Source organism: Onthophagus taurus, chromosome 11, assembly GCF_036711975.1.
Source record: "Onthophagus taurus isolate NC chromosome 11, IU_Otau_3.0, whole genome shotgun sequence".
In the NCBI taxonomy this organism is placed as follows: Eukaryota; Metazoa; Arthropoda; class Insecta; order Coleoptera; family Scarabaeidae; genus Onthophagus; species Onthophagus taurus.
In genome coordinates, this window is record NC_091976.1 from 8697038 (window position 1) to 8841216 (window position 144179).

General features: G+C 34.0%; 5 protein-coding genes across 9 annotated transcripts; 2 read left to right on the plus strand and 3 right to left on the minus strand.

Annotated features, from left to right (window-relative positions):
- Positions 1–22596: 22596 nt before the first annotated feature.
- On the minus strand, positions 22597–24315 carry LOC139432056 (piggyBac transposable element-derived protein 4-like). Its single transcript, XM_071200393.1, has 2 exons — positions 23734–24315; positions 22597–23601 (listed from the first exon to the last, which is right to left on the minus strand). Exons 1-2 carry the CDS (start codon positions 24313–24315, stop codon positions 22597–22599), a joined length of 1587 nt encoding a protein of 528 aa, XP_071056494.1.
- An 11843-nt stretch (positions 24316–36158) lies between these two features.
- On the plus strand, positions 36159–110149 carry LOC139431904 (ras-related and estrogen-regulated growth inhibitor-like). 2 transcript variants are annotated; one of them, XM_071200157.1, is made up of 7 exons: positions 36159–36394; positions 73893–74013; positions 77913–78083; positions 105608–105696; positions 105753–105827; positions 105883–106337; positions 106391–110149. In XM_071200157.1, exons 4-7 carry the CDS (start codon positions 105681–105683, stop codon positions 106772–106774), a joined length of 930 nt encoding a protein of 309 aa, XP_071056258.1. In that variant the 5' UTR covers positions 36159–36394; positions 73893–74013; positions 77913–78083; positions 105608–105680; the 3' UTR covers positions 106775–110149. The 2 variants fall into 2 exon arrangements, with proteins under 2 accessions (XP_071056258.1, XP_071056259.1); XM_071200158.1 differs by lacking the exons at positions 36159–36394; positions 73893–74013; positions 77913–78083 and having other exon boundaries at positions 101203–105696.
- Positions 83890–87682, plus strand: LOC139432057 (uncharacterized). The gene is made up of 2 exons (XM_071200394.1): positions 83890–84445; positions 84510–87682. The coding sequence occupies exons 1-2, from the start codon at positions 83890–83892 to the stop codon at positions 87680–87682; spliced, it is 3729 nt and encodes a 1242-aa protein (XP_071056495.1).
- On the minus strand, positions 91249–93152 carry LOC139431852 (uncharacterized). 3 transcript variants are annotated; one of them, XR_011641886.1, is made up of 5 exons: positions 92957–93152; positions 92858–92888; positions 92736–92778; positions 91576–92671; positions 91320–91523 (listed from the first exon to the last, which is right to left on the minus strand). XR_011641886.1 is itself a non-coding variant. In XM_071200066.1 (3 exons), exon 3 carries the CDS (start codon positions 92669–92671, stop codon positions 91691–91693), a length of 981 nt encoding a protein of 326 aa, XP_071056167.1. In that variant the 5' UTR covers positions 92736–92888; positions 92957–93151; the 3' UTR covers positions 91249–91690. The 3 variants fall into 3 exon arrangements, 1 of the variants encoding a protein (XP_071056167.1); XR_011641885.1 differs by having other exon boundaries at positions 91321–91523; positions 92736–92888; positions 92957–93151; XM_071200066.1 differs by having other exon boundaries at positions 91249–92671; positions 92736–92888; positions 92957–93151.
- A 14572-nt stretch (positions 110150–124721) lies between the features above and the next one.
- LOC111423757 (uncharacterized) lies at positions 124722–132810 on the minus strand. 2 transcript variants are annotated; one of them, XM_071200269.1, is made up of 2 exons: positions 132686–132810; positions 124722–132578 (listed from the first exon to the last, which is right to left on the minus strand). In XM_071200269.1, exon 2 carries the CDS (start codon positions 128076–128078, stop codon positions 125685–125687), a length of 2394 nt encoding a protein of 797 aa, XP_071056370.1. In that variant the 5' UTR covers positions 128079–132578; positions 132686–132810; the 3' UTR covers positions 124722–125684. The 2 variants fall into 2 exon arrangements, with proteins under 2 accessions (XP_071056370.1, XP_071056371.1); XM_071200270.1 differs by having other exon boundaries at positions 127828–132578.
- Positions 132811–144179: the final 11369 nt, after the last annotated feature.

Consider the following 144179-nt stretch of genomic DNA (forward strand, 5'->3'; position numbering starts at 1 on the left):
TTATTATAAATGTTTTTAAATATAACACTCAGTATATTATGGTATCTTCCGAAAGATGAAAACAATACGAATCCAACGGTACCTCACAATCAAATATCGGTTTATTAAATGACACAACCAGAAGGTGGGATATTACCATTATACGTTAAGGCTGTTCAACCGCTAAGAATTTTTATATGTAATCTTTCAAACAATATATCTCGGTTAATATTAGAGCAAAATGCATGACTTTTCTTTTTCTGCTTTGAAATCAGGAAACAGTACTCTAGTGGGCACGCATGCCCATTTATTTATTAAAAAAAAAAATACAACAATTAAATTATTTAAATACGCATAAATTGTATCATTAGCGAAAAAATAATATGCGTGCCCTCTAGAGAAGGTTTCATATACTATCTATGCAAAATTAAAAAAAAAGTTGGTGTAGTTTAGTTATAGCAACTCAGTGACGATTTTTATAATTATAAATTATTTATTTCTATAAACTTTTTCTTATTTATTTATGAACCATTTTTGTAGTTATAAACAAAAATAATTTAGTAAGTATACTGTAGTTATAGTAACTGAGTGATTACTGCTCTTATAAACTCTTAGTGTTTTGTGCTTGTGGGTTATTTGTGGATAAAATGGGCCGAAAAAGACGGTATTTTTGTTCGATTACTACGTCACGTAAACGGTAATTAATTTGAAATTTTTGTATACCGATATCCTTTGAATCAATTAGATATATGTTTTTTTTACTTGTAGTCTTGGTAAGTTGCGGTGGATGAACCGCGCTTCTCGCAGGATGATAGTAATGTTAACAATTTTGATTGGTAATTATTTTTTAGAAAATCTTTACCACAGGTGTCTTATAACATATGGGCATCCTTTTGATAACAGAAACATTATGTAAAAATAACATCATATATAATATACAACAACACTTTTTTGACACGATTGACCGAGATCTAATGATGTATTAATACAGATAATAAGATAAAATGTTGTACATTGTTGTACTAAATTAAATTACTAACTATTCTTAATTTACTGTTGCAATTTACAAAATTGTATCAAACTAGTTTGAATAATAACAGAGATATGATCAAAAAATACTTCTCGTATTAAAATATAATTTATTTTCTGTTTATTTTTACATACCTAACTAGATTACTCCTAAATGCTGCATATTCTGGGACACCTGTATAATTACTAGATATAATAATATAAATAATATTTATAATACTATGATATATTATTTTGCAGCGAACTAGATACAGTCACTTTACCAAATTTAGAAATAGACCAACCCAATTGCGATGCCAATGTTAATAACAATCATAACATTAGCGAAAAAAGAATTGTAGATATTACATCATTTTGGAATCAAATTAAAGAAATACAACATGTAGCATCATTCAATTGTATTGTAGATATATGCGACGTTGTAGAAGAAAGGCAAAGCGGCTGTGAATCTATATTCACTGTTAAATGTAAAATGTGTGGAATGACATCTAAAATAGAAATGAACGGCAATAAGAATGAATTAGATGTCAATACTTCAGCAATGACTGGTGAGACTACTTGCATAATTCAAATAAATATGCATTTAAATACTACTGTAAATATGTTTATATTGTGATGTATTTTAACAGGAATAGTTTCCATTGATGCTGGATACTCTCAGCTAAGAGAGCTATGTGCCACATTAAATTTATCACACATGACGCAACGTCGATTCACAACAATCCAAACTAAATAACAGGAGGTTGTTGAAGATGTTCTTTCAAATAAATTAAAGGAAGCTGTGAAAGAAGAAGCTGCTATAGCAAAAGCAACAATTTACCAAACAACCTTTTGTACCTTATAAATGGTTTAAAAATTGGCTTGGTCCATCCACTGGCATAGAATCCGATATAATTGTTGACGGATTCAAAAATAGTGTGTCTGTACATGGTTTGAAGTACATCAAATTAATTAGAGACGGTGACAGTAGTGTTACCAAAAAATTAAATTCCTCAAAGCCATACGGCACGCTTCTAATAGAAAAAGTTGAGTGCATCAACCACTTATTACGCAATTTTAGTACTAAATTACCTGAGCTGTCTAGAAAAGTGCGCTCTACCGGAAAATATGTACCACTGCACGTTCGGAGGCAGCTCCACAGCAACATCTTGAGATTTCGAGTAGCTGTAAGAAAATCTGCCGAGTACAGAAGTAAGCAAGATATTACATACGCACAAAAGCTTATATTTTTTAAAGAAGACATGTTAAATATACCATCTCATATGTTTGGAGACCATGATAAATGTGCGAATTGTTTTTGTAATAATGTCACAGAAAACCAAAATATATTTACAGACGTAAAATCATGTGGTTTGGATACTGACATAAATATCTGTCTGCAAAGAATTATTACAAATGCTTCGTCTTGCTTACTTTTGAAAAATAATAACAGCGGCGAACAATATAATAGTTTAGTAAATAAATTTATTGGTGGAAAACGAGTATATAACTAAGATGTGTTATAACTAAGCATGTTTCTTTTTTTAATTGAGTACCCACTTTTCAGGTAAATTTCACCATAGAAGGATCCTATCAACTTAGGTGCAAACTTGCCGCAATTGTCTTTAATTGTCGTGAACATTATATGAAGGATATAGTTGAAGGGATGGGGAAAAAATCGATTATTATACCGCATAAAATTGTAAGAACAGGTATAAAATGTTGGTAAATCGGCAAAACCAAAATACAAAAAGAAATAAGAGAAGAAGACCAGTTCCACAACAAGCAGACGCAGACTACGGAAATGTTGAAGAAATATCACAAGAAAAATTAATTAGAAGACGAAAGGTGGTATTTAGATTGTTAAATAAAACAAGGGATGAAGTCAGGACAATTGAGGAAGAAACCAGAGGCCAGCATACTAATCCAAATTGGAAACAACATAGATTATTTAGAATAACAGCTTCTAATTTTGGATTAGTTTGCAAGCGAAGGGTATCTACATCACCAAAGAACTTACTTAAAATTTTATTGGAAAATTCTTTCTATTTCTAGAATTACCACCACAAGAAGAAATTGATAGAAGACAAGAAGTGATATTCAATTTATTGACAAAAACAAAAGAAGAAGCAGATAGAATGGAAGAACACACTAGAGGTCAACAGCTTCAAATTTTGGAGTAGTGTGCAAAAGAAAACCATCAACAGCGCCGAACAAACTTTTAAAATATACCTATTGAGAAATATTTTCGAGGCAACAAATCTATCGAATATGGTCACCAATATGAAAAAAAACAGCAATAGAAGCGTTTCAAATTATTTTTGGCCTACATGTAGATCCATGCGGTTTATAAATACATTAGGTACATCTTTATTAAGGAGAGTTTTATTTTTTAGGACCAAGTCTAGATGGGGTGATCCATAGCGACAATTCCATAATAGAAGTGAAATGCCTATACTATTTAAGAAACATATCCATAGAAGATGGCATCCACACCAAAAAAAAATAATATTTTTCAACAGCGAAACGAAGAATTACAATTAAAAACACAATATAATTATTTTTACCAAATACAAGGACACATAACGAAAAATGTTATTTGTTGTATGGACTCCGACAGGACCCCCTGATATAGAACAAATAAGTAAAGACCACAATTTTTGGAACTTAAAAATGAAAAATCAGTTCGTTTTTTAAAAATTAAAGTTAAATAAAATTATTAAACAACCATTATAATGTTATTGTTGTAATTTTTACCGACGAGACGATAGCAACAAACCGCCCAGCAACAAACTTTTTCCTTTATATTTCCACCTACTTCTAGGGTCGATATCTTCGTTATCTAGAAAGATAGCGAAAAACTAAGCACACGGTTGGAAAGCTCGGTCTTTTCTCTATCTTAGTTCGTCCGCCGGTATGTTGATAATAAGAGCAAGAAAAAATAAGAAACGTGTCGCGCTGCATTCAATTTACCTCAAAATTATCAAACTTCACGGCCTTGTGCAGCCGTTACCAGACGGAAATTCAATAAATGGTTTACATATTCGGAAAGAGCTGACCTTGGACTATCTTATTCCGAGTTTTCGTCCGTCAATATCTGTCGGCGTCTTCTCTCTGTCTGTTCGCTATCTTTCTATATAACGAAGATATGGGCCCTAGAAGTAGGTGGAAATATAAAGGAAAAAGTTTGTTGCTGGGCGGTTTGATGCTATCGTCTCGCCGAGGTAATTTTTCTCGATTTCTTTAACTATATCTGAATATTTATAACATTTTTCACCAATAAAATTTTATGATCTTGAAAAACATGTGTGTATTGGTTATCATTTTTGATTATAGCAATATTATTGAATGAGTATTTAGTTGTAGGAATTATATGATTGATAGAGATAATAAGTTTTAGAAAAAAATTATATTTAATAAAAAATTTTTTGTTTATTAAGAACAAATTCTTAAGTAACTTGTTCGATATGATTACCCTCAACTTCTTGGCAGTGGTACCATCTTTGTAGTCTTTTCTCTCACACACGGCTTAACATGTGATGATCAATGTTTTGGCAGAGGTCAATAATTTTTTGTTTTAAATCCTCAATACTGTCCAGCGGAATTTCATATACCTTGAATTTTAAAGAACCCCATAAAAAGAAATCTAAAAGTATCAGATCTGGTGATCTTGCTGGCCATTTAATCGGCCCACCTCGACCGATCCACTGTCCATTAAAATTTGTATAAAGATAATTTCGTACCATTGCCGCATAATGTGGAAGTGCTCCGTGTTGATGAAACACTAATTCCATTTCAAAATCGTCAGGATTCTGTTGTACAATTTGCAAAAGTCTTGGATTAATATCTTCTTCTAATAATCTTAAATACAATGTTTCGGTAAAATTTTCGGTTAGGAATATTGGTCTCACGATATGTTTTCCCAATATGCCTGCCCAAACATTTATTTTCTTGGGAAATTGAGTGTTAACTTCGCGATATTCATGTGGATTAACATCACTCCAGTAACGTACATTTTGCCGATGTAATTTTCCATCCAAAAAGAAAGCGCATTCATCAATTATTTCCTTCATTTTTGCCGGTAGAAGTGTTCATCGTCCTCACGTTGTTTTTTGCTGTGCTTACGTACCGGTACTGGCTTCGCCAACGTGAGTGAGATGGAGTGCGTTTCTTGTAGCGGTAAGATTTTTAGAAAGTATCCCGGTCTTCAGTGCTGGTGACTGTGAAGCGTTCTATCATGCGAAATGCGTTGGCCTGAGCCTGGAGAATCTTCGCGTCTATAACGCTGAGGACGCGAGTTGGAGATGTCGCTCCTGTTCGATCAGATCGGACTGATCTATTATAATTGCTGATGATCTACCCCCTCATCTCCCTCGACAATTCCCTCTAATTCGCGTCGATTACAGTCCCTGGGTGGCTCCTCACAGCAAAGTTCCTTACAAAAATCTTGTCAGCATTCCGAAATAAGGTCACTTGAGGGAATGTTTGAAATTCTAAAGGATATTCAGGCTGAGATGAAAGGGTTGTCCAATTAATATGAGGAAGTTCTCCGTGCTGTTACCTTTTACGGTGAGAAGATTTCCGACTTCGAAATGAAAATTATCGATCTGTACAAAAAATTAAGGGAGTTGGATTCTGTGAGGGCTGAAAATATCGCCCTTAAATCTAGCTTGGGGGAGGTTTCAATGCGGCTTAAGCGGTTGGAGCAATATTCCAGGCGCATTAATTGCACTATCTCTGGCGTCCCAGAGGGTGCCTCAGAATCGCTCACTGATGTTATCGCTTGATTGGGGATGCCGCTGGCTCTCCGGTTTCTTCCAGTGATATTGATGCCGTTCACCGTCTTCCTGCTGGAGGCACTCCGGCCCACAACTCTACTTAATCTAAAGATTGTCAGCCCAATAACATTGTTGTCAGGTTCTTGTCCAGAATGATTCGTGATTTTTCTTGGGGGCTGCAAAAATTAAACAACGTGTCGGTTCGGATGGCGCTGATGGTTCAAAAGCGTTGAGGGGTATTGCGATTGCGAGTTTGGGGAGCGGTATTTATGTTAACGAGCATTTAACTTCGGAAAATGCTAAACTTCTTCGCGAGGTGAAATTGGTGGCGGCGGAAAAACAGTACAAATTTGTGTGGTTCAAGGGTGACGTTATTCGAGTGCGTAAGTCAGAGCGATCTCATGCAGTGATCATCCGATCACTGCGCGATCTAAATAAACTGTAGCTCCGTTTCTTTACGGTGTAGCGCTCAAAACTAGTGCTTTTGCGGATTTTTGTTTTTTCAATGGCTATCACAGTTTATTATCAGAATGTAAATGGTTTGCGGTCAGAGACTGCAACATCACTCATTAACTTCTCTACTCTTGGCCACGATATCATCTGCCTTACCGAAACTTCTCTTAATCCGTCGATTGCGGATGGTGAGTTTTTCTGTTCGAACTATACACTCTTTCGGCGAGATAGATGTTCGACGATGTCACGCAAGACGGACGGTGGCGGTGTTCTGATTGAAGTAAGAAAATGTCTTCGATCGTCGCCGGCTCCTGTTTTAACTCCGACGCGGAAGATGTGTGGGTGAGCGTTGAGTGCGCGATTGGTCGTGTTTTTGTTTGCTGTGTCTACTTGCCCCCCGGGGATCCGGAATCTATTTCGGTCTTTTTACGTAAAGTGTCACCGATTCGCGTTGCGTACCCTGATAATTTAATCTTAATTGTTGGTGATTTTAATTTACCCAATATCGTATGGTAACGTTCGGACGATGGGTATTTGGTACCATCTGGTGATCTACGCTCCGGAGAGTTTTTGGCAACGTATCGATATTGTAATTTATTGCAATTTAATGATATTAGTAATGATAATCTCAAAATTTTAGATCTGATTCTTCATAGCACAACTTGTATACAGGAAGTTAAATCATGTCCAGATCCTCTCGTCGGCCTGGATCGCCATCACCCCGCTGTCGAGTTTCTTATTATCGGCGCTCGACCCAAGGAATTGCGCGATTACGAGGCATTTAACAACGTCCTTCTAGATCTTAACTGGTCTGATCGACTGGTGGGTCGTAGTGTAGATGATGCAGTTAATGTATTTTATAGTACCATTTACGACCTTATTGATGCTCACGTTCCGCATCGGCAGCTACCTAAACGCAGATTTCCGACCTGGTGATAGGGCTGATTATCTTACATTCACGATTTTACGTAACCGTACCAAAACCTTCATTAAATCGGATTACGATAACTGCATTAAGTCAATTCAATCTCAGCTGATTGAGTGTCCGGATCGCTTGTGGTCCTTCGTTAAATATCGGAGGGGCGAATGTGCCGGTATTTCAGCTAGCATGAAGTTCCGTGGTGTTCATGCCGACAATTCTTAGGATATTTGTTCTTTATTCGCCCTGTATTTTAATTCTGTTTTTTTTTATGGTAACCCCTCCGTTCCTTAGTCCCTTAGTTATGCCCATTGGGGGTTTTGCGCCCTGGTTTGGTGAGGAGGGTGTTTTGCGTGCTTTTAATGAAGTAGATGCGAAGGCTGGAGCTAGTCCGGATAAACTGACGGCTTGTTTTATTAAAAACTGTGCTACCGGTTTAGCAAAGCCCCTATTTCTTTTATTCTCCTTACCCTTACGCTCCGGTGCATTCCCTAGTGAATGGCGGAGAGCATTTGTATTCCCTGTATTCAAGTCTGGTAACCGTTGCGACGTATCCCAGTATCGCCCTATTTCATGATTGTCTGTATCTTAAAAAATTTTTGAAAAAATAATTTACCCTAAATTGTTATATATTCTGAAGCCCTTCATGATCGTTGAGCAGCATGACTTTCTGCCTGGTAGATCGGTTGAGACCAATTTAATAACCTATAACCAATTTTATTCATCGTGCTTTCGACCGATTTTGCCAGGTGGACGCTATCTACACCGATTTTAGTAAAGCCTTCGATAAAATCGATCACAACATCTTAATAAGAAAGTTGTCAGTTGTCACTGCTTGACATTCCTCCGGGTCTTTTAGCGTGGTTGGGTTCCTACGTCAGTGACCGTTACCAGGCTATTCGAATTGGCAATTGTGTGTCTGCTTATCAACGAGTCACTTCTGGGGTTCCCCAAGGAAGCCACCTCGGCCCCATTGTTGTTGTGTTGCATTGATGTTCTGGCATGTTTCGAACATTCTAAATTTCTGTTTTATGCTGACGATTGCAAAATTTTTTTGGATTTACCACCCAAGGTCTCAAATTATTAATACCATGAACAATTACATAAAGAGAGCTATCTCAGTTACAGATAATGCCTTCTTAAGTGAAATAAAAAAACAATTACATAATATTTTATTAGAAAACTTCTACCTTAAAAGATTAATTAATAATGCTTGGTATAGAATTAATTCTATAGATAAACTATCTAGTGATAAACAAGATAACAATACAACTACTAACATAATATATCGATACCCACAGAACCATGTAATAGAGAATATTTTTTGAGAAGCAAAACAAAAGAAAAAATAGAAGGCCAATCATTAATTACACAATATTTCCATAGACATAATCGAAAGAATCAGATTGAACGAGATAGTAGAAATATAAATGATGAAACAAGTAAAGTAACAAATTTGAACAAGTTTTGTAAGATTAAATACATACCATCATTAACGAATAAAATAAGTTCAGTATTTAGAGATTATGATTTTGAAGAAATTAAATTTGCAAAATATAATGACAATAAAATTAATACATTGATTTCAAATATGAAAGACAGAATTAAAACGATAGATAAAATCGATACCGTTTACATCTATTAAATTGTACCAACTGTGATAAAGTGTATATTGGAGAATCAAAACAACACCTAAAAAAACGAATTCAACAACATCAATGCGATTCAAAACTGATTAAAATTAATAATAAAACAGCATTGTGTCCTCATGCTGTATTATTAAACCATAAGTTTGACTTTGAAAACCCCAAAATACTTATTACAAATAATAATACCATGACACGAAAAAATTTGGAATCAATTTATATAACAAAAAATATTAATCATGCAGTCAATGTCAAAACTGATGTTGGGAAGATTGGAGCGCATTACGCTAATATCTTAGATAAATGAAATATATCAAGTGATGTCGTTGAAGTTAGCAACGGATTCAGAAACGAAATTCACATTTTCACAACGGACCCTTTTAATATGTGAAAAATTCATATTTGTATTGAAAAAGCTTGATGATCCATTAAGTTCTCTCCAAATATCAAAATCACTATTTCGAATAACATATTTAAGCACCACCCGAAAATTCAGAGGATAAAGGGTCGAAATCACCCCCGAAATGCGTAACAAATTCATAACTTTGTCCAAAAATTTTGTGACATTTCCAAATTCAGTCCAAAGATCGAAAATAACGTTTCGAATAACATATATTATCTATGAGACACGCGGAAATTATGTTGATAAAAGGGGTGTGTAATAATAATTGTATATATAAATAATTGTAATTAAAACTGAATTTGATCTAATGTGTAGTGATCTGGATAAACATGATACGTTTCCGTAATATAAAGCGTTTTATATTGCTCAAACAAGCTTGCTTCGTTGTTCATTCCGTAATATTTACGTATAATTTTTAAATTCAGAAATCCTAGAAGAACATATTTCACAAATGCTTTGTCTGCTATATTGGCTGTTGACATTATAGACTGCTGCACTAAATGATATAAACGGAGTTAACATATCCCATTTCAAATGGTACTCTGGTTTATCAACAGAACGGTACCGCTCACAAAAATCGTTTGTATCTCTTGTATTGTATATTTCTTGTAACTCGTTTTTATAATGAATAACAAAATATTTTAGAGACATATTCCAACGCAACATTTTTAATTGTACTTGATGTGTTGAATAAACCTGCTTTATAGTGTTGACATGATGGGCAACTATAAACAAAGTTGCCAACTTTAATGGTATCTATAGAAATTACATTAGATATGTTCGAGCAACGATCTATATGTAACCATCTGTTACATAAGTTGCAGCCTACATAATTTTCTTCTGATCCTATACTACTTTTAAAACATTTATCATACATAACGTGAGATGACAGTAATAAAACATTTTGTAAAGAAATTCTGAAAAGGTCAGGATTAAAATTACTTTGTAATAATGATGTTTATAAATATTGCAGTGTCTCATTTTTTTGCAAAACCATCATGTACCATATAACATAGAATCCACAATTGATTGAATCCCTCAGTCTCTTGGGTAGGATATGCTATTATTGTTAGTTTCCACTTCCTAGCATTTAGTTTGTCTTCGTGTAGGTGTAGACGGTCTCTAGTGGAAAATAGTCTTTTAACCCTTTTTATAATTTACCAGGATTCAAAATACAAATAGAGTTAGTAGTCAAATCTAATATATGTGATAGAATCCATGTTGCAAGATTTATATATAATTAAGAAATAAAAGAAAAATTTTTCGACTAGTTTCGACTAAACAGTCATCCTCAGCCGAATCTACATATATGTTAAAAAATATTTTACATAAAAAACTTATTTCTATAATTAATACACTTACGGTCAAATAAATCTAATTATGAAACATTGAGAACACCATATACTTAAAAAACATTACATAAAAAATGGGAATAATTTGTTAACTTCTATAGTTAGAGTATAAAATTCGTGCGATTTAGTAGTTTGAACATATCCGACGCATTATTTATGCTGAGATAAGTTTGAAAAATCAGTAATAAAATTTTTTTTCCTCTTTGTAACGCGATCCGGAGACATATTGTATAGCGTTACAATTAGAGCAACTGATCAAATAAATTCCAGTCTCATTCTCAATGTTGTAATCATTAAAATGGTAATTAGACAATAATTTATCAATTGAACTATTATTGGAAAAAGAAAGAGCAACATTATAATAAGCAAAGATTTTTTTAGTAGAAAAAGCTATGGGAGTGATGGTTTAAATACCCTTTATAACCGAACAAAGGAATTTAACCATATTTTTGAGTTAGCAAAGTACAATAAATTCCCAATTCATATCATTAAAAATTTAATAAGAAAAATTAATATAACATTAGATCCACTTTATTCGAAAACACCCAATTCTAAAATATTCAAATCCATACTAAGAGAGAAGACCTCAAGTTAAGTTTGGATTTAATGTTTGGTGCGGTGTCATTTGTTCAAGAATTCTTGGTCCGTACATTTTTTTATGATACATTAAACGGAGATCGTTATCATCACTTTCTACAGAACGAGTTCAGTAATATGTTGGATGGATTGCTCCTGCAGACACGTCATTTGTTTAAATGATTTCAGCGCGACGGGGGACCACCACTTATTAAGCTAGCGATACGAAATCATGGAAACTTACGTTTGCAAACGTATCTATCAATTGTTTCCATAGCATACTACCTGAAGAGTATTCAAATTAAAAGAATAAATGGCTATAATTTATTTATTAATAAAAATATCTATGTCAAGTGGTATATCGTTAGACTCGTTGAGAAAAGGCATTATTTATAAAGTCATGGCCAACTACGGTTTCCATTAGAAAAATTACAAGTTTGTGTCATAACTCAAAAATTATAGCTTAACCCTTGGGTAGACCCGCCTGTATATGTAACGCCAATACACGTACTGGGACTATCAGTCCCATAGCAGAAAACAGCTCAATTTTTGTTGCTCTAGCAACGTTGTACGTAGCACAATTTGTCCACTACATCTACTCCAGATTTTGTACTATTATAGTATTTGATAATTTCCGGTTTCCGTTGTCTATTAGTTGCCACTTCATTGTTTGACGTATGCAAGCTGCATAGCAATACAATAGTCTTACCCTTCTTTGGTACGTAGGAGACAAGGGTTTCGTTTCTTGTGTACCCGAAAATGCTGTCATACTGTGCTCTACGTTTTGGCAAAGCAAAACTTGGTGGTAATTCTCTCTTGTTTTTTCGGACAGTTCCAACGTATGATATTTTCTTCTTTTCCAAAACTTTTACAAGTTTCAAACTTCTAAATCAATTGTCTGCGGTAATGTTTCTTCCGCTTCCATAAATTGACTCTGAAATTCGCATGATAATATCTTCCGCAGAATTACTTTTTTTGTAAGGTCCGTCAGGTTGTTGGCCGCAATAGATCTCCATGTTGGCTGTATAAAAAAGTTTTGCGTCAGCAAGACAAAAGATTTTTATACCATATTTTGTTGGCTTTGACGATATATATTGCCGGAAACCACAATGACCACGAAATGCTGGAAGCATCTCATCAATAGTGACGTTTTCGCCTAAATTGTAATGTAATTTGCAGTTCTCAATAAATAAAACAAAGATTTTACGAACTGCCGCTAACTTGTCAGTTTCACACCTTCTTTGTCGTATAGATCGGTCATCAAATCGGATGCATCGCATAAGGAAACGAAATCATGAAATTGACATAACCATTCTAAAGATGTCGAGTCGTAAGCCATCAGTTGCCCAAAAATCACAAATATTTTGGTGACCGCCTCGAAAAACTCCTGCCAAGTATAACAACCCCAGTAAAGCTTCAATTTCAATAATGTCAGTGGGGTTGCAATCTCGATCGCGGACAAATTTTTCTTTTATATTCAATATGTACTTATTTGTACTGTCAACTATGATGCTCAATATATTATTATCAAAAAATAACTTTCAACAATCTTGTTCGCTTTTAGCGTCTTTTGCAAATCTACCTACTACGCCGGGTAATTTTACTAAAACATTATATGGTGCCCGAGTTCGTTTCCATGGTGTCGTTTTCCATTGTGTTCCATCTTTACCTACCAAAAGTTTATCTCCTTTTCATCATCATCGTCCATGTCATGATCCGTATCAGAATCAACAGGTCTCTGTTCAATGTTATCTTCAGTTTCTGAATCATCTGATTCTTTGAAATCGTCATCCGGTAAAGTCACATTCTCGCCAATTTCTTTAAAAACTAAGCGATTTAGCTGATCTACATCAGCGGCATTACCAAAGTCATAACAACGCTTTTTGTCCATTCTTATACACTTGCTAACAATAAACCAAAAAAGTTGTCTATTCTATAAGGAAACTATTAAATATGTGCGTGAGTTGTTCATCCGTCGAATAACAGAAGTAAATCCCCCGATGGGATACGTGCATGAATGCAACACAAAAACGGATCAATATATTTTTATTCTTATTTTTATATAAAATTGATACTTATTAGAAATACACAACTAAACAATTTACTAACACATAAATAAAAAGGATATATCTAAACAATAAAACTACCGAGTATGTGCGTGAACTACCGGATCAACGTTCGTAGAAAAAAGGAGACGTAAATACACGCGCTGGGATTTTCAGTCATTTCAATCATGTACGCTCGGCATTGTTTGAGTGTTTACAAAGTAATAAAACTGAGCCTTCGTTAGAAACTCATGTAAAGGGTTCCTAAAACATCATTTTGAAATCTCAAAAATCCACAGTGCCGTAGCTGTAATAGTTTTTACGTAAAGCTGTAATAGTTTTTACGTAATTACAGAAATGATAAGGCGTGGGACTACCAGTCCCAAACGCGTCTATTCAAGGGTTAAATAAAAAAATCAGTTAGACTGCTTTATTAAAGATGTAATACCCTACACATTTTTCCTTTACACATTTTTCCTAAAATCAATAACAGCGGAGCCATAGGTATCTAACGATATAACAACAAAACAGTTTTTTCGAGATATCTAGTTAGCCATGCATTTTATTCAAAAAACAAAAAGCTCATTAAATTGAGTTCATGAAACTACAATTCTTTCCCTATTTAATCGTCTCTCTATCTCCGCTAGTTTTCAAGATCTCTATACTAAACATGGAAGAAAACTCACCCCGTCAAACGGGACGAAAGTTGGGTAGTAGAATAAGTGAGCATGGATATAAAATCACATCCAATGTTTATAAGCATTCAATCAGTTCAGGGCATAAAATTGATTTTAAAAATATTATTATTATTATTATAGCCCTTTATTTCTACATTTTACATTTTATATTTTACACTAATACAACAAAAGGAGCATCTCATGCAACTCAAAGCAAAAACGAAAAAAATAAAAAAAAAAGCAAAACAAAATTTTTACCATTAAATATAATAAATTAGACTGGCATGTTGAGTGCACAAGATATACACCACTAACTCTGCTGTATAGCAGTGTTGCGCGTGGTTTTACAATTTACAACGCCAGCACGCACTGATTAATTAAATAGTTTAAATACTTTAGGAAAACAAAACCAAAATGATAATATTTTTATATTTTATCAATTAAGAAACATAAATACGTATATATATACAGTGCTAGCGTAAAGTAACCCCCCCCCTGTTTAACTTCTGAACAGATTGAGATATCAATATGAACAAAAAAACGTCAGTTTCTATATTTTATCAGCACAAATATTTTCTTATGGAAAATTTTGGTATCACTTTTAGTTTTTCCGGAAAATGGAACAGCTTTGTTTTTTTAAATGGAACACCCAGTATATTATGGTATCTTTCGAATGAATAAAACAATACGAATTCAACGATACCTCACAATCAAATATCGCTTTATTAGTTTTTTGCATAAAAATTAAACAAAATGCGGAATTTCGCCGGAAAAACCAACGTATATTCGTTGACTACCTGTCGAGATACAATGGACCAGATAAATGGTGGACGGTCAGTTAAAGGTCGGTCTACGCTCGGGTTAAGCAGGGTTAAATCAGCAATTCTTTTAGAATGTTTTTATGAAACAATCAATACAAGAAAAGGATAAAAAGAAAGTTCTTTTTAAAACTTCTAAGAAAAAATTGTCATAACTACAATTTTAAAGTTTGTAGGTACTTTGAAATTTTGTATTTAAGGCAACATGCAAATATTTTCCTTCATTTCTATCTTTGAATTCTACCCGACCAAGTATAACCAAAGAAAGGCGAGATCAAAATGGCTAGAAGGAGTTTAGAGCACAATATCGAAGCAATTTTAATATTCGCTCGTGCTGACAGAAATCTACATGAAACAGAGCGACAATTTAAGGAACGATTTCCTGAACATCCAATTAGTCGAAAATATTTAAGAGAACTTGTGAATAAGTTTTTGGAAACTGGAAGCGTCGAAGACCGCAAAAGAACTGGTCGTCAGATATTAACAGAAGTATTTAATGCGCCCATGATGTCGTCTGCTGCTATCGCATCAACGTGTGATGTGTTAAATATTTCCGCGTCGTTGTTGGACGACGTGGAAATACTTAAAGAAGAATAAATATCATCCATTTTAAATAAAAATGCTTCATGAATTAACAGAAGATGACCCTGATATAGAACAGAATTTTGTGAGCTAATGACAAATATGGTTGAACGAAATCGATTATACTTAAAACATATTTGTTTCAGTGATGAATGTACTTTCTTTTTGGGTGGAAAATTGCATCGGCGTGATGTTAATCCACATGAATATCGTGAAGTTATCACTCAATTTCATTAGAAAGTAAATGTTTTTTTTTCAAGGCTTTTACAAATTGTACAACGGAATCCTGACGATTTTGAAATGGAACTAGTGTTTCATCAAGACGGAGCACCTCCACATTATGCGCCAATGGTACGAAATTATCTTGATAAAAATTTTAATGGACAGCAAGATCACCAGATCTGACACCTTTAGATTTCTTTTTATGGGGTTATTTAAAATCCAAGGTATATGAAATTCCGTTGGGTAGTATTGAGGATTTAAAACAAAAAATTATTGACTTCTGCCAAAATATTGATCATCACATGTTAAGCCGTGTGAGAGAGGAAACACTACAAAGATGGTACCACTGCCTAGAAGTTCAAGGTAATCATATCGAACAATTTACTTAATAGTTGATTCTTAATAAATAAAAAATTCTTTTATTATTCAATAACAACATTAAGCAAATTTTTCAACCGTTACCTATACTAGCAAAATCTTTAATAAGAAAATTTCATTTCTTATATTGACTTTTTTTCTTTATAAATATTTTTTGATAAAATATGATTAATTCATAAATTTAATATACTCCCACCCAACTTTTATTTCATTTCTAAAAAAAATAAGTAATTGAACTTGCAATTTTAAATCCGTCTTAGCTCGAGCGTATACCGACCGTTAACCTACCGTCCACCATTTACCTGGCCGATTGCATTTCGACAGGTAGTCGACGAAGATACGTTGGTTTTTCCGGCAAAATTCCGCATTTTGTTTAATTTTTATGCGAAAAACTAATAAACCGATATTTGATTGTGAGGTACCGTTGGATTCGTATTGTTTTCATCTTTCGGAAGATACCATAATATACTGGGTGTTCCATTTAAAAACACAAAGTTAATCTATTTGCCGGAAAAACTAAAAGTGATGGCAAAATTTTCCATAAGAAAATATTTGTGCTGATAAAATATAGAAACTGAAGTTTTTTTGTTCATATTGATATCTCAATTTGTTCGGAAGTTAAACAGGGGGGGGGTTACTTTACGCTAGCACTGTATATATATACATATATATATGGAAAACAAAAAACAAAAAATCACTCAAATCAAGTTAAATCCAAAATGGCTGAGAGGTTTGTGCCCTTAATAGTTTGAAGCCATGCTCTGATTGAAGATTTAAGGTTGGTTGGACCCAATGACAAACCATTTTCAAGTGCATATCTCATAAACTTATTATATATTTTAGGGGAAAAATACCTGAAGGATCGCTGTCCGACTGTTTTACGCACACGAGTCAACCGCACAGACATATAATTTTTAGATCTAGTATTCTGTGCATGATCCATATCGCTCAGCAACTCTTTACCGCCAAATATCCTATCCAAGACAAGACTTATATATAATAGAGGAACAGATAGCAGTTGTGAAGCCTCGTAAACTGACTCAGTGGGATAATTTTTAGGCACACTTAGCATGGCTTTTACTATCAACTTCTGCATGACTATAATTTTTTCTAAATGAATATTCGCAGTACCACCCCATGCAATAAGACCGTAACGGATAATAGATTCCGCCATTGTATAATAATAAGTTCTTAGAAAAGATGAAGTGACATGTGGTGCTAATTTTTTTAATAGAAATAGTACTGATCTTAATCGTTTACATGTACTGGTCACATGTTTATCCCACCTCATGAATTGGTCCATTATTACGCCAAGATACTTTACTGAATAGGTTTTAGATATTTTTGGACACCTACAGGTCGGAGACGAGCAGGTACAGGTAGCGTCATGTATTGTAAGGTGTTCTATATTTGTTGGTTGTGTGTTTTGATAGGTAGAAAAAGTTAGAAAATGAGTTTTCTCGTAGTTCATAGTCAAACGATTTGTGTAAAGCCAACGCGTAATCTTAATCATATCAACCACACCCGCTCGTTCCACCTGCCCCCAGTCCGTTCCATCAAAGTAAAGTGCAGTATCATCCGCAAAAGAAACCATTTTCCCATATAAAGGTAACGCCAACAAATCATTTATGTACAGCAGAAATAAAATGGGTCCGAGGACTGTGCCTTGTGGTACTCCGCAAGACATTTCTCCTGGGGAACTCTTCATAGAATTTATCTGAACCACCTGTTCTCGTTCTCGCAAGTAAGATTGGAACAGCTTGAGGGGTAACCCCCTCACACCGTAGTGCTCCAATTTGTCAAGTAACAGAGCATGATTCACAGAATCAAATGCCTTTCTTAAGTCTAAAAATATTGCCATAGCATGCTTAGAATTATCTAATGATTCGTAGATCATCCCCGTTAGTTCAGCTATAGCATCAGAGGCACCCCTCCCCTTTCTAAAACCAAATTGAAAATCAGATAAAATTTTATGCTTCTCTAAAAAGTCATTTAACCTCACATAAATTATTTTCTCTAAAATTTTTGCGAAGCTGGTAATGAGTGAGATCGGACGATAATTGTTTACATCCTCTGCGGACCCTTTTTTAAATAAAGGTTTGACAACTGATTTTTTAAGACTACGAGGAAAGTGCCCCTCATCTATTATCCTGTTATAAACAATACTAAGTGGTTCAGAAATTTCATGTGCTATCCTTTTTAAAACGGTTGCGCTCAGAGTATCATGCCCAGAACTTAACTTATTTTTTAAGTTATTGATTACCCTTTCTACTTTGTTCTTAGATGTTGGAGTAATAAAAATCGAGTGGCTGTTACGCGGAACAATTGATGTGATATCGAATTCTGGATAGGTTTGAACCATAGTATTAATGTTGTGTACATTGAGAAAATGGTCATTGAATGCATTGGCAATATCACTATCAGCCAAAAGCTTTTGACCAGACACAGTTAATTGTACAGGTGACTCACAACGTTTTTCCTTGTTTAATATAGATTCGGACAACTTCCACATCTTTCCGCCGTTTTTATTAACCTGCAATGCCAACTTTTCGTAATAATTTAACTTTAATGATTGAATTAGTATGGGTATAGTGGACTTGTAATATTTATAAAGTTCTATTAATTGTTGATTTTGTGGATTCAATATGATTTGTCTAAATAATTTATCCCTAACCGAAATTGACACAACCAAGCCGTTTGATATCCATGGTTTACGTTTCCGACATTTGAAATTTATTTTTCTATTGACCATAGCTTTCTTTATTTCATCTTTTATAACACTTTCTAAATTATTTATGCATTCATCAATATTTCCAACTAAATGAGTCGACCAGTTAATGTTCTTTAATCTGTTCTGCAAAGTATTATAATTTAAAAATGATTTAGTTGTATCCGTCTGATACGCGACCCTCTTGGTAGGACTCCTCACCTGTGCATCTTTAAAACATAGCTGTATAAAAATCGGATAGTGATCGGTTATTTTTTGATAGAGGACTAGTGGCAGAATGTTATCGTCAGCAAGGTTAGATTTAAGAAACATATGGTCTATACAGGTACTTGAATTAAGCTCTACACGAGTTGGTCTATTTATATAAGATTTGAAACCGTTTTGCGCTAGAAGATTAGAGTAAGTAACGACGACATCAGAAGCAGAGTCGAGAAGGTTAAAATTTAAATCGCCCACGATCAATTCTAGGGATTTAACACAACAGCCACTCAAGTAATCCTCAAAACTTCTCAAAAACTCATAACAGTCTAATGATGGTGGTCTATAGAAACAACTTATTGAAGCTTTTATAGTACCAGATAAAATAATGTTCAATTTCATAATTATTAAATTGCCAACTGAGTGTAAATCAACCTCACACTTTAAGTTACATTTAATGTAAGCAATAACCCCATCGTTGTGATTAAATCTACTATTTGAGTAATAAAGGTTGTAATTTGGAAGATAGTAGTTAAATATTAAATTACTACATAGGGTTGATAAAGGTTTCAAAATGGACCTTTTGGAGGCATGTGAAATAACTAAATTTTCAAAAAATGATAAGTATACGTTGTTCAATGATCAATTAGATTTAAAGTTTACACCCCTTTTTAACGTTCTCCAAAATTTATAAATATACACAATTTTATATATTCCCGCTATCTGACATGCATGTCAGTTTTATTTTTATCGCGCATACTCCATCCTCCGTCTTCCGTATTTTCTTCACCAACTTCATATGTCATCGTCTTATCGTTTTGTTATCATGTCATGTCCGTTTGGTTTAAGTTTTCATTTTTAATCTGTTAACATCTGTTTATTAAAGTGTTTTTATCTTTTTACTTCATCACGTAATTGGTCACATTTTGCTGTTTTTTCATGTTTTACATTTATTTTAATATTACTTCTCTCACACAACATAACATAACCCCATTTTGGATTTTGAATCCCTCTTCTTTGGATTTGATTGTTTGATATATTTTTTGAGAAAGCTAATATACCTTCCATTATTTTCACTAAAATTTTTCTACATGATTTATTTCATAATGATGATGGTGTGCTCAATGTTTCATAATTAGATTTATTTGACCATAAGTGTATTAATTATAGAAATAAGTTTTTTATGTAAAATATTTTTAACATATATGTAGACTCGGCTGAGGATGACTGTTTAGTCGAAACCGGTACCGAGAAAGTTTAATAAACAAGCAAGGAAGAAGTTATTTTTCTATTATTTCTTAAATCTAATATAATTAATATCCAATGATTGTTGTTACAATTGTGGGGCAACAGAATAAAACGGATTTCTTTAAGTGGTTTTATAACAGGTACAAATTTAGACGAATTCTTTATCTGATCTGCAAAACAAAATTTGGACGGATATTGTGTCGATGTAATATATGTCTTCGTGGTCTTTAAAAAAAGTAAATGCCAGAGAATCTATGCAATAAACTGCAACCCATGAACTTGTGTACAAGGTGGGCAAATTTGGGTGTTATTATAGGCTATCTCAGAAACTATAAGAGATACGAAAAAAGTAGGTGCCATGTCCCGGTCTCTTTTTTCGAGACTAACCCAATCCCGCAAACACCAAACATCTATCTTCTTTTGTTTTTAAGTTATAGCCAAAAAGTCTAATTTTCATGATTTCTAAAAATGCTCATATTTCGTTTATTTTTGAAATTAGAGAAATGGAGTTGATACGTTCTTAAGACATTTTTTTAAGTAGAACATACTGCCGTTGAAAAATTTTAAAAATATTTGATGATTTTTGAGATACAAGACAAAGTTGTATGGTGTATTTGGGGAAAATAAGCGTTATTTTTTAATTCTAAAATATTAAAGATTAATATTCAAAATTTTAATTATAGTAGGCGAGGAAAATATTAAATGCCACTTACAAGGGAAGTATCAGAACTGTCCCTCACCGATTTTGTTGAAATTTGGTACAGCGATAGTATGGCCAAAAATAAGGTTTACGTATTTTTGTATACGTGCTAATAAAGCCCCTGGGACGAGTTATAAGGGTTGGAAATCGGGGCGAAATACATATATATATTCGCTTATATTCTGAGAACGAAAATAGCTATCGAAATGTGGTAAATGTAAACTGATATTCATTTTCAAAGAGCTTTCCATTGATATATCACACATATATCTGAGGGCTTCAGGTGGTAAACTACCCCTAGTTTTTTGGAATATTTTAAAAACTACTCTGTCGATTTTGGCGATATTATGTGTCCTTATAGTACGTTTAAAAATATTAATGACGTGTTTTTTCTTATTTGTCTCTGACCATCCCCTGCAAAATTACGAGGTATGATAGATAACCCCTTTCCTTAAGAATAATGTGATAAACTGTAACACTTTTGAACAATATTTTGAAGAAAACCATAAATTAGTTGTAAATTAAGATTTACGCAGTAAAATAAACCCTATATGACATTAAGGGGTGGCTGGGGTTAACTACCCTAACCACCCCAAAAATTAATCTTTTTTGCGAAAATTGTTTGTCGATTTTGGTGCAATTTCCCACGATGATTTTTTTATACGTTAGGTAGTACTATTGTAAGAACTTACAAGGGTTAGAAGTTTGGGGTAGAAAATATATTTTCAGTAATAACTTTCATACTCCTACAGAAAAATGTTTTTTATCCTTATTCTATTTAAATAACACAAAAGTTAGGATAATTTTATAAATATTTATTAATAATGAGTTAAAAAGTAACTGACAAAAGAATGGTTGACGATCACAAATTGTATTCTACATTATTAATTTAATTTCTTTCTTTTTACTTTTTTTATTCAATATATTGTTGGCAATAATGAAAATCATGGAAAAAATGTTTTAAACACAACGATTGTTTACACCATGCACAAGTTATAACAGCTATATCTCCACAGATATCGCACGTAGATTTTTCATTTGAAAAGCAAACCTCCCCGGGATTTTCAAACTGTTCTGGTCTTTCCTCTATATGTATATCCAGATACAAACCAGGCGTATTTAAAAACATTAATAAATCGTGGGAAAGACAACTGGTTATGCGTTAAGGATTGCAATTTTAAAATATTATCTCACTGATGCAAATTGACATCGTACTGGTAGAGAATAACTTGATCAGAAAATCTTCTAATGAAATTTTCCCATATTCTAAAACCAAATACATAAAGGGGTTGAATTTGACCTATTGTCTACAAGAATCTAGTAATAGTAATGATTTGGGTCCGGTGTTTGGGAAATAGACATTTTGTAGCCAATTTTTCATATGAGCAGAAGTCAGTTTACCGGACTTTGAAGTCAGTTTGCCAAAACGAATATGTTATCTGCTTTGAACATTGTATTTATTACCCTCGGTCCAAACGTACCAGAGGATTCTTTTAAAACAATGAAAAGAGGAGAAAGTAGCTTTCCATTTCCAGATATGATGGGTTGAATTGTGTAGCTATGTGTTGTCGATGACACCGACTGGACCACGGTTTTAACCCCTAAAATTTTAACCCCTAAAACCCCTTTTAACACATTCAGCCCCATGTGCCCACCGGTGAGCATTTTCAGTCTTTCAAACTATAATAAGTTTTCAAGTTTTCATTTACATTATTTTTTTTTATTTACATTATTTCGATTTTTCGATTTCGAAAACTGTTCAGTTTATTAGTTTGTAGTCGTTTTCTATATTAGAATATATTTTCATTTACGTTTGTGCAATATTTCAAAGGCACAACAATAATAAAATTATATTCTTATAAAAACAGTAAAAGAGCTTATTTGGCTTATTCTAAAGAAACAGTTTCTAAATGCTTCTGGAAGCATTCCAGGCACATTGGTAGTTCACACGAATCACAATATGTATTGATTTTTTTCGCGTTTTTACGGGCATACGCTGGATCTCGTCGTTGGGACATAGTTTTATAACACGGATTGCACCTTTTTCTGGTAACCCTTTTTTGACACTCATATTCTTTCAGGAAGTGTCTTGGCTTGGAACTGGAAGGTCTTGATACTCTAGGATTATCATCTTGGTAAACTAGAGCTTCGACGATAGCTTCTTTGAATTCCGTGATGCCCATTCTCTTGTTGTTTACTTTGTTGTACAAATGCAAAGCATTTACCATAGCGGTCGATGTGATAAAATGAAAAACCAGTCTTTTATACCACTTGACAGTTCTTCTCACATATGGTGCATATGCTGCCATCTGGTCGGAGTGGTCAACAAAAGCCTTCCCTTTGTTATATTCAACCACCATTGTAGGTTTATGAACATCTTGTCCCCTTCGATGTACTGTAACCATGGAGTCATCATGTTTGGTAGACAGCATCAAAACATCGCGTTTGTCTTTCCATTTGCAGACTACGGTTTTATTTTGATTTTGTTGGGCTACGACTTCACCTCTTCTCAATTTTGCTTTCACCACATCTGGGGGATTATTTTTTCTATTAGATCTTAGGGTTCCGACCAGATGTGTTTGCCGCTGGATTAGGTTTTCAGAAAGCGAGACGCTTGTATACCAATTGTCTGTATACAGAGTTCTACCTGTATCCAGTAGTCCATTCATTAGTTCTTTCACAATTTTCTCGGAAACAGATATTTCTTGTACTCGCTCTTTTCCTGTGTAGACTTTGAACGACCAAGTGTATCCTCCATTGACACAAAGTTTGAAAACTTTTATGCCGTATTTGTATCTTTTGTTAGGAAGATATTGTTGAAAGTATATACGTCCCCGAAATGGGACGTTGCTTTCGTCAATACACACTTCTTCTTCGGGATAATAGGATTCCTTGAAATTTTTTTCGAGCATATTCAAAAATTTTTAAATTTTGTGAAGCCTGTCTTCTGGGTTTATGAGTTCCTCATTATTTGATAAATGAAACATCATCAGCAACAACTCAAATCTATTGCAGCTCATTACTTTTCGAATTCCGTTTTCATACATTCTTTTCGTGCACCAGTAGTCTCTTAGTTTAGGCAAATGCATTAGTCCCATCCAAATGACGATGCCTAGAAATTTTCGCATCTCTGCAGGATCAGTGTTAGTCCATTTATTGAGTCTGGGAGTTCCAGCTCCTGTTGCATTTTTCTGTGCAGCATATCTATTAGTTTCTTCTACCAACACCGATATTACATCATCGTCTATGAAATGCACAAAATATACTACAGGAGATGCTCCATGAAGTTTCTGTATAAGATCTGTAGGAACACCTGTCTTTACAGCAGAAAAAGGAAATGTCTTTCTGTCTCCTGCCACAGGTTCCCACCTCCTCTCTGGTAAAATATCAGCTAAAGGAACAACTTCAGCAGCTTCGTCCTCGTTCTCAACATCCGATGATTTAACTTCTTTATCTCCTTCATCTCCACTAGAACTGGAGCTTTGATTTTGGGAGAAAGTAGGGTCTGCAATGGAGTCATCGGAGAAATCTGAAGCATCAAAATCAGTCAAATTTTCCGCTTCGAAGGCCAATTCTGCTTCTGTAAGAGCTCTTCTTCGTGCCATTATTGCTTAGAATCTGAAACAAACGAAAAATAAAATGTGTGCCCACCGGTAGGCATTCGGTCCTACGATGTAAATTTCATCGTGGGACAACGAGCCCACTGGTGGGCACTAAAAAAAAAATACAAAAAATCGGTAAAAAAGGAAAAATAAGGGTAAAAATAAAATAATACACTATAAAAAAAATATTTATTTAATAATATTATTTCTAATCCGTGGTCCCAGGGGCCGAATGGCCATTTCGAGCTCGGGGTTGAACGTGTTAAATAAAAATAAATTTAAAAAAAACTAAACTAACAATATAGAATACAATTTGTGATAGTCAACCATTCTTTTGTCAGTTACTTTTTAACTCATTATTAATAAATATTTATATAATTATCCTAACTTTTGTGTTATTTAAATAGAATAAGAATAAAAAAGCTTTTTCTGTAGGAGTATGAAAGTTATTAGCGAAAATATATTTTCTACCCCAAACTTCTAACCCTTGTAAGTTCTTACAATAGTACTACCTAACGTATAAAAAAATCATCGTGGTAAATTGCACCAAAATCGACAAACAATTTTCCGAAAAAAAAATTATTTTTGGGGTTAGGTTAGTTAACCCTTAATATCGTATAGGGTTCATTTTACTGTCTAAATCTTAATTTACATCTAATTAATGGTTTTCTTCAAAATATTGTTCAAAAGTGTAACAGTTTATCACATTAGTCTTAAGGAAAGGTGTTATCTAGCGTACCCCGTAACTTTGCAGGGGATGGTCAGAGGCAAATAAGAAAAAACACGTCATTAATATTTTTAAACGTACTATAAGCATACATAATATCGCCAAAATCGACAGGGTAGTTTTTAAGATATTCCAAAAAACTAGGGGTTTACTACTAGTTTACCCCCTGAAGCCCTCAGATATATGTGTGATATATCAATGGAAAGCTCTTTGAAAATGAATATCAGTGTACGTTTCGATAGCTGTTTTCGTTTTCAGCCTATAAGCGAATATATATATTTCGCTCCGATTTCCAACCCTTATAACTCGCCCCAGGGGCTTTATTAGCACGTATAAAAAAATACGTGAACCTTATTTTTAGCCATACTATCGCTGTACCAAATTTCAACAAAATCGGTGAGGGACAGTTCTGATACTTCCCTTGTTAGTTACTATAGTAACGTGAGTTTACTGATCATTTCATTCATGAATTTTTCGAAACGACTTTCCCGCTTAAAAATTCCTCATTATCTTTAAATACATAAAGCGATAAAATTAAAAAACGATTCTTTGAAAATGATAGATAAGGCTCCATATTCCATATAAACATTATTTCAATGGAAAGTCCGCTGCCCAGCTTATGATCCCTAATCTTCCTCTATCTCACCCAATTTCAAAAGAAATGGTTGCTAATATGAAAAAACTTCTAAATCTCATGGTTGGGGAAAACTGGGAATATACTTACAACCAGTAAGTTTAGTAGAAGAAGATGACACAGTCTGTGACTGTTCAGTTCCCGAAGTTGTTGTTCATATTTAATTATTCATTAATTAATACGTTTCTTGTATTTTTAATAAACAAACTTTATCTACAAATCATTTTTTATTGGTGAACAAAGTCAGGGATAAGACACTGAGAAATTTAAATCAACTAATTCAAAGTTTTTATTCGTTGGTATAAAACCAACTTTATCCTGCACAATGGTACAAGACAACTTTGTGTTGTATCTCAAAAATCAACAAATATTTTTAAAATTTTTCATCGGTAGTATATTCTAGTTAAAAAAGTGTCTTAAGAACATATCCACCCCATTTCTCTAATTTCAAAAATAAATGAAATATGAGCATTTTTTGAAATCACAAAAGTTTGACTTTTTAGCTATAACTTAAAAACAAAAGAAGATAGAGGTTTGGTGTTTGCGGGATTGGGTTAGTCTCGAAAAAATAGACCGGGACATGGCACCTACTTTTTTCGTATCTCTTGTAGTTTCTGAGATAGCCTATAATAACACCCAAATTTGCCCACCCTGTACATCTTGGACAAAGGACAATTCATGTTTTCGGTTGATATTAACGTTCTAAAGTTAGAGCTACTTAATGAAATCGTTTGTCCATTAGGGTAAAACGCCAGTAATTGACCGTTCTTGTAAAAAAATGTAAAAAATAAGGATCTAAGGAATATCTAAAAAAAAATAAATCTGTCCATAAATAGCCACCGGTCTCTTCTTCACCCCCTACTACGCAAAAAGTCTACGACCATACCGTTCTTGAGTTTCTTGTTGTTTAATTTGCGCTAACTGCCGGCCTATTCACATCGTGCTAAAAAGGGTAATTTTTATGTTTAGAAATTCGCCCAAACAAGGTAGTACAAAGCCTACTAGACATACAGGCCGTCGTATAGTGGAGGGGACGATTGAATCTCGAAGAATTACCACAGAACAATGAGTAGCTTCTGTGGAATTACACTCGGTTTGGAAGGAACGCTCAGTTGCGTTTAAACCGTTGAGCGGGTTGGACCGTAGCGTTTATTACCCTACGACACGGCGGCCTGTATTTCTAGTAGGCTTTGTTACTAGAAATACCTAGTAGGCTTTGGGTAGTACTATTCAGAAGTTTTTGCATGTATAGTGTTTTTTTTGTTTGCCAGTGATCTAATAATGTTTTCTATTGGTTATATTAAAAAATTACCGCTTTAATTAATTATTTGTGAAAATAAAGGCGGTCAAAGACTAGTAGTTCTAAATTTAATTAAAAATTAGTATTTGACCAAACGATCAAATACTAGACGAATTGGTTGTTGTATAATCTCACAAGTATTTATATTTGATTAATGAAATGGAAAAATGTGTAATACCTATTTTTAAAATTTATATCTTTCCGTTTAAATTGTTTAGTATTTGACCAAAACTTTTATACTTTAAAAGTAAGATACAATCAGTTTAAATATGCGGTCAATTACTGATTCTTCTTTTGGTCATTTATAGTACACAAACAGGGCAAACACTGAGTTTTTTAACCGATTTTTAATTTTATAAATAGTTAAGCCTAATAAAAAATATAAAAAGTGTAAATGTTTTTTTATTTTTTTAAACCTTTTCTATAACAATAAAAGTAATTGAACACACTTAAGCAGTAATCAATCTGTAAAATTGGAGGATAAAAGGTTGGTCAAACACTGACTCTTATAGTGGTCAGTTATTATCAAAAAATTGAAAAACTATATGGAAAATTTAGCAAATATGAATCAGGTTAACTTTTTTTCGGGGGTAAATACACAAGAGCTTGACTTTTAATCGGATAATTTTATTTTTACACCAAAGTTTTGTTACCATGAAAATAACTCGAAATCAAAAGCATGATAAAATCGCGACAGCTTTAGCTGGAGCGATTTTATCTTTTGATTTTGATTGAGAGTTATTTCCAAAGGGTAACAAAACTTGAGTGAATTAAAAATAAAATTATCCTGATTTAAAATCAAGCTCGAGCGTATTTTAGGGAGATTAATACACCACAATTGCACAATTTATCGACAATTTTTAATTATTTATTAAGTATTTTTGACTTAATTATAGTTGTCAAAAATGTGACAGGTAAACAAAAGTATATATATGGTAGTCGCGTTTTTATCAGTTATAAAATATCACGTGTGATTTATTCAGTTGAAAAACCTAGGTAACTTTTATCCACTTAAAAAGCACGTTATTGGTCGAAATTTTAAACGATCGTTACTCTGATTGGTTGTATATTATTGGAGTGCATTAATCGGGGGTAAATACACAAGAGCTTGACTTTTAATCGGATAATTTTATTTTTACACGAAAGTTTTGTTACCATGGAAATAACTCGAAATCAAAAGCATGATAAAATCGCGACAGCTTTAGCTGGAGCGATTTTATCTTTTGATTTTGATTGAGAGTTATTTCCAAAGGGTAACAAAACTTGAGTGAATTAAAAATAAAATTATCCTGATTTAAAATCAAGCTCGAGCGTATTTTAGGGAGATTAATACACGACAATTGCAGAATTTATCGACAATTTTTAATTATTTATTAACTATTTTTGACTTAATTATAGTTGTCAAAAATGTGACGTAAACAAAAGTATATATATGGTAGTCGCGTTTTAATCAGTTATAAAATATCACGTGTGATTTATTCAGTTGAAAAACCTAGGTAACTTTTATCCACTTAGAAAATCACGTTATTGGTCGAAATTTTAAACAATCGTTACTCTGATTGGTTGTATATTATTGGAGTGCATTAATCGGGGGTAAATACACAAGAGCTTGACTTTTAAACGGATAATTTTATTTTTACACGAAAGTTTTGTTACCATGGAAATAACTCGAAATCAAAAGCATGATAAAATCGCGACAGCTTTAGCTGGAGCGATTTTATCTTTTGATTTTGATTTAGAGTTATTTCCAAAGGGTAACAAAACTTGAGTGAATTAAAAATAAAATTATTCTGATTTAAAATCAAGCTCGAGCGTATTTTAGGGAGATTAATACACGACAATTGCACAATTTATCAACAATTTTTAATTATTTATTAACTATTTTTGACTTAATTATAGTTGTCAAAAATGTGACGTAAACAAAAGTATATATATGGTAGTCGCGTTTTAATCAGTTATAAAATATCACGTGTGATTTATTCAGTTGAAAAACCTAGGTAACTTTTATCCACTTAAAAAGCACGTTATTGGTCGAAATTTTAAACGATCGTTACTCTGATTGGTTGTATATTATTGGAGTGCATTAATCAGTACTAATATGACAACGAAGTCTAAGTTTAAATATAGTGAAGAAGATCTTCAAAAGGCTCTCGATGCAAGAAGTAGGGGTTTATGTTATGAAAAAGCAGCCAAGATGTTTAATGTACCAAAATCAATTCTTATTTACAAAGAAAAAGGAAAAACACCAATGTAGAGGAAAATGGGCCCACCAACATTTTTAAATTTTGATGAAGAAAAACTACTGGTTGAATGATTGTTTCACTCGGCATTCCCGTTACAAAAACCTAGTTGGAAAACACAAAATTTGGGTGAAAAGTATAAAAAATAAACATATTTTTGTGAACAAAATAGTATGGAAAAATAATGAAAATGAATATTATATTAAGAATCGGTCAAACATTTACGGTTTTACGGTCAAAGACTAGATATTATTGGTCAAATAATGTAATCAAAGTGGTCAAACACTACATTATTTATAAATACAATATATAATACAATAAATATTTACATATTTACAAATTACAATACAAACTTCTCACAAAACATGACACCATCCTAAAGTTCCTACATCGAATTTTACAAGAACAATTATACTTCATTGAAATCGAAGAATTAAACAAGAAGATAGAAGACGAAATCTTCTTCAAAACCATGGAAAACAAGGAAAAGAAAAATAGAAAACTAAATAGGTTAGTAAAGGATAGAAACAATAATAATAAAAATAATCACAACCCCAAAAAAGCTTTCACCAATGTTATTACTGATAAAAAATGTTACCTAACAATAAAAATAGGCCTCCTTTAAATGAAAAATCTTTTATTTTAAAAAAATTCGATATAGCCAAATCTATGTTATCCATAAAATTGACTGATATGGATAACATGAGTTTCGTCCCACGTTACACTAATGTTAGTAATTTCACCTTTGATAAAAAAGATATGGATTTACTACATCTTTGACACAAATTTGCACTCCCTAATAAAATTAAACCTATCGAATTCGCAATAAAATTACAATTTCATTTTTTTCTGAAAACCATCAATTGATTGGTGATGTCTATAAAACTCCTAATTCTTTAAATGTAAACCATTCAGCTACTCTTAATCATATCAATAAATTTAAAGAAAAAGTTAAAACCAACAATTTAACTATAACAATAGGAGGCAAGGGTGCGGGCACGGTCATTCTAGATAAAATAACTTACATTGATAAAACTTTAGACTTCTTCATGGACAACATCATCGAAATCAAAAATAATCCTACCAATACCTTTAGTAATTAAAATAATAACTCAGAAAATACTTAAGAGAAAATTCAACCTATTTGTCTAAATTCAACATTAATTCATATAACGCTCTAGAAATGAACCCACTCATTTCTTCCTTAAAAAGTCTAATTAAACTACACATAAACCCGAAAAATAGCATAAGACCAATTATTAGTAATCATAGAGTTTTTGACCAAAAAATCTCAAAACTTGAAGAGAAGGTGGGCCAGTTGGAGAAAGACAACAGTCGGTTCCAGCAGAAGGTTGAATGATGTGACTCGCTCGAGCAGTATTCTCGTCGCACGAGTATTCGTATAGTGGGTATGGAGCGCTGTCCAGATGATTGCATAGAAAAGAATGTAATGCAAATTAGTAATGAAAATTAATTGTTTGAAAAGTAATTTTTTGTTCTTGCTTGGTACTTACATAATTGAACAGTTTAATTAATTAGTTTAATTAGTGCATTTAGATTGTGCATTTTATTGCTGTTTACTCTTTGTTATATTTATTGCTTTCCTAAAGTGTTCTGCCTTGTCTTATGATTAAGTTTGCCAATATGAATATCAGATCATTACTGTCGGGGTTTTCTATATTTTCGGACTTTGTGTTAGAACAAGATTTTGATGTTGTATTAGTATCTGAAACTTGGATATCAGATGATTTTATGCTGACAGCGTGTCACATTCCAAATTATTATTTTATTCACCAACGTAGAATTACAAGCAAACGTGGCGGTGGTGTTGGTATATACATTAAAACTAATTATAAGTTTCATAGACTTGGTGATCCCAGTTTTGAGCATTTGGAACAGTTGTGGATTTCAGTCATTTTTAAAAATATCAGGTTCTGTATTGGTGCATTGTATAGGCCTCCTTGCTGGGCTTGTAGTGAATTTTTTGATACGTTTGATGAAACTTTATGTGCTGGAGATATTAATATTGATTTGATGAATCCCAGTCATGGTCACGCAGTTGGTTTTTCAGAGATACTTGAAGGTTATGGTTTGCTGCAGCTTGTTAATGAACCAACTCGCATTACACCTGCTACTGAGACGCTTATTGATGTTGTGGTTACATCTTGTGTTAATGTTTCTGTTTTATCACTTGAGTCTCTTCATGACCTTACTGATCATGAACTGATATATTTTTTTTTCCATTTATTGAATATCAAATCTGGCTGTGTGGGATATGATGAACTCTCAGTTGTGATGATACATTACTGTTGTCCCTTCATCATTCCTTACGTCACACATATTATTAATATATGCTTATCGAGGTCAATCTTTCCAAAATGTTGGAAGAAATCTTTGGTAACACCTTTGCCAAAGATTAAAAATCCTACGACATTTTCGGACCTGCGACCAATTAGTATTTTACCTGTTTTGTCTAAAGTATTAGAAATAATTATGAACGACCAAATTCGGGAATTTGTCGATAAGCATAATATTTTGCATAGGACACAGTCTGGATTTCGTGCTAACTACAGTTGCGATACAGCATTAATGCATATAGTTGATGACATATTGTTTGCGGCGGATCAAAATAGGCTTACTGGATTAGTTTTGCTAGACTACAGTAGGGCCTTTGGTACTGTCAATCATAGAATGTTATCAGCTATCTTATCCTTCATTGGGTTCAATGATTCTGCTGTAAGCATGATTGATAGTTATGTGTCAGACAGACAACAAGCCGTTAAATTGGGTGTTCGGAGATCTGAACTGCGAGGCTTGAAATCAGGAGTGCCACAGGGTTCTATCTTGGGACCTCTACTATTTTCTATCTACACCTCTAATCTGTCGACAGTTTCGAAATATTCAGAGTCACATTTTTATGCGGATGATTCCCAAATTTATCTATCGTTCCTGCCTACATGGCCACTGCTCAAGTTAAATTGAGCACAATCGAGGACATCAATAATTTGATAGATGTACCCACTAAACACTCGTTACGGGTAAATTCAAATAAATCAGTGGTTATGCTCTTTGGCAGGCGGAGTGCACGAGACTCTATTGCAGAAAATTTTAAAATCAACATTGGTGGGGAATGTATTGGTGTTAAGGAGTGTGCTAGAAATTTAGGATTACAGCTCGACTCGAATCTTAGGTTCGAAAAGCACATCCTGAACAACACAAAAATCTCATTTGCTGCTTTGAAGCTCATATACAGCATGAGGAATATTTTAAATCGCAGCACAAAGGTTATGCTTTGCGATTCTTTAGTGCTGAGCCATTTTAACTTTTATGATACAGTATATCATAGTTGTCTGAACTTAAAAACATCACAAAGGATTCAGCGTGTTCAGAATTCATGTCTCCGAATGATTTTCGGGCTTCGACGAGGGTGAAATGTCTCACACAGGCTGATCGATCTTGGGTGGCTGAATATGTTTAACCGTCGTATATACCATATGGTTTCATTTTTTCATAAGTTACTGTTGCTTAAATGTCCATCTTATTTGTATGATAAGATTAAATTCCGCACTGATGTCCATAGCTTAAATGTTGAAGCAAGGGTATTGTGACACCACCGCTGCATGTGACTACATTATTTGAGCGATCATTCTCTTACAACTTACCGAAATTTTATAATAGTTTACCCCAATCATTGAAAATGTTGAGCTTGCCGGCGTTTAAAGTAAAGATCAAAAAATATTTATATGGAGAACAGTGTGATCATATACAGGGCGGGACACGTGGAATGCGATGATTTGGTTTTGCTTTTTATGCAATTATATTATTATTTCTAAAAATTTTTTTTCTTTCGTTTATTTTTAATTGGTGTAGTAGCTCACCATTATTTTTTTTGTACCTAGTTTAGTTTTGTTTTCTTTTTGTTTTTTTTTATTATTATTATATTTTGTTTATTTTTATGGCAGGGTTGAGTGGAAGAGAAGACGATTCTCTTAACTTCACCCTTGCCAACTAGTTACATTTCTATTGTTATTTTGTGAAATGCCATTCTAGTAAAGTTTATAGTTATTATTATTATTATTATTATAACACTCCAACCAATAAAATTTCTAAACTAATCCAAAACTTCCTTTATAAACATTTTCACAACAACTTCACACACACAATCAAAAATTCTACGGATCTAATAAATAAACTAAAGAACTTCAAAATTAAAAACCTTAGTAAACTAATTTCTTTCGACATAAAAAATTTATACTTTAACGTTCCAATCGATAAAACATTATCTATCGTCAAAAAATACTTGATCAGTTCACAGGATATCAATAAATTAAACATATTAGAAATTAGTAGTTTCATTGGTCTTTTAGAGATTGTATGTGGTCAGAACTTTTTTACCTTTAACAATAAATTTTACAAAATGAAAGACGGTTTGCCTATGGGCTCACCTATTTTAGGTATTGTTTCAGGTATTTATGTTAATGAATTTGAAAAAGAACTATTTTCAGATAAAAACCATTTTTTCAATAAGGATATTGCTTTCTATGAGAGATACGTGGATGATTTAGAATTTGCCCTCGAAAAAGAAAATAATTATAAAGTTAATTTCCTAGGTTTGGAGGCTTCTAGAAACGTTGAGGAAAATATTATCAACTTCAATGTTTTTAGAAAACCCACTACCACAGATTGTGTAATACCAAAAAATTCCTATTCTTGTGATCAACATAAATTTGCCAGTTTTCGCTTCTTTTTCAATAGAATTTATAACGTTCCTTTAAACAATGACAACCTCAACCTTGAAATAAAAAAGATTTTAAAACTAGGACTCAATAATGGTTTTTCTATAAAAGATTTACAAAACATTTACTATAAAGTACAGAACTCACAAATTACTAAATTAATCTATCCTCACATTAAGTCCAAAACGAAATATATTGCCTTACCTTACCACCCATCTATTGTTAACCCCGTTAAACATAACTTGTTGAAATTTGGCCTTGCCCCTGCCTTTGCCTCTCAAAACAGCATTCATAAACACCTTTTTAACAATAAACATCAATTTAACTAACAAAAAGGAGCTGAGTGGTATTTATGAAATCAAATGTCCAGATTGCGATAAAATTTATATTGGTCAGACTGGACGCAGCATTTAAAAAACGTTTTAAAGAACACCTAAGCAAAACCTCATCTGCAGTTTAGAAACATATCAATGAACAATAACATGAAATAGAATTTAATAATGTTAAATTACTTTTAAATGTGGGGAAATCGAGAGAAATGGACCTTCTTGAAGAGTTGCATATTTATTTAAACAATCACAATAACAAACTTCTAAATGACACAACAGAGCTTAATAATACCCACCAATTTTTAAAATTCATTTAAAATTTAACCTCCCCCTCCACTTCCATTTTACTTTTCCGGCGCAGGACTTTTCCCAAAATTTTATCTCCTTCAGTCCACCTGGTCCACCTCAAGTTTCTTCACGTGGCAGATGGACTCCTAAGAATAAAACTTTAATTTTTCGATAATTTTATAAAAAATTTCTTCTGTAAGTTTATGCAACTCTTAATTAATTTTTCCAACTATACTAAATAAATTTTCTCCTTTCAGATTTTAAGCAGTTCAATTAATTTCAATTTCTATAAAAACCAGTTTTTTTAACGATAAAAAGTAAGTGGCCATTTTTCTCGATTCCTTTAACATAACACGTGTCTTTACTTTGTTTTAGAATATTTTTAACTAAACTAACTTACCCTTAAGGCCTTTAAATTTGAGTAATGCCTATAATTGACTGTAACTAAACAAAATTAAATTTATGTATAACAATTTTCTTGCTTTTATTTTGTGTTTCTAGTCGTGCCTGATGGAGAGATTTTGAATCTCGAAACATGTTGCACTGATCTTGTAATAAAAAATAAAGTTTTTGTACTCATAGCATCTAGATACCTATTTCCCGCACAGAGAGGACGTGCGGGAAACGCGTTTTCCCGCACAAATGCTTTTTGTTACCGCAACTAACAGGAATATTTAATGACCAAATGTGCATGTTTATAATAAAAGGTTAATAAGAACGTTTTATACATTCGTGTGCAGATAACACAGTTTTAAAATATTTAAAAAAATCTATAAAAATCAATTTGCAATCAATAAAATCAATATTGACGTTTTAAATTTCGGTTGATTGTTTCCTGTCAAAAACCCCACATGCAACTCATATAGTCACACAGGGACGTTTTATTCGTTACAAAAAATATTGTACAATACTCATGCGCAAAGGATTTTTCCAGCATTCGCACGCAAATGCAGAACTCACTCCCTTCGGTCGTTCGTTCTGCAAACTAGCGTGCTCATGTGAAAAGCGAGCCTTTCCGCATTTGTATCGTAAATAACTATTTCATCGTTCCCAAGGAGTCTTTATTTGTCACCGAGTTTTTCATGGTTTTGTTGTGGTTTTTTGTAGATATGATTATGATTAAGAGTAACAAAGTTGTTGACTGAAGATGGGAGTTGATCCCGAAACGTCTCTAACCGTTTAATATAGAATATTTACAGAGGAAAAAGTGGTCTGAATTAAACAATATATAAACGTTTAAGAGAACTGCAAAACTCCTTGAATTCTCGCAACCTCTACGTTCTATGTAATACGTTTATTAATTCAAATAAACCGTCGAATGTAATAAAGATACGCTTGATGAAGATCTTCCAGAATTCAAGGAAAATTTTCACTTTAAATTATCATTCCCACTGAGAGTTTCTCTTTCTTTCCCTCTTTTCTTCAAGATGTAATGAGTTTTAATCATATATTATTGTGAAATAAATTAAAATTAATTAGTTTAAAATGAACACTTTCTGATATATAAAGTGTAATAAAAATTCTTTTTTGATTTACTGAGGTGATTTATTGAGTTGATTTCCCCTCTACCCAATTTTCTATGGTTAAATTCGTGTGCAGTACCGATACCCAGAGTGCTCTTATGCATCCCGGAACGCTTCAGTATCCCGGTAACATCGCGACCAGAAGGATCTCGGGATACAATCCTAATTTATTTGTGTTTATATTTCCCTTTGTTAAATAAGAATAAAAAATTTATCGTTTTGTGTTACTATAAGAAATTATGGATTAAATTATGGTGATTAAATTAGAAGAAAAGAAAAAACCGTAGGAAAATCTTCTATATAAAGTAAGAAAATTTATTTTAAACTTTAATAAACTTTGTAAACTTCACGCGATATACAGCGCGTGACCCAGTCTCAACCTTACAATAAGCGTAAAGAAGTATCGTGATACAAACGGCAACGTTCTATACCAAGGAACCCTCTGCACTGTCGGTTAACATCTAGCGTATATAATACCTTTGATAATATATCTGAGATAACCCAGACCAGAATTTCAAGAAATTGCATTAAAAATGACGAAATTTATAGTTTTATTTTTTAACGATTCTTATACCATAATGTGACTCCCATGATGTGGGATTAATAGTAAAGTAAATTCACATTAAAAAATTTGCGATTTATTCATTATTTATGACAAAAATTAAGAAAAATGAAATAACAGTTCAATGTATAGTACCGTGGATCGAGATTACTAGTCACTAGCAGTCACATACCCTCATTAGCAGTGAGCGACCAGCTAACTGGTGTGTTTAATTTTTTCTCTTAATTTGGTCAGGCTTAATTTTGATCATATTTTATAATGAATGAATTAAATGAATTTAATAAAATCTTTTTATTAAAAAGATTAAAAGATGTGTTTGCCGTTTTTAAGTGAACAAAATTTTTACATAATTTGTAGAAAAGCGAATAATAATGTTAATATGTTCAACACAAAAATGTTTCGGAAATTCCTAGAAACAGATTAATGATTCTGTTTGTCTGGAATAACATTATTTCATTTTTATGCCAAGAGAAGGTTTTGTAAATCGTAACAAATGCGTGAAGAAAAAAATTAAGACAAAAAATAATAATTATAATTAATATAAAAACAATATACAGTATGTCCCCGGATCGAGTTACAAAGAGGAAAAGAAATTTATTACTGATTTTTCAAACTTATCTCATCATAAATAATGCGTCGGATATGTTCAAACCACTAAACGAACTTTATATTCTAACTATAGAAGTTAACTAATTAACCATATTTGTATGTAAAAATTATACTTTTCCTAAATTTCAAATTTTTCAAGTTCAATTTACAATATGTAACCATAGAAACCATAAATGTTCCAACTTATGTTAGTGAAAAATATAAGGACAAATCAAATTAAAATATGGCTAATTGAATAAAATATTTTAAATGTAAATTTATGTAATAACACACTATGTAAGTAATAAATATTATTTAACAAATTCCCTCCCAATTTGGCACACATTTGAAGACGAGTTCTAAATTCTTTATAAGAAGTACGAATTTCCGCCAATGGTAGAGATTCTATCGCTTTAATTATTCTTAGTTTTAATAGTTCTGCATCATCTTATAATGGTCCCCAAAAATAAAAATTCATAATTGTAAAATCAGAACTGCGTGCTGGCCATCAAATAGGACCACAATCGTATCCCGATTATCCCACATGTTCGTATTGAATTAGCATTGTGCCAGTGTGGCAAGGGCGAAAATTACAATAAATAAGCGTAACATCACTACATCGATAAGTTTTGATAAAAATGTTTACACCTTTCCTCAACTACTTTCAGTGATATTAAATAAAATGAAGTTTCAGATAATCACCACTTCAACTTGATAGAAATATGATGAATAACATTTTAATTTCAAGTACTAAACATAATTAAAAGTTAGTGATGTATTTTAAATAGAATCTCGAACAATAAATTTTTTACCAGGATAGGATTGAGGACTATTGAACCGACAATTATTTTTTCATATGTTTCATATTGTATGAAAAAATAATTGTCGTTTCAATAGTCCTTAATCATATCCTGGAAGTAAATTTATTGTTCGAGGTGTTAACGGGATTAAAGAAAAAAATCTCCTGCTTAAGTTTAAATAGGTTGCGAGTAATTATGTATTTTTTTTAATACAATAAAAATTCTTGTGTTATAGTATTCATAAGTATGAGTTAAAATTGATATAATCCATGTTACTTGTGGAGAAATGAATGGTCAAGAGAAAAGAAAAGTTTCAATGTACTTTAACTGGTTGAATAAATTTTATTTATAATTCGTCTGACTAGTTTCGCCTTACAAGAAGCATCTTCAGAGACTCTACAGTGAAAAATATTTGCTTTACAATATTGTATTAATCCAAACTTAAACTATTCAAAAATTAACAATAATGAATGAATCTTAATATTAATTACTTACACGTTAAAAGTTACATCCAGCTCTTCAAAAAATATTTATAAGATTGACAGATTATGATGAAAAACATTTTATAATTCCGAAATATATTACAAATATCATTTAAACTTTAGATTTATAAAGACGAACACGTTACAAATTAAAAATTGTTGAACTACGTCGTTGTTAAAAATGAAATGAAAACTCAACAAGCAATTTATGAGCAACAAGAAAAACTCTTGTATCAGACAAAGTACGCAGTATATTGTAGAAAGAGATATGATTAGGTTTGAAATTATGAAACTTGAAAGTAGGAAATTGTATTAAAAAATTGAAAAATTAATTAAATGAAAAGTGAAATGTGAATTGAATTTTAAGCTTTAAATTTGTATGTTATGAAACATTATAAAAGCATTGTTATCAATGTATTGAGTATTTGTGTGAATTGTCATGAAAAGAAAAAAAATTCATAAGTAGTTTAACTTTGCCTTCTATAAATATACACCCTCTATATTATGTATATACATAATGGGAACCAGTATTATAGAATATTGCGGCTCCATTATTTCGATACGGTTTTACCCTGCGTGAGTAAAGTTCTAGAAGGAAATATACTCTTCAATACGCTAAAAGCTTTCTAATGCTGATGTGCCTAGTAAAAGGTAATTTTCCGTCTATAACAAGGTTTACATTAATATAATTTCGGCACGAGCAACTTGTTCGCTAGGAACATTTATGAATACCGGTCGCTCCGCAGCACATATCCGCTACGATCTACAAAGCGATGAAAACCAGATAAAATTTTTTTACACTTAACTTATTTTACTGCAATATCTCATTTTGTTTTTAACGCATGATTTTTTATTTTTTTTAATTGTTTTTGTAGCGTACACAGCCTACCTTCACATAGAAATTATAACTTTTATCAAATTACCTTATTATCATAAATTACCTAAAAAAAATATTATTCGATTATAAGCAATCAACCAGACAACACGTCTGTCTTTGTATTTTAATTTTTAAAAGTGCTTTAATTATAAAATTACTACAACTCTTTATTGGTGACCCTTAACGAAGCTTTTTGAACCTGCAGCAAAAACCAACCTGAGTCCAACCCTATAACCCTACCGTTAACAACCACATCGCTCCAGACAACAGCAGAGCAACAGCCCAGTTGTCCCAGATCCCTTCCAGTTGCCCTAATCAAGTTATCCCAATCCCTTCGCTGCTACTACTGCGTTTGAAAACTGCTTTGCAGCCCCTACTAGCGACCCGTTATATTTTTCCTTTGGATTTGTGAAGGACGGTTTGTGTAAGGCTTTAGTTATTCTTTCTTAACTAAGAAAATTTAAACAAAAAAGCAGCGAATTACATTCTATATTCTTTATCAATTGTCATATTTGACATCCAACAGTTTTATTTTCATTATTAATATAATTTTTTACAATGGTGGATGCTACTGTCGGCGACAATTTTGAATGGACATTACTACGAAATTTACTTTATCGCCTTTTTGGACTTCAAGCCAGCAGTGTGGTTTACGATTATTGAATCACAATTCGTTTTGTCATGGCTGCAAAACGATAAAACAAAATAGCATTTAGTTCTAACTCATCTACCAAACGATGTCATCACATTAATTTTAGGCGTTATTCAAAATCCCCCGGTAGATAATTTGTATTTGTCATTCAAAAAAATTTTGATTGACAGACTTTCTTTGAATGAAGAAAGACGTCACGATGACTTACTGTCAAATTCTCAAATGGGCGATCAAAAGCTGTCAGAATTTTATAGATCAATGTTGGCTACTGCCGGCGGTTCAAAGGTAGTCAGCAGAGAATTGCTATTGAGGCTTTGCCAAAAAAGAATTCCGAAGGTGATATCAGTTGCTTTGTTATCTTCTGGCAAAAATGATGTTGCTGACCTTTTGTCAATTGCGGACAAAATATGGAAAGCTCTGCAACTTTCACCCAATCCAACTGACATACCCGAAATTCATAAAATTTCGTCTAATTCTTCTCTCGCGACTCGTTCCCAAGAAGATATAACATCATCTCCTCAAAACCTTTTAGTCACTATTCAAGCCTAATCCTAACGACTTTCGTCTCTAGAGGTCTTTACTAAATATCTTTAGTAAATTTCAAACGTGATGACAATAATATACCCCCCCAATGCTGTCGTAGTTGCCATCACTCCAGAAGTAGATCGCGCTCCTCATCCCAATATTCGTGTGGTAGGTTAAATTCCTCTGCGCCTTCTAATATATGTTGGTATCACCATTAATTCGCTGATAGGGTGGAGAAATGCCAAGGATCTTGGTGTAAAATTTTCACATCGTTCAACAATAAAACAAATAATTTGTCCCACCAAAAAAACTAATACCCAGTTTCAATAGAAAACCATCTTTTTCCAAATTCAAAATTTCGCCAAAATGGCAATCCCAATTTTCGATCAATCCTACAAGTTCGCGTCTTTTCATTTTCGACAACCAAAATAATCTAAATTTTTTAATTGACACTGGAGCCGATGTTTCTGTATTACCTTTTAAATTTCATTCAAATCGAAAACAAGATACGAAGGCATCCGACCTTCTCAGTCCAGGATTACCGCAATTTCGGAATTTCCAACTCCAACAACATTGAAACAATTGCAATGGTTTTTAGGAATTGGTCGACTGAACACGACATTTCTTTTACAACATCTAAAAATGAACTAGCTAAATCTGCCATCCTTGCTCATCCATCACCCCAAGCTATGCTTTCTTTAACAACGGATCCCTCAAATAGTGCCATGGGAGCAGTTCTTGCTCAAACTTCAGACAACGAAACACGACCTTTAGCTTTCTTTTCTAAAAAATTAACTCCAAGCCAGATTAATTATTCTACTTTTGACAGAGAACTTTTAGCGATTTATTCCGCGATAAAGTTCTTTAAACATTTTCTACATGGAAATCAATTCGTTGTTTTCACTGATCACAAACCTTTAATTAATTCAATATTTTCAAAAACCGAAAAAACTCCTCGACAAATTCGTTATCTGAGTTATATCACCCAGTTCATATCTGAACTTAAATATATTAAAGGAGATTCGAACGTTGTGGCAGATACTTTGTCACGCATCAATGTTGAATCCCTTAATTGCGATTATCCAGATTTAAAATCTATTAAAATTGCCCAAGACCAGGATATACAATTAACGCACTTACTCAATAAACAATTTTCCAACAAACATTTACGCAATTTTCATTTATCTCAGCAAAAAAATTGAAGAATCTGATTTTAAACTTTGGTGCGAAATATCTTCACCATTGCCAAAAATTTACGTGCCAGATAAATTTAGAAAAATCATTTACCAGAAATTTCACAATATTTCACATTCCGGAATACGTGCAACTGTTCATAACCTTAAATCCCGTTTCTATTGGCCACATATGTCAAAAGATATTCAGTGGTGGACAAAGACATGTTTACCATGCCAACGAGCCAAAGTGAACAAATATAGGATCTAGGTTCGGAATACCTCACACCATCACGCATGACCAAGGTAGACAGTTTGAATCTTCGTTATTTTCGAAGTTTGACAACATTTAAGGTACTCGCCAGATTCACACATCCTCTTTCCATCCGCAAAGTAATGGCTTTTTGGAGAGATTCCATCGAACTCTCAAAACAGCCTTAATTGCCAGAGGTAGCAAGAGCAACTGGTATGACGATCTTCCCGTCGTTCTTTTAGGCCTCAGATCTTCCCTTAAGGAAGACCTTGGCTGTTTCTCTGCCGAACTTGTTTACGGCCAACCTCTCCGACTACCTGGTGGATTCTTTATAAAATCACAACATCCGTTAGAGACGGAACCCGTTTTGCAGAATTTGCGTGATTTTTTTTTGTTGAGTTCAAATTTAAAAGTTGGCGGTTTTCTGTTTAATTTTGTTTATGCGCGTTAGACGTTTGGGATTGGTGGATGATGCGCAGACGCAAAGTTGTTTAACCGGTTCAAAAAATTGTTTTCGACGCATTTATCGTTTCATACACGTTTTAATTTCTTAACTTTCATCCATTTTGTAATGGTCAAATGATTGTGGCTTTTTTGGTCTTAATGAGTAGTCAAGAATTGTTTGATGAACTTCAACTACACCGATTTAATTTAACTATGATGTAAGTAAATTTAAAAATTGTTTTTTCATGTAGTAACTTCGGTGGTTTTTTGTAGTAATTGCCTGTAGAAGAAACAATAAAGTTTCGAAATATTGCAAGTAATAAGTTAGTTACTTTTTGTGTCTGATCGCCGCACCCACTAATCCTACCGTATTGTCAGCAGTTTTTGCGATCAAAAACTCCGCCTAGCGTTTATCAAAATGAAGGCATGCAATCTTCACTTACTCCTCGTTACGAAGGCCCTTTTAAAATTCTTAAAAGGCTTCGAACGACATTCATAATTTCAAAAAATAATAAGGACTTACCTATAAATATAAATCGTTTAAGGCCCACTTTTACCACCTCCTGATAAATTTATCCGATAGATAAATCCAATTCTTAGCCAATGAGAGCGCTTAAAACCGCCGTAACCATGGCAACTATCCTCTAGATAGTTTATCAGGAGGATGGTAAAAGTGGGCCTTAAACCCGCATTTTTACTTAATGACAAGTGAAATAGCTGCCATAGTAACGACGCATTGTCTACCAAAACACAATTCAAAGTTCGCTTTAATTTTTCTTGCTAACTTATCTTTTATTTTCGTACTTTTAATATTGCTTTTTACATTTGGTTTTCTTGTGAAAGGGGGAGTAACTGTAGAGTACAGAGCCTACCTTCACATAGAAATTATAACTTTTATCAAATTACCTTATTATCATAAATTACCTATGTTACCATTTTTGTTGATTTCGATGTAAATATTATTCGATTATAAGCAATCAACCAGACAACACGTCTGTCTTTGTATTTTAATTTTTAAAATAGTTTTAATTATAAAATTACTACAACTCTTTAGTTTTGAATAAACGTTGAAATAAGCAGAGTTGAAATCAAACAAATGCAACAAGGAGATTTATAGAAATTATGAAATAATTTCAGGCACACGAAAACTAGATTAAATTTGCTTTAAAATCCATTTTGTCTCATTGCAATATCTTAATCGGTTCTTAACCTTTAGAGGACCGGGACCACCACTTAAGTGGTGGTCTACGTTATCAGTACTTTGTATATGATAAATATATCATATGAAGTACATTTTGTATTGATTTTCTTCAGACAATTTGTTATCCAAAATCCCGGCCCGCTAAAGGTTAAGATACGATTTTTTAAATTTCTTACTTTGTGAATATAGAAAAATTGTCTTGTATTGGTATTGTAATATAATAACACCGCGTGTCCCATCGGTTGTAGTTAAATTCACACCAAAAAAATTGCGATTTATTCATTATTTACGACAAAAATTATGACAAATTAAATGACAGTTAAATTTATGGTACTGTGGACCGAGACTACTACCCCTGCCGGTTGGATAATAAACCGAGCGACCAGCTCACTGGTGTGTACGATTTTTTCTCTTAACCTGGTGAGGCTTAATTTTGAACTTATTTAATAATGAATGTAGCTTTTTAATTTAATATTTTCAAATTGGTGTCATTCAAGCACTTATCTCGAAAAAAAAACAATAATAGCCGCTTAAAATATTTTAAATTTATTTGAGCAGACTGTAATTTTATTAGCAGCAAAGATAGATTTTTATCCAAAATACATAGATGAAATAATTTATCTCTAGATTTTTTTTGATCATTAATTTATCTCAAATGAAAAGAAGTATTTAAATTTTTATTGTCTCGTTCTCACAATTTTTATGGATTCCACGTGAACGTTTTTTGAAACCTAAATTGTTTTTGGGACAACTAATCCTCAGAATCAAAAATAAATAAAATATGGGGCTAATCAATTTTAATTAAAAATAGAATAAGCCAATAAAAAAATTACTTAACGGCCGTATTGGGCAGTTGTACAACAAAGATTGTGACGTGGCTATTGAGCGTCAGAACGCTTTTATTTTTTGTATCGGCTATTATTATTTTTTATTGTTGTTAACACAGTATTTTAACTATTAACAAAATAAATCTTTGTTTTATTTCAGAAGATATTATACATTTCTCATATGTATTAATGTCCGTACCGGTAAATGCAACAAGTAATATGTATGTTTTTCGCACTTTTTCTTTCATTGTGGCAATTGTTTTATAACTTTATTTTAGCAAAAGCCAGCATGGCTATTTTAGTTGCCTTTGCTAAAAGAATAGTTGGCTTGTTTAGAGCTACAGGATTTTGAAAATTATAGTTTTTATAAAATATTTAAATAACATTAGGATCACATAGTTCATTTTCACTTATATGTTTATCAACACATTCACCACATTTAAACTGTTTATACATTTTTTGCTTAGGTATCCTGCCATATAGGTTACTTCCAAACTGATACCACCATAAACAGTGTCAGCCTCCTCAGTATCGGTACTGTCTGAAGATGATGTTGCCCTATCAGAACTGTTGTTTTCATTTTCTTCTATTAAAAATTCATTAAAACTAAGCACATTTTGATCATATGCGCCATCATCTTCACAGTTCGATGTTTTCGGTGGTTTCATTAAATTCATAATGGAATTTGATTTAAAAGCAGCTTAAAAAGATCGCACTATTGGATTTTTTCTTGTCTATATATTGAAAATTGGTTTTCTAAGATGTCTTGGTTTAGTCTTGCTGTCAACAGAAAGGGGTAACCTTTTTTACATTATATTTCAAAAATCATTTTTTCGGCATTTATGGTTAAAAGGAAACCATCAAAGCGTGGTGGTCTGGCATGAGAATATCTTCTTTTCACCAGAAGAGAGCCAGAGAGCCAAACCGCCTTTCATAGATCCTTGAAAATTTCATATGCTTTTTCTAAGGCTTGGCTATGTAAATTATCTCTAGAAAGAGATCTCCTATATAATGCTTTTCCATACAATTTTCTGCTATTTAATGCATCAAACGAAAATAAATAAATGAAGCAGTGGCTTCGCCTGTATTTGATTTTAATTGATCCTTTGCCGTCCTTATCGTAGCTGAAACATAGTGGCTGAATAACTGTGCCGCTAACCTTCCATTCATCTTTTGAAAGGAATTAGGACAAAGATAAACGCCAGTTTTTCGTGGCAGTGCTTTTCCCGTTAAGCTGCTTTTGTCTAGCCTATAAGTGTGAATAATATCTTTGAAGCATATGCGGTCTTTTTTATAAACAGTCACTATTCATTAAGTTATTTCGAACACTTTTCAATAAATGGGGAAAATCATACAAGGCAATATATTTAGAACCTTCAATTGTAAAGTACGGCTTATTTACAGTGACACCCAAGCTTGTAAATAGTTTTTGGTTGGTCGTGTATTGATCGCACACAATGCCGATAGGTTTTAGACAAAGTATCTTCAACTTCTAAAGAGTGGTTTCTAGTATTAACTGCAGTTGTTCTGCTCGTACACCATTGTGGCTAAGATAGAAACTTATATGTATTTTCTAAGAAGACTATAAGTCTTTGACTATGAAAACTAATAGAAAAAATTAATTAATCGTATTTTCGGTCAGCAGAATTAAAAATAAAACAATTTTTTTAAAATAGCTAATATTTCGATTATTGATTACAATCTTCTTCAGAGAATTTTATTACTGTCATTCCGTTGGATTTGGTTAACAGAATTGTGGAGGAAAAATGGCATTTAATTGCTGATCATTGTTCATGGGACAAAGACACCTTTTTGCTTGACTTGAAATTTATCTTTGATACACTTTGGTATACTTTTGGCACACCTATGGGCTCGAAAATATCGCCGGTTCTGGCTCTGATGGTGACGGATTTCGCGTTGGATGAGATTTTGGTTAATAACAACTCGGATTTTCGCAAATTTTCGGAGTTTTATCAAAAAGTATATTGATGATTTGATCATTGGAATACATAAAGATGATATAGATTCAACGTAGAATTTGTTTAACAGTTTTCATCCGAGCATTCAGTTCACAATTGAGATCGAAAAAGAAAACTGTATTTCTTTCTTAGACACGAAAATGATAAGAAATGAAAATAACATCATTCAATTTGACTGGTTTGTCAAACCAACGTACTCGGGACGCTATTTGAATTACTTCTCAAAACTAATACCAAATTATTATTTATTGTCTTAAAAAATGGTAATGTACTGTATTATTTTATTTTGTTCGATTTAAATTAATTATATAAACCAAATTTTTTACAAATAAATCACACAGAAAACATATAACAATTATTTAATTGGATAACAACGAACATAAATACATTTTTTTTTTTAATTAAAGAACATGAATCTCAGGGACAAAAGAAAAAGAATAAAACGCAAGTTCATGGAGGCATCTATAACTAAATTTTTAAATTTACGAACTAAATATAAAATAGAGCATAAAGAAATCTGTGCAAGAAAGAGGTAACTCCTTTATAAGAGTGTTGAAATTGACAAAGCCTATACGCGTTAATTTATAAGGGTCTTTTAAGATTAATTTTTTTTTATTTTAATCGCGAGGGTTATAAAAATTAAAGAGTTCGATAAAAGGAAATTATGTTCACTTAACTTGTTTCCGGAGGTGTGACATGTCAGTTAAAAGTGGTTGGTTGACCTTGGTCTTGCGGGATGGATGTTATTCGGTGTTAGAAGTTTAGGATTCTCGGGAAATTTAGTTCTCGGGTCCTTCGGGAACAGGATGGAACATTGGACTCGATCTCAGGTATGGTTTCGATTTCTTCGAAGATAATTTAGAAACACTTGTTTACTTTTACTAGATAAAAGTAAATTGAGTTGTCAAAAAAAAATTCTAAGTTCAAACTTAGGTTAGAAATTTTTAGGTTAAATTGACGTAGATTCGACAACGCTTTGCTCTAACCAAAATGGAACTCTCTCTCGGTGTCAAATTTGCGCGGCCTTAGCTTTGTTCGTTGGGACTGCACTACTTGCACTCACTTGCAGATTAGCAGTTTAGTGCAGATGTTGTGTGTTCGTTGGGGATAGTGCAGTTGCACTTATACTAGCTTTGTTCGTTGGGGCTGCACTACTCGGCACGACATGGCACTCGTATGACGTCATAGTGCAATGAAGTGTAAGTCAGTGCAATGTCATGTCAACTTAGTGCAGGTCAGAAAAGTGTATAAACCGTGGTCCCAACGAACAGATTTTTATAAAAAAAGTGTATAATATTTGAAATGGACGAACAGGAGATTGTCAGCGAAATACTCGTGGAAAATGAAATTATCGCAGAATGTTTTTTAGTAGCGTTTTTTTAGTATTCATCAATTATTATTATTATTTTTTATTTTTTTCAATTATTAGCGAAATATATTTTCTATACCAAACTACTAACCCTTATTAGTTCTTTCAAAAGTGCTACTTAACGTATAAAGAAATCACATGCTAAATTGCACCAAAATTGATAACCAGTACTTGCACTTAAATTTGGGGTGGTGAGGGTAGTTAACCCCAGCCACCCCTAAATGAGAAAAAACATAATATTAGTGTAACTAAAATGGCGGAATATTTGAAAGCATGTTTTGTAATAATTAATATTAATATTAAATATTAACAAATAAAAACTTATAACAATTAATATTTGTTGTATTACAGAACACAGTATATTCAACCCCAGTAGAGGCAATAGAAAACTACCCCTACTTTTTTGGAATAATTTAAAAACTACCCTGTCGATTTTGGCTTCATTAAATACACTTATAGTACATTTAAAAATATTAATTATGTGTTTTTTCTCATTTAAGGGGGTTAACTACCCTGACCACCCCAAATTTTTTTGTTGTTGCAAGTACTGCTTATCGATTTTGGTGCAATTTAGCATGTGAACAAAAACATTCTGCGGTAATTTCATTTTCCACGAGTATTTCGCTGAAAATCTCCTGTTCGTCTATTTCAAATATTATACACTTTTTTTATAAAAATCTGTTCGTTGGGACCACGGTTTATACACTTTTCTGAGCTGCACTAAGTTGACATGACATTGCACTGACTTACACTTCATTGCACTATGACGTCATACGAGTGCCATGTCGTGCAGAGTAGTGCAGTCTCAACGAACAAAGCTCTTATATACCCTTTTTGGACTCTCTGATTGGTTGATAAAATGGCGGGAATTATAAATTACAGAGGTTAGCCAAAATGATTGAATTTTTTAAAGAAAATAACTTTCAACTTTGAAAATATTTGAAATTATTAATAAACTTTAAATTTGATTAAGATTTTGTAGCAAATTTTTCGTTCTTTTAGATAATCGCGTAATTGATGTTAAAGTTTGGAAAGAAAAAAAAATGGAATTTAATATATAAAATGATTCAGAAATGGATGAAATTGCGGCCTAAGGGCTAAATCGACACGATCTATCGATCTCGCATGGTTTTAGAATCGAAAATCGTCTGAAAAGTCGCCAAAATCAATACCTGTCAAAATGTAAATGTCAAGGTCAAAATTTGAAGGTCATAGACTTCAATGAATTACCTTTTTCTTGCACATCGTCCTAATTTTTCTTAAAACTAAACGAAAATCATAACAAAACTAACTACTTATAGTCTAATCCAATATAGTAAATTTCTTAAATTTAATTAATCTTTTTTCTGTTTCTTCGGAAACAGGGAGGAATTTCTATTTCTAAGGAATTCACTGTTCCTCTGTATCCCATTAGTAACGGACCAGCCTTTGTATATAAAAATATAGGTAGATACAATTAAATAAAATCGCAGTATATCATAAAATACTTCATCCTTATTAATTGTATATATATTTTTTAATTTCCACCAATTTTGAAGTAAAAAATGGACAAAAATATCTTTTTGGCCAAGATTTTTAACTATTCGCTTCTGTGTGCTGGTTTACACTTACATACCAACAATATGTAATTACAATATAATTTTTAAGACACAAACATTTAACATTCATCACTGGCTCAATCATTAGTACAAGTATGTAAACTACAGCAAGGATAGCAAAGTATTCATGCCTATAATTTGTACTTGACGAGTCATATTACTTTAATTGCCAGGCTATACTACACACCGTTTGCAATCTTTAGATGTAGCATTTTTTGGCCATCTATAAACTTATTTCACTAAGGCACAGGAAACATTTTGTATTTGATTTCCGTTAAAAAAGGGGGAGCTACTACGTCGCGAAAGAGAACTTTTAGAGAGAGAGCGGTTGAACAGCGGTTTGAATTTGAACAACGCGCAGTGTTACGATGCGTCACAACGTGTTTTGCCAGAGTTTAACTCAGGAAAATCTACAGGATTGACGGCGCCACAATGGATAAAAAAGGTAGAAAATTTAGCTATTTTCTTCAAATGGGATGATCGTACACTACTTTATCAAGCTATTTCGAAGTTAAATGGGGCTGCTAAACTATGGTTTGACGGCATTGAACATGAAGTAACGATCTGGGAAAAATTTAAACGAGAATTATTGAAAGGTTTTCCTATTTTAAATGATGATTCTGATATTCATTTTGAACTCACACGTTGCAAGAAGCGCTCGGACGAAACATACGAGAATTACGTGTACGGCATGAAATCTATTGCTTTAAAGGGTTCGATAGGCGAACAAAGCTTAATTAAGTATATAATAGCCGGTATACAAGATCGCGATTTAGGAAGAATGTTAGCTATAAACGCGATATATGATGTCGATACTGATCTATTAGAGCGAATTAAAAGATATGAGAGCACGACGCGCTATTTATCTAGCAAAACTGTACATCCAGCTACCACGAATATAAGATCTGATCAAACATCCGCGATTCCGAAAGATCGTACGGCCGATAAATGTTACAATTGTCAGGAAACTGGCCATATTTCTAAAAATTGTCCTAAACCACAACGTAGACCAAGATGGTTCACCTGTGAACGTACAGGACATATAGCTAAGAATTGTCCATCGAATAGAACAAAAGGAGATCACGCAATCCCTCAAAATGTAAACAAAATTGGTGTTTTACAGCCACTGAAGGACGAATATCATAAATATGTGAAAATTGATGGCGTGGAGGTCGTAGCTTTTATCGACTTAGGAAGCGATATTGTAACCGTAAGAAAAAAAGGATTTAAAAAATCCTAATAAAAGGATTTGGAGAAGGGAAATGTTGGACACTAGGCCGTCGAATATCAGTCCTAGAAGTGGATACGCACATTGTATTGAAGTGGAAATCTTTATTGTGCCAGACGAAGCCCAGGAAGACGTGATCATCATTGGAAGAACTGCACTTGATCAACCCGGAATAAAGGTGACTAAAGAAGGAAATACCTTAACCATAAAAAGAGTTGCCAGAATTGAACGAAAAAATACTACACCTGATTTACATGAAGATGAAGAACGAGTAGAGATCGAACAAAAGGAAGAACGAAATGATATGGAAGAGGAGGAAGAAGAGCGAGCAGAAAGAGAACAAGAAGAAGTCGAACGACAGAACCAAGATTAATACGATCCAACACCCGATGAGAACAAAATCTTCAACGATGACCATATCACGGAAACAATATCTGAAGACGAAATGTGCCTTAACGCAAACCTTAAAAGTGACGAAAAAGCTGAACTGAAAACGCTATTGTTTAAAAATAAAAAGAGTTTCGCGAGTAGTTTCGATGAAATTGGACTAACTAACTTAACCGCGATGAACATCAAACTCACAACTAATGAACCAGTGATGTGCCGACCGTATAGATTACCGTATTCTCAACGTGAGATAGTGAAGAAAACCGTAGATGAATTACTACGCGCAGGAATACTTCGGGAATCAAATTCTGAATACGCGAGTCCAGTGATTTTAGTGAGCAAAAAGACAGGTGGCGAACGAATGTGTATAGATTACCGCAAGTTAAATTCAGTGACCCAAAAGGAATATACGCCGGTCGCGAGTATTGACGAACAGTTAGACAAATTATCCGGAAATAAATATTTTACGACATTAGACATATCCAGTGGACATAACCAGGTTCCCATCACCACAGAGAGCATACGTTACACAGCATTTGTGACTACCGAAGGACAGTACGAGTTCAAGGGTATGCAATTTGGTCTTGTCAATGCACCTAGTGTATTCACCAGACATATGGGTATGATCGCTAAAAGAATTGGAACCGACGTGATCGCCGTGTACATGGATGATATTATGATCCCAAGCAAAACCGTAAAAGAAGGATTAAGCAAGCTGAAGAAAGTGTTATGCGTTCTGCGAGAAGAAGGTCTAACCCTCAACTTAAGAAAATGCCAGTTTTTAATGGAATCAGTGGAGTACTTAGGATTCGAAATCAACGCAGCTGGAGTAAAACCAGGAAACACGAAAATAGATGCTGTGAAGAATTTCCAACGACCCACATCAGTCCGAGAAGTCAGACAGTTTCTGGGATTGGCCGGTTTCTTTCGACGATTCATCCAACATTATTCACTAATCACAGAACCCTTGACCCGATTGACGCAGAAGGCAGCAGCATGGGAGTGGTCCGATTCGCAAGAAAAAGCCTTCACAGAAATCAAGCTAGAATTGTCGAAACAACCAGTACTTGCCTTATACGACCCGAACGCTGAGCTCGAAGTCCACACGGATGCCTGTAAAATCGGATTGGGAGCAATACTTTTCCAACGCAACAACGCAGAACCATTGACAGTCGTATCGTATTACAGTCGTCGGACCTCTACCGCAGAACAAAAATATCATAGCTATTGAGTAGCTACGAGTTAGAAGCTCTAGCGGTGGTTGAAGCCATGGAACGATTCCGCATGTACGTGCTTGGAAGAAGATTTCGAGTGGTAACGGACTGTAATTCCCTTAAAACCATAATGAAAAAGAAAGACACTACGGTTTAGAGAAGGTGATGCGTGAGTTAAGACAGCACTACTGGTTCCCGAAGATGACGAAGGTTGTAAAAGGGTACCTGAGCGCATGTGTGGAATGTGCCTACCACAAATTGAAAGGTGGAAAACAAGAAGCGACACTGCACAACATTGACCGAGAAAACATGCACGTTTTGGTGTATGTAGACAATTTCACAAAGTACATTTACCTAAAGCCTCTAAGAGACACGAAAACAAAGAATGTAATACAAGCGTTAGAAGATATTACCGGTAATTTCTGACCTCCGAAAAGAATTAATCACCGACCGAGGAACGGCATTCACAGCCAAGTGCTTTAAAGAATACTGCGAAGAGAACGACATTACCCATATCAAAAACGCCACAGCAACGCCAAGAGCGAACGGGCAAATAGAGCGTAAAGATTGGGATATTCACCTGCGTAACATTCAATATGCCCTGAACACGATGTTCAACAAAACCACTGGAAAGTCAGCGCACGAACTACTATTCAGTTATCATCCACGAAACGCGTTGCAGAACAAACTACTTCTGGCCCTAGCACCCGAAGACGAAGAGGTTGTTGATATTCAACAGAACCGAATAGACGCCCTCCAGAAGATACAGACAGGTACAGGCCGAACAGAAGAGGTATTTCGACGTTCATCATCGACCCCCGCGACCATATAACCCTGGAGATTTAGTGCTCGTGAGAAAAGAAACGTCCGCTACAGGAGAACCACGGAAGTTGCTGCCAGCACACAAAGGCCCATACCTAGTGGTCAAGAACCTTGGAAACGATCGTTTCCTACTGGGCGATATTCTAGGAGCAGAGCGAACCCAGCGCAGCTTCTCTTCTGTGTTTGCAGCCGATCGCATGAAGCTATGGTGTGTCCCTTTCGACCCACAGGGAATCGCGGACGATTCCGAGGGTAGCGAAACCGAATGTTAGCGGTTTCGACATCCAGAGCCATCTACATATATTACCCCAATAAGTCGAACCGACAGGGGCAACTTGAGCAGTTGGGTTGTAAAGATAGACGTGTTAAGTCGTGCCACGCGACGCAACGCTGTTTTTACCGTTTTGTATTTAACAGTATTATTGACAGTTGATTAAATGTTTCAAATTAAACGTGAATGACTTTTATATCTTAAAAACCTAACACATGTATATCGAAAAATGTCAGAGGTCTTTATTCGGTAACCTTTCCCTAAGAAAGATATGATACCGTAAACCAGGGGTGAGCAACCTTCTTAATCAACGGGCCAATTTAAATTTTAAAATTTTTTGGCGGGCCGCACATTAAGTAACACTTATTAATAATTTACAAAACTTTATTTATAATAAACATTAGGATAAAAAAATATAAGATTTTAAAAAAAGTAAAGATTTCATATATAAATTTTAATACAAAATAAAAACAAATAAGAAAAGAACAGAAAAAGGAATTTACTTGAAATTTTTAATGAGAAATTTGGTACTGTTTTTTCGATATTAGCTGATCAATATTAGCCGGAATTGATGAGGTAACTACACGTACGCAGCTTTCTAATCATGCATCACTCATTCTTGATCGATGGTCAATTTTAATTAATTTCATGGTTGAAAATAATTATTCGCAAATATACGTACTTCCGAACAGAGACATCATTTGGTTTGCATTTTTCGTCAAAAGCGGCAATTTCTCAGGGCTGAAATAAGATTTATAAAAATTTTCGATGTTTACTGAGAAAAATATATTTTTTAAATCGGTATTATTCTGCATGTCAACCACTTCCATTCGACAGTCTTCGGGAACTGTATCCAAATCGATATTAAATGGCGAGGAAAACATTTTCATGGGAACCGCTGTCTTCTCAGCTTTGAACATTTGGAATCGTAATTGAAATTCGTTGATGAAAATGTCTATATATTGTGCGTATTTTTGAGAAGTAGTAACGTTTTCTTTTTCTAAATGTGGAAAGTGAGACACATTATTCTGCAAAAGATGCTGTTTCCACAATTTTAATTTGCGCTCAAAGCCCTGAATTTTGTCATACAAATTGTGAATAAACTGTCCTTTGCCTTGAAGTTCCACATTAAGATCATTAAGATGGTGAGTCATGTCGATAAGAAACTCAAAATCGCACTGTTCATATCCAAGAACAATTGTATTTCGCTTTTTAAGTTGTATACTCTTTTTGACATTGCACCTCTACTAAGCCAACGTACTTCTATTTATTTGGCAAACTCAATCTTTCAACTCAATCTTTTTTGCCAGTATTTGACTGACAACAAAACTAACCTTTACTGCCATATTTGATAAAATAGCTTGATTTTAAAAAATAACCTGTTGTTTTCCCAAGTTTTTCTCCATTTGATTAAACTTATCAATCCGGAGTTGTCCTGTTAAGTTTTTATATTGTTGTTCATGTTTTGTGTCGTAATGCCTTTTTATGTTATATTCTTTTAATGTCGACACAGTCTCTGAGCATATTAAGCATACAGCTTTATCTTTGACGAACTTTGTTTTTCCGACATGCTATTATGGATTAAAAATTTGAAAGTAAAAAAACTCTAATATTACCTTTTTGACAATAATATTGCACTCACGCCTTTCAAGAAACACAAGAATTGCTAAAATTACTAGTTAAAAGCATACCAGTCTGACTAATTGTGTGACACGTCACAAAAAATTGTTTCGGTTTAGTATGTACTACCATTTTATTATAATTAATTTTATAACAATATATGTTTGATAAAGCTTGAAAAGAAAGTTTTTGTTAAATAATCGTTTTGAATAAGTTTATTACTTCAATTAAATAACTCTGGGTTTAAAATTATACAGCAAAGTTTATTCACTTGAACCGTTTAAAAAAATTAAATTAAACGAAAAACGAAATAAAAATACTAATTCTTACAATAAATCCAACGTCTTAGAGATGTACACTGCACAATAAATTTAATTAACAGCTTTAAGCGAAAAGATAATGAGAAAACGTCGCAAACCACCCGAACTGTTCTCTCTATTGTTAGTGAGTCTGATTCGCAAAATGGTTTGCGTTTGTGCACCATCAAAAGAAAAATTCAAACTTTTAACAATATATGATGGGCGCAAGTCGATAAAATAAATTCAATTTTAGAAATGCTTGGCGGGCCGCGTGTTGCTCATCCCTGCCGTAAACATTTCAATGCTGAAATTATGTACGGTTACGTAGTATTACAAAAAAATGCTTGTGCAATCAAATGATCGCTTGCAATTAAATTCTGCATAAAGGGAAAAATTTTCTATCGATTCTATGTGATGTTAGAGGTCTGTTCGTGTCATATAAAAATGTTATTATCATAAATGTGCCTGCAGAATAAAATGATTTTAAAATCTCCCCATAAATTTTGTTATGTATCGACAAAAAAAGCAGAACATTTCCAATATGATTGATACTGCTTAAAACTATTGAAAAGTGGATGTGAAATTTTCTTATTATGCCCTATATTCTATTATTGTTTTCTATTATTCACAAATTCTTAAATTTAAGTAAGGAAATTACAATAATTACCAGCATTGCGATTGTACTCATAAGTTTATATCTCAAAAGCTAAAAACAATATTTTGAAACGGACTCCTTTATTGAAAAGTACATACTTTAATTGGTACTTGGTGAAAATTGCATTACAATTTTCATCTATTCTATTATGTACAAATCTTTAAAGTTGAGCTGGGATATTGGGAAATATACGAAAATATCGATTTAATACCCCAAAAATAATAAATACGCCCTTCCACTACTACCTGCTAGGGGTGGTAATCAATATGCTGAAAAATGCATATGACGATTCAATCCACAATTTCAACAGGGTGTTGAAAGTTAAATTCTTATTTCGAAATTTCTTGATAATTTTGAAACTGTTTGTACTATTAACATAAAATTTGGTAGTTTATGTTTTCGAGCATGAGAAATAAGAATTTGAGACTTATTTTGCTATTGCTCGTAGAGGGCGCTAGATACATAGTGCTCGTTCGATAAATCTAAACATGACTATTTTGTCAGTTGAGGTATGGTGAGTTAAAACCACAAACCTGAAAGAGCTTTCAATTCCACACAAAAAAGGTAGTCTTCCTTAAATTGTCTAATAGAAAAAATTAATTAATCGGATCTTCGGTCAGCAGGATTAAAAGTGAAACAACTTTTTTCAAATAGCTAATATTTCAATTGTTGATTACAACCTTCTTCAGATATAACTAACTACAACATTACCAACACCTTTCAATTTGTGGATGAATTTAGTGACTATAGCCTTCCTCGGGATCATATTTTAATATTTTTAGATGTTGTTAGCCTTTTTACTGTCATTCCGTTGGATTTGCTCGACAGAATTGTGGAGGAAAAATGGCATTTAATTGCTAATCATTGTTCATGGGACAAAGACATATTTTTGCTTGGCTTGAAATTTATCTTTGATACTTCAATTTTCACGTTTGATAATGTAATTTACCATCAAATAGAGGGCTCTAAAATATCGCCGGTTCTGGCTCTGATGGTGATTGATTTCGCGTTGGTTGAGATTTTGGTTAATAACAACTCGGGTTTTCGCACCAGTTTTATCAAAAAGTATGTTGATGATTTAATCATTGGAATACATAAAGATGATATAGATTCATGTTGAATTTGTTTAACAGTTTTCATCCGAGCATTCAGTTCACAATTGAGATCGAAAAAGACAACTGTATTTCTTTTCTAGACACGAAAATGATAAGAAATGAAAATAATAGCAAATAATAAGCATAGAGTTGCGAATATCTGTGACTATTTCATTCATATCGTGAACAGCCAATAAGAATTCGCGGTTTTCCGTCAATTGCGAGTATTTCAGCGGTTATTTGGCCGTAACCATGGAGAACGATAATACGAACCTTTGTATTATCGCTTGTTTGACATTTAATTAATTTCGAGACATCCATGCATGTTTCCATAACAATCAATGTAATTTATTAAAAAAATACAAAAATTCTAAAAATATGTATATTTTTTATTCATGAAATAGTCTAGCCATACAACACGACAATCGAAAATACTCGAATCTCGACGTATTGCCTTAAAAAACACCACTCGACCTTCGGTCTCGTGGTGTTTCAGGCAATACGTCTCGTATTATCGAGTATTTTCGATCGTCTTGTTGTATAATATATGATAATCTGTTTTTAAAATAACATCTCAATTTCCTTAGAACAAATTTTGTCAACAATGGTTATCCTCGTAAATTGGTCAACAAACTTTTGTTTTCAACGTATTCACACAATAATATCAACCAGATCAGTTTAACTAGTCCTGAATTAATTAATACAGAGCGTTTCACTTATAAAAAGCTTCCATACATAGGAAGGTTAAGTGACCAGTTAATGAAAACGTTGAAATGTATTGATAACATAAGGATCATTGACTGTTGTGATAACAAATTAGGAAACCATTTTACTAAACTTAAGCATAATACTGATGATAATTTTAGATCCAAATTGATTTATTGTGTTTCATGCAGGGGTTGTGATGGAAAGTAAGTTGGTCAGACCTGTAGTGTGATCTGTAGTCAGTGGTTGAAGTGTAGAATCTCAAAACATGCAAGCGACTGCAGACTAAAAAAGTATAGTAATGCTTTATCCCAACACGTTTTGCCGCACTCCAAAACATGAATTTGATTTTCGGGATGTAAAAATCTTGGATTCAGAAAGTAATTATCATAATAGACTGTTCTTGAAGATGGTACACATCAATTATACACAGAACGCTATAAATTTTAAAACAGATACTCAGAACCTTAGCAACATTTATGCTTATTTGTTTGCCGTAGATAGGTTTAACCACAACAATTCAGCCAAGGTTCTAGTCCTAATAACACCTCACCTTTCTCCAGTGATATATTTTTTTAGTTTCTTTAATTAGATTTGTATTAATTAATTACAGTTAAATTAAGTAAAGATAAAGATTTAGAAATTCATTATAAATTAAACTAATTATTTGTCTTATGTGATAGAAAAAATTTTGAATTTTGTTGTACTTTTACTGGTTTATTTATATTTTTGTTGTCTAACTAGTTTCGGCAAAAAGCCATCATCAGAGACAACTACAAACAAGAATTAACAATTTTTAATCAATAAGTGAAATTTAAATATGTGAATTAACAATAAAAAGTTTTTTAAAAAATACTTACAGTAATGAATTTTACAGGAAATTAACATCGAAAACATAAAGCGGTGAACAAATTAAATTATTATTGTCACATAATTTACTTAAAATAAACGCAAAAATTTGTTTAAAATCTTTAAAGATTTAACTCCGCATGGACGTCTTTTGTGGCAGATGTTACAAGATGGTCGGAGTTCAGGTTTTTCTTTTTTAATTTTTCTTCGTAGGAGAACAATATATAATGCGCATGTACAAAAATATTTGGTGACGCATTTTAAATTTAAATTCAAACTGGAAAATATTTTGAAAACTCATTTAAATCAAACTATCAAGGACTAACATGAAAATAAATTTTCTGTAGTTAAATGTAATTAAAAATTTATGATTTTTATATAATATTTCATAGTTATGAACTATTATAGTGGAGTTAATAGGGATGTTGGATCTTGAAATGGGAACTTTAAAATATAAAAAATAGGAAGAGGTGTATAAGGATTGGGGTTCGAAAAAGGAAAAAGGGTTAAAGGGGGGAGGGGGATTGGCCGCTGGGACCCCAAAAAGTGCGAAAAATGCATGCGGACCGGATGCATTAATCCTTTGCCTAACACTAACATCGTCAGCACCAACACTTGTAGAGCGCATTTTTGCAAGAGCGTCCCGAACCTGAGACTTGTAACGGTTTATTTTTCCCTTAGAACCCTTCCTATATAACATCTTTATCGAACAGTATTGATTTTTGTTTAATTTTCCTTGTTACCGTTTTAAAATTTGCGATTAAGATTTCTGTTCTATGTCTACAGGAGTGGCGTAATTTAGTCCTTGTCCCATAGATGTCTTGTTCCTTAATTATTTACCCCTTCCACTAAGTTTTTGAACTCTTAATTTTCTTTAATTAAATTTAAATTTTAATTATTTTATTGTTCCTACATATTTTGAGCTCTTTTATTTAATTTTATTGTATAATTTTCAAGTTCAATTATTGAGTTATTACCGAGGCCGTATTTTGATACGCCTTTTTAAACAAGTTTTTTTAAAGTTCCGCATATTATTTAAGCGAGGTTCAACCCGATTTAGCCCTCTTTTGCTGCGATTGAATTACCGATAACAGACGTTAGTGGAATTCAGATTTTGGTAACCATTTTGGAAAGTTATTAGATTTTGGTTTTCCGTAGTTTTCGGGAGTATTTTTTTCTGAATATCCTTTGAATTTATTTTTAAATTCTTTGGTTTTATTTGCCGTTCAAAAGAACATTTTTGGTACAATCGCGAACATTTTAAAGCCGCATTTCAACTCAGGTATGTTTTTTGATCAATTAATTTTCAATAATTGCAATTAGTCTTAGACGTATTTTTTTTATTTTTTTACTCAGGCTTTTTACTTTGGAGTTATAAATTTTGGCAATAATTTTTGGGCATTAACTTGTGGACAATATTTATAAATTTACTTCGACTTCAATCCGTTGAAGGAATTATCCCTTTTTTATCCCCGTCATCCCAAGGACGCCGCCGCTCCTGTGGATTGGAACCATAGCTTCTAAGGTTCAGGAATAAGGTCAGAAAAGATATTTTTAATGTATTCTTCACACGATTGAAGATGGCCTAAGTAACCACGTTGTGGAAAAATTTCAACCGGTTCAATTTTAATTTCATTCAAAAAAAAACATCATTAATTCAATTTAACTTAAAACTAAAATTAATTCTTGTAAAAAAAAATTATCATTTAATTTTTTTTTGTTGTTCTTTTCGATTTTGTTAGAACTATATAAAATCTTTTTTTTTACGTTCATTTTCATTTACATCCTGTTTAGGATTATTTTTAAAAAGATTTACTAGGCCTAGAAAATTTTTCTTTGATTTAAATTTAACTTCAATCATTTCTTTTGGTTTATCAATTTTTTTTTCTTTTATATAGTTTGCGTGACCTTACGGTCATTGTATTTGGTTTTTTTTTTGTTGTCAAAAGATTTATTCACCAATTTTTTTTTTTTTAATACTGTTCGATACCTTCTGTTTATTAATTTCTTTTCCTCCTTTTGTTATTTTGAATAAGTGCAAGAGAAGTGCATACCATTATTATTTTTTTTTATTATTAACCCCTCACATTTCACCATTAGTGGAGTCCCTATTATTAAATGGTGTGGCGCCCTTTTTCAACGAACCCAGCCGTCTCCACTGAACTGCAGGCAAAATAGGGATTCAAGGGGGGGAGCTATTTTGGTTTACTCATTATTTAAAATTCATTTTGATTCGTTTTACATTTTTTTTTAAACGTCACAGACTCATCTAACATGGTGAAGGAAAACCGAGAATTGACAAGAGCAGAACCACTGATAGTGAGCAATGTTGATTTCTTGATTGATTCGTCAAGAGTAATGGGCGAATTGGCAAAATATGCACCTAACGAATTACAATCAAAGCTATGGGAGGAAGGAGTTTTAATTACGCCAAGAGAACGCATGGTCCTCCAAAACGTTTTTGGTGTTGTGCAAGATAACTTCTGATAAATGTAAGTTTTTTTTGGCATTTCTGCATCGGTGGTTACAGAGGTTCCGTAGAACGCGGTAGTTTTCTCTATTAATATTGGAAGCGTTTCGGCGAAGAAGGACCTTAGCTACGTTGCGCTAAGAGACGCAGGATTTTCCCCAGGACACGTGTCAAGAGCAATTAACGTAACGATTTCGAACAAAGCCTATTACTACCCTACGTCGAATTTGAAGGCTTAAGATTTCTTATAGATACGGGAGCAGAATGTTTTCTTATCAATTCGAAGTTATATGAAGAAGTTAAATCGGTTTAAGCATGCGATACTCAGGAATTTAATATAAGAACACCTCACGGAGTTGAAAAAACAAGAAGCGCCGTTTACTCACCGCTTCCTAACATCTTTAAATCACCGGAATATCATTTATTTGTATGCTTTGATTTTTTACGTACATTTGATGGTTTATTTGGTTTCGATCTGTTAACAAAATTAGGAGCTTCGCTTGATACAAAGAAACAAATCATTGTTACAGATAATACAACAATTCCTTACAAAATTGACAATACTCAAACAATTAAACCATACTCGCAGTCATTAATGAGTTTTCAGGCCACTAACATTGAAAATGGCTTAGCTTAGTTTCCTGTAATGAAAGATGATACAGACAACGTAATTATCCCGGAAGCACTCGTCGAAGTAAGAAACCATGAAACGCAAATTTTTGTTACAAACAATTATGGAAACCCGATCCGTCTGAACCCGACGCCGTAGAAGTGCAACCAGTAAGCGAAATTGAAGAAGAAATAAACATCGGTTGTAATTTTATAGAAAAAAACCATTTAGCGTCACTTCAAGAAAAAGGTGTTGAAAAGAATTTGAAATTGGATCATCTAAATTTAGAAGAGAAGAAGGCTCTTTAAGCATTATTATCGAAATGCAAACATTTATTCCATATAGAGGGACAACAATTAACTTTTGCTCATAAAATAAAACATCATCTTATACAAACTATGGAATTACTACAACAAGTCATCGTGAAAGAAAGCGTTTCGCTTTGGAACGCACCTGTTCATATCGTAACGACCCAAAAAGACGGAAGAATAAAAAACCGAATGGTAGTTGACTTCCGACGACTAAACGAAAGAATGATAGAAGACAAATATCCAATTCCAAACATTGCCGATATATTAGATAAATTGGGCAGGGCAAACTATTTCACCTCTCTCGATTTGGCATCAGGCTACCACCAAGTCGAAATGGAACCGGAAGATAGAGAAAAAACAGCGTTCAGTATCGAACAGGGCCATTTCGAATTTAAAAGAATACCTTTCGGATTGCAAAACGCCCCGGCTACCTTCCAGCGCCTAATGGACGAAGTTTTACGTGGTTTACTAGAAGACAGATGCCTGGTATATCTCGATGATATCGTTATTTACTCTTCATCACTGCAAGAGCATATACAAAAACGAATTAAAGTCTTCGACCGTTTAAATTCAGCTAATTTAAAAATTAACCTACAAAAATGCGAATTTGTCAAGAAAGAAATTAAATATTTAGTACATATTATAACAGACAAGAGTGTTAAACCGAACCCAGAGAAAATTAGAGGAATCATACAATTCCCCCTACCAAAAACCGAAATCAAAAGTTTTCTCGGACTACTGGGATATTACCGTAAATTTATTAAAGATTTCGCCAAGATTACCAAGCCGTTTACAACTTGTCTAAAGAAAAACGCTACAATCAATATCGAAGATTCAACATACTTAGCCGCATTCGAACAGTGTAAAGGATTACTTACTAATGATCCTATACTAAGATACCCAGACTTTACCAAAGAATTTATTGTGACAACAGATGCGTCAGATATCGCTCTTGGAGCTGTTCTTTCACAGGGCATAGTTGGAAAAGATCAGCCTATTTGTTACGCGTCTCGAACACTCTCACAGACAGAAAGGAGATATACGGCCACGGAGAAAGAACTATTGGCGATAGTTTATGCTGTCAAGCAGTTCAGACCGTATGTGTATGGAAAGAAGTTTACCATCTTCTCGGGTCATAGACCGTTAGTGTGGCTTTGATTGTTAAAAGAGCCCAACTCCAAACTAATGCGCTGGAGAATAAAGTTGGAAGCACATTCTAAATTTATATAAAAAGTACATGGCTGTAAATAAAACATTTTATATTTACACGTCTGTCGACGAGCTCTATCAATAAATGTGTGACGTTTATAATAATGAAATGTCAGATAGAGGACCACGGATAAGCAGGTGCCTACGACGAGCGGAAGTTATTTCAGATGAAGCAAAGAAGATCGAAATAGTAATAACGTATCACAAAGGAATGACGAACCATCGTGGGATACAATAAACTTTAAAACATCTCAAACAGAAGTACTGGTGGTCGAAAGTGGAGGAAACAATCACCAAGGTTATTAAAGCCTGTGAAACATATAACAGGGCTAAATACAATCGAAGACCCGATGTACATTATTACCGATAACTGAAACTCCAGACGCCCCATTCGAAAAATTATTCGTTGATACTTTCTCTTTCGCAAACAATAAATATTTAAAAATTGTAGACTCGTTTACACGTTTTGGAGTAAAAAAAGTAAAAATACAATAGATATTATGGAAGCATTTTTGGACTACTTCAATTACTCGGAATCCAGAGAGAAATTGGTTTCGACAAAGGATCAGAGTTTAACAACCAAGTAGTAAAAGAATTAGCCGTATTACATCGAATCACTTTGCACTTCGGTACGGCAAAGAACCCCGAAAGTCAAGCTAATGTAGAGATATTCCTTTTTACCTTACTAGAACATCTGAGATGCCTTGATGAAGATATCGGTATAACAAAAAAAAAAGAAAATATGATCTGTTACAATTGCATACAATAACACCATCAATAGCACAACAGGAATGACTCCATTTGAAGCACTTTTTGACCATATAAAAACGAGAAATACACTCGACCTATTTTACGATGCCCCGACGTATCAAGATATTATAGACAAACATAAAAGCCGAATGGTAATTATGTACGAAAGCTTAAAGAAAAAAGACGAGAGCAGGAAACTAAAAACTCAAGAAAAGCAATAAGAACAAGTAAGAGTTTCAACATGGAAAATTGGAGAAAAGGTATACGTAGAAAATATAACAAAAAGCAATAACATGGTCAAACCCTACTTTGGGCCATACACCATTATCAAAGTAAATGATAATAGCACAGTAGAAGTTCAAACTAGAAGAGGAGTACAGACATACCATACAAGACATCTTAAACACGGTATTGTTTCAGATGCTCCTGGGCAAGACCCGACGTCCGAATAACAACGTTAATCGGCCCTTTATTTCCATTACATCTGGGAACAGCCAAAAACCAGGTCAGCCAATGGACAACGGTGGTACAATGTGACCGCGAACCACCAGCAATACAAATTGACAAATTAACAAAAGAATATGGCGAACTGATGAAATTTGTAGAAACAACAGAAAACGGTACCGAGCAAACAGCATTCCTAACCCTTACGAGGAATATCAAAGATCTGCTACAACAATTAATCTTTGGAAAACAACAACTCATCCCGACAAGCAGATATCGCAGAGGAGCAATGAACTTCTTGGGTTCAATTATAAAAGCAGTATCTGGTAATTTAGATGCAGAAGATGCTGAGAAATACGACAAAGTGATAACAGAAATAGGATCATATCAACAGGAATTAGCAACAATAATACAGGCTCAAATCCATCTCTCACAAGGAACTCTTAAAATATTCAAAGATAACATCAGAACTATTAAAGAAAATCAACATGAAGTAGCTCAGCGTATAAATACGATTACACAACATATTAAAGATCAGGGTGATAAACAGGCGCGCTTTAATCTTTTGATGAGAGCACAAACGTCACTACAAGTAGCCGTTAACTCTGCCTTAATAATCGTCGATCATCTAGCAATAGCAGTCATTCGCTAAACTGCAAACATACCATCCGACGATCATCCCGGCACAGGAACTGTTGGAAGATTTACGTTTCATTCAGTCTTCACTAGTCGAACAACGAGTTCTATTAACTTCGACCGATGATAATTTATGCCAAATAGAAAAGACCATAACAGTAAAAGTGTACATGAAGGGCCACATTCTCACCTTCTTGTTACAATTTCCTTTAATTGAAATGACAACCTACCAGTATTATCACTTAATTCCATTACCTATTAAACAACAATCCCATTATCTTATTCTCAACATCCCCCAACCGTACCTAGCAGAAAGTAAAGATAAGTACTTTACGACCGTTACCAAATGTAAAGAAGTTCAACGCGAAGAATACCTATACCAAGCTACAAGTTTAGATACAAGTAAACGACCAACATGCGCTTACGAAATATTGCGACACCTTCCCATATCAATGTGTACTCATAAGAACATCTCGACTACACGAAGAAAGTATACATCCCACCGAGTATATACCAAAAGGCTGAAAACAAGGTAACCATGGCAAAAACCAACAGAGAAAAGATCAGCAAATACGTACCGCTAGCTGAAGAAATTAAGAAGATGTGGAACGTCGAGAGCGTGCGTATCCTGCTTGTGGTAATAGGAGCCACAGGAGAGGTCCCAGTGAAGCTTCACGAGAGCCTCAAGGAGATGGACGTTGCACCGAAACTCTACAGGCGGATGCAGAAGGCGGTGGTGCTGCAGACGTGTGCTGGGATACGGAGAGTGATGGGGAGTTGATGGTGCGTGGTGTGGGGACGTGTAGTGATGCTGTGAGGGGAAGCGGGTGGAATTGTGTGTGACCGGATGTGTATGCGATTCTTGTTTGTACGGGATAATAGTATATGTATATATATATATATGTTTTTTACAATGAATATTTAATGTTATACTTTACACAAATATTGTATATACTTATCTTCTTATGGGTCGTTATACAAATTATGTAACCAAATTTTAAGTTTGAGAAATAAAGGGAATAATAATAATAACAATAATCATAATAAGCTTTATTACAGATTATAAATTACATAAACTAAACGTTGACAACAAAACTACAGTTAGTATAGCGCCATTAAGCTGTGACGTTTAGACGACGATCTGCGCAGAACGGTTGAAAAATCGAATCCTTTCGGTTCTACCTTATATTCTTATACCATGCTTGTATCGTGTGGTGTCGAAGAGAAATTTTACATGCTTATACAAAAAGATTGATCATGCATGGTTGTCAAGTTTGCAGTTACGTGTGTAGCCACCTTTAGACTTAATTTTATGTTTAATCTTACGTAAGGTGTTTACTTCATCAATTATGGTTGTAGATGTTGTGTTCTTGTTTGTTTCTCTCTCTTTTCTTTTTAGCCAGTCGATAAGGTCTTTTCTCAAGTATTCTTCATCCGTGGTATTATGAGCTGCTGTTTCTAGTTCTATTGAAATTTTAGGTAGGCTGTGTTCTTGTGGTGTAATGCTGTATTTATGACCTTGTTTATGACCCTTGTTTAGTTATTCCCATTCTTTGTTGGTGAATGTGGTGTTGGATGAGCTAGTGATTCTTGGATGAAAATGGTGTTTTGAGATGTTATTTATTTTAAATTTATTCGATAAATCTGCTTTTTTGTTTCTTAATTTAGTCATCAAAATTTCACTGGATTTTTGTAATATACTTTGGAATTTTAAAAAATTGTTCAACATGATCTGTCGATCTTATAAATGTTTTTTGAAGAGCTGGATGTGACTTTTAACTTTTAACGAGTAAGTAATTAATATTAAAATAAAGTCCCGGTCCCAGTCATTTTTGTTAACTATTGATTACTTTAAGTTTGGATTAAAACAATATGTCAGTTGTAAAACAAATATTTTTTCACTGTAGTCTCTGAAGATGGCTATAAGGCGAAACTAGTCAAACGAATTATAATATGACGTCCCTTTTCTGGTACGGTCCTAGAAAAGGTCGACTTTGGCGCTTGACGGATTGTTGACGGTTCTCAGGCGCCACTTTATTATTAGAGAGTTAAGGAACTCTTTCGCCTCCAAGTAGCTTTTGGGGTTATAGTCGGAGAATCCAAGTTTTCGGTAAGGGAAAGAAGAAAACAACAAAATTCGGGAAACAAATAACCATAAACTTTATTACCAATAAAAATAATCAAATAGGAGAGCAGTTTATTAATTTTAAACACGGTCAGAAAATGGGGACGGTGGGAATAAATTGAGAAGACTTTGATTTAATAATAAGTTTTTCCTAAGGTGTAAAGGAACGGAGTACTCGAAGAACCTTCCAAGAGTATTAATAATAATAATAGTTTATTGGCATAAAAGAATACTACAATATAAGTAATACATTAAGGCCCGCTTTTACCACCTCTAGTTAAACTGGTCGTTAGTCTAACTATAAGATAACGTTTATCTATTAGTTAACTGCGAAACGACTTTTACCATTTAGATCTAACTAATGGATAGGCTATGTAGTAGTTAACGTAAAAATCTAGGGGAATATTATAATGACTGTTGGTGACTACGTGTAAAAGAGGTATTACAGGTTTCTATCTCCTTTGTCCGTCGGTAATGGTCGGTAATTCGTGAGTAATTCTCATAAACCTGTCAGTTCTGTTAGTGGCAATTAACGATCACGAAAAAATAAAAACCGTAAATCAGGCTGAAAAGCGTATTCGGGGGGCAAATTTTAAACCTGAAGAAATAACACTTTTACTTGACTTGGTGGCGGATCATAAAAATGTCCTCGAAAATAAAAATAGGCACGTTAGTACGTGGAAAATAACGTTTGGGTTTTGCAAACAACAAGGAAAAGTAAAAGTACAATCAAAATAATAACTAACCTACCATGTATTTATAAAAAATTGATCTGCTTTATATGGTGTAGTGTCCAATAAAGTTGTCCACGATACCTGTAATGATTAATGTTAGAAAATGAGAAGGAAAGAGATGGAAGTGATAAAATTGAAAAAAGAAGTGGAGATAAAAAAATTAAGAAAAGAAAAAGACAGTTAATCTATTTTTTAAATACTTGTTGACGATATTTAAATAATAATAATGTACATATAACATACATTGCAAATAACGTTTTTTCTTTCTTATTTTTTATAATTATAAAGTTTATTATTATTAATAATTGATAACTACTAATCTTCTATTATTGACCTGAAGCTAATGATTCGCTGATTCCACAAGTCAGCTACACCCAATGACATGTTGCCTGTAGCAAACTCAAAATCTTTAAGTAAGCAACAATCTATTTGAAACAGGGATTACAAAATTTAAAAAAAAATTAATTATTAATTCATTCTACTGATAAAAACTAGGTGCTATACATATATAATACTTCCTCGTTCGTGGTTTGATGTCATTATCAATTTGTGCTAAAATGTAGTGAAAACACACATTCCTTTGATAATCGAAATCTTTTAATAAATTCATCAGTTTGATGGTGGTCTATTCTGTCTTTTATTACGCGTCCACCTCGAATGGGAAATAGATAATTAATTTTCTCCAAGATTTCTTGCTCATCAATTTCAAACCTTTCGAAATCCATGATTTTTTATTCTATCGCTTTGTAACACTGTTATAACACGACAATAACACCGTTTTAATCACTATTATGGAGTTTTGAGCGAACGTAAGCGTTTATTATGATTTTAGGTTAGATTTATGTTACGCCATCTGATTAAAAATACCTTCAACCAAGTTTATCAATAAGGTAAATATTTAACCCGACCCCCAAACCGATAGTTACGGATAGACCGAAAATAACTATTAGTTAGCGCTATCAACAAGGTAAATATGGTGGTAAAAGCCGATTTTTGCGCTAACCATTAGTTAAAGTTAACAACCACTTTAACTAGACGTGGTAAAAGTGGGCCTAAAATAACTAAGTATAGAGTTTGCCAAAGGGTATTTCCATCAGTAAGCCAATTTATGGCGTCCTGGTCTTCCTGGAAATCCCATACACAAAAAAAAGAAATATATAAAAAAAAACAAAATAAAGTAATAACAAATCAAAATTAAATTCAACCTGAAACAATTATCGTGGCCGGCGGGAACCAGAGTGAATCGTTTTTTCGAACAGATTTACAGACGCACCCACAAAACCTAACAGAAAAAGGAAATAAGACATTCTCGAGTATAAAAACTCAAAAAATAATAAATTTTAATATACAATCATTAACGAAGAAAATAGACGCACTTGAGAAATTTCTGAATACAGAAGGAATTGATTATATTAGTTTAACAGAACATTTTCAAAATGCTGAAATACTACATAACGTAAACATAACAAATTATCGTATAGCCGCTGCATTCTGCCGACAGAATAGGACACATGGTGGGGTAGCAATCCTGGTCAGAAGCAACATACAGGCCAGGGAATGCCCAGATTTAATACCTATATCATCGGAAGTCAACATCGAAGTGGCTGTCGCTGAAATAGTGGAAAACAAAACACTACTAATAGCTATATACCGTTCTCCACTGGGAGACCTAAACATTTTTACTGAAAAATTATAGGATCTAATGGAAAATTTGCAGGATGAACAGAACAAAACCATATTTATAATGGGAGATTTTTATCTAGATTTTTCACGTAATGGAGCAAATAAAAATGCAGAAATCACTCGGGACATATTAGCTTCTTTTAACTTTCATCCACTTTTTAACGAACCATCCAGGCTCAACAGTGTCAGGTGCGTCGATAATATATTCATAAATACGAAACTATCTCAGTACGTTGCAAATACTATCAATCTCCATACGTCGGACCATCTTGCGTAAATGCTCGAGTTCACCATAACAGAGCTAAAACACCCTGGAAAAAACAAAACAAAACAAAGAAACTTTGCTCCTTCAAATATTAATCGTTTCAGAGAAAAATTAAGAGAAATGAGTATACTTGTTGACAATCGCATAACAGAGACCGCGCAAAGTCTCTTTTCCATATTTTATACCTTACTCATGGCGAAATTTGACGAGTGTTTCCCTGAAAAATACATATTACAACGCAAAGATAAAAAATATACAATAAACACACCTGAGTTAAACGCATTGAAAAATACTCTTGATGCCATGTATATCGTAGCAAAGGCAGGAGGTAGTCCAGAAGCATACAATATCCATAGGAAATTAAAATATACTTACATAAAAACTGTGACAACAGAAAAACAAAAAGAAAACTTTATATCAAATTCATCAAATAAATCGAAAGCAATCTGGAATGTCATCAATAGTGAACGCGTTGGTAAGAAATTGGCAGGCGGAGAGGAGATGAACACTTTTTTTTATAAATTTGAGTAACAAAGCAAAAAATGATCACCATAATACACATCTATACGGTACTTTACTTCAAAACCATAAAATAGATAATAAAAGATCATTCTACTTTAAAGAAACAACGCTAATTGAAATCATAGATATTGTGCAATCCCTAAAAAACAAAAACACTACCAAGACACCTACCACTTTAGTACCAACCTCCTAAAACAAGTTGTCGATGTGATAGCGTCACCTCTATCCAAGGTTTTAAACAAATGCGTGAATGAAGGATGTTTTCCAAATGAACTAAAAATTGCAAAAATTCTACCAGTACACAAAAAAGGTGATAGCAAGCAATGTGACAATTTCAGACCGATATCTATATTACCAGCTTTCTCAAAAATATTTGAGCAAATTATAGCAAATCGTTTGATTGACTACCTAGAAAAATTTAACCTATTAACAACTTGCCAACATGGATACAGATGGAAAAAATCGGTAACAACAGCGATGATGAATGTCATAAATTTGATTACAGAAGCACTTGATAACAAAGAACTAGTGGAAATCAACTTATTAGATCTTACCAAGGCGTTTGATACTGTAAGCCAGAACATACTTTTAGACAAGCTGGAATATTATGGCATAAGAGGAGTACAACTAGAACTCCTAAACTCATACCTCTCCGAACGCCAACAATGGAAAGATAAAAATTCCAAGTTATTAAACATAAAACAAGGTGTGCCCCAAGGATGATTTGCCTGCCACGGTCAATGAAGAAATTGGCTTATATGCGGACGATACATCAATCATTGTAAAAAGTAAAGACAAGCGTGAACTAAAACAGAAGTCTATCAATGCAATGTACGAAGCGCAGTTATGGTTTGAAAGTAATAATCTGCAACTAAATCACAATAAAACAGAAAGCATAATATTCAGCACAAAAGCAGAAAATCGTGTCGGTAAGGCGAGGTTCCTCGGGTTACATCTCGATGGACGGCTGGATTGGCACCATCATATTGAGGCCCTATCAAAGAAGTTATCAACAGCGGTTTTCACCATAAGACGTTTGAAAAGCATAGCTACACACCAAGCCGCCAAAATGTCGTATTTCAACCTCTTCTAGTCCGTGGCATCATACGGAATTCTATTCTGGGGATAGTCAACTGAGTTCCATAGAATATTTAAAATACAAAAGTCAGCAATTAGGGCTCTCTGTAATCTGCGACGGCGTGATAGCTGTAAGGAGTATTTCATTAGAGAAGAAGTACTTACCCTACCAAGTATATACATACATACGATGTTAATGTACGTGTACGATAATAGGAATACTTTCCAAACACTCGGCGAATCACATAGTTATGCAACTAGATCTTGCTATCAACTTGCTACACCATATCACCGACTCTCAAGAACACAACAATCGATGGACTATTGGGATCCAAAATTTTTCAACATAATTCCACCCTCCATTGCGGCAATGTCAAGAAGTATTCAATATAATTATAAAAAAACACTTCATTGAAAGTGCATTTTACACTTTTGAGGAATTTATTAGGGGGGCAGTGAACGAAATTGATAAGAATTAACATTGATAATACATTTTTTTGTTTTTCTTGTTTGTGGACATTTTATTGTAAATTTGTTGTTACAGTAAATAAAGATATTTGTATGATATGTGTGCATTTTTCAATAAACCCTAATTATCTCCCAAACTATAAATGTTAGGTATAGGACATATGGGATATAAAAGATGTAAAATGAGACACCGAAGACGACAAAGTAATAAAATATGGGGGGTGCCATTTAAAAAAATGATGTTATGGTACTTCCAAGTTTCGGAAAGTTAACGTGCCATAGAAAAGTGACCAAACGTTCTATACAGCCGTACTCGGCACCAAAACAGACTCCATCATGTAGCTTAAGCATGTTTTGAATCCTAAATTGATATGCCAAAAATCGAGTGTTCTCTGATTTTTTGAACAAATGTCTGCTGGAGTAGATTTTTCTAGAAAAATTCGAATAATTCGAGAACGGCCGAATCAAATTGCAAAAAGTAAATTTATTCATAAACCTTGAAGACAGACAAATCCAAATATCTAAAAATATACAAGGTGTTCCATTTAAAAAATAAAGTAGGTGGCGACTTCCGGTATAACCGGAAGTGCAAGAAATCTGAAAATATTTTAGTCGAAGAGATTGTAATTGATAATACTTAAGTCTGAATTCTCAAATTTTTATCTTCGCCAGAACCCCAGAAACGTCTAATGACCGGTCTCGCTGAGACACCCTGTATATATTACAATTTCTCCATCCACATCAAAAAATGGTTTTTCTGGCGATACCCCTAATAAATTTTTTAATTGAACAAAATTAACGCCCACATCAGTTACAATAGCTTTCACATTAATGTTGACAGTTTTAAGTTTTTTAATGCATTCTACCAATGCGGTTTTCAATAGAACAGCATTAAATTGCGTTACCAAGAAGTACCCTACAGGTAATTTCCAGCTGCTGTGCAGACCTGTTACCATTATTACACTGACATTATTAGCTGGAATGTAATTTTTATTCTCTCCATCGTCTATAAAACCTATAATTTCATCTCTGGCGATGTAGTAATACAAATTTCTTTTTATTGACATCTCGTCAATGCAAATAATAGCTGTTTTATTTTCATCGCTCATTCTACGTATCTTCAATTCCAGCGCTGTCCAAATGTCCTCATTTTTCAATCCCGGTAGAAATTTAATTTTTTCCGTCATACGGCATAAACTTCGCGGCGTTGGTAAATAAAACAATGTCATTAAAAAACGATAGCACTGTGGTCCCAAAAAATATAACTGCAGTGCAAATTCTTTGTAGGCAGCGGGATATCGCCGTCCTTTACCTTTCGATGTGCATATACGTAATTGCACTTTGATAAACGAGGCGAGGTTCGCAGGGAATAAAGTATCGCAATTTCGCTCGAATTCGTCAATACTTAATTTTCCCCTTGTTGGCCCTTATTGGTCAACTAGTCTCCTGGCCTTTAACTTGTCTTTGCGGGCATCACTCAACGCAGCCCGTAACCTCTGCTTCCGTGGCGTATTGCAGGACAAGAATTTGTGCGTCTGTGTAGCTGTTTAAAAAAGATAAGAGTTGTTACTTTGGAAAGTAAAAGAGTGTTTACAAAGTAATGTGCCATAATTAAATTATATTATACAGTTTGAAAGATCGATGTCGAAATTTTAATAGTTTTTTTTATGACTAAAACAAAAACAAAACAAAAAATATGTTTCTTTTACTTCCACATACAATTAGCATAGGGTTTGAATCCGAAAGCCAGGCATACTTAAAAGTTAAAATATGCATAAATATTTAAAATGTGTATTATAAGTATCGAAATTTAAACATGATAAGTAAGTATTTCAAAGTACATACAGGGTTTTATAGAGAAACTATGATGGATTTGATACTTTACCAGTATGTGTTGTTGTTACTTCACAGGAAGTTAAAGATGTTATTGACGTTGAAGAACAATCTATAACAAATAAAAATTCTTATTTCACTGAAATCATTATCGAAAATTATTTAAATTGTAAATTATTTTCCATCTTACCAGGTACTACATCTTTCTCAATAACTGAAGCAGTAGCTTCCTCAACGGCGGGAGCAATAGTTTCCTCAGCAGGGGGAGCAACAGTTTCCTTATTACCTGGAGTAATAACTATATCTAAAAATTGGTAAGTAATTTTTCATCTACAGGTAATGTACATGTAAAACTAAATTCGGTCGGAACGGCAGTAGGTAATACTTAGTACTTAGTATCTACTTAATTCAGGAGAAGTAAACATGGACATCTTAAAATGCAGACTACACACCCTGTAATTGGTGTACAATTGTAATGGGGTTTTGTTTTTCAGGTCCAGCCGGTTACATCCAATTAACCATTTCATTGCTCTAAAATTAATCCATTTTTTTTAAACTTCTTTATAAACTTTTGCTTTCATAAAGTACATACCTGTCACCATCTTTTGGTACTCTAAACATTCTTATCTTTTTTATTGTTGATGTACTACTGCACATCGGGACAATACAATAAGTTCCCTTGGAGGTCATAATTCTACAACTATTACTACCTAAAAAAACTAAACAACTAATTGATTAAATCTATTAATTAATTAAATATCTACAATACAAATAAAAAATACAAAAAATGTACAAATAATGTAATCTACTACCAAAAGTTTAAAACTACTCAACTAAACTAAAAACCAATATAAGAAACTACTTATTATTAAAAAAAATACTACCAACTAATTAAAACAAATATTAATAATTATTAAAAATGAGCACAGGCAAAACACTACTTGAGGACAAAGTTAACACTTGAGCCCACAACAGCTCACAAATTTATCTTTTCAAGAGTCCAAGAAGGGTGAGTAGAGTAGGGGGATTCTTTGGAAGCCAATGGTAGTAAGATTTCATGATAACGGCGGTCATTTTGGAGTTGATCGGACAGTAGCCAGGATCAAGAGAAATTATTGGTTTCCGCGAATGAAGAGGTATGTTCGAAGATACATTGCGAGTTGTTTTGTTTGTTTGATGAACAAGCAACCCAGAGGACGACAACCAGGGTTTCTTCATCCGTTACCTGTAACCAAACGACCATTTGCAAGGATTCATTGGGATCACTGTGGACCGTTCGTAAAAACGAAAAAAGGTTATTGTTACGTTTTGGTGGCAATCGATTCCTTTACGAAATTCGTTAAGTTGTATTCGGCGCGAGACACTAGAGCTCAAACGACTATAAAATGCGTTAAAAAGTTTATTAATGATTTTGGAATATCTTTAATGTACGTGGTGGATCGTTGAACATGCTTTACGGCTGAGGCGTTCAAGGAATTCTGTACGAAACATGGTACTGACATAAATTACATTTCACCTCGACATCCACAAGCAAATGGACAAGCTGAGATAGTGATGGAAACGTTGGTAAATTCTATGATCAGTACAGGCAGCAAGTGAAGATGCTTGGGACCTCACTCTGTCACTAGTCGAGAGAAACATGAATAGTGCGGTAAACAAGTCCACGAAGTATGCTCCGTACGAGGCCGTATTTGGGTATATTCCACATTTTATTGATGCCAGATTAGAACGAGAATTGAGTGATTAATGAGACAGACAATGCTATTAGTGACGTTCAGGAAATGGTTCAAAGAAACATTGAGAGGGCACAGGAATCATACAAGAGGCAGTATGACAGAAAGCGCTGCCGGGCAGTAGATTATACCGTTGGTGACATTGTAGTAATGAAATCCTGTCCAAAACAAACTGGAGAGTCCACTAAGCTACAATCAAAGTACAGAGGACCCTTAACAATAATTGAAGTCCTACCTAACGACACGTATAGGGTTACTACGTTACCGGAGATAGGAGGAAGATTGTGGACAGCAACGGCCCATGTAAGTCAATTGAAAATCTCCAGAAATCACGAGGAAAGTGATACTGATAGTGACGGCGTAAGTGAGAAAGATGAAGAGTCCGAAGAGGAGAAGAAGAAAGAAGACGACCGAGGACAAGATGAAGAGTCTGAAGAGGAGAAGGAGAAAGAAGAGGACCGTGCACAAGGAAAAGGTAGAGCGAGAAGGCAACGGAAAACTCCTGCAGCATTGAGGGACTACGTTTGTGAACAGGTGTGTGCACGTGTACTAAACTAAAGTTTGTGCGTGAGTGTACGAAAATTATAATAATTGTTCTAGTTTAAAAAGTTTTCTCAGGAGAGAAAAACCGTCAGGAGAAGCCGAGTTTTAGAAACCGTCAAAAGAACATTCGAGAACGATTGAAATGGTGGGGACACGACCAAGCGACGTCAACAGTTAGTCGTAACCGGACGGTTGTTAGGTGTGAGTCTATTCTTGTAACCTAACCTCACTTGTATATATCTTGTCTATATTGATTAAATACATATTTTTTTGTTCCTGACAACGAGTGATCTCTTCATTCATTCGCACATAAGAGTTTCGGTTGAGAGATTCTAACATAATTGTGATTCAATTTTTATTGCTAAGTGTACAGGCTTTATTTTATTAAGCAATGAGAGTTTATTACCCAATTTAAGAACGTCAATGTCATCTTGGGTTAGTCTAAATTAATATTTAGGTGTGGTTGTGTTATATTGAATCTTTTAATATAGAATTTATCTTTTTGAAATATAGTACTTTTTATATGTTGATTCTTCGAATGTGATGATCTTTGAGCAAGAGTATTTACTTTTTCTTCTGCCAACCGTTTAAGTTTTTTTTCTTGTTGTCTTTGTTTCTCATTGTTGAATAAAAAATTTCTCCATTAAACCTCTTCACGAGGTCTTCGTATTCCAAATAACGAAGATACTTTTGCAGATCTCTGTGTATGAATTTGAGTATGGTTTCTTGTTTGTTTAGTAGTTTATATTGTGATCTTATTCCTTTTCTAATTAATCTCTTTTCCAACTCCTCTAAATGATCGTTGAATAATATGGATGTTTTTATTTTGAATGTTTTAGGTGTAACATTGAGACTGATTGCCTGATGTAAAAAGTTTATGTTATCTTTTATCTTTTCAACATGCATTTCCTCATCATCTGAGTGCTTTAAGTCTTATGAAACGTGTTTTTTATGCTATTTTTTGTAATTCGCGTTTTTATCCTTTTTCTTTTCTCAAAAATAAAATAAATGTTGACAATGTAGGGAAATAGGTATGTAGCAGTTGGTAACACCGTAACACTTGAAAATAGAAATTTGAATTGACAATTAGAAACTGTCAAAACACAAAATGTATTCACCTGATGTACACCTCCCAAAATAAGAGAAATTGCTCAGAGTCAATGTCTTCATCATTGTGGACCTTGTATTCGATGTTAAGAACGTATTTAAACATCCATAGACAAACATTGTCACATTGACAACTAGAAAAATTAATGACCCAATGTCACCAACTTGAACTGGTTCCATAAAAGGTTACTAACAGTCATTACAGGATCGGATGCTGTAAGGTATCTCATTACAGCATCCGATGCTGTAAGGAGTCTTATTACAGCACCCGTTTGAGTACTGTTATAGCTTTGATTACCGTCGTGAATTACAAAAAGTTCCTTTATACAAGTACCTGTCTACTGCTTTTCCCCAAAAATAAAATTTTAATTGCTTATTGACTCATATTGGTTTCCCCAACCCCCCACGTATTGCTATTTCTATTTTATTTTCATTCTTATTTGAACTAAATTTTATTTTCGAATTTGGATTCTATTCATGTTTTCACACTTGCGTTTTTCTTTCAATTTTTGGTCCTTTGAGAACTTAATAATAATAATAATAATATGACTTTATTTGTCCCATTAGATGTACTTATATTGGCATAGTATATATACATAAAATTATTATAAATTAAGCCAGGACAAATTAGGCGGAGTTCAGGTGCAGCCGTAACAGCACCAGCTCTTCCACTCAAACCTAATAAAACTAATTGTAAATATACATACTTGATTTCTTATAAAACACGTATTCTTTTCATAAAGATTTAACGTAGTTCTATACTGTTCGTCCATTTTACAATTTTATTAGTAACAACTTTTTACATTTAAATTAATTTAATTTTTTTTTAGTGTCAAAATTCTAAAGATTCTATCATTGCCGCAGAAATTTGACAGAAAACCAGCGACCAGTACAATGTATGTAGGTACTGATTTGACGAAGAATGCATCGAGGTAACATAAAGAAAGAATTGAGCATACAGAAAACTACAGCAGCGTGGACTAGAAAACTACCAGACAAAAGTAAGTTAGAATCTAAGTTGAATAATCTTGCTGTTGAAGATGGAGATATTAATAAGTTCATTTTATAAATAAAAATTAGTTACATAATGATAGAAAATACTAAAAAAACAATTACCAATTACTATTATTACTAATTAAAATTATTTATAAATTAATTAATTACTACCAATTACTAATTATTTATTAAACCAATTACTTAAAACGTATAATTAATTTTTAACACTACATAGCACTGTTAATAACCATCAGTGTTCTAGTCTTCATTAACACCCGCTTTTGATTAAATTTTTTATCGACTTGGAGTGGCCATCATCCGAAACCGATTTTCTTTTTTGACTTTTACCAGCCACTTAACTGATAAATCTACAGGGTGATTTATAACATACGGAGCAGATTAAAAGGGTGGGTACTAGGGGCCAAACTGAAGATAATTTCTTAATAATGTTTTGACTACAACGTAATAACCACAAAGATATAGAACGTTAAAGTTGAATCAATGGCCGAGCATTTCTTACGATATATGATATTACACTATGTTTAAATTCAAACTGCGAGTATTTCGGGGTTACTTAAATACACCAATAATAAAATGTTTGTCATGTGGCAGTTACGGCTATTTAAAAATTTGTTAAATCGCTCAAAAACTGGTGTTTGTTTGTTGAGAACCGCTGATACCATGTTTTTATTGCTGCCAATCCTGTTGATTTGGTTACCTAGCAGCGGACATGTCATTTAATAAGTATTTTAATTATTCTTTACTGAATATCAATGGTTCTCAAAAATGGACGATAAGTTATTTAAAAAATTAACATGCGATATCTATGTAACTATTAAGTTTTTAACAAAACATTATTAAGAAAATCTCTTCAGTTTGACCCCAAGTACCTACCCTTTTAGTCTGCTCCGTGTGTTATAAATCACCCTGTATATTATAGATTTGAGGTTTAATGTTATAGATTCTATACGATGTGCATCTATTTGAATGGAAACTTTCAGATGTTGCGGATGAATGCGAACGGTTTTTACAACATAAAGGTTACGGTAGTGTATCCGGTACATCACCGTTAAGGGTGCGGAGCAGCTGTATCTCGACAACAGTAAGTTGCCTAGAGGTTTAGAAAAAAAATCCTTATAAGCAAAGTGGGCAAGAGTAATAGCTGGAAATTATTTTGGAGAAACATAATACATATTCTCGCTATCTCACAAATTTAGACGATGAGCTATAACTTTGACAACATCATTTAATAGCTTGAATAATACCGCATCGCTTTTGTTTTGCGATATTTCTCATATCTGTCATAATAAGGGAGAGGGGCCAATGCGCTTTCAAATGTTTACATTTTAGGCTAGGTTCACATGTGACGGACAAAAACGCGCGTTAACGCGCGATAGAAATTTGAAAGTGTTCAGATGACAAGCGCTAACGTGCACATCACTTGCCATTCCGTTGATTCCGTTGGCACATATAATACAGGGTAGTCAATTTAACGTGAGGCAAGCGATTATCTCAAAAATTTGATTGATTTTTCAATCAATTTTTTTTTTATGTAAAATGAACCAAATCAAAGTTGTTCTGTGCGAAGGGGGAAACCATATGACGATAACATTTTTTGATCTTGACCTTATTTTCAAGGTCATATGAAGGTCACGACCAATTTTTTAAATGGCACCCTATGTTTTTGATTGCAAAATCTGAATCTATCGATAAAAGTAAAATAATTAAAAAAAAAAAATTACAGTGTGGTTTTGCCAGTGCGACGGTGAAACATCTTTTGTAGACAAAATCTAAATAATTTATTCATTTAAATGGTTTTAAATATTGTTTATTTATAATAAAATGATTAAACTGTACTATTAGTCAACAACAAGTATAAAATTTATAATAAATGTTCAAATATTTCCACATCCACTTCAGTCACAGTTATTAACCCTTCTACTAAAACTTTCTTTACATCTTAAAAGGTTTTCTTGGCTACTATTTCTGCATGCATTTCTTATCCGCTTTTTCATGTTTTCTGGCGTAGTCGGTACTTCGCGATAAACATTATCCTTAAGGACACCCACAAAAAAAAATCAAGAGATGTTAAATCAGGTCATCTGGCAGGCCCGGAAATTGGACCTCCCCTTCCAATCCATCGCCCAGCATAGTCCCGATCTAAAGCTTCACATGCAATATGTAAAAAATGTGCTGGACACCCATCATTTTGTAGCCACATATTTTGTCTTTCTGCCCTGCTCAAATCTACAAGTAACGTTGGTAAGACGTCATCTAAAAAATTTCGGTACTTCTCCCCATTCAGCATACCATCAATAAAGTATGGACCGATCAATTTATCACCAAATTATGCCACACCAAACATTAACCGATCAAGGTCGTTGATGTTCTACTTCTCGCAACCATCTCGGATTTTCAACGCTAATAGTGCATGTTATGTCTATTGACTTGTTCTTTGTTTGTAAAAGTAGACTCATCCGAGAATAGCACGTTACCAAAGAAATTGAAGTCCAACCGCATTCGTTCTTGTGCCCATTGACAAAATATTAATCGATTTTCAAAATCACCTCCATTGCTGTTGATGCAATGAAATGTGGTATGGGTGATACTTGTTGCGCTTTAATATTCTTAAAATGCTGGTCTTCGATATTCCGGCGTCAATTGCAAGTCGTCGAGTGCTTGAGGATTTACCTCAACGCTAGGTAATATCGCAATTTCCTTTTCTTCCGTAGTTACAGTTGCTCGCCGATTTTTTTTTCTTGATTCCACATTTCCAGTGTTAGTGAAATCATTCACAACTCTGTAAAAGGTACTTCTCAAAGGTGCATTTCGATCAGGAAAACGTTCTCGATACAAAGCATACTATCAGCAACTTTTCTGCCACATTCTCCATAAATAAAAATTATTTCGACTTTTTCTGTCACACTAGAGTATCCATGATTTAATGACTTAGTTTAAACACTTTGCCTTAATGTAAAACGATGGAATGAATTCAGAATTTATTGCCAGCAGTTTTTATCTGAAAAAAATCAAAGTCAATATAAGAAATGAAATTTTTTTTATTAAAGATTTTGCCGTATTGGTTGAAAAATTGGCTTAGTGTTGTTATTGAATAATAAAAGAATTTTTTATTTATTAGGAACAAACATTTTTGTAGTGTTTCCTCTCACACGGCTTAACATGTGATGATCAATATTTTGGCAGACGTCAATAATTTCGTCAATAACACCATAAAAAGAAATCTAAAGGTGTCAGATCTGGTGATCTTGTTGGCCATTCAATCGGCCCACGTCGACCGATCCACCGTCCAATAATTTTGTATCAAGATAATTTCGTACCATTGCCACATAATGTGGAGGAGCCATTTCAAAATCGTCAGGATTCTGGTGTACAATTTGCAAAAGACTTGGATTAATATCTTCTTCTAATAATCTTAAATACAATTCCGGTCTAATTTTCGGTTAGGAATATTGGTCTCACGATGTGATTTCCCAATATGCCTGTCCAAACATTTATTTTCTTGGGAAATTGAGTGTTAACTTTACGATATTCATGTGGACTAAAATCACTCTAGTAACGTACATTTTGCCGATGCAATTTTCCATCCAAAAAGAAAGTACATTCATCACTGAAACAAATCTAAAAATATTTCCCCGCCGTTGTTGGACCCACATCACACGTTGATGCGATAGCAGCAGACGACATCATGCACGCATTAAGTACTTCTGTTAACATCTGCACTTGTGTGTCTTCAGAAATCGAACGACGACCAGTTCTTTTGCGGTCCTCGACGCTTCCAGTTTCCAAAAACTTATTTACAAGTTCTCTTAAATATTTTCGACTAATTGGATGTTCAGGAAATCGTTCATTAAATTGTCGCTCTGTTTCATGTACATTTCTGTCAGCACGAGGGAATATTAAAATTCCTCCGATTTTGTGCTCTAAACTCCTTCTAGCCATTTTGACCTCGCTTTTCATTGGTTATACTTGGTCGGGTAGAATTCCAAGATAGAAATGAAGGACAATATTTGCATGCTGCCTTAAATAGAAAATTTCAAGGTACCTACAAACTTTAAAATTGTTGTTATGACAATTTTTTCTTAGAAGTTTTAAGAAGAACTTTCTTTTTATCCTTTTCTTGCATTGATTGTTTCATAAAAACATTCTAAAAGAACTGCCGATTTTAACCCTGCTTAACCCGAGCGTAGACCGACTTTTAACTGACCGTCCACCATTTATCTGGCCCATTGTATCTCGACAGATAGTTAACGAAGATGCGTTGGTTTTTCCGGCGAAATTTCGCATTTTGTTTAATATTTATGTAAAAAACTAATAAACCGATACTTGATTGTGAGGTATCGTTGGATTCGTATTGTTTTATTCTTTCGAAAGATACCATAATATACTGGGTGTTCCATTTAAAAAAACAAAGTTGATCCATTTTCCGGAAAAACTAAAAGTGATAGCAAAATTTTCCATAAGACAATATTTGTGCTGATAAAATATAGAAACTGACGTTTTTTTGCTCATATTGATATCTCAATCTGTTCAGAAGTTAAACAGGGGGGGGGGGGGGGGGGGTTACTTTACGCTAGCACTGTATAATTTATTAATATTGTCTACTTAAAATTCCTTTTTTTATGCTGTACAGGGAATTTCCGTTAAACATAAACACAGGTAAATAAATCACTTCAAGAATTTTATTGTTTATTTCTAAATTGCTATACATTGGTGTATATGAAACACTAATATACAGGGTGATTCAAAAAACCGGTGTTAGACTTCTAGAGTAGATAATACAAGAAAAATTAAGATGAATAGTCTTCATATACATCGGGTCGCAAATGCCTGCTTAACCAGATATAGCGGGTCAAAGTTTCTATAAAATTAAACATTATCTGCAATAAAAAGCCCTTTTTTAAAAATATTGCCTACGCTATTGTTAATTTTGTCAAACGTATTTTCGTGTAAAGTGATCAATTATCTATAAATTGGTTTTTTACAAAACTTTGATCAAAGCAATAGTTTTTAAGAGTAGTATAGATTCGCCGATTCAAGAACCTCCTCCTCGAACCTGCGTTCTAGGAGGAGGTTCTTGAATCGGCAAATTTTTTGGGGGTCAGAGGAGGTTCGATGAGGAGAGGAGGTTCTTGAATCGGCGATTCTTTTGAGGGTCGGAGGAGATTCGATGAAGAGAGGAGGAGGTCAATTAACTTGAGAAGGTTATGTTATTTTGACGAAATTATTAAAAATTTATCTTTATTAAAAATGTATCTTTATTTAGGTTATGTTATTAAAAATTTATCTTTATATGTAACCTGTTTACCTAGATGAAAACAATTACTATGTTTATCCTTCGACGCTTCTCAATGAACTGGTAATGTTTTCGATATATCTCTTAACTTATTGTATACAAAGGTATACGGTTTTGGGACATGTAGGTATACAAATAAGTGAGTCATGATCTACCTGCGGGATATTTTTTAAAATTTATTGAGTAAAGGTATACGGAGCTTTAAAATATGCGAGGAGGTTCTTGAATCGGCAAATTTTTTGGGGGGATACGTTCGAGGAGGAGGTCAATTAACTTAATACTAGTAAGTGAGTCATGATCTACCTGCGAGATATTTTTTTAATTTATTATGCAGAGGTATACGGAGTTATAAATATACATGTATACAAACGCACTCGATGCATCCTCCTCCTCCCCAATAAGTTTCAGGAGCGGTGAGGGTTTATAAACGCCTGCGAAATGTGGTATTGACGTAGTTCTTTCATAACAAGTAGAAGTGTACAACATTAAATTGTAAAATGGTCGTGTGTGAGGATTGTGGAAAAAGTTTTACTCGAGTTGACAATTTAAAAAGACATCAACGATTATCTTGTATTGGCAAGAGAATCAAGCTTGACGCACCGCAAATTCCAAAAGCAGTAAAATGTGAGGCTTGCGATGATTATGTAAATAGACAATGTTACTCTGCACATTTACGCAGCAACGCACACAAGCGTAACGCTTTTGTTATAATCGATGACGGAGTGGAGAGAATAGCTGGAGCATTCGGTGACAAAATTGTCAGTTATCGAATAAGTGAAGAAGGTTTTTTTGTGGATTTGGATGAATTTTCTCATAGAATTCGAGAAAAAATACTAAATCTAATACAAAGCGCAATCGATATTCACCGAAATGTAAAATTAAATATGGAATGTTTTGGTTTGTATTTTTTACAATCAAAGGAAGACTGTGAAATAAAATCATTCAATACGAAAAATAAGGTAGTATCATTAGCGTCGGATCTGTATAAAATATATAAGGAATTTATTGATGAAATTTCATCAAAAATGTCAGAATTCCAGGAACGAGATTCAGGTAAGCGTAATGTGACATAATATACCTATATATTAAAAAATAAATGTTTCAATATTTTATTTAGGATGGACTTTAATGCAAATTCTCTATATGGAGTTAAATTTAAACAAATATAATCCTATCAGAGCATCTAATTACATCGATCTACCATCGCAAATAAAAGCAAAGCGTGCTGTGATAAATATACAAAACGCGGATGATGCATGTTTTGCATGGGCTGTAACATCCGCACTACATGAACCGAACGGTTTACCACAGAGGACATCTTCGTATCCGAATTACCTAGACTGCGGCTTAGACTATTCAAATATTGTTTTTCCAGTTAAATTACGAGATATACCTGTATTTGAAAAGCAGAACAAACTGTCTATTAATGTATATGGAATAAATGAGTATTTTAAAGACGGTGTTATGAATTATGACATAATTACAATGTATATATGTCGACAAAAAGAAGAAAGACATATAAATTTATTATTGGTTACAAATGATTCCGGGAATAGTCACTATTGTTGGATAAAAAATCTGTCTCGATTACTATCATCGCAAGCATCGCAGAATGGTCATGAAAAGTATATTTGCGACGGATGCTTGGTATTCTTTACGTCAGAAAATAAACTTATCCGTCATCAAAGTGACGATTGCAGCAAGGTAAGGGCAATTTTACCAACAACAAATTTGAAAATAAATAAATATGGAAATGAAGAAAAGGAAAATATACTACAGTTCGAAAATTTTGAACGACAATTAAAAATACCGTTCGTGGTGTATGCAGATTTTGAAGCATTACAGAAACCGATCGCCGATGCGGAAGCAACAGAACTTAACGATGATAATTCATACTCCGTCAAATGTTTCAAACACGAACCTTATGCATTTGCATATTATATAAAATGTTCATATGACGAATCATTGTCGAAGTTTGAAATATATCGCGGATGTAATGCTGCTCAAATTTTCATGAGCAAGTTGGAACATGACGTTCTGAATATATACAAAAATTATTTAAGCCAACCAAAAGAAATGCTCCCATTACCACCTATTGATAGATTAATACACGAGATGCAGGATATCTGTCACATTTGTTCGCACAAAATAAAAGAAGGTAATAAAGTGTGCGATCATGATCACCTAACTGGGTTGTATAGAGGACCCGCACATGCTGTATGTAACATCAATTATCAATTACCAAAGTTCATACCGATATTCTTTCACAATCTTTCGAACTACGATTGTCATATGTTTGTGAAAGATATGGCATTAAAAGAAGAAGACGTGGACGTTATAGCACAGAATAAAGAAAAGTATATATCATTTTCGAAAAAAATTATCGTAGGAGAAAACATTGACAGCAAGGGAAAGCTAAGGCGGGTTCATATGAAATTGAGATTTGTGGATTCATTTAGGTTTATGGCTTTATCGCTAGAGAAGTTGGGTTCATTTTTGGAAGACAACCAATGCGTTCAAATCAGAAAATATTTTAGGAACGAAGAACAGTTTCGACTTATACGTCAGAAAGGAGTTTTTCCGTATTCCTTTGTGGATTCATTCGAAAAGCTGAATCTTACCGCTCTGCCAGATCGAAGTAGTTTTTACAATACTTTATGCGACGATAGTATAACCGAAGAAAATTATTGTCGTGCACAAACGGTGTGGAACTTATTTAACTGTCGCACTTTAGGCGAATATAGCGACATTTATTTAACGTCTGACGTTTTACTTTTGGCGGACGTATTTGAGAATTTCCGAACCATCTCGATGAAGTATTACTCTTTAGATCCATGTCATTACTTCACAGCGCCGGGCTTCGGTTGGGATGCATTATTACGAATGACAGGGGTAAAATTAGAATTATTAACGGACATAGACATGTTACACTTCTTTAAAAATGGTATTCGCGGTGGATTAAGTATGTGCACTAAACGCAGTGCGAAGGCTAACAATAAATTAATGATGGAATTTGATGAAACCAAAGACCCATCTTATATTTTGTATCTCGACGCTACGAATTTGTATGGACACGCAATGAGACGAAAATTACCGACGGGGGGATTTCGATGGCTATCAGATGAAGAGATTCAAAAGTTAGATATTTACAATACGGAAGACGATTCCGAAAAGGGTTACGTGTTCGAGGTAGATTTAGAGTATCCGGAAGCAATACATGATGAACACAACGATTTGCCATTTTGTCCAGAACGGATTGTACCCCCAGGTTCAAAAAATGCAAAGTTAATAGCAAATTTGGAAAATAAAACAAAATACATCATTCATTACGTGAATCTAAAGCAGTGTATCAAGTTCGGATTGAAACTAACGAAGATTTACAGAGTATTAGAATTTAAACAATCCAACTGGATGCGGAGCTACATCGATTTCAATTCCGATAAACGTGCGAAAGCTAAGAATGAATTTGAAAAAAATCATTACAAAGCAATGAATAACATCGTATACGGTAAGACAATGGAAAATGTGGAAAAGCGAGTGGATATAAGACTAGTTACCCACTGGGAATGTCGTCATAAGAAACCGGGCGTGGAAGCCCTAATAGCTAAACCAAATTTTAAATCTTCGAAAATATTTTGCGATAATTTGATAGCCGTTCAATTGAACGTCGCGGAAGTTCGTTATTGCAAACCGCTGTATGTAGGTTTCAGTATATTAGAGCTTTCGAAAACCGTAATGTACAGCTTCTTCTATGATTACTTAAAAGTTAAATATGGAAATAACATAACACTTTTATACACCGATACTGATTCCCTAATCCTAGAAATTACTACTCCCAATGTATATGAGGATATAAAAGAAAATATTGAATTTTTTGACACGTCCAATTATCCGTTAGAGAATATACACAATATACCTCGCGGTCGATCTGTGTTGGGAAGAATGAAAGATGAATATCCAAACAGGTGCATAACGTCATTTGTTGGAACAGGAGCTAAGGCGTACTGCATCACCTTGTTGAATGATAATGTAAAAAAGGCTAAAGGAGTAAAGAAATATGTTATAGATAAACATTTAAGCGTGACCGATTATAAACGTGTGGTTGAATGTGGCGGATCGGTTCATAAAAAAATGTACATTTTTAAGTCAGAATTTCATACTATGTATACCGAATTAAAGAATAAAATTGCTCTTTCATCGTGCGATGATAAACGATACATATTGCCGAACGGATGTAATACTTTGGCGTGGGGTCATTGGTTGATAAAAAGATTGAATGCGAATAAATGAATTTAATTTAAAAAAATTGTAAAGAATAATAATGTATTTGTAATGTTCGATTGTTAATAAAGTCTTGTAAACTTTTAAATATAGGTCTTTATACGTTTTAAAGAACGTTAGTTTTTGAGATCCAAGAATTATGAGACGGACCTAATCCTAACCATTTCACAAACACTTGATTTCCTTTTCGCCGTAGCACTTTTTCCACCAAGTAGACGTCAGGATATTTAACTTTTTGTAATTCCTCTCGATAAAAACCACCCATAATTTTTTCATTGGATGCATCTTTGAGCAGATATGTTGTTGGGAAAGTATTACGAACAGAATGTATTGTAAACACTTCGTTAGACCAATTGGGAGTATAGTTTTTGGTGAAGGCGTGTCGATGCTTGCTCACTCTGACGTGATCACCGACATTAAATTTTTTGGTATAAGGATCGGCAATTTTTATGTAATTATATACAGTTTTTAACAGTGTCGATGCGTTTCTGTTATTTACCTCGCTAGGTTTCATTCCTATCGTCCTGTGAACTTGGTTGTTATAATCCAGAATTAATTTGGGAAGCAATTCCAACCAACGATAGTTACCTTGCATACTAAATTCTTTCCACATTTTTTCTTTTATTGTTCTATTAAACCGTTCAACAATAGAACTCTTTAAATTGGAAAATGAACTGTAGTGATTGATGTGATATCGTGACATGAGCTTTTTAAAATCCTCATTGTAAAATTCTTTTCCGTTATCCGTTTGCAGATTCTTCGGTATGTTTTTCCGCTTTTCCGATAGAATTGTTTCCATAGCTCGCGTAACTTCTTTGCCAGTTTTGTTTTTTAGTGGTACAGCCCATCCATACTTTGAGAAAGCATTAATAACTGTTAGAATATATTTAAAATTACCATTTGCTTTTGAATAAGGTATCATCTCCACTAAATCAGCTTGAAATAAGTCCGTTAAACCTTTTATAATAACACGTCTGCGTTTATACTTTTTCCTCGCGGACGCGTGCAACTCGTTTACGACGGACCTTTTAATATCGCTCATTTTCTGGATATTTCAATGAGCAGTTCTACCATAAATGGTTTCTTGAGTAAAGTGGTCTTCGTTGTGGGTTTGCAAACTATTTTATCTCCAAAGAAGAGAACATTTAACTTTTTATTTGGATCGAAGATACTCCCGTTAATAATCATTTCAACGTCTCCTTCAAATCGGTATTTCACTATTTCACCAATATATAAAAAGTTTATATATTTACTTACGTAACCTAAATTTTGAATAATGTAATAATTATCCGTTGTATCCGTAGTTCCATCTCCGCTAAACGTAAGTATTGTTGGTTGTTTGAAATATCGTTGTAAGTTTTCACGTTTATTAAAATGAGCAGCAATGTTGTGTCCGTGTACGTGTTTACCAAACTTATCGATCGTCATACTAGACGAATGTTTTCCGAACTTGCTTAAACTCATCTGCTCTAGTTCACAAACGTCGGTGTTTTAAAACAAAAAATGTGAGAGTCGTATATTTATGATAATATTTTAACGTATAATCTCGGCCTCTGTTAGCTCCGATATTATTGATGATATTTCATTGACATGTGCAGAATGACCTGCAGTTTGCGAGGCCATCAACAAACGCAGTCTGTCGACAAGTTCGTTGGGATCGTCCCAATACTCGTATTCGATAAGAGCCCCAGGAACGACTTGTTTTTGTAATGCACCACCGACTTTTTTCTTCGGATTCGGCCAGTATTTAGCCCAATGCACCTTGGGTTTGTTACCTTCAACGATAGGCTTGATAATATTCTGAAATTTCCCACTGTCGTCCTCAGTAGTCATACCTGCCTCTGGAATGTAATTAATGTACGGAGCATTTGAACGTAGTAAGATATCTTTGTAGTTGCGCATGTCCTGAATTGTAAATTTGCCCGGTTCGTTTTTAAATAGTAAATCGTATAAACCAACGGTTCCCGTATATTTGAAGTTTCCAACGTGAATATCCTGATCCTCAAAGTGAACAGGACTGACTCCAATGTAGAAACCTTCGGGAGTTTCGCGAACACCGTATAAACGATCATAATCATCTTTTAAATCAGTTGTTAAACCAACAATATACGTTCTGGGCAAAGGATGAAACTGACTCAAAGCGGCTTGTACCTCTGGAGACTCCAATCTTTCTTCTATTTCATCTTTAAGTCGTTCTATTCGATTATGTGCGTCCGAAATAAGAGCTCCGGTATCCTCGCTAGAATCGAGGAGTTCTTCTTCTTCGCCCGGCGGAACTTCATATACTTCTTCTTCTGCATGAGCTAATGGACCAAGAGGAGAAGACGTGGGAGAAGATACCAACCTTTTTTCAGGAGTCGATGTAGCAAATTTTCGTCGTTGTTCTTTTAATGGAACTTTCGGTTTTCGAATAAAATATTCGGTCTCGGTTTTAGCTGGTACGTCAGAAATATCCGGCGAGTAGCGTTGTATCTTAGATATCAATTTTTCTTCTTTTGGAGATAAACTTCGTTTTGGAATGGATAGTAAAGGCGCAGTGTCAAGTTTTGCGACAATATCCTGTAAGGGTCTTGCGATGGGTGCATATGCGGTTTCCGACCGAATCCTTGACTCCTCTAAGTCTTCTTTTAAAGAACGAATTTTGTCTCTCACGACTTCTCGTGCCGCGATAAGTTCTGCAGCTATCGTCTTGTTCATTGTATGATGTATGTGAAGTTACTACGAACTGTACAGCTGAAGTCGTTAGTTTTAAACTTCAATGAATTTATCAAAACCCTTACGGTAACGTCCCTTAGATACACTACAATCTAAATCAATAACTAGGATGCCGTGTCTATTCTCCCAACAAGCATCGCTAATTTCCTTTAGCCGATGAAACTCCATATCGCTCATTATGTGATCTTCAAATACGTGTTTTAAATTTGTTAAGTCTTGTTTAAATAACACCAAAAAGTTACAATTATCGCGAACTAATTGTTTTGGAATTGCACTATAACTTTGACAAATTAGAAAACAATCAATGTTTTTATGTCGACCATACGAAAAAAATTCCTTAATGACATTTTGACCTGTACAGGAAACATCGTCAAATACGACTACCGAATATTCTTTCGCATCTTCCGGTCGAATGAACTCGTCTATATTAGAAAATTCATAGTAACCGCAATCTTTTATAGGTTCAATTAAACGTCTTAAAAAATCGTACTTATTTTGGTATAACGAATTGGAGCATAAGTATAAGTTTAGGAAGCGGAGGCCATTACGTGCAAGTAAAAGCGATAACATAGCATTTGTTTTTCCGACACCAGAGGGTCCTACAATTAAACCTCGCTTACATTTTCCACCAAATAAATTGCTGTGTCTTGTAAAGTGTTCTTCGACCGAACCATTACTAAAATTTACTATAGGCAGTGTTAGAAGTTGCGGTAGACATTTTAATTTCTCGTCGATCATGATTCTCGTACTAAATGAATTATAACATTAACAGGATAAGACTGAATGAAAATATAGCAAAAGTAACTTTATATAGATATATTGAGTATATTGGAAGTATAAAATAATAATTAACTTAATAATTAACTTAATAATTAACTTAATAATTAACTTAATAATTAACTTAATATTAACTTAATAAATAAAAGAAGAGAAGGAGTAGTTACCACTCCTCCTCCTCCTCTTCTTGATATCTTTGGTAAGGAGGTGGTGGTGCTGCTGGTGCCGGAGTAGTTGCCGGAGTCGTTGCCGGAGTCGGTGCCGGAGTCGGTGAACTTACACATGTGCAACGGTTAATGTGCATGTTTTGCACATGCACTTCACCCCTCACCACAGCCGATTCTGACACACTCTGCAGCTGAGAAGATAAAATTAATGACATGGAAAAAAGTATTATAAGTATAACGTACCAACTTAAATATAGCATCTAATTTTACCTCCAACGAGGCAACTTTCTGCTCCACTTCACATAGTCTTAGCATATGATTAACTCTCATATTATCCATATTATTAGTCATCTTTAAGCTAGGAAGGGAAGTTTACGCTATTAGTAGTGAAACTAGATAAAATACATTCAGCCTTTTTAATTTCACAGGTTAATGATGCTATGGTGATGTCGAGCGATACTGTTAAAGGGTTGTTACAGCTCGATGCCAGCCCTTCTCTAAACTGTGAAAGTTCTCTCAAAGAGGTCTGCAATTGAAGAACCTTTGCATGAAGGTCTTTATAAAAATTTTGATACAAATTATTAATTTCGGCCAAAATCTCCCCTTTGGTTGTTTCTACTGCTGTACACATTGCGTTTGAAAAAAGGCTGGCAGACACATCGGAAATATCTGAAGTAGCAGGAATATTAGCAGGAATATTGTCAACCCTTAAGATGTGTACTTTCGGGCTTAACGAAGGAATTTCGGTGTTAGGGATATTTGAGTTAGTAACGGGAGCCAATGAAGCTTTAGAAGAAGAAAAAGAAGCCTTAGTAGCTTTAAGATACTTCCGGTTACTACAGTGTTGTGATACCGCCATTAAAGCAAGAGAGTCGTCGGATTTATCGGACTCGTTCTCGGTAACCACTTTCGACTGTGTCATTTCAACCTTCGACGGGGTCGCTTGTTCAACTGACACATACTTGCGTTGGCTACGTCGCGAACGAGCACGTGCCTCCCTTCTTTCCTCTCTATACTTTTCTGACGGTACCCACACACCTGCAGCCTTCTTCCAATGTTCACGGTTCCCCGAATTCCGACGAAGTGAAAGGCGTTTCACATTTTTATCGTCGACATTCGCGGAACCTGCGACGTTCAGAAGCGACGGATCTTGCTGCGCATTAGATTCTACGTTAGGATCCATCGGCTGCTCATTAGGTTGCACGTTTGGATCCAGCGCCTTCTCAACAGTCGATATGTTCAACAGGTTTATGTCAAAACTGTTTAACAGGAATGACTCCTGGCTGCTGGCGAAACCGGGAGCAGTTAAATCAATTTGACTAAAACCGTCTTGAGACATCTTGATAAAAAAAAGATTCATACATTAATTTATTTTATTTTAATAAAAAATCATGTATACTTACATCGCTTGATGAAAAGAACGTTAAAATCTAATTGCAGTGGGTGCTGAATGATAGGATGTGAATGATAAAAAATTATTGTAGATATTATGATACAAACGTTCGAATAATAAAGTTATGCTTACCAACAAAAATTAAGATTTAAAATAGAAGGAGCTATAGGAATGAAAAAAAAACAGATTAGCAACAATATATGCAAAGGAAAAGAAGGCTATAAGGCTTACCAGAAAAAAGTCGCCGAGATAACGAAGTTATCAAAACTGATCGAACTGATCAAACACAAAATGGAAGTGATCAGTAGTAAGGTCCTGTAGGAATTGAAAAAATAAAAATAACAATTTAACATAACAAACAAATAAACAAGTTGTACTCACAAAAACAAAGTAGAAAGAACTGTTATGATGAAACAAAACAAGAATATTTTACATATTATATAAGCAAAGTAAAAAAGGTTACTTACCAAATAAAACACAGCAAAAAAAGAGAAAGCTGAATGAGCAAGGATGTCTAGGAGTGGAAAAATCAATTTTAAATATTATATAAACATACAAAACAAATATAGTTTTACTCACCAAAAAAGAGAAAGTTGTAGAAAGAGCTGTAGTGATGGAGAGAAAATGAACGTTATATAAACATGATAATAAAGAAGGTTGTACTTACCAAAAAACTGAAGAACACAAACACTTAAGTGACTTTCAAAGGCTGGGAGGTGCCTTCTTATACTAGAGTAATGAAGGGGGGCGTGGGGTGGGGCGTGACAAGGGGGAGGAGTGGGGAATGGGCGGAGTTAGAGTGGGGGTACTTTTTTTCTGGCTCTACTTTCCTGGCAACCGGGGGGGGGGGAATTTTAGATTTCCCCCACTCCCATCCCCACTCTTCCATCTCCACTTTGGGAGGAGCCTGAGGAGGAGCATGGGAGGAGCATAGGAGGAGCTTCAATAAACAATCCTTTTCCCTTTTTCTTTTCTTTTTTTTTTTTTTTTTTTTTTTTTTCTTCCTTTTTTCCCCTTTCTTTCTTCCTTTTTTTCTTCCAATTTAATACTTTTTCAATGTACAACCCAAGTCATACCAACCCAACCCAATGTATACATACCATGTATTCATTTAGATTAACTATTTTTTTCTTTTAAATTAAAACAACTTTTTACACTTTTTACAATCTTTTATTATTATTAGTTTACAATCTATAACTGACAATGTTTATATACTAAACCATACATAAAGAACAATCCTTTCTTGCCGATGGTGGACCATCAATATGCGTTTCCCAATGAGGCAAATTATAATGTTCAAAACAGGGCAGCTTGCTTTGTAATCGCTCATCGTTTCTATACTTCAACGGTAATTTAAACCAAACCGCCGCCAAATCTAATGGCTTTACTTTATTGATATAATAATCGATTGGTAAATAACATAATTCGTAGTTTTTAATATTCGCAAAAGATAAATCAGATTCGTATCTTTCCATAATATCCCACACTTTATTAATTATAAAAGTTGAAAGTCCCAATCTGGTAACTAACCGCCAAAGACGTTCCATCTTGAACTGCTCTACCGCTACTACCCGTCTGCCTGTCTCAATTCGTTTACATATAGTTATAGATGTCTGAATACGTATGAAAATAAATAAAAAACATTCGATAAGGAGCACATACTTGGTCTCTTTTTATGATAGGGACACATCGGCGCACCAACCTCCAATTTGCATTCATTTTCCGGCAATTCTTTTACCGGTATTGTTAAAATTCTTCTTAAAAATGTAGCTTTCTCACGTCCTTTTACGTACGCTACTTTTGTCGAACGACACAAATAATAAACGATCTCATCGAAACGAGACGCAGGAACAAACCCGTCGTTCCAATCAATACAATGATGATGACTCATTAACCAATTCGCCGTATTGCGAAATTTGGTAGATAGTGAAGAAAAGCTTCGACTAGGTTGAAACACGTAATGACTTATACAATGATTACTGTCGTAAGAAGCCAGTTCCTTTGGGATAAATTCTTCATCGTTTATCGTGAAACCTTGAATGTCCAAAATAATAAAATCCCTTTGAAAAACCATAATATCCATAATATACCACTATATGCAAACGTTTCCTTCGATGTTTAGAGATACACTAAATGACGTTGCTTCAACAGTACCACTATATTAATTGCTTAACCATTTTCGTAAGAGGCGAATACACAAATGCTCTGTCATGCAGAATTAATGCGTAAGCTGTCGTACCTTCCGGAATTGGATTTTTCGTTGAATACTCGATTTTTATTTCTACTCCGCTTTTATGTATTGCTTCCTGTTGATACGTGCAATCGATTCCAATTAACGGCGCGTAAGTTTTAAATTCTTCCGGTGAAAACAAAGGTTCGCTTTCTTGATAGTAGTATGCTTGCTGAAATCTTGAATACATATCATACAAAATCGCATAGTGATTGTTATCAAAATCCACATTCAAATTATCGTACGGAAAACGTTCTCCATTCAAGAAAACCGTTACGTTCGTTAAGTTTATATTATCAAATAATGCCATGTTTCCTTTAAATATACCCTTTCGATTTGTTTGAAATCCGATGATTATAAATCTAGGCGTTTCCAATTGTGGAGCAGTTTTGACGGCCCAAGATTGCTTCGTAGTTTGAGGTAATTGAGGGTACTCGTGTATTTCCCACGATCGAAAAGGAACGTGAATGTCTACGTTTCTTTCTGATAGTTTTGTTAATGCCAACTGTTCGCGTAATCCCACCGCCACGTGAGGAACTCTCCATATAATTTTATTAATGATCAATTTCAATTTTTCGTCGTTCGGAGCGGCTGCTGGTTGAAAGATGACGTCCGTATCATCGTGTCCGCGAATTAGCACAAGTTCCTGTCGAACGTTCATCATGATCTTTCTGAAATCTTCTGCGAATCCTAGCAACGTTTTTAGCGGAACGCTAAGACCGAAATTTCCATTTTTATCTAAAGCCTTTGAAACACCCGCTATATCATCTTTCCAAGGTTTTATGTGCCAACCGGCGTTCTCTAATTTCACCACCTCGTTCTGCGTAGATGAGAAATAACCCTTCATGCATGAGCTTATACCGACGTTCCGCACACCATCAACATGTACTCCGTTAATAAGATATCGAATATCGCTAAACATAAATGCAACGGGATTGTTAACCAATTGCCCCGTTGCGCTGGCATCTTTTGTTATACTTCCGTCCGCGGCTAACTTACGAACGCTACCCTCGACGTATAGATAACTCTCGCTCGGTAAAGTATAATTATCTATTTCCGGAATTGAAATTCTAATTTCGTCATTGTTATCGAACGTGGTCGATCCAAACGGTTGATGCGAATGGAATTCATAACTTACGATAGAGTGATCTGTTTTTATCTTATCCGTTACTTTTAAAATGTCCATTACTTTAACACTTCGTATCCTAACTGAACTAAATACCTTCGATTGACTGGTGATAATCGATGAATGGATCGTCTTCTACTGCCGCTACGTTGACTGATGACGCGCGCTTTATAGTTTTCTCCATTAAACAATTTTCTCGCTCTGTCTCTTCTTGACCACCGCATTCTTTTGTTTTGATATAACACTGTCATAACGTTAGTCAAATTTAAATAATTCAATTTATCGATCTCAGGTGAACTCTCACTGTTATTTCTTCTTCTCTGAAGTCTACCAAGTTTCCGTCCTGATCAAGTATACGTACTGTTAAGCTACTAATCACGTTCGTTAAAACCGGTAAATAAATAGGTAGTTGTGGTGATTCGATTATTTTAAAACCTGCCGGAACGTTTGGGAAAAAATGATATAAAACGTGCACGGGAACTCCGTTATTATACGATCCCGTCACTAAATTACAATAAATTTGTAAGGCGTTCGTTTTATTTATGTTTACTACGAAATCGGATTCCACTTCCGTATCTCTAGGTAATATTTGAGGCTTGAAGCCAAGTAACGACCCTATAGAATTATCGCATGCAAAATTAATTCGACGGGTACTTTTTATTAAAGAATGTTGTGTGTTATTATTCCCCTTAATCCTTATTACGACACTTTTAGCGTGTCTTTTGTCTAGCTGTTCATTCACGAAGTCGGCAATATCATCAATATCGTACGTTCCAACAGGTACTATTATATTGTTTTTAAAATGTCCTGTCTTATCTTCGTATTGGATTACGTTGTTGTTTTTATTAACGTTTGCTAAACTATTAAACGTTTCGAAATTCAAAAGAGCCAACTCGTAACTACCAAATTCGTTCAAATAGATCGGAGGATTAAAATTACAAGTCAATTCAGATGACTTTCCAGTCAACGTAAATGTATATGTCGTGTGTATTGCTTCTTTCTCCATTACTTCTGAACGTCTAAACGTCTCTAGACTCTAATAGGTTCTTTTATTACTTAGAAACTTCAGACACAACTGTCCGCAATTTTGATCTATTTCTCTTTGATATCGACAGTAATTATACTTTACTTGACCACCCCTACCGTCTGACAGCAAATATTGTTCAATTTCTAATGGCGGTCTTAAATCACCGTAACTGTCGAAATAGTATATGTCCTTGTCGTCTTTCTTATAGGCGACCCAATGAGTCCCTCGTCCTTTCAAGTTATCCAAGTTAACAATACCTCTTTCCTTCTTTTTAATCTTACTCGGGAGATTGTCTCTCATAAATATACCCCGAAAATGTGGAATTTTTAGTACTTTCGCAAACTTTTCCAACTCGACGTTAGTTAACGCACGACGAGGTATTCGAACTAGTTTTTTGAACTAGTGGTTATACCGCAACCTTTCTTATAGGGCTTATTGAAGTAACCTGTGCCGCCAACATTATTCCCCTTTCCTTCAATAAACAAACCGCAACCTTTCTTATATGGTTTTATATACAATCCGCTACCTACGGCCTTTGCTTCCATAGCCTTGTTATGTCTTCGTTCTTCATCTAATTGCTCTCTAGCTGTTTTCGCGTTGTTTATAGTTCTTGCAATAGCGGCAGCACCACCGCCGATACTACCTAGGGCACCTAAAGCTGCGAACAGGGGAATTAAAGGTAAAAATCCTCCCGTTTTCGGAATTCGAATAACTCGACCTCTAGGTTCGGAAATTCTTTTTCTTATCTTTTTCAAAGCTCCGTACGCCGCTTTAACGTTTGTCAACAAATTTTTAGCACCTGATCTCGATATTGCGTTGCGAGCGAATCGAAGTGCATCTACAAAAGATATAGCTCCACCACGCTTTACACGCGTTCGGACTTTTTTTAAAGGTCGTCGACCCGTACGATTTCTTTTTCTACCTACGCCCATACCGACCGCTACTTTTGCTTTCATTAAGGCGGCAACTGCGGACGATGCCACTTTTTCTCCAAGAGTAGACTCTTTATTTCGTATTCGTTCTTTCGCTGCTTTATATAATGCTCTGTCTGCGTCGTGTCTAAATTTTAAATTTGAACTGACCGTATATGCTATATCGTGTTTCTTACACGCTTCGTCTAATGGATTCACGCCTCGATCTCCTCTCGATAATCTCTTTTCCAACTTGGTACCCGGTCCACAAAAATTATATCCTGGCAAATGAAGTTCTATCGGAAGTTTATCTATCAACTTGTTAAAAAATCCTCGACCAATTCGTTTGCCTGTCAAACGATAACTGTTACGATTAGGTTCTAACAAATTCATTTTATAATTTCACTCCTTCTTCCTTTTCTTCACAGTTAAAAACTAGAAATGAAGCTCTGCTGTTGTGCTTTAAGCTTTTATTCCTTTTAAATATTTTACAAAAACAATTTTGCTCTTAATTTATACTTAAATCTATTAATATTATTATTATTATTATTCAGCTACACTTAAATCTACTAATATCCTAAAAATTAATTGTTACTCAGTTAAAAACATTTCGATTACTCTACAATGCTAAAACGTTCTTGATATATATTTAATCTATAATCTACATCTAAATATTTTTCTAATAACTTATTTACGTTTCTTATCCTAGTCTTAAATCTAATTCCGTCCAACATCTTTTCTTCCCAGTCACTTATCCTTGATTGTCTGTAAGCAAACGTCCAAGTGTGCATTCGGTACACTCTATTTTTCGATTCGCAAAACGTCACTTTTTTTTCCATTTTATTCACTTCACATCTTCATTAATGCGTGCAAATCTAAATCCAGTAATATCTTATCCATACCGTATACGAGCAGTTCTTTAGTTACGCACAAATGTTCACTTGGTGCACCGTTTGAAGCAACCAATATATTCGATTTTATATCACCTTGCATTGTTGATACCACATCGATCACGCTATCGTAATAATTTTTATATTCCATACACTTTAATACTTCTACCCTACTCGAAACTAAATCGCTAAGTTTCCACAATTCGTGTAACGAGTCGTAAGCCAGGTAAAATATTTCTGACCCCCTTTCCATTTTCAACACTTTTCGTACATTTTCTATCCATTGGCTGCTGCAGGTCACGCCGCTTACAACGAAATGTGGTGGTGTCGATAAATCACCAACAAAACTATTCATAATCAATTGTCTGCTATTAATCACATTTTTCCATTCGTCTTCGGTAAAAGTTATGCATTGTCCTTTTCCCATTAATCTTATAACCGGATCAAAATGTAGATTGGCAGACATGCCAACCGATATCCATTTCGTTCGACTTTTATTTAAATAATATGTACTCTCGGAGAATAATGGCGCTTGATTACCTTTTTGGAGATTATTTTTCACTGCTTCATTTAATACTACGTTACTTGTGAAAGGTAACTTTCCACAATTTTCTACATAATGTTGTTGATTGCTAGGAAATACGTACTCCGCTAAGTCGGAAGCCAACAAATTAATTCCATCGAATACCACATCCTTTTTTCTTTGATTATCACTTCCTAGCGACACATTTGTTGCAGTTGTCTCATTACAATTACCCTCCATTTTGATGTTTCGGGCAGGTTTTTTATTTTCACCCTTTTCAAATGAATTTACAGCAGCTCTCTTAGTTGGACATTTGGGGTTCGGTCTGGTTGCCACTAAACATCAATATTATTGTTTACATTAGTACATTATTTACTTGTATTACATTTGAATTACTTACTCGTTACGTTAAAAATCCTCTGTACTAAATGCACCAAAAATCTACACGATATTTTTAATATGTACTAAATACACAAAAACCTTACTCTGAAGCACAACACTCTGCGGTACAACTTCGACCAACGTTTGTATTTATAGCAATACATAAGGTTGCTGGTGGGGGGAGTAATATTTCACATCATTACCGAATATATCTATTATACATGTTCTAACATGTCATTATATCGTGAGACGTCAGACAAAACGCATGACAAATTTATTAAGAAGCTCTTAAAAAATATCTCGCAGGTGGATCATGACTCATCTACTACTAACAAGTTAGTTGACCTCCTCCTCAAACCTGTCCTCCCAAAAAATTTGCCGATTCAAGAACCTCCTCGCATATTCTTAAATACCCGTACACCTTTACATAATAAAATAAAAAATATCTCGCAGGTAAGTTATGACTCACTTATTTGTATACCTACATATCTCAAAACCGTATACCTTTGTGTATAATAATAAATTAAGAGATATATCGAAAACATTAACAGTTCATTGAGAAGCGTCGAAGGATAAACATAGTAATTGTTTTCATCTAGGTAAACAGGTTACATATAAAGATAAATTTTTAATAACATAACCTAAATAAAGATACATTTTTAATAAAGATAAATTTTTAATAATTTCGTCAAAATAACATGACCTTCTCAAGTTAATTGACCTCCTCCTCTCTTCATCGAATCTCCTCCGACCCTCAAAAGAATCGCCGATTCAAGAACCTCCTCTCCTCATCGAACCTCCTCTGACCCCCAAAAAATTTGCCGATTCAAGAACCTCCTCCTAGAACGCAGGTTCGAGGAGGAGGTTCTTGAATCGGCGAATCTATACTACTTTTAAGAAAAACACGTTTGTAGAAAATTTGTTAATCCAATCAAAAAATGTGCGAAATGCGTTACATTTCGCACATTACAGCATTTGTGTAAAAAATTGCATAATTTATTTTTAACAAGTAGGTTTTAAATTTTATAACAAAAGCTACCTCCTGTCAAAATAACAATTAGTTTGTACCTGCAAAAAGGAAACTTATATTACAAAATTAAAAATTAATTAAGCAAACGCTGAAATGTGCGAAATGCAGATACCGTTATCAGTTTTTCACAGTTATGTCCCTCGAATTTTTTTTAGAGCGATTTAAGCGAATTATAAATTAAAAAGGAACAGAAGGAACTATGCGGGGAGAGGAGGGTTTCGTCCAACCCATGTTCTATTTTCAATGATATCGGTTTAATATTATACATAGATGTATCAGTTAAGTGGCCGGTAAAAAAATCGGTTTCGGATGATGGACACTCCAAGCCGATAAAAAATTTAATCAAAAGCGAATTCTAATGAAGATATGAACACTGATGGTTATTAACAGTACCATGTAATGTTAAAAATTAATTATGCCTTTTAAGTAATTAGGTCGTCCTTTGTTTTTTAAAAAAAGGTCTGTAACAAACAATTGCGATTTGTCTATTTGTCTGCTGTATTAATGCGCGACCAACGTTTTTCCACAATTTACCTGTTTTATAGATGTTTTAATGGTGTTACAACTTTATCTTATTATTAAACTATATCATATCTCGACGAAAACTAAACACTTTTATAAGGTTTTCTTATTATATTAGATTCCGAAATCTTACTACAATTACCCATAGTTAGTACATTCCTCAAGTGTCCTGTTACAGCATGTGAATTAATGTCTGTCACCTCTGTAATTAATTCACGTGAATGTGTAATACATATCGCTTTTCAGGAAGCCGGCTTAAAATTTGCTTTTTTGTCGAGTGTCGATGGAATGTCGAAGTCGTGTTGAAAATTCAACGCACTCTTTCGCATATTAAACATTCTAAATATCACCATTGTCGAAAATCCATCAAATCGAAATTTAAATAAAGATTTACATTACATTACATTACATAGACTACATATCGGATAGGCGGACCAACCAACCTTGCACCGCGACCCTAAGGATCTATTGTACCCCGAGAGATATCGTTATCAAATTTCACCGTGCTCAAAGGTCATTCAGATCCTTTGAGGAGATAAACAGCGACCCAAAAATCGAGAATCTGATACGATTAACAGCAGGGCAGTGGCATAAAACGTGCTCATCCGTCTCTGCTTCCTCCGCACATAGTCCACATTCAACATCGTCGGCTAAACCCAACAACTTGTTGTGTGCTTTTAATCGGCAGTGCCCAATAAAGACACCCATTAGAACTTTTATGCTACTACGAACATGTCCTAAAATGTCACAGTCCAATCTTATGTTTGGCCATCGCAAATGATACACCAACTGCTGGTTCTGGCACCACAAACACTTTAGCGCTGCCCTCTCGTACTAGGTCATCTGCCGGCAACAGAGTGACCCGGGACACAGATCAGAGAAACTCTGTTATCACAACTCGGTGTATTTAATGTTCTCTTGCAATCATTAACCAGAGCCAACACTGTTTTCGCGGCTTGCAGCGCCTGGAAAGCGGCTTGACTGTATGAGAAAAGTCGTACTGTTATGTTCTTCACCCCTCTCTCAAGAAGAATTTTAGCACCCATGTCAATAGCAAATACTTCCGCCTGGAATACATTATAGAACGTACCCAGGCTGTAAGCTTGCTTAATTCGAGGTGTCTGGCAGTATACTCCTGCTCCGACTCCTTCCGGCGTTTTTGATCCATCTGTGTACATACAAATATCTGCCTGAACTAGAGAATTTTCGTTTTTGATCAAGGACTGCCGTTCAGGCAGTACAATATGATATCGAGTATTAATCACTGATAGTAATCCCTCCAAATCTGACGGCATTGATAGCACAGTATCAGTGCTTATAATGTCTTCTGCACCCCATTGGTAGGACATGTCGGAACAGTTTTGAGCATATTCCTTAAATCTGTAAATGGTAGTTCTAGCCACTTTCTCTATCTGCAAAAGCAGAGAAGACAGGCCAAGCAGAACATCCGTTGCTAGAGTTGGCGTTGCGCTTATTGCACCAGAGATTGCCAATCCAGCTACTCGTTGAATTCGTGAAAGTTTACTGATAACTGAAGTCTGTCGCACTTTCCTATATCAGGTTGCTGCTTCGTATGTAATCATAGGTCTAATCACAGTCACATAGAGCCAGTACAGTCTTTCAGGGGTAAGACCCCAATTTTTTCCACAAAGGCTGCGACAAATATACAAGAATACAAAGCTACTTTTTTTACAAAGCTTGTACAGCTTTGTACAAAATTCCCTGCAAATGTCCATTCCATGAGAGAGTTTTGTCTAGGATTACTCCTAGATATTTGACTTCCTTTGAGAAAGGAATTTCTTCACCTTGGATAGTTGGGCGGATTAGTCCATCCAACTTTCGTCTTCTGATGAAGGGCACAACAATTGTCTTTTGCGGGTTTATCGCAAGATTCTCTCCCTTACACCAAGCAGAAATGGTATTCAGGGTCACCTGGAGGACTTTAGATATCCTCGATAAACAGGTTCCTTTGACTATAACGACAATGTCATCAGCATAAGCTTCTATTTTTACAAAAACGGCTTCGACTATCGCAATCAGACCGTCAACCAAGAGGGATCAAAGCAGGGGAGAAAACACGGGAGATAGCGTATCGTATCACCGTAGAGTGAAGTAGAAACTGTTCTACTATCAAGCATATTGCGGATCCAACCCGCTATAGTTGCTTCCACTCCCCTGTTAAGAGCAGCTCTTTCAAGAGATTGTGGTATTGCGTTGTTGAACGTACCTTCTATATCCAGAAACGCACAAACCAAGACTTCTTTATCCTGCACTGTCCTAGATACTCTATCAAGTAAGTTGTGTAGAGCCAGTTCTGCTAATTTACCCGCTTGATAAGCATACTGGTGGCGACTCAGTGGACCGGATACCTGTGGCACCGTACGGATATAAAGCTCCAGAACTTTTTCAACGGTTGTCAACAGAAATGACGTTAGGCTGATATGTGGAAAGGCATTAGGAGCAGGGACCGAACGGCCCGCTTTAGGTATATATGACACCCTTACCTTAATCCATTCTGCCGGTACATATTGCCAGGTGATACTCGCTCTGAAAATTTTTATCAAAATAGCAGGAAAGATATTGTCTTCTCCGGGCGATTTGAACAGCTTCAACGTTTGAATCGCCTGGTCGACGGATGTGCAAGTGACGAGCCACACCCCAATCCATATTTGAGGGGCGCTTTGCAATGTAGGAATAGCCCGCTATGGTATTATCAGTCCACATCATCAAACTTCCTAGAGTCTGCATGATGAGGCTTTGCTAGAGTCCGTAAAACTACCGTCAGGCCGCTTAAGTGAGCCCAGGAGTAGTGCCGGATCTCTAGCGAGAATCTTGTGAAATCTTGCACTACTGGGTATGTTTTTCACTCCCTTACGTATATTTTTGGTGCAATTCGTTAGAGCTTGTTTATATTTCTCCCACGCACCTAATGTCTTGGCCCGGTTAAAAAGCCTCCGGACCTCTTGTCTTTCGGAGCTAAGACATTCGTTCCACCAGGGTGTGCCCCGATTATTACTTTTTACTTTCAGTGAATTGTTACTGTGGTAGGCAGAACGAATTGATCACACTAGTTAGGTTATCTGCAAGGCAACTATTAAACCGATCCCAATTAGTGCTACGGGGATTACGGTACATACAGTCCGATTTCATCCCTAGGTCAATTTTAAATTGAATATGTCTATGATCTGAACACGACGGTTCAGAGGATAGGAGATTATCTTTCAGCTTAATATGATTGAGCTGAACGTAATGTCAAGTACCTCTGCTCTATTTCTGGTAACAAAGGTTGGTTTGGCGCCTATATTATTAACAGTAAGCCCCTCCTCCAATAGGTAGTCAAAAAGCAACTCACCACTTTCATTTGTGTTGGTGCTTGCCTATATTGTGTGGTGTGCATTAGCGTCACATCCAATAACCACTTGCAGGTTATTCCTCTGGCTGTAGGCAATTACGTCTCGCACAGCGGCCGGGGGAAGATCATTATTATATTATAAGTTTTGTCCAGCCTTTCTCACCTTGGATTCTCAGAACCGCAGCCATACAATCGCGATCGCTATGCTCTAAGATTAAGAATGCATTAATGTTATTCTTGATAAGTAAGCAAGCTCTGGGTCTATCCCCTGAGCAAAGTAAGTAACAGTCCTCCAGGTTCTGCTGAGGACAGCCGTAGCGTGCTGCAGGTTTACTTGTAAACAGTTAATAGACTTATCCACTGAGTTGAGTACAGTTTCCCTTACATACCTCTCGCTTGGGCTGGAACAGTGGTCCCACCGGCCCCTCTCATTCCAGCGCGACCTCTTGAGCCTCGGGCAGGAGTCGAGGACTTTCGTCTTCCTCCACTCTTCCCTGTGGTGCTGAACGAGCACCTGCACGACGCCTTCTACTGGACACACCGGCACGTGCGGAAATCGTACCTCGGCGGGGTTTCACACCTGGCAAATTAATATTTAGAAAAGAATCAAAAACCGAGTAGATCCGATTACAATTTTTTTTGGGAATTTATTTTTGTAAAAAGCATCACTAATACTCAAACAAAAAAGTCGAGATCGAATCTTCATTTCATTCCGTTTTAGTTGGTTTTATTGATTTGGTCCCTTTTTATTATTATTTTTTTTTTGTATCGTTACCCTAAAGGAAGGTTCACGTAATCTCTTCCATTTTACTCTCCCTAGAAATATTAAACTGTATTCGAATTATTATTCTGGTCCGGATTCTAATCTCGTTCTTCGTAATTAAACTTAGAGAGAATATTACACAACAATCAAGAAGCACTCGATTGAGCTTGAAAACCTGAACCGTTTTGTTTCGACGTGACATGATGAATAAATTAGGTAAATTTTGTTTTGCGATAATTTACGTTAAAACGACTTAAAATAATCTTTTTTAGTTAACTTAGGACTCTATCCCCGACAAAAAACTTTAAAAGTTATGGTTTTAGGACAAGCCGGAGTTGGAAAATCAGGTTTAAATTTGTTAACTTAATCTTTACTTTTTAATTTACCTTAATTTAATTTTAGCTCTGGTTGTTAGATTTATTACAAGACGTTACATCGGTGAATATGATCCAACATTGGAAAAAGTCTACAATTTTAATACCGTTATAGACAACCGAATGGTTTATTTCGAGATTTTAGATACCGCGGGACAAATCGAACAAGAAAATGGCGAATCTTTAACTTTAGCGGCCAACATAAGATGGGCAGAAGCTTTTATCTTGATGTATTCGGTGACCGATAAATGCTCATTCGACGAATGTTGCCGTTTGAAATTCTTGATAAACTACCACAAATGTCGAAAAAGATTAGGAAATGGTTCGAAAGAGAGTATTACCGAAGTTCCCGTCGTTTTAGTCGGAAATAAAATCGATCAAATCAACGGTCGGATGGTTACGCTGGAGGAAGGTCAAAAAAGAAGCAAAGAAATCGGTTGTGTTTGTTTTCATGAAATTTCCGTTCGAGAGAGTATAGATCAAGTAAAAATTTTAATGCAACATTTCTAAAAAAAATTTTAATTTTTTTCGTTTAGGTTGCTTCTGTTTTCAGAGACGTTTGTGGTTTTTGGAGCGTACAAAACAAGAATCCTTCAAAGTTGAAACAGAGCGGGAGCAACAACAAAGACCCAATTGCACCCGATACGATTCGACTTTTATGTTCGGCGACGGTTTCATCCAGTGGTTTCTTCCCAAGCCCTTCTAAACCCAGCCTTTTGAATCGACGATGGACGAAGGTCGAAGTTGAAGAGAACAACACCAAAGAGAGCGGTTTGAGTCCGTCTGAAGCTCTGTTCCGAGAACTAGCTTCAACGGACAGATATCTTCCAAAGACATGGAGATGGAGGTATCCACCACCCAGTACGAGTCAACAAGAATTTTACCCAATTGCACGTGCAGATAGACGAATGAGTATATAATAATTAAAGTAAATACACTCACGTAAATTTATCTAAATAACAACTTTATTGAATCTTCAAACATAATATTAATGTAAATTTAGTTCAGTGTTTGTATTTCTCAAAACACGCCCCTTTTGTCCGTCTTTTCTCGCGATACACGTTTTCTACATCTGCCACGCACCAACTCTCATGTTCGACTCTCTCGATCTTGTTCAGACCTGTTCGTTTTATCTAACGTCTCGGAATATTTCGAACGCGGGAATCACTCCATTGCCACCCCACGCTCCGCACTACCAACCGAAAATCTCCCGCACACAAAATATCCCTAACATAATAGTGACTTTATTGTTACCTGTTAATGCAATACAAATCAACAATGTTACTAAATATATTAGAAACATAAAATAAATAGCATATAACGTATGAAAAGGTGAAGTTCAGTGCCTAAGCACTGCTCACAACTTAAAATTAAAACTTAAACCTAGATACTCGTATAATAATTGAAAAAGAAAAAAAAATAAATAAATAAAACACAAGAAGCAAATGCGGACACTGGGTCGTACTTGTAGCCATTTCAGCGCTGTCATTAGTCGAATAAGTCACCAAAAATATACTTTTTAAAGGTGGAAATGTTTGCCAGTTGGATTGTTTCATAGGGTAGATTATTGTACACTTTTACAATTTGATAATGAAAACTCCTCTTGAATAGATCAGTGTGGTGAAAGGGCGATGATAGAGTCCCCCTGAATCTCAAATTGAAATTGTGAACATCAGTGCGGTACTGAATTTTGCGGCACAGGTATTCAGGTTTTTCTCTTCGAACAATATTATGGTAAAATACACAACTGTGAAAAAGTCTCCTATAAGACATATGTATTAAGCCATTTAAGTTCCCCTAATTTATATGAAATTCTTTCAAACCTTCCAACGCCAAAAATAAATCGCAGCCAATTTTGTATTTTTTTTGATAAGGGCTACGTGTGCCCTTATCAAAAAAATGTCAAATAATTGATTATATTTTGCAGGGTTCGTTCTATAATATTTATAAAATTTTTTTTCATCGTTTTGTAACCGATTGAATAGCGTATGAAACTCCCCTTCGTCCAGTCTTGCGCGAAATATGTCATGCATCCAACAAGCACGCTTCTTTTTTCGTTTAGGTTTCTCAAGTTCCAAACACATGGTTGTAAGAAGCAGTACTTCTTCTTCCGAATACGACGAAGAGCTTTCTTCGGACGTGCACATCTCAAAGAAATCTAAATGCAACTGATATTGCACAGTTGTCTGCTGCATAAAATGCTGTGTCGAGTTGTGCTGCGCTGTACCGTGCTAATGTGAAAACGAAGTAAAAATCATGCGACGTGTCGCGTTGTTGCAATTGTACATTAACAATTTTTTCAAAAACCTTTGAAATTACGGTCAGACGTGAGAATTGGATTCGCTACTTTCGGTATCGGAAGCACAACCGCCAGTTTCCATGCAGTAGAGAAAACGCCGTTTTTAATACAAAAGTTAATAATATGGGTGATGTAAGGCAATAAAAATGGCATACAGTGCCTTAACAACTTACCGAACTTAACGACACCGTTGACAGTTTAAGAGAACAACTTAAGTTTTCATTTACGCCCATGTAAATATCCAATAACTGTATTATTCCTGTTGGGAATCGAGTCAATAAAATAGTCGCTAACGACAGAAGCATCCGCAAAATGGTTAGGTAGTGCTCTATGTTTGAATTTAACCAAATTAGTCTTCTTCAACGCAGACCAAGACCCAGCCACGCTACCTGTATCCAAAAACTTTTGCAAATAGTCTTTTTAACAATTACGAAGCATATTAGTAACCATGTTACGCGCTAACTTATACTGCTGCCAATGTAAGGTACTTCGCGAGCGTTTAAAGGTTTGAAAGAATTTATCTCGGGTTCGCATGGCCACTCTAACCTCACTGGACAACCACGGGTGCATGTAGGTCCAAAAGCGTTAATATATTTTCATTAAAAAATTGAATTTTATCATCAATGGAATGTAATTCGTAAAGAATACGCCAGCGCAATGATTGTAGATGGTCATAAAAAACCAACTTATTATTCATTCTCCTGTGGTATATTCAATTCAGCAAAAATCAACGAGTGATTTGAAAGATCATAAGTCAACGGCCACTATTAAGTATTAGGTCTTCATTAGAGACCAAAATTAAATCAAATAAAGTGGCAGAGGTAACAACCCAAACACCTCTAATGTGCCATTAAACTCAGCAACCGCGGGCATATTGGGTTTAAGCATATCTATGTTGAAGTCGCCTAGACAAATAGTTTCGTCAGTTAATTGAATAATATCGATGAGAGGAGATAACGCAAGTTATTAAGCAAAAATAAATTGTTTGCCAATCGAGCTTTAAAAAGAAAATAATAATGTGTTCCACTCATCCACTAATATAGATATTGTTGTAATATTATCCAAATTAAAATTTTTTTATGTGATGTACAATCCACTACTCGTTTAAAAGTTAGGAGCCAAATTCAAATTTGATTTAAGACTAATCATTAAGATTGAATTTTGTGCTCCTATTTTTAAATAAATTAACCTATTATTTAAGTGTCTACATAATTAATATGGGGAAAGCATTTGACGGGATATTTTGATGTTTAAATGGATATACACATATATATGCATGCGAAAAAAGAATTGTTGTCAATAAATGTGATATTATATAATAGTATTAAATTATGCAATAATAATTGAATAATAATTAAACGGCTTAAATATTTCTTTATATAAATCTACACCAACTATAATAAATCACGAATTATTTCAACATTTCATATCTACAAATATCAAATTTATTGAAAGATTTGTTGGGAACCATCCCACGTTCATCTATAATTTAAATGCCATTTTTCATTCAACACACACAATTGCTAATACTAAAGGTTCACGAAGTATATTGTAACAGGTTGTACCTGGTATTGCTAATATTATTCAGTGATTTCTATTTTTATTTATATGAAATTCAAAGTTGATACAGAGGTAAAAGCAACAAGAAAGATTCAATTCCACCCGATACGATTCGTCTTTTATGTTCGACGACGCGACGGTTTTACGCAGTGGTTTGTTCCTAACCCAAAAAAAATTGTTTATCAATAGAGCTTTAAAAAGAAAATAATTATGTGTTCCACTTATAATATAGATATTGTTGTAATATTATACAAATTAAAATTTTTTGATGTGATGTGCAATCTACTACTCATTTAAAAATTAGGAGCCAAATTCAAATTTGATTTAAGACTAATCATTAAGATCGAATTTTGCACTATTTTTAAATGAAGTAACCTATTATTTAAGTATCTACATAATTAATAAGAGAAAAGCATTGGACGCGATATTTTGATGTTTAAATGGATATACATATAATATATTCAATATATTCAATATATTTAATATTCAATAATAATTGAATATTAAACGGCTTAAATATTATTGTTTTCTTTTATATAAAACTACACTAACTGTATATGAACAGTGAATTCCTTATATAAACTTATTACGATTTAACTCAACTTATTTTAGTCGAATTGTGAATAACAAAGAAGATACAGATGGTTAAATTTAATACTTTATTTTCGTTTTTCTTTAATAATTTCGCTTTTTCGTAAATTATGAACATGAAATTTTCAGATAGCGCTGCCAACCCTAAAAAAACACCCTTAAAGTAGTCATATCTTTTTCATCGTTAAAATTTTTACAACTCACACAACTTGAAACAGTTTTTCAGACTATTTTACATAAATTTGGTATACCTACTAATCTTCTCTAAAGTTCTCCGTTTCCAAGATAATCACTGTTTAAGGGAATATTGCAAAATTTAACTATGCTCAGTAAACATTAGTTAATTTAATTTAGTAATTGGGTTTAATCCAATTTATACAGGGTGCGGCAACATAACTTCCTTTTTTCAAAACTTAATAACATCTATTGTATGAATCAGAAAATTTTTGTTTGTTTTTTATACTGTAGGCACATACATAAAGTTTTGTTTTACACAGTTTTGAAGATCAAATCAGGTAGGTCACGTCCCCCATTATTCATACACTGAGTAAACCGATTTCTGGTGTTTGTCATGATTCTTGCCAGTATAGCAGGGGTTATGTTGGCAATTTCGGGGCCAAATCGGGAGACCAAATCGCCTCTAATTGAGATTAAGCGTTTTGGGAAGTGTTCCCTCAAAACAGCCATCGACGCTCTTGAAGTATGAGCCGTTGCACTGTCTTGTTGGAACCAAATGTCCCCTAAGTCCAACTCATCTAGCCGTGCAGATCGCAACACTAAAGCTCTCACCGCCTCAATGTTCTCAGGTGCTCTAATGGGACTCCAGTTCTTCGTCTTGTCGCACTTGCAGTTTGTCTGAACGTAGTGACCCACTTCACAATTTCTTTTCGATCCGGGACAGGGGCCAACGGGGCTAAATTAAAGCGATTCCGAAAGGCGAACTGGGTTACGATCACAGAATATCCGTTTGAAAAGTAGGCCTCAACGGAAAACACACGCTTCTCACTGTTCCAACGCATGATGGCACCTCAACTTTGTCGGATCAAAACTTTATAGTCCACCCTCTCGATCGAGACCACTAGCGCTCCACTACGACATCAACCGACTAAATGACGCCTAGTTCAAAAAAGGAAGTTATGTATATTTTAATAGCTATTTTAATACAATAATATAAAATCAAAAAAAGTTCATTATCTACAACTATTGAATTATCTATTCGTTATACATTTGATTTTTGACGGCAACTTCAAAATTTAATTTAAAAATATTCTCGGCAATTGCCATCGCAAAAGGTTGTATTAGTAGAATCCATAATTATCTCCTCACATTGCTTCCAATTCATTAACAAACTATCGTGATTAGTATCAAACCCTGCCGTAACGTCCATGTTAATCTGTAAAATAACATGTTGTAAGCTTTTCTGGTATAATTACGAAAGAGATATTGTTTATATCAAACTAAACCCATATGGCCTTTTATAAAATGGCCATTTTTCAAGTAATTCTGATGTTGAGTTACTGTTTTAAGGTCTGTAAACCTCAACTGTCTGCAGGCTTTCCGAGCATAGTCAAATGTTCGGAAGAGAGATTATCATATGTTAATGATCAAATCATTATTATCAACAACTTAAAATACCTACCAAAAGTTATTGTCATCAATGCATCTCAATTTAAGTATCCTACTAAATATTAGTAGACATGTTTAAGAAACAACAAGCAAAGTTGAGCACTTTGAAGAACAAAACTTATTTTATCAAAAATTATCTCAGCTCAAATATAAATCTACAACAATTTAACTATTAAATTTGTAGCATGTAAAACAAAACAGTATTTTTTTTCAAAACAGTACTAAATTCACTTCACCCAGAAGTTTCGTTACGCGAATGAGCTAGCACACAATAAAGAAATGATTCTTGGAATCAAGCAGAAACCGGTAGAAACAAGTAAACAAGGTTCGTAAGGGACGTTACAATTCGTCCCTTATTATCATAACTTATTGGATTCGTTCAGTTTTTTTTTTATGTTTAGTACGTTGCGATAATCAATATTACATTAATTTGACGAACTTGGCGTTCTTAAATAATATTGTTATTGGCACAACAAATTATTTCGTCATTATAATGAATAAAATACGTCTCCCTAAAAAAATAATTTGTTGAGACAATGATCATTTGTACATTAATATTAATAAATCGGATTCGTAATGTTAATAATTATGTTTATCAATTTTTCTTCGATGTGTATGTTAAGGTTCATTGACCAATACACGTATACATTAATACTACGAATTCGTGTTATTGATTTTTATTATCAGCATAACGAAAAGTTTCATTGATGTAATGATTGAATACTTCGCCCAAATTAAAAAGGTTGTTGCCAGAATAATTTTTGTACACAATTTCAATAAATCGAATTTGTAATATTGATAAATGCATTATAGAGTCACCAAGAAAAATCTATAACATTTTCATAATATCGATGAAAATTTCAATGTGACAATGAAGTTGCTATTAATAAAAGGTGTTTATTAATAATACATACAACATTTCTTTCACTGTAGTAATTGCTGATTACTTATCTAATTTTATAGAGACGTCACAAGTTAATGACTTAAAAAGTACCACAATAATAACGAAAATAAAATCTGTTTAGAGAATTTTCAGATAACTGGAATTTTAATCAGATCATATCAAGCCTGCATTATCCTCAATCTAATGGAATGACTGAAAGCGCGGTAAAGAACATCAAACATTTATTCAAGAAATGTAAAGACTCTAATCAAGATATTTATTTAGCATTATTAAATCTACGAAATACTCCAAGAGATAAAATGAATTCAAATGCAAAGATCTTATTCAGTAAAAACTTGTGAACAAATATTACAATACAATTAAAACAACTGAAACCGTATAATACAATAGATGAAGACATAAAAAATCTAGAAAAACACAAACAGACGTATAAAAAATTTGACCACAAGAGATCAACGAAAGAAAGTACTTTTAATAACAATCAAAGTATTTATGTTAAGAAAAAAGATGAATGATACATTGGTAAAAGGAAAAATCGTAAGTCCTACTAAAGAACCAAGGTCTTACATCGTTCAAGACGATTTAGGAAACGAGTATAGACGAAATGAAAAACATATTTTTGTAAGAAAACAAAAAGAAGAAGAAAGTGGTGAAGCAGAGTGTGGAAAAGGTGAAAATGAAGAAGAAACCTATTCCAAATCTCCTAAAAAAGACGAGCTAACAATCATTGAAAATTTTAATTATTATACCACAAGATATGGAAGAAAAATTGTAAATAAGTTTAAAGATTTGTAAAAAAAAATAAATAGTTAATAATAAAAAATGAAGGGTGTTGTTATATTTGCATTCGATTTGTTTTAATATAGACAACCAACTGTACATTTTGTATATACCTTAAAGTTGATATAAAATAAAAACAGTTCTAAACTTTACATGAATGAGTTTGCATTAACAATTTAATTTGAGTTTTGTCAACAACTCCCACTTGAAAATGTATTCAACCAATAAGGGAGAAAAGTTTTTAGAAGTACTTTTAAATTAACATACATATACTATAGGCAATCCAAGTAACAATGTAGTATTTGTGTAGTAAAATTTAATAAATGGGCACATATTGGTAGCACCCCATCTGGGCATTAGAAATCGAACTAAATCAGCTGGCAGACTATAATATTTAAAGACAATGATATTACTAACCGAACCCGCGGTTCGTTACACCGGCATTGATTAAATTGTACAAAAATAGTACAATAAATAGTATTATCGTTGGCAGTACGCCGTATCCTTCGTCAAATAAATTATAAATAATTAATTAAAAAACTAAAATTTGAAGAATTATTTCCATTCGGCGCAAACCAGCTAAATTCAAAACCACCATCTATAGTTGAAAATCCTTAACTACAATGCTTTCTAACGTTTTCTGCAACCACGCATGGGCATTGGATAACATCGTTTTATTTTATTTTTTATTTATCTTTTTTAATTTTACATCAATAAAATTATTTTGTTATATTTCAATAATTTAATAGCAATAAAAACGCTTCAAAATAATGTATGTTCCTTAAAAATGTAGAAAACGATAATTAATACTTGATTTTTGTTTCTAAATAATTTTAGGTATCACAATGGTAGAATATGGATTAAAATTTTGAATAAAAAGTCAAGATAAAATGGTGACCAAGGACATTAAAAAAAAATCCCTGGGTAAAAACTACATTTCCCATTTTTTTTAAGTTTAAAAACACAAAAAGGTTAGGTGGGTTATTTGTTTTAATTATACATTTTGCTTAGAAATATTAGATATCTTCTTCTTCTTCTCCTGATCCTTATGCCTGATGGAGTCGGATAAACCTTTTTAATGTTCCTCCATCGCCTCTTCCACTCCCTCTGGTTCCTGGATAATTCCTTTATATCTGCTACAGTCTTCCCTCTCTTTTTCCCAACTTCTGCTATTCTTTCCTCCCATTTCTTCCTAGGTCATATCCTTATTCTTTGCTTCAAATACCTTTTTTATTGTTGTGTTATGTTCCATTCTAATTATGTGGGCCTACCAGTTCAGTTCCCTTCTTTCTATTTTACTACTTATCTCCTCTTGTTCTATTCCCAGTCTTATTTACTCATTTCTTATTTAAAAAAAATTTGTAAAAATTTCATTTCCATTGCTGTGATGTTTCCTTCTTGTTTATCTTGAAGTGTCCATTATTCACTAGCATATGTTAATATTGGAACTGCCACCGCGTTGTACACTTTCAATTTTATCTTTTTATCTATCTCCTTCTTCCCAAAAATTGTTTTGTATTTGTAGTTTTGTGTCCGTAGAACGTGGTTAGCAAAAACAGGGAATTGTTCTTTTGAGTATTTTATTATTATCTACTTAACTTTAACACAGTCTTACATTCACCTATTCTACTTTTTTATTTATTTTTTTACTACTCTTTTTACCAACTTAAAACTACTTCTTTCTTACTCTAATTTACCATTGATACCATAGATGGCGGCACTTATACATAAACTTCAACAGTATTAGATATACACTTGGAAAATTATTCGTTATTTCTTTTTCCGCAATAATTTCTCAAAATTAGTTAACATGTTGACTGCCCAACACGAGATAACACGTATTAGCGCTCTTCCTCAGGACGCCCAATACAAGTTATCTCGTATTGCGCTTTTTTGACTTGCCATGTTCGCGCCACTATCAGTGAGTTCCTTGTTTATAAGTGTAAATATGAATGGATGGTCTCCTGGAAGAAAATAAACAATCAAGTTTGGCTTGTATTGTATCTTGGAGAGTTGTTAATAAATGACACTAATAGTCGTTAATACTTTATTTAATCTAATCACTTTATTCACAATAGAATCTACGTTTTAATGTTTACATTACGTTCTTATTAAGGTTATGTCTTGTTGTATGTTTGGTTGTAGTGATGGGCGATATATCACAAACTGTTACTTTTTCACTGCTACTTAAAAATAACACGGAACGATCGTTCCTACAGACGCTACAGACGTTCCTAAACCATTACTGTGATCACGGCTTTTGTTCCACTGATGTCGCTACTCTTGTCTGTCGCTCAGCGTTGCCAACCCACAAATCTAAAAGTCGGTAGTTCCAATCGTAAAATATCTCTAGGTAGGTCTCGGATAAAATCGGTAGGTTTAAAAATAAATTTAAAAAATACAATTTGTTGGTAAATAATAGAGAAGTAAAAAGTTAAATAAGTTTATTACATTTTATAAATTTAAACAATATAAAGATTAACAAAGAAAACAATAAACTAAACATTATTCTAATAAACTGAAACAATAAATAAATAAATAAACACTCTAATAAAATAAAACATTTTTTAATAACAAAAACCTACTTACTGTACGACCACTTGAGTGTGAGACCTGACAAATGTCAAAACACATTATTAAACATTACTAAAATATTATTATCCTGACATTGACAGGTCTCAGGCTCAAATGGTCGTACAGTAGTTATTTAAATTTCACTTGAGGCGGTATACAAATTTTGTTTGTTCATCAACGAAATTAAGTTACGATCTATACGAAAATTGTAGCAAGTATCGTCATTTATGTATTGCTTGGTATGTACTAATCCTGTTATAGTATGTGTTTAATTTATTACGTATTTTGTTTTTAATTAAATTTATGGAAGAAAATACTCTTTCTACATTCGCAGATGAATGTGGAAAACTTAAAATATTGTAAACAAACCTAGTTAACATTGGAAATAATGTTGATTCATCTGCTTGTTTCAAATTTTTAACTTCTTCCCAAAATTTTAAAACATCTTGAAAATATTCTTGTACTTGTTCAACATTTCGTAGCAAACGCCATTCAGAATCAAGGATTTGTAGTTCCTCCTCCTTTATTAAATTCGGAAATAAAATTGCAATATTTGAAATACTACCGATGGAATCTGCTTTTACCTCAATTGGATCAACAATATTAAATAATTTAATGATGTTATCTTTTAAAGAAAATCTGGTGCATATTTGGCTACATGCTTCGATATAAAAATCTAAACATCTTAATCGAAAGAATGTTTTTTGGTCAGAAGTCAGATTTAATTCTAATAATGATTTATTAACATTTGCTCCGCAGTAGATTTCTTCAATTGGCATATAGTTTTTGGGGTTTTTAAAGTCGACATTTTCTATGGGCGTTCTTTTTAAATAATCTCTTTTCATAAAACAATCATATATGGATTTAATTACTTGGGTAATATTTTTATGTAGTGTATAATTTTGGGGATTCTGATTGCATTTCTTTATTTAAATTATTAAAGAACGGCAAAACAAATTCTAAAAATTGTAAAAATAGTTTACTTGTTGGGTCGTTTAGTTTTTTTAAATATTATCAGCGGCTAAAACATCACTTGATGCTACTGCATCAGTAAAAAATAATTGTAATGGGCCATACTGTTGCAAAATACGACATACGACACTGTGTACGGATAGCCATCTAGTTTGTGAAGGATGCAAAATTTTATGAATCTTCACCCCACAGAATGCCTGAAATTCGCCAAACTCGGCAATCCTTTTCGGGCTAGAACTAAAATAATTGTATACATCCCTAGTTAAGTCTTCTACAAATCGTGGTAATTTTTTGCATGACTTAGATGCGCACAAATGGAATGAGTGGCATATACATTTCATTATAAATAATGATGGTATATCCTGTTTTAATAGTGTCATTAAAGAATGTTTAGATCCCATGATTGAGTGCGCGCCATCTGATGCAAAACCAATCATATTGTTTTTGTAAGGTATTTTATTATCATTAAAAAATTCCACAATATGTTTATGTAAAGTTAAAGCATCAGAGCCACAGAGTTTAATTAAACCCAAGAAACTGTCTTTAATTTTAGCTTTGTCGTTGTTGTATCTTACCACTAAACACAAGTGCTTTACCATACTTCGGTCAGTGGATTCATCCGCTATTAAGGAAAATTTTGTGTTTCTCAGGTCTCTGCAGATTGCTTCAAAGTTTTGGCGTCCTAGCACATTTTTTACGATTCCTGTGGTTTTGGTACGGCCACATGCTAATCCTTTAGCAATGGTCGAATCAGGGCATATTTTTGTAATCAATTTTGGAAGATGATACATGATAGTGAATGATAAATTGTGTTCGGCAATAAATCCAGCTAAACGTATTTCCGCTAAAATAAAGAAATCCATATAACTAGTATGAACGTAAAAGAAATATTGGGAAAACATTGATAAAACGTATAAGTTCAGAATTACCTACCTTCTTTAATTTCCTGTTCCCCAGATGCAGTGGATGCGCTAGGTTTCAGAAACGAGGTGATAGACTTTTGTTTTATTATCGTGTTACTATTATCTTTGTAGACGGTTGTTTGAGAATGTTTTGTAAGTGCGTTTTTCCACTTTTGATATTAATATTTTTATCACATGGTAAACAAAACGCAAAGCTGTCGCCTTTTTTACTTTTCTGAACCCAACCTTTATATTGCGGTATTCTCTCCCATTCATCCTTATACTTTTTATCATATTTGATTTTTTTACTTTTTGGTTCTATTTCACATTCACTCGATGAACTTGAAGACATGTTACTACTAAGTATGAAGTGAAACAAACGTAAATTTTACACAACGAATAAACGAACAAGGGAATTCCCGTAAGATCACAATTCTGAACATCTACTAAGGCCATCTATTGTACGAACTAATAAGTTTTACAAGAAAATAACTAATAAAATTTAATTTATTTGGGCGTCGATATAGAGGGGTTGATAGGGTTGGCAACGCTGCTGTCGCTATTCGCTAGCACGTTAGCATCGCGTTGCGTTGCCGTTATGCATAACCACAACCACACGATCAGTTAAATGTGTGGCCTCCTACCGCATCGAGAGCTGCGACGTGTAGAACTATCTAGTAGTTGCCTACCATGGGGAATAAATTCTATCTCCTAATAATTTTACCAAACATTGCTATTTATCGGCGTGATTTGCAATATGCATATGTATTTGAAAAACATATTGATTTAACAATTAAAAAAATTGAAAAAATTAGTTTTTTTTAAATAATATTAATAATTTATTGAAACAATCAAAAAATAATTGCTCTGGTATGCATCTTTTCATTAAAGTAAAAAATAAATAATAACTATGTAACGTAACACTGTAGTATGTAACAAAAACAAAACTAAAAATTTGAAAACATAACGAAAGCTAAAGAAACGAAACGTTATTTTACATTATTTACAATAGCGTATAGTATAGTTACTATTTACAATGGTTTTATACATCAAAAAAATAGTGTATAAGTATGAAACAGATAAACTTTAGGAACAAAAACGAAAAATTAAAGATAAATGGAATTTGAATTTAAAAATAACAGTTTTTGAACTGTACTTTCGTTCAATCTATGTCTCCTTTCCGTCAAAAGTTGGCCCGCCTTTGAAAACGATCGTTCACAAGGAACAGATGTTGCTAAAATGCATATTTTTTCCTGAGCAAGTTACGATAAGTTTGGAAACAATTGTTGTGTTTCTTTCCACCATAAAAGAGAGTCCTCATGCCTCTGTATAATATTTTCCTCCATATATCGCCTACTTCCACGGAAAACTGCTGCCAAGTTGTCTGCAGTATGACGCAAGTCAAACGCAGAACAATTTAATAATAAGGACATTAATTTGTATTGATCATCTAAAAAATGTGCGGTAACAGCAATAAAATTCTCTGTGTTTATAGAGGTCCATGTATCTGTTGTTATACAGAACGTTTTTCCTGAATTCAGTAATGTTTTTGTATTATATTTACATTCCTCGTAAATAGCCGGAATCAACGTTTTTGATATTATCCTTCTGCTAGGTAACTGATAGGACGGATTTAAAGTTTTAACAAAATCTATAAACCCTTTATCCTCCACTGTACTAAAGGGTTGATAATCAAAAATAAACAATCTTAATAATTCCTTATTAATTTTATCATTTGATTTGCCCGAAATTTTTTTGATTAAAAATGTATCAAATTTTAATTGTTGGCTGGTTACGAATAGACGGGACTAATGCTGACGTAAATGGTTGTGGTTCTTTATCTAACTGAACGGATGGTGCAGATGTAGTTGCTGCTGTCTCATTTTGGGTATTGTTTGACTGGCGGCTGTGACGCGACAAGGTATTAGAATATTGGTTGTGTATTCTGTACTTTCTGTAGGATGAGACAAAAAGAATGGGAAATCCCAACGTTGAAAATACCTAGAGAATTATTGTGCCAAATTGGATTTGCCTAGTGTCTATATTTAACATTTTTCAGTGGTAAACTTACTGTGGTAACTTTTGACATTCCTGGAAGAGTACGCTTACAATACGCTTTAGAAACCTTGATTTAACCAACTTTAAATGCATTCTTTGGATTCTGGTACTACTTTTATGAATATCACCTTTCAATATATTAACAAGCGGTTTATGATCTGTATGCATTTCGATTTCATGACCATAAATGAACTGATGAAACCTTTTACAAGCAAAAACTAACCCTAGCATTTCCTTTTCAATTATTGGATAATTCTTCTGAGCTTGCGTTAAACTTGTAGAAGCAAATGCAATCGGCTTATTGTCTTGAAGCAAACAACAACCTAACCCATTTTTGCTTGCGTCAGTCTGTATTATTATTTTTCTATGTGAATCACAATATCGTACAATTAATTTGCTAGTAACTAAATCTTTTAATTGATCTAGGGATGACTGCTGTTTTTCAGTCCATTCCCATGGAACATTATTTTTTAATAAATATCTAAGCGGTGCGGCGACGGTTGACAAGTTCGGTATAAAATTATGCAAGAAATTTACCATACCTAAAAATCTTTGGACATCTTTTTTACATATAGGTGTTGGCATTAAATTTATAGCTTTCGTTCGATCTACGTCTGGTTGTACACCTTCTTTACTAAAAACTAAACCTAGATATTTGACTTTTTCTACTTTGTACTGCATTTTTTCTTTGTTAAATTTTACGTTATATTTTCTAGCTTTCTCAACTACCTTACTAAGTACTTTATCATGTTCTTCTTCATTTCTACCCGATATAATAATGTCATCAAAGTACACTTGAACACCTGGAATGTCACCAAATATCTTCATATTCTCTCTCTGAAACACTTCTGGGCTGCTGCTTAGGCCAAATGGTAACCTATGGTACTTATAACGACCAAATGGTGTTCCGAATGTACACAATATTGCTGAATCTTCATCAAGTTCTATCTGATGGAACCCATCTTTCATGTCTAAAACACTAAAAATAGTCTTATCAATCAGTTCTGATGTTTGTTCTTTCACTGTTGGAATAGGATAATATTCTCTTTTTGTATATTTGTTCAAGTCTTTTGGATTTAAGCATACACGTAAACTACTATCTTTTTTCACTAAATTGTTTATCCATTCGGTTGGTAGTGTTATTTTCAATTTCTTTTTAATTACATCTGGCACTCGTCGTACTGGTTTTACGGTTGGAATGGCATCTTGTTTCAGTTGATTTCGGTGTTTAAAAGGCAACTTTCCTAGTCCCTCGAATATATCACTGTTTGATTCCAGAAATGTTTCCTTTTCGTCTTTTCCGTTTTCTATAACTTCTAATTTTTTAATCAAGTTCAGTTTTATACTGAGGCAGTTTACGAGGCTTCACAACTGCTATCTGTTCCTCTATTATATATAAGTCTTGTCTTGGTTAGGATATTTGGCGGTAAAGAGTTGCTGAGCGATATGGATCATGCACAGAATACTAGACCTAAAAATTACATGTCTGTACGGTTGACTCGCGTGCGTAAAACAGTCGGACAGCGATCGTTCAGGTATTTTTCCCCTAAAATATATAATAAGTTTATGAGATATGCACTTGAAAATGGTTTGTCATTGGGTCCAACCAACCTTAAATCTTCAATCAGAGCATGGCTTCAAACTATTAAGGGCACAAACCTCTCAGCCATTTTGGATTTAACTTGATTTGAGTGATTTTTTGTTTTTTTGTTTTCCATATATACATATACGTATTTATGTTTCTTAATTGATAAAATATAAAAATATTATCATTTTGGTTTGTTTTTCTAAAGTATTTAAACTATTTAATTAATCAGTGCGTGCTGGCGTTGTAAATTGTAAAACCACGCGCAACACTGCTATACAGCAGAGTTAGTGGTATATATCTTGTGCACTCAACATGCCAGTCTAATTTATTATATTTAATGGTAAAAATTTTGTTTTGCTTTTTTTTTATTTTCTTCGTTTTTGCTTTGAGTTGTATGAGATGCTCCTTTTGTTGTATTAGTGTAAAATATAAAATGTAAAATGTAAAAATAAAGGGCTATAATAATAATAATAATAATAATACATGCTGCTAACCCTAAGATTGGATTGTTTCCTTTTTCTACTATTACAAACTCTAAATTTTCCACTTTTCCTTTTGTATTCATGCAATTTAGTTTTATTATACCTAGAGTTTCTATTGGACTTCCACCATAAGCTAATAATTTACAACACAACCGATCTACTTTCATGTTGGGGCATACCTGTTCAAATTTCATTTTAGGAAGTACATTTACATCCGCTCCTGTATCTAATTTGAAACTTATCTCTTGTTCATTTATAATTAATGGATATTTCCATATTCGTTCAGTTTTACCTGTTAGTTCTCTTCTTTTTTATAGCATCTATTTGTGCACTTTTTGAGTACTTTTACTTGTCTCTTGCTCGCTTCATGTGCTCGACACAATTCAGCAGCTTTCTCTAAATCCATTGCTGATTCTCTTAACATTCTTTCCTGTAAAGCTCTTTCTTTTATTCCTAATATTATTCTATCTCTCACCAAAGATTCTTCTTGCGTTCCAAAATCACAATCTTTTGCTAGTTTTCTTAAATCAGTTAGATATTTTTCAAAAATTTCTCCTTCTTCTTGGCACCTATTAAAGAATTTAAATCTGTTAAATACTATGTTTTTCCTTGGTTTGCAATAGACATCAAACGATTCTATAACCGTTTTATAAATTTTTTTCTTTTCTTCTCCCAACGAAAATGTGTTATACAAGTGGAGACCATCGTCACCAAGAGCATTCAATAGCATTGCCACTTTTATATCATCCGCTTTTTTGTCTTTTTCTGTTGCTTTTAGATATATTTCAAATTTTTGTTTAAATATCTTCCAATTCTCACCTACGTTTTCGAAGAAGTTCATGCCCTGTGGCGGTTTGAAGCAATCCATTTTTCTTTTCTTTTGTTTTCACTAGTTTACCTAGTTTTTCACCTGACACCATGTATTGTATCTTGGAGATTTGTTAATAAATGACACTAATAGTCGTTAATACTTTATTTAATCTAATCACTTTATTCACAATAGAATCTACGTCTTAACGTTTACATTACGTTCTTATTAAGGTTATGTCTAAACTACTTGTTTAATATTAAACATGGCTTATACCATAGAAATTTTATTGAAAATGAATCAAAAATATACATTCAATGTTTATTCATTAGGTAACAGAAAAAGAATATCGTATATATAGAGTTAACTATATAGAATTGTTTGTGATAAATTTGAAAACAGTCTTCAACACAAAGAGCTGGCTTCTCTTCAGAGACTGGGCAGAAATAATGCGTTTCTCTGCGTTTTTGAGCTCTTGTACAAACTCAACAAGGCTTTGTCGACCATTGCTTCTTTGCATGGGTGTTTAGCAATTGTCAGGAAATCTGCCAAGACCAATGATCGTTCCGCAACATCCCTGCTCAAATTAATAATAATTAAGGCTCGGATTTATATGCGACAAAAATAAGCAATATAAGTTTTTTATATGTGTTCAAAATTGTCCAGAATATGCAGTAATATTCCGGAAATATGGACAATATTATGCGATCAAACCAAAAAAAATGCATATGTGTTACATAAATACTACTTTTAATGTTGCATTGTAACAAATAGTGTATAAATATAATACATAAAGATTACAAAACAGCATAAAAAGATATTATTTACAACGACAATAGCTATAAATATGAAACAGTAAAGTTTCTGGATTTTCCAATTTTTCAATTTGTTCCATGGTATATTTAATTGGGCCATGGCGTTGCATAAATCAAAAAAAAACTCATTTCCAGCGATTTGTTGTTGGTTGAATTTGCTACCTGATCTTTTTTTCGATTCTTGGTGAAGAGTTGTTGATAAATGCTGATCAATTTGATACTTTTAATTACACGCCACCTTAAAAATCAACGAGTTCTAGAAAAAACGCCTTCAAACTTTAATTTATATGTACTTGTTTGGAACAGGTGTTGCAAAAACCAACTTTCCCGTCAGTCACTAGATGATTAGATATTTTTATCCACTTCCTAAGCAATTCGTCCTTAGAAGAACGCACTTTCGGCATTATGATTTATTGTTTTTTTAACACACTAACTTAACGTATAAATCACTTGAACACTTGTGTGGCTTGAAATGATTTACAGGTTATGTTACGAAAATCGGCTGGCAACCACACAATTAAAGTTATGTTGTAAAGCTGACCACTGTCGCACTTTTAATTCTCTGTCTACTACTAGATACCGCCAGTATCAAATTAATTGCTGTTATATTGAAATGTGGACAAAACATGCGCTCATATGAAATTACATGCGATTATATCGAACTATATGGATAACTAAATTTATATGCGATAAAAATGCAAAATGTGAAGTTATATGCAAAACATGCAAAAGCATATAAATCCGGTCTCTAATAATAATAATAAATGTCTTTATTCGTACACTAAAAAAAACCAAAATTTATTTTTGTATGAATTCTTTCCAACATGTCGTTTCTTAAAATATACGGAATTACAATTGTTTTGAGGTTTAGAAATTACGAGTTCGTTTGAGAATGAATTAAAGATAACTTACTATCAATATATTATATTATGAAATTAAATGGTTTGGTTCCACACAGCACTAAACAATAATTAAATCAACTTAATAACTACAACAACGAGACTGACTGATTTTCTACGTGGTTCGTACGAATAATACAAAAAATAAAACTTGTTTTAATATTTTCGGCAAACGTAAGAAACAAAATAAATTAATTCAAAATACAAAATCTATGAACTTTAAACATTCCGCCCGCCTACGAGGCTACGAGTAAAAAAAATTCAATAATGAAAGATTGAACAATAATAAATATAAATCAAAAAATATTATTCAATGAAAACATAATAAAAATTAACCCAATACAATTTTTAAATAGATGGAAGTAAACATAATTTTGTTACTGGACGAGTTAACGTGGTGCTTGCTGTTTTAACTGTGGCTACACGCGTTAACTTGTCAGGTCCTGAATATAATTTAATAACGCGAGCAAGGGGCCATTTTGTCGCAGGAAATCTTTCATCTTTCAGCATTACTAACCATCCAATCTGCAGCTTTTCGCCTTCGAAATACCATTTCGACGCATTTTGTATGTATTGCAAGTAGTACTTAGACCAATAGTTCCAAAATTGATCAGATATTCGTCGTATCATTTGCCACCTTGATAGTCTTGATATATTGATATCAAGTGTAGATGGTTCCGGGATGGATGTGAGAGCAGTTTCAATTAAAAAATGTCCAGGTGTTAGAACGTCAATACTGTTTGGGTCATCAGATATTGGACACAACGGTCGTGAATTTAAAATAGCTTCAATTTCAATTAATAATGTCGTAAATTCTTCGAAGGATAGAGATGCATCCCCGATAACTCGCTTGAGATGATATTTGACGGACTTAACGCCTGCCTCCCATTTTCCGCCAAAATGAGGTGCTCCAGGAGGGTTGAAAATCCATTGAGTTCCATCGTTCGCCAATAGATTTGCAATAGATTTCCATTATTCAGATGCTGAATTGAAGAGGTTGCGGAGTTCTCGGTCAGCACCAACAAGGTTTGTCCCACAATCACTTGTGATTGTAGCAGCGATTCCTCTTCTTCCAACAAAACGCTTATATGCTGCGATAAACCCCGAAGAAGTATAATCTGTGGCGACTTCAAGATGAATAGCTGATGTGCTGAGACAAACAAAAATGATCAGATAGCCCTTGTAAATCTTACCGCCACGTCCACGCAGTGTACGCAATGAAAAGGGCCCAGCATAATCGACACCAGTGTTCAAAAAAGAACGAGATGGAATAATACGTGATTTTGGGAGTTGGCCCATTAATTGTTGACCAGTAATTGTTCTCTGACGAGCACACACCATGCATTTGTGAATAAAAGATCGGACTGGTAAACGCCCACCCAAAATCCAAAACTGCCGACGCAGAGAAGCCAGAGTTACTTGTGTACCGCCATGAAGATTGAGTAAATGATGATATCTGATAACCAGTGTGGTGAATGATGACATCTTCGGAAGAATAAGAGGATGCTTCTCGTTCCAATTCAAATTAGTAAATTGAAGCCTTCCACTAAGTCGCAAAAATCCGTTACCATCGATGAATGGTATTAGACGATGAAGACGATTTGATCGGGGCAGTGATTGAGTAGACATCAATATGGAAATTTCAGGTGCAAAATATATTTTTTGAACATGTTTTACCAAAACCAGTAAAGCATCATTAGTTTCGGAAGTAGACAATACCGCTGAAACTGAATCCAAACATTTATTATTACATTGTTTTACAAACCTTAAACACCAGGCAGTGACGCGTAATAATCTTGTGAGAGAGGAATAGCGCTCTATGAGGTCCCAACAGGTTAGTGTTGATGTAATTACTGATGTATGACTGGTTCGCTCTTCAAAATTTTCGGATTCAGAACAACTTGGTATAGATTGTGACCAGGATAGATTCGGTAGATTAAGCCATTCAGGTCCTCTCCACCAAAACCGAAGATTTGGAAGCTCGGAAGGTAACACACCACGTGACGCCAAATCAGCAGGATTTTCTTCAGAAACAACGTGATGCCATTGAGCAGAGGATAGTTCCTGGATCTCAGCTACTCGATTGGATATAAATTCCTTCCATCGTGACGGGTGATTGGTAATCCAATGAAGTACAATAGTAGAATCGGTCCAAAGGTGAATATGATCACTCAATTTTAATGTTTTTTGAACACGATGCACCAACTTTACAAGCATTAACGCGGCACAAAGTTCAAGTCGCGGAATTGTTATTCGTTTAAGTGGTGCAACCTTAGTTTTAGCCGATACGATAGTGACTGTTATTTTATTGTTATTATTTGATATTACGCGTAAATATACGACCGCGGCCAAAGCTTGCTGGGAAGCATCACTAAACCCGTGAATTTCAATAACACTAACATGATTAGATAATCCGAGCCAACTAGGTACAGCAATTTCAGAGACTGAATGAAATTGTTTTATAAATGTACACCATCGCTTCACAAATTCGTCTGGTAATTTTTCATCCCAATCGATCTTTTTTAGCCAAAGTTCTTGCATAAATAGCTTCGCAGTAAACATTTGTGCAACAACTGATAATATGCTTCTCTTTGTAAACGTATTACATTGAACTGAAAATGTTTTCCAACTGAAAATGAAACTATCGTCATTACTTTTCCATATTAAACCTAAGGTTCGATACATCAAATTATTTTCAAATGATCGTGAATCAGAAGTTGCAATATATTCTTCAGGTAGCGAGCCAATTATTTCTTGTGAATTAGATGACCATTTCTTGGCAAGAAAACCGCCCGCCATAAGAATCCCGTTTAATTGGTGAATTTTTTCTCTAGCATGTATTGTATCATTAGCACCCGATAAGATGTCGTCTACATATATATTATTCAAAATAATATCGGACGCAAATGGTAAAGTTTTAGAGTGTTCTTCAGCCAACTGATGTAAACAACGTATAGCAAGGTATGGAGCGCAAGTTAAGCCATATGTAACAGTGCTCAATTGATATATTTTTATTGGATCAGATGGGTTAGTTCGCCATAATATCTGTTGAAATGGCAAATGATCAGAGTGAACCTTTATCTGGCGATACATTTTCTCAATATCAGCAGCAAAAGCAACAGGATGTTGTCTCCATCGCATTAAAACATCGACAAGATCATTCTGAAGTTTGGGTCCAGGCAAAAGGTAATCATTAAGAGACATTCCTGAGGTAGATTTCTGAGAGCCGTTAAAAACAACCCTTAACTTAGTGGATGTACTGCTTTCTTTTATCACTCCATGATGAGGAAGAAAGAATTGTTGGCCTACTGAAGAGATTTCTTTTGAACATTCAATCATGTGACCAAGAGAAAGATACTCTTCCATGAATATTGACTTTGAAAATTTGGATTTTTTAGAAAACGAGATTCCATACGAAGCAACGCCTTTTCTGCCATTGCATAAGAATGACCAATATTAATTGAAGTATTTCTAAAGGGCAATCGAACTATAATAAATCTTCCTTTAGAATCCCTGGTATGAGTAAGTTTAAAATAATCTTCACAATCCTGCTCTTCTTTAGTCAGTAAAGGTTTTTTAACGATTTGAGATTCTTCTTGGTTCCAGAAGAGGTGCATTAATTCATAAAGATTGTTTTCAGGAGAACATTTTAATGAGTAAATTTTGTCTTTTACATTTTCTGAATGGATTGATCCCGATAGTATCCAGCCAAGAGTGGTATTTTGAAGGAGTATTGAACCGTTGTTTAATCGACGAATTCCGCTTTTCATAATTTGGGAATAAATGTCAACACCTAGGATGACGTCAATTGTTGTAGATGACATAAAATGTGGATCAGCAAGTGTAATATCTTTTAAATCATTTTGAAGATCATTGCATATAACTTGTGGAGGTACGTCAGCCGTGATTTGAGGTAATACAAGTGCATTAAGTCGATATTGCGTGTAAGGTTTAGTTCGAGAGCTAAGATAACAATCAACATTTCCATGTGAAATATTTGTTGCTTGTCCTCCAACACCATGAATAGGAACAGATTTTGAACGTCGAGGTAACTGTAGAAGTTGGCATAAAGATTCGGAAATAAAAGAAACTTCAGAGCCTTGGTCTATTAAAGCTCGAATTAAACATGGTTTTCCATTGAAAGCTGCAATGTTTACAAGAGCGGTCGCGAGTAATATTGTAAATTTAGTTGTTAGATGTGAGACTGCCATATGAGAGGAGTTTTGAATAACTGTTGTATGAGGTATGGAATTATTAGAATTGTCAGATGAAGTAATTTGAGAAGTTACTGCTTGAGATTGAGCGTTAGAACCATGTAATGAAGTATGATGTTGTCGTTGACAAATACGACAACGCTTGGATGAGCGACAATTCTTCATAAGATGAGGTCAAAGACAATTAAAACATAGATTTTTGGATATCACAAATTCTCGTCGTTGTAGCGGAGATTTGTTCATAAATTGTAGACAAGATGAGATGTAGTGATTAGAGTGGCATAACGAACATGACTGATTGTGAGTCGGCGTTGAAACGTTGTGAGATTTAACGTTACCAATAGGCTTAATTGGAATGTTTCGTTTTGTAGAAGTGAGCTGTTCAATCGCCTCAAGACTATGAATTCTTCCAAAAAGAAAGCTTTCTAACTCTTTAAACGTTGCTGGGGATTTCTTACTCCCAATAGATTTTTCCCAATCTTTGAGGGTTTCAGGATCAAGTCTTCGTACAATCAAAAAAACGAGTATATTATCCCATTGATTTGTAGGACAATCTAATGCTTCAAGTGCACCAAGATTCTCTTTAATCTCACTTATCAAACGCTTAAGCTCGCTGGACGATTCATGTTTAATTGATCGAGTCGACAAAAGAACTGACAAATGAGAATCAATCAGAATTCGTTTATTTTCGTAACGATCTATAAGAATATCCCATGCTCGAGCAAAATTATCTTCACAAATCGCGATGTTTTTTAAAAGTTGGGCGGGTTCTTTCGTTACACTCATTTTTAAATAATGTAATTTTTCGACCAAAGAGAGTTCTGAATTAGATTTAACCATAGAATCGAATAAGTCATGAAAATGTTTCCATAGTAGATAGTCTCCAGAGAATTTTGGTAAATCTATTCTTGGTAATTTAGGAGAATGAGAATTTATAGCACGTGTTGTATTATTTAAAGAATTATTTGCTAAGTTGTCAGAGGGAGCGGATAACTTATCTATAAGATCGAACATGTCTCCTTGAATATTTACGTATTGTTCTTCGCACTCAGCATATATATCGTCTTTAAAATAAACGTGATCTTGAAATTCATCGCGATTACCAGTTACAGTTTCATGAATTTGCTGGAATTTAGCCCAATTTAAATTTAATAAATTTAAACGACTTTTTATTCGACCGATCGTCACATTTGCATCGCCTAGTTTTTTCAAATTTGTCATTGCACGCGAAATTAGACCGTAAAGTTCGATCTGTCGATCTAGAGATTCTAGAGTAATTCTAACTTCAGACATTTTCTATCTGATTTAAACGAATTTTAACGATTATTTGAGATAAATTTGAGAATCGGAGATTAAAGAATGAGTTGATTTACGAACCCGATAATTGTTTAATATTATTTCACGAAAATTGAGAAACGTTTTGTTAAAATGTCCGAAACGTTTTACCGCACGCGAGCGATCCGGCTCGAAGAACCAAATGTTTTGAGGTTTAGAAATTACGAGTTCGTTTGAGAATGAATTAAAGATAACTTACTATCAATATATTATATTATGAAATTAAATGGTTTGGTTCCACACAGCACTAAACAATAATTAAATCAACTTAATAACTACAACAACGAGACTGACTGATTTTCTACGTGGTTCGTACGAATAATACAAAAAATAAAACTTGTTTTAATATTTTCGGCAAACGTAAGAAACAAAATAAATTAATTCAAAATACAAAATCTATGAACTTTAAACAACAATTTTGTCCGATCTAGTAATAAGTCCCTGTTGTATTCCTAATTCATTTTTGTATTTGTGATATATTTTTATTTCGTCTGGTACGTTTTTGATGTGCTTTGGTCATCCATACATTATGGTGAACACTAATTGCTTTATGGTTGGGTCTTTGCTTGTTTCATCTCTTATCGACTGCAGCCTTTCATCAATGATAGACAATTCCTCAACCGTATTAATTTGTCTAATGGTGTTAAAGACTGATTCTTCGTTATGGTTTTCAGTGTCCTTTATTGATGCTCTAAACAATGCATCGGCAATTATATTGCTTTTGCCAGGAATAAATTCTAATTTTATATTATATCTTTGCAGAATCATAAACATAGCCTGAAGTCTTTTTGGCGCTTTCAATAACGGCTTGTCAAATAAGGCTAATAAAGGTTTGTGATCTACGACTTGTCACTTTTGGATTACCCACAACGTGTTTATCAAATTTTGTTGTAGCAAAAACAATACTTAACAATTTCTTCTCTATCATTGCGTAGTTCTTCTCTGACTTCGATAAGACTTGATGCATAAGCAACAATGCCATCTTTTGTAACATAACCACTCCAAGTCCTTCCGCACTAGCGTCGCATTCCAAAACAACTTCCTCTTGAGGTTTGAAATATTTTAACGTTTCTATATCACTAATTGTCTCTTTAAGTTTCTTAAATTCTTCTTACTCTTCGTCCTTCCATTTTCACGCCGTCTTTTTCAATAATAATTTTCTTAATTCCACTGTTTTGCAACTTAAATTCTTGATGTAACGTCCTAAATAATTCACCATACCTAGAAATTTATATAAATCTTGTTTGTTTTAAGGCTCCGACATATCAGTAATTGCTTTTATTTTAGATAGGTCTGGTTTGAGCCCTTCGTTGCTTAGAATATGTCCATAGAACTTGACTTCACTTTTGCATAAATTCAATTTTGCTTTGTTAAGTTTAACATATCTTCTTAATTGTGTAAACAAGTTCTTCAGATTCTGGTCGCTCATAGTGGTTCTCCCATAGTGTCCCCTCGTCCATATATCACGATATCATTCGCCATTACTTCTACACCTTCTAAACCGTTCAGAATTTCTTGCATTTTCATCGAAAATAATTCTCGCGCTGGGGCAATTCCAAATGGTAATCGTAGCCATCGATATCTAACATATGGTGTCCAGAATGTCGTCAATTTGCTACTTTTCTCTGTCAATTTCAGATGCCAAAATCCTTTTGTTGTATCGACTGTAGAAAATACCTTTGCTTTTATTTCATCTAATGTATTGAACTGCTAGTGCGGCCCTTTTAACGCTTTGTTCAAGGGTACTGGGTCTAGACATATACGAAAACTGTTCGATTTTTTTACTAATAACAAGCTTTGGATGGACCGAAGCGGGTTTTGGCCGAATAACCGAATACCGAATATTTGGCCTGTAATTTGGCCCGAGCACCGAATATTCGGCCGAATATTTTTTTTTTTTTTTTTAATTTTAAGTTAAAACTTTTACCACAATGAATGAATTGCAAAAAACAAGCTTTTTTGATTTAGGAATAATGCTTTAAATTAGGTATTTACTAGTTTCATGCTAAATTAATAACAATTACAATAATTACATACCTGAAAAGTTGTAGGCACTAATACTCAAAATTAACTTTGTGCAGATTGTGGTGGATAAACAATAATTTTTCTGCATTTCTTGGCAGTAATCTGCTTCTAGTTTGGTCATAAATATTACCGGCTTCAGAAAAAACTCTTTCACTGTACGCTGGCAGCAGGGGCCGATAAAAATTTTCTTGCAATTTCTGTTAAGGCCGCCGTTCAATGGCGATTTTTATATGAGCCGACAGGAGTTCACTCGGTGCAGCTTCACGGCTTTCTCTCACATCTTTATTCAAAACTAAAAACATAGGATTGTTGTTAACATATTTCTGTACAAAATGACGTATTTTTTGTTATAAAATAGTTAGACTGTTAATCATAAAAAATTACTAAACTTACACTTACACTTGCCATAAAAATGAGTTCGTATAATGCGATTTATGTGAAACGTATACACTTAAACGGGAGAACAAAGGTGTCATTTTTTTGCATATATATTATAGGAATAGATTTCACGCTAGTACAAGCGCAGAAAAGTTGCCTTTATCGCGGGAAGCTGCACCAAGTGAAAATATGCGATTTCCTCAATATACACTAGATTGTGTAAAGGAATCTACCTAAAATCGGTAAATTAAGACATTTTAAAACTTTGGTAATCGTCTCATAGAGGGTACTTTTTAAAATAGGTTTTTTCTTAACTTCAATTGTAATACTAATAAAATAACCGATAATAAGAAGGAATAATAAGAAAAGGTTAAAGAAAAGAACAGTTATAACGTTTATACTCCATTTTATTTGTTAATTGTGGAAATCTGTAAAACTAAGTTAATACTGGTTAATACAAGATAAATATTATTTGAAAATAAATGAAAACTAATACGGAGAAAGAAAGTGATATACATAAATGGTTTTTTGCCATGTATAACCTATAGAAAATAAATACAATAGTATATCTATACAGGATATATCAATAGTAGTATGCCAAACGATATCTTCTTGTATAAAAACTCATTGTAAAACAATATGAAAGAATACATTTTTTTCAATCAACATTTGTTTTCATTATATTAGCTTCTAAACATGTGTATATAAAATAATAAATATCTGCATTATATTCTAGTGCTGCAATATATGCTCGAGTTTGAAAGGAACCTCGTTAGGTCAAGTTTAGCCTTTTCCCACAGTTTAACTTCGCTAATAATGACATATAAAATTCTGCCTTATTATTTGTTTCAAAATGAAACAAATTTGTGGGCTTTTTTCAATGATATAAAACACCAGTTGTTTTTAAACTATTCATATCGTTAAAAACGGTGTCGATAGATTTCAATACATCAGTTTTTAATTTTTCGGGATCCCCACTACAATTATAATTGCTCTTTGAGCACGCTTTTGTAGCTCTTTTATAATTGCTATGGTTAGATGTTTTCGTCCATTTATATTGATAGAGGTGTCCGGTTTTATTTTATGTAATGATTTACCATAATTTTTTATCGCTTCGTTTGTGCATCTTTTCGACAGCACCCCCATACGACACTTTTTTTTGTATTTGATAAAATACGCTTGAATCCCCATCAGCTATAAACTTCAAATACTTGAAGCCATGCATTTCGATGATTTTCAAAAACCCTGCTACAATAATATCTGCTTCCATAGCTGACTAGGGCCCTTGCCAATTTTTGAAACAATTGTGGGCGGACGCAATATTATTTTTATTTTGTGCTCGCTCACAGATTGAACAATATTTGTTCCGAACACCCAAGAATAATAGTTGGCCCTTTCTTTTGCCTATTCGCCATCACAATAAACCAATATCCATAGTATACCATCCATGTCTATATCATCTGCTTCTTTAGTAAGTCGGCACTCTTCCATTTCTGCAGCCTCCATTGAATGCCATAATTGATCTTTCCAGGACGTAGATAGCGTTCTTTCGATTTTTGAAAATTTATACGTTGTTAGCATTGGAATTTCCAATGTTGAAAACAAATGATCAGTTTGGGTATAAGTACCACCATTCACAATAGTTCCCCATACTACAGACGTGTTTGGCGAAAGTGTACTCTTTTGGGAGTTTTGTACTATCTGTTTCCACCGATAGCTTATGGTTCTTTATGTTGAAATATATTCGAGAACAGTTATATATTTAAAATATAAATGTATAAAATAATGTCTACCTATTGTACTCTGACGTAGACATAAAATATTCGCCGATAGATTTGACTCGTGAATATACTTTTATGGGTTTTATACAGATAAAGTCACTAATCTCGCTGGAATGGTAAAAATGACAACATAGGTTTTTTTGTAGTAAATTTACTAATGAGCTAGAACCAAGGTTTAGATTTACCTGTTCACATTCATGTCAGTAACTTCTTACCTACAGGAAATAAAATTTTTTGTGTTTTACATAATTAAAAATACCTGTCCATTAAGTGTATTCCCCTTCAATGTCTTGCGTGTTTAAAGAAGAGGATGAAGTTTTCAATGATTTTCGTAAATCTTCGAATAGATATGATTCTTGATAAGTGCTAAAAAAATATATCAAACAGTTATGTTTGTAGTGTATACCTTTAATAACAGCAGCAATAATAACAATAAAACTATAACAACAACAATAACAAATAACAGTTCACCAAAAGAAAATTACGATATAACAAGACTACTAAGGCTTTATGCACGCTTCCTGTGATCGTATTCGACAATGAATGAAGTCTTAGGCCTTCTATACACGGAACTGCTCGTCATAGACGGGTATTACACATGGCGACGCAGTGTCGCGATTTCGTCTAAAACATGCAAGCTGCAAGTCGCCCGACAAACAACAGTATCTGATGCTTGGCGTAGAGGATGGAAATGGAAGTAAAAATGAAAGTGATCAAATGGTGCAATTTGTTCAATTTATTGAAAATTACCAATCTGTCGGCTAGAAAAAATCTAGCCGACAGAGCTTGGTATGCAATAGGCCAACCAATGAAATCGTTTGGAGGATCTGTTAAAGATGGCAAAGTAGTTGGTTGGATGGTAATATTATTGCTTTCCAACCAGCGACCAAACGTGGAAATCCAAATGATGCCTCCATCATATCAGCATATCCGCACTCTATTGTTGAGAACAGACCATCAGCAACACAACAACCAAACAAAATAACAGAATGATAGTTTTTACGATTAAAGTTGGTGGATCCGGAATTTCGATATTTCTGAATGCAAAATTTTGATTTGGCAACTGCCACACGTATGTCACAAACAAGCTCTCGAAAACTTCTCGTTTCCCGTAGTGAACGGCAGTAATTTGGAATTAAGAATAAAAATAGATTAAAAGAAAACAAAATTTCACTGTTAAAGAATAAATTTACTTTATTTTTGAAAAAGAACGAATTATATTATATAAAAAAACAACTGAACAGAGATTTTAAAAAGTAAAAATTTTACGACGTAATCTATTCAACAATTTAGCTTTGATACATTTACTCTTATTACGAAATTTGCCGAGGTGGTTAGCAGGTTCAATGAGAAATCAGATATTATAAGATTTTAATAACGCTCACCCATTTGTTAAAATAAAATATTCAAAGAAGAAAAAAATCCAATACAACGAATTTTATAAGTAAATTGTTATAAGTTCAAATCGCACGTCTCGAATTTAAACACACCAAAAACTTTAATTTCCCGGTTTCGCCCGATGCTTTTCCGTTGTGGTGAGGCCGCCTCCAAACGGTCTCGACCTTTGATAATACCGCTGCCATCAGAAACAGTATTTCGCGCTTCCTAACTCTTAGTCTGAAGGACCCCTAATTGATCTTAGCAAATCAATCAAAACTAAATGACAAGCGCGTGGTCACTATTTCAGAATCGTGGGTTCTTGCACTGAGGCTCTGTCAGGAAAAGGGGAAAATCAAAAGACAAGTGTTCTAACCACACTTAAACTATATTAACAAAATAACAAGAAATAATTGACAATGAACAAAATGAACCTTAAAATCTACCTACGTTTATTTATGACCCGACCAAATGTGGACCAAATGTCGACCAAATCTACCGACGTTACTTAAAAAAAAGAGATTTTCCTGAATCTAACCCCGACAGCTAATTCTCGTTGACAGATAGGTGATAACGGAAACTGGCAAACAGACTTACTCAGGACTTGTATTCCGATTTGGTGGCAAGCCGATGGATCGCAACCCTGGATCCTTTTTGGTGGCTTCTCGGAATTTAACCGGGAAGGTTCCAACACCACTCTCGCACCAAATCCTCAGTGGGAACACAATTTCCGACACGACACGGATGCCCGCAATGCAAAGAATGTTTACAATTGAAACTAAGACACAGTTCTCGATATGCGACGACACTTAGAATTGGCGTTGAAGCGAATTCTTCTTCCTTTAAAGATATTGCCGCGAACGGCCATGATTAAAGACAGTGCCCCGAACATCGGTCGTATGAAAAATGCTAACTAAGGGTTTAACACTACCGCGACCGATGATCGGCGGACATTGAGGGACAATGGGAGAATCGCGAACCGGCCACCGTAGAGTTAAGAGTCATTTGTAGAGAGTAGTGTTTGATAAACAAAATTTTGGAAAATAAGTGAAGTTTAATTGTTCAACCCCGCAACAATCCATCCTAACTCATAGCCTTGACGGAGGGTGACGACGATAAATAAAAGGGTAAGTAAGATTTTAATTATTTAATATCTACGCGATACCTCTCACAAAGAACAAAGATCAAGCGAATAACCCCTACTGCATAAGAAACAACCCCCGAACGTGACATTTGGTGGAGGCGCTTAGTGATCCAAATTTAAATTAATTTTTTTTTAAATTCAACTGTTATAATTTTTTCATATATATTTTTTTACGTTATGGCTCAGGAAACAGGTGCCAAACCGAAAAAGATTACCCACAGACGAGTAGCTAGTGTAGCTGATATACAGTTAGAATTGGAAGACAATGCTTTTAGTCGAAGTAGACGAACACCTAGATCCCCCCCATTAACAATGAGCACCCCACACTTAGAGAGCGAACCATTTTTTAGCTCAACTAGTGTTCCAAGTGAAACACAACCAATTTTTACGAAACCCCAAAACCCGCCACCACAACCACCATTAGTTTCTATTAGTAATGTCATAAGTAGTATATTGCCAGTTGAAATACCCTTTGATGATGCAGATACGTCTAGAGCTTTTAATAGAACAGTATCACAAAATTCGCCTGAACCCCCGTGTAATGTAAATGTTTATGAAACTCCAACTAGTCGGATACAAAATCCTACTAAAAGAGTTACAATAGTTTCTCCCCCCAGTAATATTACACAAATGAATTCATTTTTACCCCATAATAGTACAATCTCACAATTACAACAAAATCGCGCTCCGATCACACCAAAATTTACACAACCACCATATTTCGATCCACGTAAAGATGACCCCATCAAATTTTTAAAACAATATCACTTGACAGCTCAAGCAAATGCGTGGAATGACGACTTAAAATTAATTTATCTTAATAATTCTTTGTTGGGAACTGCGTCTGTTTGGTTCCGAAATTTTCCAAAATACAATCCAAATGCCGTTTGGGCAGATACGTTAAAAACTTTTAAATGTAAATTCATTGGACCTAATTATGAAGACAACTTAAATTATAGATTAATGACCACACGCCAAAGACCCGACGAACCCCTTTTAGAATACTATTATGCGGTGATAGATTTGTGCGACGAAATGAATCCGGGAATGCTAGAATGTGAAGTAATGCATAGAATTGTTGTTGGGTTGTTACCTTATTATAAACATATATTTCATATTAGTCGTCCTAAAAATTTAAACGAAATGGAACAAATAATAGATACTATAGCGGAAACAGAACAGGGTAGTAATAATCATTATAATTATAATTTGCAATCAATAAGTCAATCACTTAATAATAACATAAATTTAAATCAAGAAAAAGAAATAAATTCCACAATAAGTAATATGACAACGGAAATAACGCAACTTGTCTTGAAAGAAATAAAATCAGAGTTGGCACGGATTAAACCGGATTCGTATCGATCAAATAACGAGCGAAGACCTCCAGTTAACAATAATCAGCAATTCCGTAATACACGAACAACGGATGGTCGTCCAATTTGTTATGTATGTAAAAAGCCTGGACACATTGCCGCTATTTGCAGATATCGTAATTCGAATAACCAAGGTCAGACTAACAGAAATAATTTAAACCAAAATGGACAGAGCACTCAGAGGTCCCAAACTCTGGCCTGTCAAAAAATAAGGATACTCGGACCTCCTTATCTTACCTTATTAATCAAACTGACAAATTAATGAGTCATATAATACCTTCTCTGAAAAACTGTTCTATACTAACTATTAAGGGTTTTGTAAATAACATATATACAAGAATTATAATAGATACTGGCTCGGAATATAATTTAGTCAATAAAGCGTGCGTCAAAAATTTTGAACAATCAGTTCAAGTGCCCAATTTACGATCAATTGGTTCCGAGAATACAATTAAAGAGCATTTACTACCGTCGAATCAGCAAATAAATATCTTAGATGAACAAAATTCCGAGAGGTTAAACTTCGTTATCGCGCGTCCTCTAGAAGTATGCGACCTTACAAAAGGGTACAAATCAAAAACCAGCCGGTTTACTACAACCAATTCAAGTCGGACAACCATTTGAGCGAGTTGGTATTGATTTATTGGGCCCACTACATCGAAGTTCGAGTGGAAAAACCTTTATAGTGGTAGCAACAGATTACGCAACACGATGGGTAGAAGCTAAGGCACTACCAAGTGGGAAGGCTGAACCGGTAGCTAAATTTATCATTGAACAAATAATCTGCAGACACGGATCCCCTAAAACATTACTCAGCGATAGAGGCACAGTCTTCATGTCCAATTTAGTGACAGAAATTTTACGACTGATGGGCACTGAAAACACATACACAACAGCATACAAACCATCAACGAACGGTCTCACCGAGAGGTTCAACAAAACTCTCATTGATATGATCAGTTTATACACATCGACTTCTCAAAAAAACTGGGACGTTTTCCTACCTCACTGCATCTTCGCTTACAACACCGCGAAACAAGAAAGTACTAAATATAGTCCATTCAAACTAGTGTATGGTAGAGAACCGGTGTTACCAACCGACGCTCAATTAATATTGGATATGTCGACCAAATACGGGTTACAAACTTTACAACGACGTAATAATAAAAGTAAGACAAAATGCTAAGGACAACATTCACCGACAACAAGAAAAAGACAAACGAAGATATGATGAGAAACATCGTGACGTAAGTCTTAACGTGGGAGACATAGTTCGTGTGAGAACACCACTCAGGCAGGTTGGAAAAAGTGATAAGCTTCAACCGAAGTACTTTGGACCATACAAAATCGTAGAGAAAAGAAATAACTTGAACTATGTCATAGAATCAGGTAGCGGAAATAAGTGCAAAAGGGATGTAGTACATTTGTCGCGCTTGGCCCCGTACCATTTAAAAGGGGAACCATAACTCTCAGCGTAAAGGCAAAGGTTGGATAATAAAGTATAACAAAATATATTTTGTTTCAGAAAAAAGAAAGAAGCAGGCAGCTATGAAAACAATATTAGCTTGTTAGCGCACTGGCACAAGATGAAAATGATCCTTACTTACTAGAACCATTAGACAACTCACCAGGATTAATTTATAAGAATTTAGGTAGTTTAAACTTAATCAAATTACATTGGAAAATCTTGACACAAATTGATTTTCGGGTATACGATAAGAAATTTGTATTAATTGAAAATAATTTCGAGGAAATAATTAAAATTTGTACTGTTGGTGAGCACACTAACATAAGACTTTCATGTAAAGGTCATATTATGGCATTAAAACACACAATAAATAAAATTAAGTGGGAGAAATCATTAATCCCTACCTTAATCGGCCATATACGGACTAAACGCGGATATTTTGACGGTGTAGGAAAGTTATCTAAAACGTTATTTGGCACTTTAACAACGGAAGATGCAGAACATTTCGAGGATCTTATGTTACAACTTTCCAATCGTCAAAGCAACAGCGAAAAATTGCTATCTAAACAAACCTCTATAATTAAATCGACTGTCGAAACCATGAATAAGACACTAGGTCATATAGAATATAACGAAAAAATAATAATATCAAACATACAAACGCTGAAAACTATGTACAATGACACCCTCCAAAAACTGGTTTCCACACAACAAATATATAATTTTAATTACCAAATATTTTTAGTAAGTGAGTTAGTGGACGAATATCAGGTAGAAACCGTGAACCTAATAAATTTATTAATGTCCGCAAAACAAGGAATTTTACATCCCTTATTGATTTCTCCCGAAGAAATAATTAAAGAAATTACAAACATTTTAACAAAACTCCCCCAAAATCTAAAATTGCCTATTAATATACACCATTTAACGTTGTCAAGCATTCAAAATATCATTAAGTTGACAATTTTTATTAAAGATTTAAAATTGATTGCTGTTATTGAAGTCCCATTTGTACAAATGGAGTCGTTTAATTTACTTAAAATAACGTCTGTGCCGATCAGATTACATGATAATACGTTTATTAAAATCATGAATGAAATGTCTTATGTAGCAATAAACACAGCTCATAAAACCTTTATTAAAATAAATGACGAGATGTACAAAAACCTGATTAAAATTGAAGAAAAACAATTCATGTTAGATACAAAGACACCTTTATTATCCACCTTTAGCCAAAATTGCGAAGTTACATTATTAAGACCAACTCACTCCTTACCTCGTATGTGTAAAAGAATTATAACTGTAGTAAATACTACTTATTTTGTGGAGGAGGGAGAGGAGAACACGTGGATATTTGTAGCGCCACGAACAGAAATTGTAACAATCAATTGTAGATCTAAGCAACCAATTAATATAAAATTGTTAGGTACTGGCCGTATCTCATTGTCCCCAAATTGTACCGCTAATTCTGAATTAGTTACTTTAACACCCGTAGCAACTAAGCAATCCAAACTGCATTCAATATTTACCGACTTGTTTAGTCTTCAAACATTCCCACAATTTAATAGTAGTAAAAAATTTATTGTTAGCGATTTAACCACAACTGATCACCAGAAATTACAATCATACTTGAATGGCAGTAAAGCTATAACTCAGGATGCTAAGAGATTGGATCAGATATTAATAGAAATAAATGAACAAAATAGAAAAAAAACTGTAAGGGTTCACCAAATCGTTGAAAGCAGTTTATTATACTGTATAACTGTAGCAGTAATGATAGCCATCGGATGGGTAATGATAAAGTACATTAAAAAATGTAAAAAAGTAGAAAATACTCTAAAAGTTCGATATAGTAAAGGCGATGTAAAACTGGGAACTTACGAAGAAGGAGTATTTGTATTGCCCGATGGTAGATCCTGCAAAGTAAATTTAAAACGAGCGACCGAACCCAACAATGTGTAACTAATCTTTAGCTCTTAAAGTTGTAGTTATGTCCTACCAAGTAAATGACAGTTAGTTGTAATAGTTAAGTTACTGCCGTTATGTTGTTTTATTGTTTCATGTACACCACATCGGTCGTGAGGGAACTCTCAAAACCTCCTACATTGGATGGTAGTCTCTGAAGTGAAAATCACTCCGTAACGTTGAAAACCCCAGCTTGAGGATAATATGGAGGGACAATGGTACCAGATCTCCTAACTATATCACATCCTCAGCTGTGTCTACATCGAGGAGAAGCAAAGAACACTTCGGCTACTTCACCTAGTCAACTCAACACAAGACTACCTACAATAATGGGAGGAAACAGGAGGGACCGATCGACTGATGAGAATAAACTTTGTATGAGTAAACTTATGAATAACCTTGAAAAAAAAAAAAAATTTTAGTAAAGTAACTTAAGTTCGAATAATGTAAAATGTAAAATCATGCCCACCATTGTTAACCTTTCTTACAAATATGCAGGAGCATATTTGTCAGAGGGGAGGGAAATGCCGCGAACGGCCATGATTTAAGGCAATGCCCCGAACATCGGTCGTATGAAAAATGCTAACTAAGGGTTTAACACTACCGCGACCGATGATCGGCGGACATTGAGGGACGATGGAAGAATCGCGAACCGGCCACCGTAGAGTTAAGAGTCATTTGTAGAAAGTAGTATTTGATAAACATAATTTTGGGAAATAAGTGAAGTTTAATTGTTCAACCCCGCAACAATCCATCCTAACTCATAGCCTTGACGGAGGGTGACGACGATAAATAAAAGGGTAAGTAAGATTTTAATTATTTAATATCTACGCGATACCTCTCACAAAGATCAAGCGAGTAACCCCTACTGCATAAGAAACAACCCCCGAACGTAACAATACAATATTCGTAACTAAATTTGTAATAGGAATATATACATATATTTAACGCCATCTACACGTAAATGGGCAATGTTGATTGTCATGTAATTAAGCCTAGAAACCTTTCTCACCAACTTTCTAGAAAATTAGTTAGGGGATTTCCGAAAAAATATTCAACCGTATGTTCTGTGCGCTGATGCTCTTCCTTTAATCCTGATGTACGCTAATTTGTTGATAATGAGGTAAGTTATTATTGTAATTAATAATTCGACAGTACCAAATTTGTTTGAAAGAAAGGCAAAATGAAATACAAACAAAAATATCGAATGGATTTAGAAAAAGATTAAATATTATACATTTTGATACAAATCCTTTTTTTTTTAACATTTACCGCTTTTTGATACATAAGTCTATCGGCGCAGTGAAGGTGGATCTGACAGCACCGGATTTAGTCTTCAGTTTGTTTTAAGTCACGTCGACAGTCGGTTCAAACGGTTCAGTGCTTCTAATCTGCCATGGCGCCGAAGCGACGAAAGTGCTGTTTGAATGACGAATTAAAATCGAAATATCCGTTCATTAAAGCAAGTGCAAATAATTTAAGAGTGTGTTTTCTATTGCAACTAGTGGTATAGAAAACCACATAAAAACTATGAAACATAAACGGACTGTGTCCACAGCAATTGCAAGTTCAAGCACGAGTAGTATGACTTCATATTTTAAGAAAAAACAATTTGAAGATGCCGAAAAAAACTAGCCGCAGCTGAAGGTTTGTGGGCATATCATACGGTATTGCATAATCATTCTTTTAGATCAATGGATTGTATCTGCAAATTGATCAAAACATGTTTCAATGTCAAATTTACTTGTTCGAGAACAAAATGCGAGGCAATAATTTCCGATGTGTTTGTGCCGTATGCAAACCAGTTATTAGAAAAGGATTTAAATGCAGTATGCTTGGGACATTTTTCGTAAAGACACCTACACTGATACCATAACACCTAGGAATTCATATAGTTGCCTCCAACACAAATATTCTAATTTCAATTTCATGTTCAATAGACTAATTAACTACCCTTTAAGTGATGTAAACATAAATAAGGAAATACATAAAATACTAAACATAGGTGTTAATAATAACTTCAAAATTACGGAACTTCAAAAAATATTCAATATAGCTCACAAACGACACATTAACAGACTAATATATCCACATCATATCTCTGCCAATCAATACTTAGCCATCCCCTACAACCCCAGTATAGAATTTAAAATAGGATAAAACCTATCCAAATTTAACATTGTCTCGGCCTTTAACTCAGGTAAGAAACTAATCAATCAATTTATAAATAACAAGCATAAATTCTACATGTTAAAGTTAAGTGGCATGTACAAAATGTCTTGTAGCAGTTGTGATGACTTCTATATAGGACAAACATGTAGAAACTTAAAAATAAGAGCTCATGAACACCTTAATAGAACCTCCTCTACCTTCTATAGACACCTACAAAACAACCAAGACACAT

Bases quoted from the DNA above. Each gene is read 5' to 3' on its own strand.
- LOC139431904 (XM_071200157.1), top strand. The intron at 105,828-105,882 runs GTTTAAATTTGT...ATTTAATTTTAG, and splicing joins AGCCGGAGTTGGAAAATCAG to CTCTGGTTGTTAGATTTATT. The intron at 106,338-106,390 runs GTAAAAATTTTA...TTTTTCGTTTAG, and splicing joins TTCGAGAGAGTATAGATCAA to GTTGCTTCTGTTTTCAGAGA.
- LOC139432056 (XM_071200393.1), bottom strand. From the start codon at position 24,315: ATGGCACGAAGAAGAGCTCTTACAGAAGCAGAATTGGCCTTCGAAGCG. The intron at 23,602-23,733 runs GTAATGAGCTGC...AAAAATTTCAAG, and splicing joins ATGAAAACGGAATTCGAAAA to GAATCCTATTATCCCGAAGA.
- LOC111423757 (XM_071200269.1), bottom strand. From the start codon at position 128,078: ATGGAAGAGTATCTTTCTCTTGGTCACATGATTGAATGTTCAAAAGAA.
- LOC139431852 (XM_071200066.1), bottom strand. From the start codon at position 92,671: ATGTCTCAAGACGGTTTTAGTCAAATTGATTTAACTGCTCCCGGTTTC.
- LOC139432057 (XM_071200394.1), top strand. From the start codon at position 83,890: ATGGTCGTGTGTGAGGATTGTGGAAAAAGTTTTACTCGAGTTGACAAT. The intron at 84,446-84,509 runs GTAAGCGTAATG...TATTTTATTTAG, and splicing joins ATTCCAGGAACGAGATTCAG to GATGGACTTTAATGCAAATT.